Raw genomic sequence first — 144179 nt, 5'->3', positions numbered from 1 at the left:
ATGGGGGTGCCACATCATTATAATATTGTTGTTTTTGGGCGGATATGCCATTTGTTGTTTTTGGTGTGGGGGTGCCTTTTTTGTGTGTGTGTGTGCTGTTTGAAATGGGGTGACTCTTGAACCTAAAATTAGGACATCATTAAAATAATACAAAAAAATCAATTCAACCAAAATGGAGGAAGGCTATATATATATAAAAAAATCAATTCAACCAAAATGGAGGAAGGCTGGAGCCAATTGGAATGGATGGAGGATGGACCCTAAATTAACAGCATGCAAAAAAACTAAATTAAAGGTGACTCAACCAAAATACGAAAACAAATACAAGGTAGGGTAAACAAATACTCACAATTGAATTGGACAAAATGGAGGACGGACGGAGCCAATCGGAATGGATGGAGGATGGACCCAAAATTTACATAATGCAAAAAAACTAAATTAAAGGTGATTCAACCAAAACAAGTCAAAACAAATACAAAGTAGGGTGAAAAAATACTCACAGTTTCATTGGACAAAGTAAACAAACAGAAAAGTCAAATAAGGACACAGTGGGAACAAAAATAATTTTATTAAACGGAACTAAAACCGCGTCTCAGAGTTGTGGCCGGGCGGATGCATAGTGTGGAGCTTGGGGGATGGACAGTGCATTTTCTTCCTCTCGGGGGCGCTCTTCCCCCGAGGGGGAGGCTCGGTTTCACTCCCCTAACCCTAACCCTAACCCTAACCCTAACCCTAACCCTAACCCTAACCCTAACCCTAACCTAACCCTAACCTAACCCTAACCCTAACCCTAACCCTAACCCTAACTAACCCTAACCCTAAACCCTAACCCTAACCCTAACCCTAACCCTAACTAACCCTAACCCTAAACCCTAACCCTAACCCTAAACCCTAACCCTAACCCTAACCTAACCCTAACCCTAACCCTAACCTAACCCTAACCCTAAACCCTAACTAACCCTAACCCTAACCTAACCCTAACTCCTAACCTTAACCACTCACATCCCTATCTAACTCTAGTCCTATCCTATCCCCATTTCCAACCCCTAATCTTAAACCCTAACCACTTCAAACCCTAACCACTTCATTCCTATCCCTATTTCCAACTTTAACCCTAGGGGGAACAAAGTTAATTACAATTACATCACAAAAAGTTAAAAAGACCCAAAAAAGCAAAACAATTGGTAAAATACATTAAAAAATATAAAACAGCATAAAAAGCTAAAAAAACTATACAATTAAAATGTTATTAAACGAGTTATAAGGTTAAAATATCAATACATGGACAAAGGTTCAATTTCAAGATGGCAATTATGGGGTTAATTTAAAGTGGGTTTTACTTTGCACATATTCTTTTAAAATATCTTTTTTAAAATAGGACCAAAAAACAAGGGGTATAAAAGGGGAGGGCGTTTTCACTAGCTCAGTTTGGGAGTTTGAACAGTCAACATCACTTATTTTTACAGTGCATTTATTAAATTCAGTGTGCCAGGACCTGAGGAAGGCTCCTTAGAGCCGAAACGTTGTCAAGGCACACCGTTTGGTCGACAAAAGTTGTTTTTTTGGGGGGATTCTCTTTTTTTGTTTTTTGTTGTTATAATTAGAGATATATTACAAATTCATAACTGTTAATAAATAGCACATCCAAAACATCAATTATTACATAAATAACAAAGGCGACTCTATAAAACTCAATTGGAAATACAAAAAAGACAATTGGAACAAAGATGACTGGTGGAGAGTGGAAAGTGGTCCACTATGACCGGCGTGGCCAGCAGGCACGCCGCCAGGAATGGGGAAATGGAGACGGGAGATGGCGTAGGGGGATGGACCGTGCATCTCCCCCCCGATCCCGGAAGGGGAATTATTTCCCCTATACTGGGAGAGGGAGGGTTCAGTTCCCCTCACCTAACCCTACAAACAAACATTCACACTCACACCTACGGGCAATTTAGAGTCTCCAATTAATGCATGTTTTTGGGATGTGGGAGGAAAACGGAGTGCCGGGCAAAAACCCATGCAGGCAAGGGGAGAGCATGCAAACTCCACACAGGCAGGACCGGGGATTGAACCCTGGTCCTCAGAACTGTGAGGCATACTTATGAGGTATAGGTACTAAAGATTACAAAACCATTCATATATTTTTGCTTTCCTATTTATTCTATAGGGAACCAGTATCAATGACCGTGATCCTGACTTGTCGACAGAAGACGATGCATTCATAAGGATAAAAGTGCCTTCCGGTCCAACCTATTTTTTAGTTGACCAATAGGACTGGGCCTCATTACAGAAATTGAGAAAACCCAGAGGATTCAAGGGCCTTGACTGGCATTATTTCCAAAGGAATTAGATCCATCCATCCATACTGTTCAATAGCTTTCAAAAGACAGAACTAAGACACTTGGCTCAATAAGACAAGACCTGGAATTTTGGTGTCTGTGTTACTGTCAATTTGAGAACTGTCCTGTTGAAGTCACCGTCACAATAGATAGCAAAGGATTTTTTTAAGACACTGTACATTTCAAGGGTGGTATGAGCATCCACAATCGCATTGAACTAAAGTCAAGACCTGTGAGAGGAAGAGAAAGGGATTCACTGGGGCAAAAATTACAAAAAGAATTGCCCAGATCTCTCTACTTAAGAAACCTTCTGAAATTGGACGAAGCAGTCATGGAATCAGGCTGCAGAGATGAGGCACTCACACCTCCTGTATTGAAAACCATTTCGTGGGAAAAGAAGCAAAAAAGTCATCTGCACAACAATGAGCTCTTAAGTTTGCATTTCATGGTGGAAAGAAAGACTGAAGCCAGATGTGCTCCAAAAAGTATTTTTATTCCCCAAAGGTGTACTGTATTGACATTTATCGTGACAGGACCAGAAGACATCCTCTATTTGGACGCCACTGGCAGCATCATAAAGAAGGAAAAATGCTCCCCACCATTCTATGTGTATGAGCTTGTTGTGAAGAATTCATTGAAAAACTCCTCACCCTTCCCTACTTGACTTGTGAACACACCACTGCCTCGGTCAAGTATTTTCTTGACACGTTTCAAGGATGTATGGACAGAGAGCGATGCAGGCACCAGTAATGCTTCTATTGTGCTAATGCAAGCACTGTGTCTTTCATTTATAAAGACCAATTTGAATAGCACCATTGAACATTACTACTCTATAGTTTGTGGAAAGGGGACATCCACAGATTTTGAAGTACCTATCCTACACTGTTGCTTGAGGCATTTGATGAAGAATGCCAAGGACATTTGCAGAAAATATTACTATTTTCATTAGTAATTTGAACAATGTCATCCATATTTTTTAACTGGTTGCTAATTTTATCAATAAATCTTATAAATATCTGTATGGTAACTAAGATTTTATATTTTGGTGTTGCAGTGCCAAACAACATTACCACCTTGCAATGCACGTGTTTGGACTTCTTACAACTGCAACAACATTACAAGGTTTAGATGACATGGTTTTAAGCGCTGCAGTTCTTTTCTCCAGTCCATGCAGTGGAGTAAATGTTGAAAAGCACTTTAAAAACCTTCAACTCCTGATGCAAGACAAAAAGCTTTTGGAGAAAAATATCAGCTTTGAAACCAAAACACCTGTTGAAGAGGACAGGTGACAGCTGAACGCAGAGCTCTGCAAAATGTATAGATTCCTCTGTCAGGAATAAATTGGTTGACTTCTAACGCGTTATAATTGTAGTTCTTCCACGAAAACGAACACGCATGGAACCTCAGAAGTAATAGGTGATTTTAAACACAGGTTCCTTCAGTTTGTACAGTAAACATCGCCTATTTGTGCATTGAATTTTGTGTGCCAACACCTGAGAAAGGGAAAATGTCGAGGCACAGAGTTTGGCTGATTTTTATTAGAAATATAAATTCATACCCATTAATATAGCACATCTAAAATAAATTACATAAAGGAGACTATACAATTGATAGGTAATTTAAAAATACAAAATAAAAAAATAAAAGAATTTGAGACAGTAAACATACGACAGTTCGAACTTTGCTCAAAATGGCAATCGCGAAGCAGCAGCATTGACCTCATATACAAGCGACAGTCCCCCCACGAGGACGGCAATTGTGCATTAAAACACCGCTAAAACACAATGTAAACACTCGAAAACTGCTTTGCGCCACACGAAAATGGTAAAACGCCAAGCCATCGACGCCTCGAAGTCAATTATTCATTTGGGCGTCGAGTAAAGCTCAAACTTCGCTCAACAAAATGGCAACCACGTCGCAGCAGCGGCGACGTCATATTCAAGCGACACTCAAGCCACGAGGACGACGGAAATTGTGCATTAAAACACTGCTAAAACACCACGGAAACACTCGAAAACTCCTTCGCGCCACACACGCCAAGTGTAAAACGCCAAGCCAGCGACGCCACGATGTCCGTTATTCATTTGGCCATCTAGTCAAGTTCAAACTTTGCTGAACAAAATGGCGACCACGCCACAGAAGCGGCGACGTCATATTCAAGCGACATCCTCGCCACGAGGACGACGGCAATTGTATGTTACAACACCGCTAAAACACTCAAAATGCCTTCACACCACTCACGCAAAGTGTAAAAACCTAAGCCAGCGAAGCCACGAAGCATATTATGCATCTGGCCGTCGAGTAAAGTTCAAACCTTACGCTACAAAATGGCGACCCTGCATGTTCTCTCAGCTGTATAAGCACAAATTAACGCATGTCAAATCACTCACAAGACGCTTTCACACTCAGAGTGCGTGCCCGAGTCAAGCATGTCAAAAACACGCTCAAATAAGTCAAGACACAGCAAAAACAACGTTAATTGCTAGAGAGCATGAAGCAGCGTTCTTACCTTGGCTGGAACAGATGAAGGAGACATTAACGTCACTCGCCTCAGCCGGTTAAGCGATCCAAACCGGAAATAGATGTTTTGCATTAACCAATCATAGATGTTTTGCATTAACCAATCAGCTTAGTTTGCGTACATTTTGGCGCCAAATTCGACCAATCAGATGACCAAGTCCTAATTATTTCCTAGAACTGTCCATTTCTCGTGCTTGATTCAAGTCATTCACGTGATGCCCAAGTCTGCTGTACTAGTACTAGGAGGAAAGGTTGTCGAATGCATTTAATTTGCATCACACAGTATTTATTTTTGAAATAACTTAATGGTTCAGTGTCACTACACACAATGGAAGTCTTTCATTCGAATGTTATATTTTCAAAGAAATTTAGAAAACAAATATTCCCCAAATAATTTGGATTATGCAGCTTTTGCCATAAATGTAGTACGATTTTTACGTAGTTGTTTAATTAGTTTGCATTGATTCTCATGAGGCCACAATTGGGGTATGAGTGCATTACTTTTCTATTTTGAAGTTGAGGTATTTTCACTTTATTTGCACAATGCACTGCAACAATCACTTAGTTTTCCAATACGGTTTATTCCTTACTGGATGGATTCACAAACAACATACAGAACACACTGAGGCATTTGACACGCACGCCTGTCATGCAATAGTCCAGCTGAAAGCGGAGTTGTGTTGGGAAAAGAGGCAGAGTCAGTTTATGACAGAACACCTTTATAGCTCCTCACTCGAAACATTTCATTTATCAACAATTGAGAAATCACAACTTCATAGTGTCAGCTTTGTTGGTCACAATGTAGGGAGAATCTGCGACAAGCATTTTCATACAAACCGAACAAACTTGCATGCAGGTAATAAAACTTACTTTTAAGTCAGACACGTCGGAAGCAGCAGCAGACGCACATTTATCACACCAAGTCATTTTAATTTCCAAAGCTTATTTGTTACATGACGGAAAAACTGGCAACACGCACACTCGTGCAAACACCCAGCATTGCGGAATCATTGTTAACCCCATTAAACACTTTTTGGATTGAAAATGTCAGAGGGGTATTAATTAAATGTCAGAGGAATGCTGTGTGAAAGCAGCTTCAAGTAGCTGGCCATGCAGCTGCAAATGTTACCTCACCAGGCCACTAGAGGGAAGCAAAGTACCCTGCTCAAAACAACAGTCCAAATTCCAATTTGTCTGCTAGATGACTTTGGGTGTGTTTTATCGGCTGTTCCAACCTGAGAGCGAGCGAGCGGTTTGACTTCTGCTTGTGGAGCTTTTCCTTCTCCCTCTTCACCTTGGGCATGATCTTAAGCTTCATGCTGCTTTTACGACAGGGACGCACCAACCCCTGGATGCACACACAATCACGTGTGGCACAACTCACACGCCAGGGTGTTTCGCAATCCTGACCTCCTCAGCACAGTGCATTAGTGGACAGATCCAGTGGATGTCATGAAATACAGTTAAAATAGGTTATTTAATGGATATAGTCGTAAAAGACAACAGGTTTAATTTGAAGTTATGTTACTTTTAACACAAGTTAAAATGTTTTAAAAAGAGCAGCATCTAAAAGGCGGACATGCCCAGAAGCCTCAGTTTGTTTTGGATTTCGGAGGGAGAACATCACCAAAGAGTATAGCTGCTTCGCTGTTGTTTTATTAAAAGTAAGTGTGCCACGACCTGAAGGCCCTTACAGGCCGAAACGTTGTCAGGGCACACGCATAATAGGCTGGTTATAGGTATTTTGTTTTGAATTGCAGATTTTTTTGTTTTATTGACTTGTTTGGTTTCTTTCATTCTAATACATAAATTGATACCGAAACTAATAAGAAACAACAAATAAAGATTACTTAAATAGCCAAGGCGAACTCAAATAAAAGAAACAAATACCATGGAAGGTGGGGGTTTGACAGAGGTCCGCTATGGGCGGGGCCGCCAGCCCACATACCCCAGGGATTATAACCAGCCGTGCACCATCCTTTCCCTCAGGAAGAGGGGGCAATGCCCCCAATTCCTGGTGGGGAAGAGTTCAGTTCCCCAAACCAACACGAAGTAGAAACTGTAAATCCATTGACAACTAAGCAAGTTACAGCAAAATTTCGGGCTTCTATTTTGAAATTTGGGGAAGGGGAGTTGTTCAGTTTAATTTGAATGAGCTGAACAGAAATAGGAACGGTACAAATCCATTGACATGCGTTACAGCAAAATTTGGAATTTCAGGCTTTTATTTACAAATTCCATCAAATTTGGGGAAGGGGAGTTCACAGCTTGGTTTGAGTGAGCTCAACACGTACAAGTACGAACAGTGCAAATCCACTGAAAATTAAGTTACGGGAAAAATACGAATGTCAGGCTTTTATTTTGAAATTGTCAAATTTGAGGAAGGGGAGTTGTTCACAGCTTGGTTTGAATGAGCTCACAGAAGTAGGAACAGTGCAAATCCACTGAAAATAAAGTTACAGCTAAATTTAGAATTTTGGGCTTTTATTTTGAAATTTCGGGAAGCAGAGTTGTTCACAGGTTGGTTTAAATGAGCTGAACAATTAGAAGTTTGAACAGTGCGAATGGACATTCTTTAAAATTTTAAAACAGGCCAAGAAAACAGCAGGTATAAAAAGTAATAACCTTTTCACTGACTCAGTTTGGTTTGGGAGTTAGTACATTAAACAGCCCATTTGTGCATTGAATTTGGTGTGCCAAGACCTGAGAGAGGGAAAATGTCGAGGCACAGCATTTGGTTTATTAGGGGATTTTTATTAGAAATACATTATAAATTCATACCTATTAATATAGCACATCTAAAATAAATTACATAAAGGAGACTATACAATTCAGGGAATTTAAAAAATAATTTGAGACAGTAAACATACGACAGTTCGAACTTTCCTCAAAATGGCAATCGCGAAGCAGCAGCGGCGACGTCATATTCAAGCGACACTCCCGCCACGAGGACGATGGCAATTGTGCATTACAACACCGCTAAAACACCACGTAAAACACTCAAACTGCTTCACGCCACACGAAAAGTGTAAAACGCCAAGCCAGCGACGCCATGATGTCCATTATTCATCTGGCCGTCGAGTAAAGTTCAAACTTTGCTCAACAAAATGGCGACCACGTCGCAGCAGCGGCGACGTCATATTCAAGCGACACTCCCGCCACGAGGACGATGGCAATAGTGCATTATAACACCGCTAGCTAAAACACCACGTAAACACTCGAACTGCTTTGTGCCACACACGCAAAGGGTAAAACGCCAAGCCATCGACGCCACGAAGTCAATTATTCATTTGGCCGTCGAGTAAAGTTCAAACTTTGCTCAACAAAATGGCGACCACGTCGCAGCAGCGGCGACGTCATATTCAAGCGACACTCCCGCCACGACGACAATTGTGCATAACACCGCTAAAACACCACGTAAACACTCAAACTGCTTCGCGCCACACACGCAAAGGGTAAAACGCCAAGCCACATCGACGCCACGAAGTCAATTATTCATTTGGCCGTCGAGTAAAGTTCAAACTTTGCTCAACAAAATGGCGACCACGTCGCAGCAGCGGCGACGTCATATTCAAGCGACACTCCCGCCACGACGACAATTGTGCATAACACCGCTAAAACACCACGTAAACACTCAAACTGCTTCGCGCCACACACGCAAAGGGTAAAACGCCAAGCCACATCGACGCCACGAAGTCAATTATTCATTTGGCCGTCGAGTAAAGTTCAAACTTTGCTCAACAAAATGGCGACCACGTCGCAGCAGCGCCGACGTCATATTCAAGCGACACTCTCGCCACGAGGACGATGGTCAATTGTGCATTACAACCCCGCTAAAACCACAAAAACGCTCGAGACTCATTCGCGCAAAGTGTAAAACCCCAAGCCAGCGACGCCACGAAGCCAATTATGCACTCAGGCGTCGAACAAAGTTCAAACTTTGCTAAACAATGCCTAACGCGGAGCAGCAGCGCTGCCGCGGTGACGTCATGTTTAAGCTCCAGTCCCGCCACGAAGACGACGGGAATTGTACGTTACAACACCGCTGAAACACTCAAAACGCCTTCACACCACTCACTCAAACGTGTAAAACGCCAAGCCCGGGACGCCACGGAGGCTATTACGCATCTGGCCGTCGAGTAAAGTTAAAACCTTGCGCTACAAAATGGCGACCCCGCATGTTCACCAAGCTGTATAAGCACAAATTAACGCATGTCAAATCACTCACAAGACGCTATCACACTCAGAGTACGTGCCAGAGTCAAACATGTCAAAAACACGCTCAAATAAGTCCATACACAGCAAAAACAACATTCATTGCTAGAGAGCTTGAAGAAGCGTGCTTACCTTGGCTGGAACAAATGAAGGCGAAAGCAACGTCACTCAACTCACCCGTTTTAGTGATCCAAACCGGAAATAGATGTTTTGCATTAACCAATCATAGATGTTTTGCATTAACCAATCATAGATGTTTTGCATTAACCAATCAGCTTAGTGTTCGTACCTTTTGGCGCCAAATGCGACCAATCAGATGACCAAGTCCTAATTATGTCCGAGAACTGTCCATTTCTCGTGCTTGATTCAAGTCATTCACGTGATGCCGAAGTCTGCTGTACTAGTACTAAGAGGAAAGGTTGTCGAATATGTTTCATTTGCATCACAGTTTTTATTTTTGAAATAACTCAATGGTTCAGGGTCACTACACACAATGGAAGTCTTTCATTCGAATGTTATATTTTCAAAGAAATTTAGAAAACAAATATTCCCCAAAAAGTTTGGATTCTGCAGCTTTTGCCATAAATGTAGTACAATTTTTACATAGTTGTTTAATTAGTTTGCATTGATTCTCATGAGGCCACAATTTGGGTATAAGTGCATTACTTTTCTATTTACAAGTGGAGGTATTTTTCACTTTATTTGCACAATGCACTGCAACAATCACTTAGTTTTCCAATACGGTTTATTCCTTACTGGATGGATTCACAAACAACATACAAAGCACACTGAGGAATTTGACACGTTCTCAGGGCAAAGGCTATTTCGGTGGGTGAGGCTCTCAAAAAGGAAAGGAGAATACATTTGTGGACAATATGGAAAGCGGGGAAAAGGAATGCTGTGTTAAAGCAGCTTCAAGTAGCTGGCCATGCAGCTGCAAATTTTACCTCACCAGGCCACTAGAGGGAAGCAAAGTAACCTGCTCAAAACAACAGTCCAAATTCCAATTTGTCTGCTAGATGACTTTGGGTGTGTTTTATCGGCTGTTCCAACCTGAGAGCGAGCTGTTTGACTTCTGCTTGTGGAGCTTTCCTTCTCCCTCTTCACCTTGGGCATGATCTTAAGCTTTATGCTGCTTTTACTACTGGGACGCACCGACCCCTGGATGCACACACAATCACGTGTGGCACAACGCACACAAGCACGCACGCCAGGGTGTTTCGCAATCCTTACCTCCTCAGCACAGTGCATTAGTGGACAGATCCAGTGGATGTCATGAAATGGTTTAAATACAGTTAAAATAGAGGTTATTTAATGGATATAGTAGTCCAAGACAACAACATAGGGTTAATTTGAAGTTATGTTACTTTTAACACAAGTTAAAATGTTTTAAAAAGAGCAGCATATAAAAGGCGGACAAACCTAGAAGCCTCAGTTTTGTTTTGGATTTCGGAGGGAGAACATCACCAAAGAGTATAGCTGCTTCGCTGTTGTTGTTTTATTAAAAGAGAGTGTGCCACGACCTGAAGAAGGCCCTTACAGGCCGAAACGTTGTCAGGGCACACGCATAATAGGTTGTTATTGTTTTTTTTTGTTTGAATTGCGGATTTTTTTGTTTTATTGACTTTTTGTTTTGTTTCATTAAAATACATTATAAATTAATACAAAAACTAATAAATAAGAAACAACAAAAACAAAGATTACTTAAATAGCCAAGACGAACTCAAATAAAGGAGGCAAATATCATGGAGGGTGGGGGTTGGACAGAAGTCCGCTATGGGCGGGGCCGCCAGCCCACATACCCCAGGGATTGGAACCAGGGTTACGGGAGGCGGAACCATGGGTGGATGGACCATGCACAATCCTTTCCTACAGGAAGAGGGGGAAATGCCCCCAATTCCTGGTGGGGAAGAGTTCAGTTCCCCAAACCTAACCCTAACCAACAACAAAAAAGAAAACACACCGTGTATTTAGTGTTCTTCCACATTCATGTTTATCATCACATTAATCACAAACATGCAGTATACAAAAATGGTGTTGAAGACAGGCTAACACTACTTCAAAAATATTTACAACAGTGTTAGAATATAGAAACTTCAAACCCATTTGAAGTACATACAAAAACCATCAAATGAAGGAATATGTTGGACATGAAATTAAATACATTATAACACATAACCAACAGACTTCTTTAACCCTTATATACTGTCAATTTTACAGGCACACAGTACTATATTGACCCAGACCCTGAATTATGATTGGGCATCGAGAATCAATTGGAACCGGGACTAACGTTCCTGTTCTCCCAGAACCGTTCAAATGTAAACATTTCAGTTCCCAGTTTCGATCCCTAGTCCTCCAGCCGCAAAGAAGTGGCAAAGAGCAACAAAGAAGCAGCGCAAACCAATGAAGAACAACGCGCACAATGACATGCTTGTGCCCAACGGCAGTGGCCACAAACAAAAGTGTGTCTTAACTTTCTGAAAATAAATGACCAGTCACCTCAGTGCAACACTTGGAATAACATTACATTGTGCAAAGGAGGCTTTCACGATGTGTAGCATCTGATGCGCTCCGACCCTCAGCCTACACCACACGGAGCTTCAGTGAAGTCAACTCTCAGTCAATTGGGTGACTGAAACAATAAAATACGTATACGTGTATGCCAACACTGAGGCAGCTAACAAGGTAAACAGTGGCTTGCATTTTTGCACTGATGGTTTTTAGCGTTGATTTTGCTTGGTTTTAACCCTTTTTGGAGTTCTTACAGGGGTTGCTGGAGAGCACTCCCACTGGGGACTCCATTGTTCTGCTGGAGGACTTCAATGCTCACGTGGGCAATGACAAACAGGCACCAACCACCTGGAAGGGCGTGATTGGGAGTAACAGCCCCCCCCGATCAGAACCCAAGCAGTGTTCTGTTATTGGACTTCTGTGTTCATCACGGATTGTCCACAACAAACACCATGTTCAAGCATAAGGGTGGTCACACGTGCACTTGGCACCAGGACACCATAGGTCGCAGTTCAATGATCAAATTTGTTGTCGTGTCATCGACTTGCGGCCGCATCTCCTGACCACTTGGGTGAAGAGAGGGGAGGAGCTGTCAACTGATCACCATCTGGTGGTGAGTTGGCTCCGATGGTGGGGGAAGATGCCAGTCTGACGTGGCAGGCCCAAACATATTGTAAGGGTCTGCTGGGAACGTCTGGCAGAATCCCCTGTCAGAAGGAGTTTCAACTCCCACCTCCGATTGGAACTTTGCTCATGTTCCAGGGGAGGCAGGGGAAATTGAGTCCGCATGGACCATGTTACACACCTCCATTGCCGAGGCAGCCAACCGGAGCTGTGGCCATAAGGTGGTTGGTGCCTGTTTGGCAGCAATCCCCAAACCCGTCGGTGGACACCAATGGTGAGGGATGCCGACAAGCTGAAGAAAGAGTACAATCGGGCCTCTGGGACTCCTAAAGCAGCTGATGGGTACCGGCTGGCCAAGCAGAATACAGTTTTGGTGGTCGCTGAAGCAAAAATTCGGGGATGGGAGGAGTTCAGGGAGGCCATGGAGAAAGACTGCCAGACAGCTTCGAGGAAAATCTGGTCCGCCACCGGCATCTCAAGAGGGGGAAGCAGTGCACCATCAACACTGTGTATAGTGGGGATGGGGCGCTGGTGACCTCGACTCGGGACGTTGTAAGGAGGTGGGGAGAATATTTCGAAGACCTCCTCAATTCCACCGACACGCCTTCCCATGAGGAAGCAGAGTCTGGGGTCTCTGAGGCGGGCTCTCCTATCTCTGTGGTTGAGGTCACCGAGGTGGTTAAAAAGCTCCTCAGTGGCAAGGCCCCAGGGGTGGATGTAGAGGGGGTGAGGTTTGGTGGCCTCAGTATTGCATCTGTGATTTTTGCAGATGATGTGGTTCTGTTGGCTTCATCAAGCCATGATCTCCAACTCTCACTGGAGCAGTTCGCAGTCCAGTGTGAAGCGGCTGGGATGAGAATCAGCACCTCCAAATCAGAGACCATGGTCCTCAGTCGTAAAAGGGTGGTGTGCCCTCTCCAGGTCGGGGATGAGATCCTGCCCCAAAGTGGAGGAGTTCAAGTATCTTGGGGTCTTATTCACGAGTGAGGGAAGAATGGAACGGGAGATCGACAGGCAGATGGGTTCTGTGTCTGCAGTGATTCAGACTTTGTATCGGTCCGTTGTGGTGCAGAAGGAGCTAAGCCGAAAGGCAAAGCTCTCATTTTACCGGTCGATCTAGGTTCCCACCCTCATCTATGGTCACCAGCTGTGGGTTGTGACCAAAAGAACAAGAGCCCAGATACATGTCCGGGCTCTCCCTTAGGGTGACAAGCTTGGTCATCCGGGAGGATCTCAGAGTAGAGCCGCTGCTCCTCCGCATTGAGAGGAGCCAGATGAATTGGCTGGGGCATCTGATTCGGATGCCTCCCGGACACCTCCCTGGTGAGGTGTTTCTGGGCACGTCCCACCGGGAGGAGACCCCGCGGACGACCCAGGACACGCTGGAAAGACTATGTCTCTCGGCTGGCCTGGGAACGCCTCGGGATCCCCCCGGAAGAGCTGGATGAAGAGGCTGGGGAGAGGGAAGTTTGGGCATCCCTGCTAAAGCTTGTACCCCCGCGCCCCGACCTCGGATAAGCGGTAGAAAATGGATGGATGGAAGGATAGATCGTTTTTACATTTATTTTAGTCTTCCAATCAACATAAGCGGCGACGACAAAAAAAAAAGAAAAAGAAAAAAAAAAGCTTAACATTGATCTAAAACTTCACCGTAGCAACTTTACATCACAATGAATTGGGACAAAATTCACAAAGGTTGTCTCACAGTATCACAAACACTAACATTGTGCCTCATCGGTAAAACAAGTCAAGTTAAACTTGCACATATAAACCATTTGACGTGATGAAACAGAATACAGTTGCAGCTATATAGCATTGTTAAAATAACTCTTTTGCTTCTCACCTGCAAAATAACTATTTTAACAATGCTACCAGTGAAGTCAACTCTCAATCAACTGGGTGAGTGAAACAATGAAATAAAACAGTTAAAACAGTTCAAATAATTTTTAACAAAGCTATATTTAACTTTGAACTGAAACATTAATGAATATTAAGTCAATTGGGTTAGTTCCACACACGCTGCCTTTTAGTTCATAAGTTTGATATTGATACTGGTTATAAAGAACCTCGAGTCAAATGTTCATTTTAGTCTATGCTGCGGGCTGCTAAGAAAACGGATGTTTAGAATTTGGACACCCTTTACTTAAACCATGCAAACCTTTTTTAACCCAGCCCGCTAAAAGAATTGGAATCGAGATTCGTTTGGATCCGGAATTGAACTAAGAAACCAGAATCGGAACCGGAATCGCTCAAATTCAAACGATGCTCAACCGTACCCTGAATATCATCATATTAATTTTCTATATTAAATTATGAACTAAAATCTTTTCAAAGTGTATTAATAGCCTATCTGAGAATTAGACGATCAATCCTCAATCACTGGTTCATAGAAAACAAAGTGTATTTTTTGTTTTACACCACTCATCTTTGGATAAAAACAGCAAACAACGTGAAGTCCTATTTCTGTATGACATTTGTTGATTTTAATCACTGGTTTGAGATTCCCCATGACCCTTCAAAAGCCAACATGTGCCTGTTTCTGTGGGAACTTGTGCAAACGCAGTGGCAACACTGACAGTTCTCTAGACTGGTTCAAACTCCCCCATGTACCTCCTCCCTACAGTCCCATAAAAAAATCAACACATCCGTGAATTGGACTCTTTTACTCTTTGAGATACTCCAATTGTCGGGACGTTTTCAATCTCCCTCTTGAACAGTTTCCACTCTCCCATAAAAAAAAAAAAACCCAAAAACATTTATGGCCTGTACAGTTTCAAGATTCTCACGATTACAACCACTTTCTTTGATTTAATACACACTGATCAATGTAAAATCCATTTTAGTAGACATGGGTCAAATTTGACCCTGAACAGCCTCAGTGAACACAAACTTTGTAGCACTTAAACCAAAGAATGCCCTTCTTAAATATTTTCATTTTTGTGTATTTTGGATCGCTTTAGGAAAGTCATAATATTTCAGGGTGCAATAAGCAGAGTATTTTTATAGAATTTTTATAGCTGTCAAATTTGACCCGACCAGTGTGTAATGGTTAACATTGGAGTTGTTTCTTATGTTCTCACACCTATTTTGCCCAAAATACACGTTTCACTAAAACAGTGATAAATGATAACGGATCATAATCCTGCTTTTCAACTGCAAGAAATTATTTTTTTTTTTATTAAGTGTTCGGTAAAAGCGATAAGATTTTGCTTTGCAACAGTATGTACTACATCATTGATGATATACGGTACAGTATAAAGTACGTTTTGAGAGTCTGAATGAAACAATACTTTGTTTGCACCCGTCACATCACATTAATATAACAATGGTCAACAACACTTTTTTTTTTTAGATGATATAGAAGCATTTTGATGTGCTGAATCTAAATATCACAATATCACATTTTGCTCAATCAGGTCAATGTTTTGAACTATGGCCTAGTTTTTTAAATGTTTTTATTTACATGTACAGGTATTTCCACTTTATATCACGGGTTTCTCAACCTAGGGGTGTGGGAGGGGTGGGGGGGGGGGGGGGATTGTGCGAGTCCTTCCAGTTGGAAGGTTACTTACTTTTATCAATGTCTACGGTTCAATTTACAATAAGCAAAGTTTGTAACATTTGATTAATAGATTTTTTTCCTCTGAAAAACCTCTCAGATGAGAAATATGAACAGAAATGCCCCATTAATGCCACAAAAGTGTAATCAATTTCGTAAAAAAAAAAAATCAGATTAAAAATCATCTTGGCATAAAAATCTGACCTAAACAAGAGCAACTGGTGTCATTTTCAAATTCAGCAATGCAAAATTATTCTAAATCAGCTGAAAAAACAGACAAGTTGCAAAATATTTTTGTAACACTGTAATAATTTCCACTCTTGTTTCGTTAACACATTCTGTACCTCTATATCTCTTTAATCAATATACTGTGGTCAGATATTGAGATGTTCTAGTGTATGTTGTTTAACATTTGATTTCTAGGATTGAGGGGTTATGGTCAAGAATGGCCAAAATTATTTTGTCCATGTATTTCCTCAAACGCAAGTTGTTCTCCTCCTCTGCTTTCAAAGCATCAACTAGCTGAAAAAGAACAAGCACAATAGTAAAACTACAAAGAATGGCAATCACATCAAGGAAGAAAGCAAACAAACCTCATCCCTTGACGCGTTGTCAATCTCAGCAGCCAGACACTGGACCTTTGAGTGGCAGGAAAACAGGCTCTTGGCCTCATACAAACTCAGACTTAGAATCTGAGCATTTAAGTCATCATTCTGATCTCGCAATTTATGGTTTTCCTGTGGAAGCACACAATCGACAGTTCCTTTCAGAGAGTATTCCAGTTGAGATGTTATTGTTGTTAAATATTTTTAATACTTAGGCTCAAAAGCAAATTTCCATTTGATCCTGCTGTACTGTACACCCTTTTCACAGTGTTTCGAACAAAAAAACAACATTATTGCTGGTAAAGTTACATGTTTACATAGCTCCTCTTTGATATCACCTTAACAACTCTCATTTATTGAAATTGGAAGTCCATGGATAATATCTGCCTGGATCGTATCTGAGGATGCAAGCATTGCCTCCCAGAGTTGCTGTTAGGAGGTATAAAGCCACCCACCCTCATAAATCATCCTTTTAAAGATGCTCCTTCCCAATATGGTTCAGTTCAGTGGATGATACCATGAGTCTTTCCCCTTTTATACTAAATTATGCATGTTTTTGTCACTGTGTGTCCTTTTCATCTTTGTTTTGTCTTGTTTCATATTCCACATGGTGCATCACACCCCTTTTAGCTTCATGATATACGTCATGAAACTGTAGGTCTGATATCTTTCGAAGTGGGCTGGTTTATGTTACAGTATAAAACTGCATATTCTTTCGTAAGGTTTTTACCAGTCATGCTATCAACCATAAGTGCATGCAAGTAAAAAAAGAAGCAACTACAGAATTAAATGTGCTCCCCGTCTAAACTGAGTGATGGGGCCCATGGGTCTTAGTCGGGGACGTGACCAAGAACTTGGTCACTCTGTCAGAGCCCCTGCACTCCTTGGTGGAAAGAGGAGAACCTTCAAGGAGGACAACTATCTCTGCCGCAATCCTCGAATCAGGCCTGTAGTACCATACAGATGTAAGCCACTCCTTTGATAAAAGGCACATGGCACCCTTTTCCCAAAGTCACTTGAAAGACTCTCAGACCATGAGAGACAAAATTCTCGATGATACAAGATGATATAACATGATACAAAAATTGAAATGTATTTGTGACTCACTTGACATGCTGGAATTTTGCCACAGTAACTTGGAACTTGCTTGAAACTTGAAGGATAAGACTTACTTAAAACTCGTACATTGTGACTGAGTCCCACCTATGCAAATAGCTCCCCCTAATTCAGTGATTCCCAACCAGTGTGCTGTGGCACATTAGTGTGCCATGAGCGCTCTTCAGGTGTGCCGTGGGAAATTATCACATTTTACTTAATTGCTCAAACAATTATGTTGACAAGAAATAATGTATCTTTCTTCATCTATTTATACCAGTGAGGCATAGTGACAGACAGAACAAATGAATGGTCTTATCTATTAGAGGGCAGGAAGTAAACACAGTAATTAATGTATCCACTTTTTGTGACATTTTTGTTTGTTGGCATGCCGTGAGATTTTTCAATTGTAAAATATGTGCCTTGGCTCCATAAAGGTTGGAAATCACTGCCCTAGTTATTTAGCACTGTGGAATGTGACATCGATAACTTGCTATCCAGCAATTAACATGCAGAGGTGGGTAGCCAAATATTGTACTCGAGTAAGAGTACTGTTACTTTAGAATAATATGACTCAAGTAAAAGTACTCATCCAAACATTTACTTGAGTAAGAGTAACAAAGTACTCAATGAAAAAACGACAAGAGTAACTTCAGAATTAAAAAAAAAAAAAAAAAAAAATGGTTAGCACATCCACCTCACAGTCCTAAAGTCATGGGTTCAAAGCTGGCCCCTGCCTGACTGAAGCGCTGTGAATATTTTTTCCAGATGCATTGTAAGATTCTCCTCACCAACACCAACCTACAGCAACACAAAATGTGTAGAAAGGAAAGCGTAACATCTGCTTGTGTAAGAACCTGTTTCAATTTTTTCACATCCTGTTCCATTTCGATCTCTCGAGGCTTGGTATTGTGTTCCGAAAGGCTCTTGCCCTTTCCAGGATGCTCCATTTGCATCCTAAAGAGCTGCAAATAGTCCAGTTCTCTGCGGAGATCATCAATTAGCTGTAGTTGGAATTAAGATTACATTAGATATCTGAAATGTCTGTAGGCAAATTTTCAATTACGTGGAGCACTTACCTCTTTCATAGCATTCTTTTCCTTATGAAACTCACGGCGGTTATGCCAAAGTTTTTCAACTATCTTCCGATATAGGTCCGCCTCATCTTTTAGCCTCAGGCTTGTGTCCTCCAAGTTGTCCATCTTCTTCTGCTTTTCCTAAAGAATTAGGCAAAATGAATACCAAATGAAAAAAAAAAACTGTCCAAATCAATAACAACAATATGAGGATGTAACATTATAGCAACAATTAGAACAATTTAAATACTCTATGTAGAGTTATGGGAATAGTGCATTATGATACTGATATAGAGAAGAGAATGAGAAGATGACTGTATAAGGCTGGCTTTAGAATATTCTTTAATGTTCAAGAGGCCTGATCTCAACAGAGCTCCACAGCACAGAGCATTCATTTCAATTCCTGAAGACTAAAGTGCAGCCAGCATGACCTACAAACATGCAGCGACTTAAGGTTACAGCAGTGAAGGCCTGGAAAAGTATCTCCATCAGGAACTCAGAATTGCATTGTGTCCATTTTCTTTAGCAAGAAAAAGAGCAGTGGCTCAAGCCTCCTGTGATGTCTGTGTGTGGATATGCCTGCTCGTAAGTCAAGGTACGACTGAATCGACTTATCACAAGGGATACAATAAATACAACTCACCTGGTCCAGTTTCTCTGCGTGAGACTTGAGCCTGTGCACATTAGTCTTCATTTCTCCATTCTCTTCCTCTAACTGCTGTATCCTATGCATGTAAACAAATACAGGCCAGTAAATACATTACGTTATTTATTTTTGTGTGTCAAACTGACAAAACACGGTGCAAATAAATAGAAATAAAATATGCCTCACAACCATCACTGCATCCACCCAATGTTACAGCCTCTGATAGTTCATCCTTTTTTTCCTCTTCTGCTGTATCTGTGTTGTCTGTCATTTGTGTTCACTTCCCACTCTTCACCTTGTCTACCGATGTGTTTGATACATTTTCACCATGGTGTGCACACAATAAGTCTCAATCACTTTCTTCCTCTTCCTCTTCTGCTGTCTGTACTTGCGACAAAACCATACCACAACCATGCATATACTCAATATAGAAACATGGAATGTATGTGGCTTTCACATATAATCAAAACAAATCAGAACGCTTAGTTCTCCTGATAAAATTAAGTGCTTTGTTAGAAACACACCTAACTCAGAAAACAATGACAAAACACAGTATTTTCATCCTCTTTGCATGGGAGGCAAAATGTTGTATCAATCTTAGTCAACAAAAATCTCCCATTTACCCACAACACCTACTTGGAACCAAACGGAAGAGTTATAATAATGAAAGCTTCCATTAACCATACAATGTTTACTTTGGCTAACATTTATGGGTCCAATAATGATGACCCATCCTTTTTATATCACAACTTTTTTTTACATGTACAAGACCATACCACAAACATCATAGGTGGCTGATCAAGCATCTGGCAACTCAAGAAATAGGCACTCAAATGAATTAATCAAATAATGCATGAATGACCTTGGTCTCGGCGAGAGTGAAAGAGAAAGATAAACCACCTGCAAACCTCAATTCCAATGAAGTGGGGACATTGTGTAAAACGGAAATAAAAATTTGATAATCCTTTTTAACCAACTATCTTTTTCTTTTCCTTTCGGCTTGTCCTGTTAGAGGTCACCACAGGGTGTCATCCTTTTCCTTCTAAGCCTATCTCCTGTAAGCCTAGGAGAGGCTCTTCTGTCACACAACACACCTGACACTTTCCTCCACCCGTTCCAACCTGCTTTGACCCCTTTCTTCACTTCCTTAGCACACCATCATTGCTCTGGACTGTTGACACCAAGTATTTAAAGTCTTCTACCCTCGCTATCTTTGCTCCCTGTAGCCTAACTCTTCCCCCTCCACTCCTCTCATTCATGCACATATATTCTGTCTTACTTCGACTAATCTTCATTCCTCTCCTTTCCAGTGATAACCAGTATCAATAGCCAATCTATGAACTAAAAGGCAATGTGTGTGGAAGTCACCCAATTGAATTAATATTCCTGAATTAATATTTCAGATAAAAGTTAAATATATCCATCTATCCATCCATTTTCTGAGCCGCTTCTCCTCACTAGGGTCGCGGGCGTGCCGGAGCCTATCCCAGCCGTCATCGGGCAGGAGGCGGGGTACACCCTGAACTGGTTGCCAGCCAATCGCAGGGCACATCGAAACAAACAACCATTCGCACTCACAGTCATGCCTACAGGCAATTTAGAGTCTCCAATGAATGCATGTTTTTGGGATGTGGGAGGAAACCGGAGTGCCCGGAGAAAAGCCACGCAGGCACGGGGAGAACATGCAAACTCCACACAGGCGGGGCCGGGGATTGAACCCGGGTCCTCAGAACTGTGAGCCTGACGCTCTAACCAGTCGGTCAATGTGCCGCCAAGTTAAATATAGCATTGTTAAAATAGTTCTTTTAACTGTTTTAACTATTTTATTTTATTGTTTCACTCACCCAGTTGACTGGGAGTTGACTTCACTAATAGCATTGTTAAAATAGTATCGCTGCCACTGTATTCTGTTTCATCACGTCAAATGGTTTATAGGTGCAAGTTTTAACTTGACTCCTTGTTTTAAGCTTGTAGCCTTTTATTTTGAAGGGTACGCACCGGAACTCAGCATTTTGGCATGAAAAGTAACTTCACATGGAACGGGCCATTGTTTTTGATTTTTTGTTATTTTTTTAATGGATGGCACAAAATGCTATAAAACGCCAATTCCTTTCCCTACCCACCGATGAGACACAAGGTTAGCGTTTGTGATACTGTGAGACAATGTTTAAGTTTCGCTTCCAACAATTGAATCTTATTGACTATAAATGCCTCTCTGCGGTGCTATACTGTATGCATTCCTTACAATGTAACGTACACAGTGTTTGCTCATTCTTTGCTCTTAAATTGTTTTTGTATGGTTGTTTCGTGCCACGTTCTATAATTTAACCTTAACTTATAATTTAACTAATTACAAATGATTAACAGGACCATTATATCTTGTCAGTTTCTGTGTTTATGAAGTTTTCTGATGTTACCAACCTTTGAAAAATGGGATAACCATTAAGAGAGTTATACACATTTTGGATTAGCCACCTCTTGTGAAAAAAAACTCCGTGTGCCAGACGGACGCCCTTTTAAACGGAAATAGGGACGTGGTTTATACAGATAGGATGCCCGTCATTTAGAATGTATTCTGATTCATTAATATACACACATGGGTGCGAAGAAATTTGAATCTGACGGTAACTTGTGCACAGTGTGAGAAACTTTCTGCGCATTTATTAATGAATGAGGCCCAATGACCTCAAGGCCTGTCATCAAAAGCAAATCCTGAACGTTTCATGCTTCTTTCATTTTGTGCACAATTCTTATATGCTTCAAAGCCCCACTAATTTGTCTCAGGTTTGATAAATCACATGCACATGCTAAATTTATCATTTTGGATATAGTCCTCTGACAAAGCGCAAAATGAACTGCGCAGCAATTTCACATATTTGGCAGCTCGAATCCTGGTTGCGCCTGACTAGTACATTAGCGTTCTCATCTGCTTCCGTGTGCAATCGAGTTTGTGCCCTTGTTTGCATGCGCAAACCTTTATTAAATCAGGACCAATCTGTCTTTACCATGAACTCATAACAATCAAGACCTTTGGAGATACTTTCATGACCCTTTCCGTTCCTCGGTTTCCATCCCGCTGTCACCAGCTCGGTGCTTTTCTGGTAATTTGAATCAGGTCAGCATTCAACTTAAATACAGAAACCCCCATCTACTACTCATTTTCTTATATATTGGCAAGACAATAATCGTACAAAAATGACAACTAAAGTACCCCTCATTTCATTAATAAGAACCAAAGTAAGCACCAGTTTTAAACATTTGCAGTTGGTAAGCATTTTACCTGTTACACAGAAATTCTATCGCCGTGTTTCTTTCCTTCTCCATCTTGCAGTAAACTTCGCAGTGCCTCTTAGTCTCCTCCTCCAGACTCTGATCTGCCCTTGCCTCCACATCCTTCATCTGCTCCTCTAGTTCATGCACACTGGGATAAATAAATACACATCATGTTGTTTGACATTTCTAAAAACATTTTCTGTACATTTAATACCATTTTTAACGCAATTGTCATGAACGAAACAGAGGATAGGATCCAAAAAATGCACGAATCCGACACAAATGGACAGTTTCAAAAAAGAGAGGTTGAATACACGGGCAGAGGTCGGTACACAGGCACGCAATCCAAAAAAGGCAAAAGTATCCAAAAACATGAGGCAAAAAGGCGAGGTCGATCATCGGAACAGGGTCTAGTCTTAGTGTGAGTCTTTGACGTGGAAACAAGGAATGCTGGAACGCGACACAAGGTACAACCAACTGGCGACCGGAACGAATGAGACACAAGGTTAAATGCAAGGGGTCATTAGGGTGAACGAGGCACAGGTGGTGACGATGCTCTCAGGAGCAGGTGTGTGTGAAACAGGGGGAAGACAAAAACCCGAACACACACCCATGACAGCAATAGCTTGAATCTGGAAGATATTCATTCAATTTATATCATTTTCTTTGTCTTCTTCTTTTTTTTTTTTTTTTTTAATCTAAAAAAAATTGGGGGCTTACCAATGTACCAGAATGGACCTTGTTGACTTTGGAGGTTACATTGTACATGCTATCAATAATACTGATTAGAAGCGGCTCAGAAAATGGATGGATGGATGGATTACACAAGTAGAATTGGTCTACACTAGTATCTTGAAGTTTGAACAAAAACAACCCCAAAAGTTGTACAATTTGGAGCTCTACAAAAAAAAGGGGAAAAAAAAAAATGGAAAATTGACCCCAAATTTCAAAGAACTGTTGGAAGGTTTCCGATTTTTTTGTTCCAATCCTGTTGGCTTGGTAGGACTCTCAACCGGGATCAAGCAGCTTTTTGTAAACAAAGGACTTTGATTACTATCTTCTGTGACTGTCGTGCATTTGAAATCAACTGTTTGTGACGTTTGACAAATGAAGGCAAAGTGAATAATTACAATGTTAGTTTCTTGAGCTGCCAGCTAGTTACCGCCTGCCAAGCTGCTTGTCACTTCAAAAGTGGAGTGTTATGTGTGTAATGTTTAACTTTTTCCAATACATGAGCAGTGTGTGCAGGTGTGAATAGATGAATTGGAGCCGGGACCAGTGGCAACGCATCATCATCAGCGGTGAACTTAAGGCAGTCCCGAAGTCCACCTCAGTCGCATCTAGATCAAGGTTATTTCTTGTAGTTAAGTACGTTGAATCCCAATCGGTACGTTTGCTTCTCGCCCAGAATTCCCACGCCTGCTTCCTCGCCTACACACCTGCCTGTCGATAACAATAAATGCACAATATTTTCCCTCACCCCGACGCAGGTCACCGGGGCCGTCCTCAATGGCAAGCGCCTGGTGGCCAGGCATGCGTCCATGGGGGCTCGAAGAGGCAATGTGGGTCCTCCTTCCCATGGACTCACCACCTGTGAGTGACCAAGAGGGTCAGGTTCTTATAGAGCTGGGTGGCGGCTGAAGACAGGGACCTTGCCGGTCTCATTCCTAGCTACAGAAGCTGGCTCTTGGGATATGGAATGTCACCTCTTTGGCAGGGAAGGAGCCCTCGCTGGTGAGCGAGTTCAAGAGGTTCCGACTAGATATCGTTGGACTCGCCTCCACACAAAGCTTGGGCTCTTCATGAGAAGGTTTGTGGACTCTCTTCCACTATGGAGTTGCCCATGGTGAGAGGCAGCGTGGGCATTCTTGTTGCCCTCCGGCCCGGTACCTGTACTTTGGGGTTTACCCCAGTGGATGAGAGGTGTGGGGTACAGGTCCTGACCGTTGCTTGTGCCAATGCACCAAAAAGCAGTTTATGTAGTCAATGGAGGGGGTGCTGCAGAGCATTGCCGCTGGGGACTCCCTCGTTCTGCAGGGAGATTTCAATGTTCAAGTCGGCAATGACAGTGAGACCTGGAAATGCGTTATTGCGTTCCCCCGTGCCCGTCTCGACCAGAACCCAAGGTTGATTGAATCCTCTAAATTTCCCATATCCGTGTATGTGGGCATGAATGGTTGTTTGTCTATGTAAATGTGCCTTGTGATTGACAGGTGACAAATCCAGGATGTACCCTGCCTCTCAAGTCAGCTGGGATAGCTCCCTTTCTCTAAACTTTTAAATGAACATGTCCAACAGTTCAATGTTTCAGTACTTTTGGTACAAATTGCTGTTCTCTAACAAGGAGCTAAATTCACAACAGGTGTTTGATCCATGAATGGACCAATGCATTTCCTGGTTTAATTTGAATTGTTATTAAAATAGACCTCTTCAAAAACCTTTAACAACTTGTCTTTTCTTTTTTTGTACTTTACAAATTTGGTTTTGGAAATTCATTTATTCATTGGCTCGCAGCACTATACAACTCGACCTGAAGCAATGACCACCACGAATGTGATCATAAAGTTATACTGCGCTAGTATCAAGGGTATCTGCACACCTGTGTCACAACACAAAATCAATCTATACGCAGATGATATTCTTCTTACAAGAACCCAAGTCATCGCATCAAATGGCCTTCAAATTCATTGAGACATTTTCACAATCATCAGATTACTCCAATTGGTCAAAATTTAACAATACTTCCAGTAACAGCAAACTCATGGAATCCTGCAGATCAAAACCCAGACTACCTTATTCCTGCAGAGAACATTGAGTAACTAGTAGAGATGTAACAATATTCACGACAACGTGATATTGCCAAATTAAAAGTGCCTCGATATCGTTGTGGTCTTGTCTGTGAGAAAATGCACACAGGCACAGGGAGAACGTAAACTCCACACAAAAAGGCCGAAGCCCAGATTTCTGACCCTCAACCTCAGAACTGTGAGGTTCAACACCTTCTTTTCTTCTTTTTTGTTGTTCAAGACATTCGTAGTTGGACTTCCTGGGTCGTTGACTTGCTGCATAACCCAACAGAGCACTTGAGCTTGAAGACTTTGCGTCTGATGGCCGGACGAAAAGAGGAAAACATGAAAGACAATAATTAAAATAATAATAATGCAATAATAAAATATATACTTTTCCTATTAAATATACAAGAGCTCCCTTTACATTGGTATTTAGCATACAGGGCGGCCAGAGTTTTATTTCCTCTTGTTGCACAGTCTACATGTGAAGCTGTTAGTAGATGAGAGAGAGGAGCAAGATTGGAGTACAGTTTGAGGGCGCAAGGATTATAGATGGTTGGGATGCTGAAATTGTAATCTCGATCACAACGTGCAGGATGTCACTCCTCTTTGCTACAAGCTGAGTTGGAATGTAAACAAACAACTGCAGTTTTCTAGCAGCCGATAGTTTGTCCGTGAGCGAGTAACACACAAACAGAAGGAATGGTTCAAATCTCCTGTCCGATTTAATCCTCTCAATTGCTTTTCTTCATTTTAGCGCAGGCTCTCGTCCCTCTCCACATCTCCTTTAGGATGCTTTTTTTTTTTTTTTACAAAATGAACATTGGCCAGTTTTCTCCGGGCACTACGGTTTCTTCCCACATCCCAAAAACATGCATGCTAGGTTCATTGACAACTCTAAATTGCCCGTAGGTGTGAATATGAGTGCGAATGGTTGTTTGTTTGTATGTGCCCTGCAACGATTGGCTGGCAACCGGTTGAGGGTGTACCCCGCCTCCTGCCCGATGAAAGCTGGGATAGGCTCCAGCACGCCCGCGACCCTAGCGAGGAGAAGCGGCTCAGAAAATGGATGGATGGATGGATGGATGGACGTTGGCCAGCTCCACGTTGCGGCGCAGTTGTAGCATCGTAGACAAACGGCGAAAGTTCCAAAACGTCAACATTCACCAATCTATTAAATACCATGGCGAAATCGCTGCAATAGTGTGCACAGCCGAGCGTGATGCAAAAAGATGGAAAGTGTAAAATGAGGGAGAGAGTAACAGAGCTGTTTGCGAGCAGGCTGCTGGTGAAGGCGTACACAACAATATGCGCTGTTACTCTTGTTGAACTTAGCTTTCCAAAAACTGGTTCATCAGAGTTAAGTTATGATTTAACAAGGGGGGCAATTACATTTTCACATGGGGTAGAGAAGTTTCGATTTTTCTTTTTTTCTTCAGAAATAAAATCATCACTTCCAAACTGCATTTTGTATTTGAGTTGTTGAATTGTCTTTGCTATTAAAATTGTCTTGGTGATACAAAACATTTAAATGTGATGAATATGCAAGACCAGCATCACAGAACCAATTGCGGTCTTCTCCAGAGTGGCCAAAGGTCCTTCTCCTGGTCGCTGCATACTGCCTCACTTCTCTATCTATTGCAATAATATAGAATACAGAAATATGTGCAAAGTAAAATGCATGTAATCTCTCCTTACCTGTGAAAACCCTGTTGTATCACCATTGCCGTTGTGTGTGTGCACCGACTGTTCATAATGCGTCCAAGGACAGCTGAGAAAATGTGTTACGATATGTTCTGCACTACAGGATCAAATTGTTTTAATGGCTGTAAAATTAGGGTAGAGAGGGTACAGATTCAGGAAGTGGGAGGGGACAAGTTTTCCCCGTATCCTACGGCAACTACTTCTAAGCAATTACAGTGAATTCGAAAAATGTGTTAGACAACCTACCGATGGACAAGTTGTGTGTTTTCCTGTTTCAGTCTGGACTTCAGTTCCCCATTCGTCACACTGTCGCTCTCCAGCTCCGTCACCTTCTTCTCAAGATAAGTCACCTAAAGGAGATATCTGTGTTACAAAAAGCCACATTTGCACTGACTTCCACAAAATCTATAAAAAAGACAATTATGTACCTTACGCTGTTTATAATAAAAGCTTTTATTCCACTGCCTTAAGTGTTTTTATTTAATAACTAATAAGCATTATTATCGTATATAAGAATAAGTACAATGACAATACGCAGTATGACATCCATCCATACATCCATTTTCCGTAAACCGCTTATCCTCACGAGGGTCGCAGGCGTGCTGGAATCTATCCCAGCTCTCTTCGGGCAAGAGGCGGAGTACACCCTGAACTGGTCGCCAGCCAATCGCAGGGGACATATCAACAAACAACCATTCGCACTGACATTCACACCTATGGGCAATTTAGAGTCTTCAATCAACCTACCACGCATGTTTTTGGGATGCGGGAGGAAACCGGAGTGCCCGGAGAAAACCCACATAGGCACAAGGAGAAAATGCAAACTCCACACAGGCGGGGCCAGGATTTGAACCCCAGTCCTCAGAACTTTGAGGCAGATTAGCTAACCGGTCGTGCACCGTGCCACCCTTCAGTATGACAATGACAACAACAGAACAAAGTATTATGGAGTCCCTAAAGAACATATATACATATATATGCACAATATTATGAGATTTTTAAGTCACGTATTAATGCAAATGAATCATGCTGATAAATCTAATGGCAAAAAAAACAATGTAAAAACAGACTTGAACGCATTTTGAGTGACTCAGGACCTTCTCTGTAATGTTGAGATCACAGGAGTCAATACTCTCTGTGAACAAATTATCTGTGCTGCTCCCCGGACTCGAATCAAGGACATTGTAGTTGGTCTGGAACAGCTGGCTGCAGGGAGGACAAAACATATGAGAAATATCGATCATTTTGACTTTCAGAGCTCTTGCTGTGTGCATTCAATCCTCCAATTCCACGATTGAGGGATCACGTTTTTACGGTGGCTATGAAAAAAGATTTCAGAATGTTTTCCATATGTGAACTATAACGTGAACAATTCAATTGAAAAAAAAAAAGGCATCTGTTTTTCTTCAGCTGGAACGGAATGGAAATATTGTTAATCCATTCCAGCTCCAAAATTAAGTTATTCTTGCTTTTTTAATCAGTGTGTGGTTAAAAATAAATGTAGTTCAATGTAGAAATACGAGAAAACACCCTATTATAAATAAATAAAACACCAAATAAATATGGTGTTTATTGCTCATTAACTTAAACAAAGGAGGGGAAATGGAGAGGAGGACTACAGATTGTCTCGGTCTGTGCCACGTCTTAGTTACCAGTCATGTTTTGTTTCCATTTTTGGTTTATTCAATCGTTTCTTTGTTACTTTGATTATCTGTTGTAGGACTTTGTTTCGTTTGCTTTATCCATGTCCCTTGTTTGCCTTTTTTGGGAAAATAAATATAATTTTTTGAGACCCCTGCACTCCGACCTTGCCTCCCTGCACTTGTGTCCTCCACGTTTTTGCCTTGCCTTCCTCGCCTTCAAAAACCAATTGTGACACAGGAAGTACATACAGTAATTAATGTATCCACTTTTTTGTGACATTTTTCTTTGTTGGTGTGCCGTGATATTTTTCAATTGTAGAATATGTGCCTTGGCTCCATAAAGTTTGGAAATCACTGCTCTAGTCAGATCATGTATTCTAATCAGTCAAGTCAAACCAACATTACAACATGACAGAAATAATGGGTGCTAACATATTGTAATTAAATTACTTCACACGCACCAAAACTTTAGAGCATGATTCGACAGAACGCCTGAATGTTCGCTTACGACAGTTAGCTAGCACTAGCTTGCTAGGCTACATAACGTTTTGTTGCCTGCTTGCGAACGGTATCGTATTAAAAGTATGTGAACGTACCTCGAGCAAGCCTTAAACGAACCTCCTCTCCCGAGCAGCGGTGACCACCAACACACGTTTCCCCCTATTTTGTTCTTATAAACACACGCCACAATCCATTATTGTTGTCGTCGCCATGGTAAGTGTATCCAGTCGTGTTTGAGTTGACAAGATGAAGCCCAGTGATCGGAAAAAACGGGACTGGATTCGGTGGTTTCGGAATACAAGATTTTATTGCAGTAGTCTGACATAGAGTACAAGACATTTGTCTTGTAGTCTGATCCAGGCATTCTGTGTTGTCTGTCCCACACCGGCGACATGTTTAAAAAAAAAAAAAAAAAAAAAAAAAAAAAAATTTATTGGTTTTCAGATATTTACAGTACTACGTCAAAAGCCACGCGACAAGGCTAAAAATAAACGAGCTTTAGGATTCAAATATACTGTACACGATGGTGATGCGGAGTAAATGCCTTTTGCGGAGCCGATCAATGACGTCATTGATCGGATCGACCAATTATGACATTAAAGTCGATCAGCATAAAATGCTAATTATCAACCGATACCGATCAGGCTGATCAGATCGGTGTAAAGTCTAGTTTTTAAGGTTCTTAATGACCTTCCTTCACCTTATTTATCAGACCTGTTCTTACAGTTTTATCATCTCCAGAATGAGAACCAAAACGCAACGTGAGGCAGCTTTCTGGCATTACAGCCCACAGGTGTGAAACAGCCTTCCTGAAGACCTGAGGGCTGCCTTTTAGGCTTATAGTTTAATGTTTATTCATACACTAATTATACATTTTACTTCACTTGAACAGTAGGATTCAAGAGTAATCTTTTTCTTCCAATAAGATTATTTCAAATCATACACATCATATTACTGGAGGTATTGCTTGTTCACTCCTTTAAAGGAGAAGATCCGACAAATCCAACTCTCATTGAGAAGACTATCAGATTACTGGCTACAAAGGATAAAGAGACAATAATACAACAACAGAATATAAAAGACAAAGAACAGATTAATTCAACGAATTACAGTATGAGCTCAATGAAGATTTTCAATTGAAATACTTAATTTGTCGAAATCTAGGCGCTGTGACGTACAGTGGGTACGGCAAGTTTTCAGACCCCCTGAAGTTTTTCACTTTGTTATATTGCAGCCGTTTGTCAAAATCATTTCAGTTAATTTTTTCCCCTCATTAATGTACACACACCACCCCATATTGACAGGAAAAAAACGGAATTGTTGACATTTTTGCTGATTTATTAAAAAGAAAAACTGAAACATCACACAGCCATAACTATTCAGACCCTTTGTTGTGACACTTATATTTAACTCGGGTGCTGTCCATTTCTTCTGATCATCTTTACGATGGTTCTACACCTTCATTGGAGTCCAGCTGTGTTTGATTATACCGATTGGACTTGATTAGGAAAGCCACATCCCTGTCTATATAAGACCTTACAGCTCACAGTGCATGTCAGAGCAAATGAGAATCATGAGGTCAAAGAAAAAAAAACTGCCTGAAGAACTCAGAGACAGAATTGTGACGAGGCACAGATGGTGGTGAGAGAGGTAAAGAAGAACCCCAAGATCACTGTGGCTGAGCTCCAGAAATGCAGTTGGAGATGAGAGAACGTTCTACAAAGTCGAGCATCACTGCAGCCCTCCACCAGTCGGGGCTTTATGGCAGAGTGCCCGACGGAAGCTGCTCCTCAGTGCAAGACACATGAAAGCCCGCATGGAGTTTGCAAAAAAAACACCTGAAGGACTCCAAATAAGATAAATAAGAAATAGGAAATAAATAGGATTCTCTGGTCTGATGAGACCAAGAGAAACTGTTGGCCTTAATTCCAAGTGGCATGTGTGGAGAAAACTGCTTATCACCTATCCAATACAGTCCCAATAGTGAAGCATGGTGGTGGCAGCATCATGCTGTGGGTGTGTTTTTCAGCTGCAGGGACAGGACGACTGGTTGCAATCCAAAGAAAGATCAATGCGGCCAAGTACAAGGATATCCTGGACGAAAACCTTCTCCAGAGTGCTCAGAACCTCAGACTGGGCCGAACGTTCACCTTCAAACAAGACAATGACCCTAACCACACAGCTAAAATACCGAAGGAGTGGCTTCAGAATAACTTCGTGGCCCAGCCAGAGCCCTGACTTAAACCCAATTGAAAATCTCTGGAAAGACCTGAAAATGGCTGCCCACCAACGTTCACCATCCAACCTGAGAGAATTGGAGAGGATCTGCAAGGAGGAATGGCAGAGGATCCCCAAATCCAGGTGTGAAAAACTTGTTGCATCATTCCAAAAAAGACTCCTAGCTGTATTAGCTCAAAAGGGTGCTCCTAGGGAAGCCTTGGGCATCCTGCTAAAGCTACTGCCCCCGCGACTCGACCTCGGATAAGCGGTAGAAAATGATTGGATGGGTGCTTCTACTAAATACTGAGCAAAGGGTCTGAATACTTATGGCTGTGTGATATTTCAGTTTTTATTTTTTAATAAATCTGCAAAAAAATCAACAATTCCATTTCTTTTTTCTGTCAATATGGGGTGGTGTGTGTACATTAATAAGGAAAAAATGAACTTAAATGATTTTAGCAAATGCCTGCAATATAAAAAAAGAGTGAAAAATGTAAGTGGGTCTGAATACTTTCCGTACCCACTATAAGCGCTTTAGTTTTAGTTTAAGTTTATAAAGCCTAGTTTGCATAAACAAAACATGTATCTTACTCTTGCTTCACCTTTTTCAAACAAAATTATCATTATTGCAGCGTATTAAACAAATAAAATGTCCAAAAAACTCACTGTCCGAATGCTGTGCTGGATATATTTCTATTGGGGCTGAAACACAAGAAAAGAAAAAAGGGGGGTTATTTCAAATAAATTTAGGCAAGGTTTTACAATTTCATGCAAATAAAATTATTTTACATAATTGTATTACATAATCCCTCTTTTTCTGTATGTGTGTGTGTTTGTGTGTGTGTCTGTCTGCATGCTTTAGTGTCTGTGTAAGGGACCAGCCAACGCTGGCTCAGGACATCCTATGACAACAATGCATGGACCTCGTTTACCCTTGCCTGGATGCAAGTCACCCAGATCTGCTTCTGGAGCCAGGTCTGGAGATCGGGCTCAATAGAGATCACCTAGCGGCCAGCGGAGCAAGGCCTGAAGAGGAAATGTCTCTCTCTTCCCATGGGCTGACCACCTGTGGGAGTGGCCAAGGGTGTCAGGTGTAATGTAAGCTGGGCGGTGGGCAAAGGCAGGGACCTTGGGGGTCTGTCCACGTCATCTCTAAGGCATGGAAGGAACCTGGGTTTATGTGCAAGGTCGGCTTAATATAGGCGGGCTTGCCTCGACACACAGCTTGGGCTCCGAAATAAGTCCTCTTGAGAGGGGCTGGACTCTCTTCCACTTTGGAGTTGCCATTGGTGAGAGGTGCCGAGCAGGTGTGGAGATACTTATTGCTTCCTGACTCGGTGCCTCTTCGCCTAGGGAGATAAGTTCTGGCTCCAGTTTATGCCCATACATGTCACACACCTATGTCACGGTTTGTACCAAGCGGTATTGGACTGGACCCAAACGCAGACTGAGACTGAGGAAGCAGTTGGAAGGGGTTTATTTGGGAGAAACGCAAGCTCAAGAATGCAAAGGCTTGATAGTGGTCCCGAGGAGTAGGGAGCATGCGGGAGATTGGAGCGTGAGGTGAGGGAACTTGGCAATGCGGCTCGAGCGAGCGTCATGGCAGGAGACACAGGAGGGCACTGGAGGAGGAGGAACAACAGGGAGGAAGTACGAGCACTGGTATCAGAGAATCTTTTCTTACTATCATGAGCAATGCGTCGGCTGTTGTACTGAATAGGAGCGAGAATACTCTGGTGCTGGAACACTGGAAGTGGCAGGCTTAAGTGCAGCCAGTGATTAGTGCTGATTGGAACCAGGTGTGCAGGCGAGGAGGTAATTAATGCTGGAAAGAGATGGAAAGAAGAGGCAAAAAGCACCACCCATGCTCCGCAGAGGAACTCCAGGGCAAAGATCATGACAGTACCACCCCTAGGAATGCTCCTCCGAACCATAACCCTCCCAGTCCACTAGGAACTGATATCCCTGACCCTGTGGCCGCACATATATGATGCGTGACACAGTGAAGGTGGGATGGTTGTCGATGACTTGCGGGGGCGGGGGGTACGGCCGGAGGGCTAAGAACACTGGTGGAGAGAGGAAAGGGCCCAATGAAGCGTGATGTGAGTTTATATAATTCAGTTTGGAGAGGGAGGTCATGGGAGGAGAGCCACACCATCGGACCCACCTTGTATCCCAGTGTACCTTGTATCCCAGTGTAGTTTCTGGGTCTTGAGGTCCCATTGAGAGAGGACTGGCCCAGCTCCAGTGTCCGAGGTGTCAAATTCTACCACGAACTGGAGGGAGGGATCAGGGTGTTTCAGGATAGGGGCACTGGTAAACAGTTCTTTAAGGTGGTTGAAGTATTGGGAAACAGCAGGTGTCCAATGAAACGGGGAGTTGGTAGTGGTGAGACTGGTGAGGGGAAGGGCCACTTTGCTAATGTCGCGAATGAACCTGCGGTAGAAGTTCGTGAAATCCAGGAAATGTTGCAGCTCCTTGCAGGTGGAGGGAATGGGCCAGTTGACGACTGCCTGGATTTTAGCCGGGTTTGGTTGTAATTGTCCCTTGGCAATGATGTATCCCAGAAAGTGTACAGAGGGGAGGTGGAATTTACACTTTTCGGGTTTAAAAAAAAAAAAAGGCAGTTCTCAAGAAGTCGCTGAAGCGCTTGGTGGACATGTTGTCGATGTTCTTCCAGTGAGCGGGAAAAGATGGGGATGCCAGCCCCCGGAGGTAAGAGGAGGGCCGGATGAGTCCAGAAGCTAGGGAGTCAAGGATATAGTTCTCAATGGCGATCTTTTCAGGGCGTGATAGTTTGAAGAGGCAACTAGAGGGGCTCCAGGAAGGAGGGCAATGGCGCAATCATAAGGGCGGTGGGGGGGGGGGGGGAAGAGAGATGGCCAAATCCTTGCGTAAGACCGGGGAGAGATCATGGTACTCTTCTGGAATAAGGGAGCGATCGAGTGGGTATGCTGGTGGCTGAGGTTCACTGGAGGTCGGGACTGTTGAGCGAGCCATGTCTATTGCTGACGTGGACACCAACAGTGTGGAATGCATGAAGCTGAAGTTGTCATATTGGGCCATTTTGGCGTGCGTTGCCATGAAGCTGCTGATGGGTAAAGGCAGGCCAGGCGGAATTCAGTTTTGGTGGTTACTGAGGCAAAAACACAGGCATGGGAGGGGTTTGGTGAAGCCATGGAGAAAGATTTCTGGACGGCTTCGAGGAATTTCTGATACAGCAAACAATGGCTCAAGAGGGAGAAGCAATGCGCCATTAACATTGTGTATACAGTAGTAGGTATGGGGGGGGGCTCTTTACTTTGACTCAGTGCGTTGTGAGTCGGTGGAGTACTTCAAAGACCTCTTCAATTCCACGCAGACCCCTAAGAAAGCAGGGCCCGAGGCCTCTGAGGTGGGCTCTCCTACTGTATCTCCGGGGTTGAGGTTGTTGAACTGGTTAAAAGGTTCCTCGGTGGAAGGGCCCCTGGTGTGGATGAGCTCCCGTTGAAGTTCTTAAAGGCTCTGGATGTTTGTTGACATGCATCTGTAACAATACTTGGACATCAGGAACACCATCTCTGGATTGGCAGGTGGGGTGGTGGTCCCCCTTTCTAAGAAAGGGGACTGGATTGTGTGTTCCCACTACAGGATCACACTCCCTGATAAAGTCTTCCATTCAACTGTTCTGGATAGAAGGGAACAGTGTCAACGTCGAACCTCAGATTCAGGAGGAGCAGTGTGTTTTTTCTCATAGCCATGGAACAGCTTTAAATCTTTACAGGGTCTTGGTGGGTGCATGGCCGTTCGCAACGACGACGGTGAGTCCTGTGGAGTGTGCTCTGGGTGTATGGTGTACCGGAGCCCCTGAAACAGGCAGTTTGATCCCTATACAACTGAGGTCAGATTTTGGTTTGAATTGCAACATTAAGTCCGACTTGTTTCTGGTGAGGTTTGGACTCCGCCAAGGCTACCCTTTATCACTGATTCAGCGTCCAACCTTTCACAACAGAATTTATAGGTGCTGCTGAGGTGTTGAGGGAGTCCGGTTTCGTGGTCTCTTTTGGAGATGATGCCACAATTTTAAACTCTTGCTTGACTGGTTTGCAGCCACGTGTGAGGCCATGGACCCCAGTCAGAAAAGGGTGACGTGCCCTTTCTAGGTTAGCGATGAGATTCTTTCCCAAGTGGAAGAGTTCAAGTATCTTTTGGTTTTGTTCTTAAGTGAGGGAAGAATGTAGCGGGAGATCGACACTCAGTGCAGCATCTGCAGTGACGCTGCACCAGTCTGTCGTGGTGAAGAAATTTACCAGTCCATCTACGTTCCCACCATCAACTAATGTCAGGAGCTGCTGCAATAACCAAAAGAACAAGATTACGGATACAAGCGGATGAAATGAATTCCAAAGCTGGGTGTCCTGGCTCTCCCTTAGAGATAGGGTGAGAAGCTCAGTCATCGAGGAGGGGCTCAGACTAGAACTGCTACTCCTTCACATTGAGAGAGGCCATTAAGGTGGCTCGAATATCTGGTTAGGATGCCTCCTGAATGCATCCCTGGTGAGTTGTTCTGGGAAATTCCCACTGGGATGAAGGCCCAAGGGATGAAGGAGGACTACTTCTTCTTTTCCTTTCGGCTTGTCCCGTTAGAGATCTCCACAGTGTGTCATCCTTTTCCATCTAAGCCTATCTCCTGCATCCTCCTCTCTAACACCAGCTGCCCCCATGTCTTCCCACACGACATCCATCAATCTTCTCTTTGGTCTTCCTCTAGCTCTCTTGCCTGGCAGCACCATCCTCATCCTTCTTCTACCAAAATAATCACTCTCTCTCCTCTGTATGTGTCCAAACCATCGAAGTCTGCTCTCTCGAACTTTGTCTCCAAAACATATAACCTTGGCTGTCCCTCTGATGAGCTCATTTCTAATTTTATCCAACCTGGTCACTCTGAGGGCAAACCTCATCATCTTCATATCCGCCACCTCTAGCTCTGCTTCCTGTTGTCTCTTCAGTGCAACGGTCTCTAGTCCGTCCATCATGGCCGGCCTCACCACTGTTTTATAAACTTTGCCCTTCGTCCCAGAAGAGACTCTTCTGTCACATAACACACCTGACACCTTCCTCCACCCATTCCAACCTGCTTGGACCTGTTTCTTCACTTCCTTACCACACTCACCATTGCTCTGGACTGTTGACCCCCAAGTATTTAAAGTCCTCCACTCTTGCTATCTCTTCTCCCTGTAGCCTCACTCTCCCCCTTTCACCCCTCTTATTCATCCACATATACGCTGTCTTACTTCGGCTAATCTTCATTCCTCTCCTTTCCAGTGCATGCCTCAATCTTTCTAACTGTTCCTCCACCTGCTCCCTGCTTTCACTGCAGATCACGTCATCTGCAAACATCTTGGTCCACGAAGATTCCAGTTTAACGTCATCTGTCAGCCTATCCATCACCACTGCAAACAGTAAGGGGCTCAGGGCTGATCCCTGATGCAGTCCCACCTCCAACTTAAACTCCTCTGTCACACCTACAGCACACCTCACCACTGTTCTGCTGACCTCATACAAGTCCTGTATTATTCTAACATACTTTTCTGCCACTCCAGACTTCCGCATGCAGTACCACAGTTCCTCTCTGGGTACTCTGTCATAGGCTTTCTCTAGATCACCAACGACATAATGTAGCTCCTTCTGACCTTCTCTGTCCTTTTCTATCCATATCCTCAAGGCAAATAATGCATCTGTGGTACTCTTTCTGGGCATGAAACCATACTGTTGGTTTCGCAAATACTCACTTCTCTCCTGAGTCTATCCTCCACTACTCTTTCCCATAACTTCATTGTGTGGCTCATCAACTTTATTCCTCGATAGTTCGCACAGCTCTGCACATCACCATTGTTCTTAAAAATGGGCACCAGCACACTTTTCCTCCATTCCTCAGGCATTTTCTCAACTGTTAGAATTCTGTTGAACAAGCTGGTCAAAAACTCCACAGCCACCTCTCGTAGATGCTTCCATACCTCCACAGGAATGTCATCAGGACCAACTCTACCTTTGCCCTACGTCACATTTCAACCTTTTCCTTTCCCCTCTCCTCGGTCCTCTCAGTGTCACACTTCTTCTTAGCTAACCTCTTTCCTTGTATGATTTCCTGTACCGTGAGCTTCCACCACCAAGTCTCCTTCTCTCCTTTCCTGCCAGAAGATACACAAAGAACTCTCCTGCCTGTCTCTCTGATCACCTTGGCTGTAGTGGTCCCGTCTTCTGGAAGCTCCTCCTGTCCACCGAGAGCCTGTCTAACCTCTTCCAGAAAAGCCACACAACACTCTTCCTTTCTCAGCTTCCACCACATGGTTCTCTGCTCTTCCTTTCTCTTCTTAATCTTCCTCCCCACCACCAGTCATCTTATACACCACCGTCCTATGCTGTCTAGCCACACTCTCCCCTACCACTACCTTACAGTCGGTAACCTCCTTCAGATTACATTGTCTGATCCTTGGATCTGTGCTTGTATGTTTTGTGTGCATATACTTAACCTGCTTCCCTTGATGTTTCGAAGGCGAGCATCCAAATCATTGAGCAGATTCACTTTCTTGCAGCACTGAGAACAGTTGATATCCAGCAGTTCACTGGTATACAGTTGCCGCATTTTGTGAGTTGTGTGTCCTGCACTGTGGTTACAGAGATTAAAAAAAAATTAAAAAAAAAAGTATCCACACTGTGAAAACATCATTGGTCAATCAAAGAAAGTACTTAGTGTACAAATAGATGTTCACTATGTCAAGGTACCACTGTTTAATAATAATTACTCACATTCATATTGTGGTTCTTGAAGGTTTTTGGCAAATAACTGATTAATAACTGACACCATTTGTTGAGCCCTCTACTCTAAATGTCTTCATTTTAAACACCAACCTCGATGGAAGGGAGGATCCTAAATTTGAGAAGCATTTTGCTTTGGAGTAATTTTCATGGCTTGGGCTGCTTGGAGAGTAATCCACATCCTTCCCTTCACCATAGTCTTCAAATTTATCCTCCCTGGCGATGAGAGTTGCACAAGTTAGACAACTAAGTTTGTTTTGCTAGCACTGCAAAGCATGATGTAAACAAAGAAGTCATTAATGATTGGCAAGGAACATCACTACTGAGAGATTTCTCAATCAAGTACAAGTGAAAAAGACAGCAAATAAATGTTTATATTCCCTCATTCAGTATTTCTGTTCCTTTCAAATGTTATACTGTAACTGACCGGTTTTGCCAAATAGTGTCCCGGAAGTCAGAAACGTTGACATTTTCAGTACAGCTTTCCATCTCACACGGCTCATATTCCTTATCACGCACGCTGTTTTCTGGATAAGGATGCATGCACAAAGTAACAGGAAGGTCCAGCTTTGCCTCTCTATTGTACAAAAAGAAAGACACATCAATATTAGAGTAAAAACAAATTAATGCACATCTACCTACCTACCGTCTTGAGAAGTGTGAAAATACAATGTACTGCATGCAACAGCGAGCAGGAGCAGTATATATAGACAATTATATATATATTACATAGACTTACAATGCATCCATGCAGACCAGGGGCATCATTACGTCTATTGTAGGGGGGCTTCAGCCCTCTTAAAATATTATTAAGCCCCCCCAAATGATGTGGTTGTTAAAAAAAATAATAATAATGGTTGTTTAAAAAAATTATTATTATTTCCTTAACCCCCCAAAAATATTGAATAAACGGGGGTAAACCACCAATAACCTTTGCGGAATTGGTTCCCCCCAAAAACAACAACGGAAAAAGAAATTGGGGAAAATAATTGAGAGAATAATTTTTTTTTTTTTGTAAAATATTTGTGGATTGGAGAATCCGCAGGTGCCAAACCAAAAGTATGCGGGGATACACTCAAATTAACAACCTACTTACAACCACAATTCCAATGAAGTTGGGACGTTGTGTTAAACATAAATAAAAACAGAATACAATTATTTGCAAATCATGTTCAACAGATATTTTATTGAATACACTACAAAGAGAATATATTTAATGTTCAAACTGATAAAAATTATTGTTTTTAGCAAATAATCATGAACTTGGAATTTTATGGCTGCAATACGTTCCAAACAAGCTGGGACAGGTGGCAACAAAGACTGAGAAAGTTTAGAAATGCTCATCAAACACGTGTTTGGAACATCCTGCAGGTGAACAGGCTAATTGGGAACAGGTGGGTGCCATGATTGGGTATAAAAGGAGCTTCCCTGAATTGCTCAGTCATTCACAAGCAAATATGGGGCGAGGTTCACCTCTTTGTGAACAAGTGCGTGAGAAAATAGTCCAACAGTTTAAGGACAATGTTCCTCAACGTACAATTGCAAGGAATTGAGGGATTTCATCATCTACGGTCCATAATATCATCAAAAGGTTCAGAGAATCTGGAGAAATCACTGCATGTAAGCGGCAAGGCCGAAAACCGACATTGAATGCCCGTGAACTTCGATCCCTCAGGCGGCACTGCATCAAAAACCGACATCGATGTGTAAAGGATATCGCCGCATGGGCTCAGGAACACTTCAGAAAACCAATGTCAGTAAATACAGTTTGGCGCTACATCCGTAAGTGCAACTTGAAACTCTACTATGCAAAGCAAAAGCCATTTATAAACAACACCCATAAACGCCGCCAGCTTCTCTGGGCCCGAGCTCATCTAAGATGAACCGATGCAAAGTGGAAAAGTGTTCTGTGGTCCGACGAGTCCACATTTCAAATTGTTTTTGGAAATTGTGGACGGCGTGTCCTCCGGGCCAAAGAGGAAAAGAACCACCCGGACTGTTATGGACGCAAAGTTCAAAAGCCAGCATCTGTGATGGTATGGGGCTGTGTTAGTGCCAATGGTATGGGTAACTTACACATCTGTGAGGGCACCATTAATGCTGAAAGGTACATACAGGTTTTGGAGCAACATATGCTGCCATCCAAGCAACGTCTTTTTCATGGCCGCCCCTGCTTATTTCAGCAAGACAATGCCAAACAATATTCTGCACGTGTTACAACAGCGTGGCTTCGTAGTAAAGGAGTGCGGGTACTAGACTGGCCTGGCTGCAGTCCAGACCTGTCTCCCATTGAAAACGTGTGGCGCATTATGAAGCGTAAAAGACGACAACGGAGACCCCGGACTGTTGAACAGCTGAAGCTGTACATCAAGTAAAAATGGGAAAGAATTCCACCTACAAAGCTTCAACAATGAGTGTCCTCAGTTCCCAAACGTTTATTGAATGTTGTTAAAAGAAAAAGTGATGTAACACAGTGGTAAACATGACCCTGTCCCAGCTTTTTTGGAACGTGTTGCAGCCATAAAACTCTTAAGTTAATGATTATTTGCTAAAAACGATAATTTTTATCAGTTTGAACATCTTGTCTTTGTAGTGTATTCAATTAATCATAGGTTGAACATGATTTGCAAATCATTGTATTCTGTTTTTATTTGTTTAACACAACATCCCAACTTCATTGGAATTGGGGGTTGTAATTAATGCAGGAGTTTCTGTTTAAATGAGCAATGAACCTGGTCTTAATAACCGCATTCTATTAGCAACTAAATTGTTATTCCCCAAATACACCATGTTTTTTAAAACATTTTTACTTTACCTCTAAATAACCATTTATCCATTTGAGGTGTTCTCTAATTTAGCCATCTAAATAAATCCAATATTCTTACAGACCTGCGGATGGATCCCATCACCTCTATAACATAATAAAACTTTAAATATTTACATTAAACTTACTGAATAATTTAAACTTTAAATCATAGGACTGCTCACAAGCAGTAGGCCTATCGCTACAAATGCAGCTAGTACTCGAATGCAAAACATGAAGGTGAAAAATACAATATTGTTCATGTTTATGAGCGCGGACGACAACTGTAGAAATTGTTGGGCTCCAATCAAAAATAATGTTTGTCATCAGCCGTGGGTGTCTTTTACATGTTGTCTGATTGAGATGCAAGCCGTGAAAAGCGCCTGATCATCATTTGAAAGACAGCGTTTCAGAAATGATCTGTCGATAACGTTGGCTGTGTACCGCCATTCAGGAACCATTTTGAATCCTTCACCGCGCGCGCACCGAGCATCTTACCTCGTCTCCTTGGCCGAATTGAATATCATGCATGTCCAACGCGCTTCGGAAGCCTTCTGCAGCTTTCGCAGACGCAGCAATGAGCTGCCGGTCGCCAACGAAATGTCCTTCCGTGCGTGCGTTTCTTCATCAAATCGACTGCACAAATAGCAACTCCATCCGACTCCGCCAATCGCGTCGAAGCAAATGATACCGCTGAAATGCTACGGGAAAAGCTGATGGGATTGTACGGTTAATAGAACGACGACGCGTCAAATACAGCACACCTGCAAGTGGATGGAATCCCCTGGGCGCCACATGAATGCATTTGTTCTGGCTCACTGAAAGTTGCAGCGTATCTGCGTGTTGCGCATTGGATAATTTCGTCTTTTAATTTTAACTCAACATAATGGATGGATGGATGGATTTTAGTATATTATAGGAATAGTAGCCAATCGTCATTTCAGATAGACCCATTTAACATTTTACAAGCAATATTAGTTCTTTTCATATCATTAATACATTTCTCAATAGCCCCACTCATGACCCTGATCATTTCTGCCAATTGCATGGCAGCGATTCTGTGCATTTTAGTAAATTGGCGTGGACAAGATGCTCATTATTCTCCAAATATGTGCATATCAAATTAAAAAGATACAACCACTTACCAGTGAGATGGATCTTTATTTTTTTGCTCTTCTTTAAATCATACCTCACCTGTATCGGTGTAACTCAGGAAATGACTTTTTTTTTTTTAACTAGTAGTTCAAAGGTCACTTTTTTTTTTACGTGTACAAACCAAAGCATTCATGGCGACAAGCTATAGAATGCCGTTGTGCTGATTTACCCCCAAATATTTTGTGCACATTTGTTATTTCAGAAGTGTGTATCAAACTGGTAGCCCTACTAAGTACAGTAGCTCTCCGTTTCAAAAAGTTTGGTGACCCTGATTTAAATGTTTAATTTTGGGAGAAAAAAAAGGTTAATCGTGGATGTTCCACAAAACAAATTTTATTCAAAATACCACCCTTCTAGCTTAAAAAACAAAACAAAAACAGCAAGAAAGAAACATTTAGTAAGTCACAATTCCAGGAAAAAGTCCAGGAAGGAAATATGGAATCGTTCAATTCTGAGGAAAAAAAATGGAAACGAAAAACAAACCCCCCCCCCCCCAAAAAAAAAAACACAAAAAAACAAAAACACTACACACTGCACTACTAGTACTTCCTTGCACCACCTCCTGCTTTTATAACAGCTTGCAGCCTCCGAGGCAAGGACTTCATCAGTCAGTCACCAAGCGTATTCTTCATCAGTCTGGCTCAAACTTCCTCTGATTGCTGTCACCAGCTCAGCTTTGCAGGTTGGGAGCCTTGTCATTGTCATTTCTTTCATTTCCACTACACCATTTCAATTGGATTGAGATCTGGACTATTTGCAGGCTTTGACATTGTCTTTCGTGAAGGAAGTTTTTTTTTGCTCTCTGCATTATCATCTTGAAACCCAATGGCATTGCCAAACATCCTTTTGATCAATGGAATCAGAAGTGTCCAAATTCTCGATGTAAACGTGTGCATTCATGAAAGATGTAATGACCGCCCTCTCCCCTGTGCCTTTATCTGACATGCAGCCCCATTCCATCAGTGACTGTGGCTATTTGCATGGTTTCTTCAGGCAGCCATCTTCATAAATGTCATTGGAACAGCACCAAACAAAGGTTCCAGCATCATCACCTTACCCAATGCAGAGTCATCACGGAATCCCTTTCATCCAGTCATCCACATTTGATGATTGCTTTTCTATTGCCCACTGTTGTAGCCTCGTTTATTTCTGTGTATGTGTCATGGATGGCTTTCGTTTGGCTTTTCTCAATGTAAATCCCATTCCCTTACCGTTCGGTGACAGACGTTGGCTCCAGTTTACGCCCATTTGTACCTCATTTGTTTTGTTGTGCATGTTCTATTTTCAAGAGATATTGCTTCCAGTTTCTATCTTGACGCTTTGAAGTCTTCCTTGGTCAACCAGGACGCTTCACTTTTACAACCTCCCGGATTTTAGACACTGCTCACAGGGAAAAAACAACCTATTTCGCAACATTCTGTAATGTTTTTACCTTCTTGAAGATGTTCTATCCTTCGTTCGGACATCTCGTGTTGTCAATCCACTTGGTGCATCAGCTCTCCAAGGTGTGATCGCTCTTATTTAACTGCTGACTAATTTGCAAATTCAATCTGATGTCGATGTTAGGTGATGACTACAATGTTTTCTTGCCTCTCCACCAGTGTTTTTTTTTTGTGGCACACCCGTTATTTTCATTTTTCTCCAAAATTAAAAATGTATATGATCATCCTCCAGGAGCGGTGATTCCCTAATATGTGTCAATATCACTATGAAGTGCCTTTGGTGTCATTTTAGGAATCACAAAGTCTTCATGAAAATATACTATATGAGTAATGACAAGCCAATTCTTAAAATTTGATTCTTGCTCCAATTCAGTGTTCACTGTGAGCAGGAATCTTGAATAAACTCAAACTAAATTATGATATATTCTTATATTCCGGATATGCTATCCAAAGTACCACAATAATAGATAATGATCACTTGTGTTGTAGCAAAGACCAGATAAGGCAAAAAATGACTGCAGTGTTTTAATCTCACCAAAAACTCTAACGTCCGAGATCTGGACACCATCATAGGGAAGTGAAAGGCAATATATGGAGTCTGATCCACATTTTGAAGAACATGTAGAAAACGTATTAAAAATGGATTTGTTAGTGTCCCATAAAGATCAGGTGCTTACATAAAAAGAGGGACAAAACATTTTCGCATAATTACAGTGAAACCTAATGTGTCTGGTCAAATAGAGTGAGGATACAATTGTGCACTGACTTAAATAATAAGCCTTGGTTCCAGTAGAGAGTCCCACTGCTCTGTTACCTGTGGGCATACCGTAAACACATGACTTCAAATGTTACACACGAAAAAGAAGATACATCCTATTGCAATTATGTTAAGTAGACCTAGAAATACAGTACATTGTCAACCCTTGGTTGCACATTGGGATTCTTTTCTTTTTCTCAGCTACAAAAACCAAAATATTTGTGATATTGAGAAATTGTATCGGGCTGTTCCAAACCCTATCAAATAAAATTCACAGAATAAATACTACAGGACTTGACTTACTTTGATTTTTCCAATTTGTTATTGTTGCTTTCATAAGATCAAGTTAAAAGAAAAACGTGGGACATTTTGTCCAACACGTTACAAATTACTATTTTTTAGAAATGTCTTTATACGGTATACAGTTTATGTTTAGGATTACCTTGGATCCTCTGGACACAGCATACTCCACAATCTCGGATCCGTCTGAGTTCTGATACACCAGGTCAAACTTGCCAGGCTCAAAAGGGGCTGGTAAAGGAACATAAGATGTCTAAACATTTTACCTGAAAGTTTCAGTTCAAATTATTTTGTCTCATGTTTTGTTTATATAAAATAAATACAGCGGGTATGGAAAGTATTCGGACCCCCTTCAATCACCTGTCCAATACAGTCGCAACAGTGAAGCATGGCGGTGGGAGCATCATGCTGTGGGCGTGTTTTTCAGCTGCAGGGACAGGACGACCGGTGGCAATCGAAGGAAAGATGAATGCTGCCAAGTACTGGAATGAATATCCTGGACGAAAACCTTCTCCAGAGTGCTCAGGACCTCAGACTGGGCCGAAGGTTCACCTTCCAACAAGACAATCTCTGGGAAGAGCTAAAAATGGCTGTCCACCAACGTTCACGATCCAACCTGACAGAACTGGAGAGCATCTGCCAGGAGAAATGGCAGATGATCCCCAAATCCAGGTGTGAAAAACTCTCAAGGCTGTATTAGCTCAAAAGGGGGCTTCAAATACTGAACAAAGGGTGTGAATACTTGTGGTTGTGTGAAATTTCAGTTTTGCTTTTTTTTTTTATAAATCTGCAAAAATTGCAACAATTCCGTTTTTTTCTGTCAATATGAGGTGATGTGTGTATGTGTTTTAGCAAATGGGGGTCTGAATACGTTCCGTACCCACTGCGTGTGCGGTTAGGGTTAACCCTAACCCCCCCCCCACACACACACACACACACACACACTTTCCAAAACATTTGAATATAATGTAAAAGTTTATTTCCATATTCCATTCAAAAACTTAAACTTTCATAGATTATAGATTCAGGGCCCACAATTTAAACCTATTTCAAGTATTTACTTTTTTACAAAATTTGGCCTTCCAGCTTATAAAACCCACAAAATCAGGAATTCAAAAAATCTGAATACTGTGAAGAAACCATCCCCAATTTTGCAGGCCATAAACGTTTTAAACTGAGTGTCACACACTCATCATCTACTAAACTCAAAGCACCTGCACAGGTTTCCACAGGGGTCATTAAATTGCTTCAGTTTGGTTCAATATGGGGAAGACTGCAGACTTGACAAGTGGCCAGAAGACCATCTTTGATACCCTCCATAGGATGGGTAAGCCACAAAGGTTCATAGCCAAGGAGGCTGGCTGTTCACAGTATGCTGTGTCAAAGCATATCAACGGAAAGTTTAGCGGAAGGACCAAATGTGGCAGGAGAAGATGCACCAGCAAAAGAGATGACCGTGGGCTTCAGCGGATTATCAGAGTGGAATGAGGCGGGAGTCACAGCTTCAAAAACCACCACATACAGACGCATCCGGGAGATGGGCCACAACTGTCGGGTTCCTCGGGTCAAGCCGCTTCTGAGCCTGAGCCAACGTAGGAAGCGTCTCAACTTGGCCAAGGAGAAGAAGGATTGGACTTTTGGGCCAGTGGTCCATGGTCCTCTTTTCCGATGAAAGTAAATTGCGCCTTTCATTCAGGAATCAAGGTCCAAGGGTTTGGAGGAAGACTGGTGAAGAAAAGAACCCAAGCTGCTTGAGCTCCAGTGTGAAATATCGACAGTCAGTCATATTTTGGGGTGCAATGTCCAGTGCAGGTGTTGGCAAACTCTGCTTTCTTTAAATCCAAGGTCACCGCAACAGTCTACCAGAATGTTTTAGAGGACTTCATGATTCCTTCTGCTGAGGATCTGTACGGAGATGCAGATTTCATCTTCCAGCGGGACCTGGCACCTCCCCACCGCCAGAAGCACCAAAACCTGGTTTGATGCCCATGCCATCACAGTGCTTGACTGGCCAGCCAACTCGCCGGATGTAAACCCCATTGAGAATCTATGGGATATTATCAAGAGGAAAATGAGGGGTGCCAGACCCAAAAACAAAGAAGAACTGACAGCAAACATCAAGAAAATCTGGGCTTCCACAACTCCCAGGCAAGGCCACAGGCTGACTGCCTCAATGCCACAGCGCATCAAATCTTACTTCTATTAGTTTTATACAACCTTCACATGTTTTATTGTTTTATTGTTCTGGCCATGTTGTGACTACTAGCTGGTTTTCGGCCATGTTGTGCATACTCGCTGTTCCCAGCCATTTTGTGACTACTAGCTGTTTTTTGAGAAGTTGAGTACAGCTGGACAAAGATCATTGTTTTCTTTCCTTTTCTTCTTCGAGTCCATCACTTCTCTATAACGATGACAACGACGACTTAAATGATGACCATGATTCCTATTCCTCAGTCTAATTTTGTTGCATGACTGACTCGGGGTCTTGTTCATGAGTGAGGGAAGAATGGAACGGGAGATCGACAGGCGGATCGATGCAGCGTCTGCAGTGATGCGGACTTTGTATCGGTCCGTTGTGGTAAAGAAGGAGCTAAGCCGAAAGGCGAAGCTCTCAATTTACCGTTCGATCTACGTTCCTACCCTCACCTATGTTCACGAGCTGTGGGTCGTGACCCAAAGAACGAGATCCCGGATACAAGCGGCCGAAATGAGTTTCCTCCGCAGGGTGTCCGGGCTCTCCCTTAGAGACAGTGCGAGAAGCTCAGTCATCCGAGAGGAGCTCAGAGTAGAGTCGCTGCTCCTCCACATCGAGAGGAGCCAGATGAGGTGGCTGGGGCATCTGATTCGGATGCCTCCCTGGTGAGGTGTGGCGGGCATGTCCCACTGGGAGGAGACCCCAGGGGGCCGCGTCCTTCGGCTGGCCTGGGAACGCCTCGGGACCCCCCCCCCCCCCCCCGGAAGAGCTGGATGAAGTAGTGGCTGGGGAGAGGGAAGTCTGGGCGTCCCCGCTAAAGCTCCTGCCCCCGTGACCCGACCTCGGATAAGCGGTAGAAAATGGATGGATGGATTTTTTTTGGGGTGGGGGGGGGACAAAGAAAATAAACCCCAGCCTGCTCTGAATGTGACCAATCAGTACAAGTGTCGTCGTCTCTCTATTTGTCAGGCAGTCAGACAGATTTATTATATAAGCCAAGACAGGCGGAAAATGACATGATGCTGTTGATTTCGTGTGTGCGGTGAAGTGAGCCTTACCTTGTGAAGCAGAAAGCAATTCCAGCTCAATCTGTTTCGTGATTGGGTCAAAGCTCATAATCATACCCTCCTAAAAGCAACAGCAACATTGTTGGTCAGTCCTCGCTTTGACTGAATTATAAACATTTCACGAGGATGTCCTCAAATAACACGTTAGTTAAGATTCTTTACTCTAATTTATACAAAAATTGCATACCTTGTATTCCGACACCTCTGGTGTATAATTCTCAGTAAGTTCCAGCAACTGTGAACATCAATGAAGATAATTAATGATGGAACTTGAAGAAATGGTATCTACCTATTGTTCATATCTACAACAAGATTTACAGAGCTCTATTCAATCCCTGCTATGTAAACCATGGATAAATCTAAGACGACTTTCTGAAGAAAACAGAACGTTGAATACTATGTGCTAAAAGAACGATTGTAAAAACAAACATCGCTCATGCCTCTGAGATGACAGTTTACAATCATGTGTAAAGATTAAGATGACATCTCACTGCCTAAAATAAATAGAAATAAATTGGCTATTACGTACAAATATATAGTTTACATTATGAAGTGAAATAGTCCTGTTTAATTTAAGTTGAGAGCTGACTGCATGCTCTACATGCGATACAATGACGAGGAACACAGAAGTCGATGGCATTTTTGGCTCACTGCATGTGGATCATTTCAGTTTGGCTTCAATGTCATACAGTATTGGCTTTCTTCTCAAATTTTTTCATAGTTTCCCCACTTTAAGATCATCAAGCAAATGTAAATAGACAAAAATAGTGAACTTAAAGTGGTGATTTCATTTATTAAGGAAAATAAATATTCAAAGTTACCTAGCCCTGTGTGTAAAAAGTAATTACCCTTCTTGTGAAATCATGAATTAATTGTGGCTAAACACAATGTTTGCTAGCTTTTCACTCATCACACCCAAATCTTATTACCTCCAGACCCGTTCAATCAAGAAATGACGTAAACACAGTCCGTCCCGACAAAATCAAGTCGGACAAAAGATCTAAAAAAGCTGCAAGCTAATGACACGATCCAAAGAAATTCCAGAAGCGTCTCCTGACTGCACCGCTGTCTCGCTGCTAATTTTGACGAGTCACAGCAGTGTTGAGCATGCGGTCATGATTACGCGCATACTTTCATCCTTATTATTAAACATGGATTCGGTTCCGATTATAAAGGCCTCCTGTCAAATGTTTTTAACTAGCTTTGATCAAAACATATGATTCACTTTGTTGATAAAAATGTCGATGTTGTGCGGTGCACTGCGGATTGTTACCGGTGCTTGTAACATGACACGGGCACTGACAAAGACAGCTGGTGTCAAAACAACGCACAGGTCTAAATGGCTGTATTATCGTTTCCTAACGCCGACTTCTGTAGAGCCATTGTGTTCAGAACTGTGTGTTAACGTTTGGAAATCATAGTATTGTTCAGTAAAGGATTGGTATTTGGAATACATGTTGAAACTCTGGAATGCCATGGTGTGTGTGTGTGTGTGTGTGTGTGTGTGTGGAACTGGAAATGTGTTTGACTGGCACAAAGCCCAGTCAAAGTTATGTACATGCTGTTCTTCATAAACAATTTTGTGTGTACTCCCAACTAACAAAGCCATATGCCGCTGAAGTTGAAAATGGCAAGTGATGACACATGTCAACGTTCAAGCTTCAAGTTGATGGTCTAACTGTGAAGGGTATCATACCAAGTAAGGAAACTGATATTGAAAATTTCACTAGTCCTATTAAGTTCTAATATGCACTGAATTCATTCACTTATACCCGTTAGTATTCAGGTCCTTCGTTTTCCATGTAGGATTTTTAGTCGACGTTACACACATCTATCATTTATATAAGTACATTTTTTACTCGATACTTTGCGGTGCATTAACAAGTTCGACATAAATTGGTTTGTGAACCTACTCAAACCCTAGTATTTGTGTGAAAAATTCCAAAAGTTTTCATACAATAAACAGCTTTCCATGTTCATATGTAGAGTCAGTGGTGTTACAAGCGACCACTGGTCAAATAATGGTCATATTAAGTAAACTATTTATGTTTTTATCCCATGAATCCCTAAATCTAACTGGTAGACTTCAAAGAAATTTTACCAACATATTTTCAAGATTCAAGTTCTTAAATTTTTCTTAACGTCACAAATTGTGTACCACCTCAGTGGAATGACCTATATATATGTATGTATGTTTATATATATGTATGTATGTTTATATATGTATATATATATATATATATATATATATATATGTATGTGTATATATGTATGTATGTGTATATATATATATATATATATATATATATATGTGTGTGTGTGTGTGCAGTGTTATCCTCACTTTCGATATCAAAAGGGTTTCGTGGCTCTGTTTTTATTGTTTTTTTCTTCCTCTGTGGGAGGCGTTCCAAATGCCTCTAAGTATTTAAGGTCGCCGACCTCTGACCTACACCCACAAAGAACAATATAGTTTTCATGAGTCCACAAAAAGGACTCCTTCACTTTAGAACTGCCTCTATGTTCTTTGGCAAATAGTGACCTGTTCTGCATGTCTTTTTTGGAACAATTGGGCTTTGCAGGGGCTTCCTGCCAAAAGCGTAGATTCACATAGGTGGAACGGCCATTGTGGAATGTAGTCCAATTGTCCTTGGCTGGAAGACCAGTTCACAGGTGCAAGAAGTTTCCTGAAGTACTGGAATTATAGTCATTTGTTTTTTAATCATATATATATATATAAATGTGTGTGTGTGTGTGTGTGTGTGTGTTATTTGGTTTAAAAATGCTATTATAAATTAAAAGCAGTTCCTCCAGGAGAGAGCGTGATGGAAATTTGCCAGTTGTACATAAAACAGGGTTACCACACAAAAAATAAATAAAAATCACATAAATTTAGCTCATGAAAAAAAAAAAAAAAAAAAAAAAAGTTTACCTTAAATGCAATCTTCTGTCCCACTTGTGGAGGGGCAGCTAGAAGGGGCATAGCACCGTAATCTTGTGGAGCATTTTTAACACCGTTCTACACACATGCATGAAAACAACAGAAGATTATAGTTTTCATCATGGACAGATAAGTTTTGATATTACATTCACATACTGTACTTGATATTACCCAGAGAGATTGAACACTTTGACAGTTTCAAAAATGTGTTATCTGTAAAGTTCCTCTGGGAAAATCAGGAGAAACACCTCCACATCTATTTGAGGAAGTCTACATGGTGGCTTGCGTGAAAAGCTTTCACAGCATGATCTAGTGGAACAGCTACCCTTAAGTATAAAGAGATTATTTCGGAAAATGTTACATGTGAACACTGAAAAGTGCGGCTAATTAATTGGAAGACCATCAATTTGTGGTTAAATCGGATCGAATCAGGACATGCAGTATCCGCATTGGATAGCCCAAAATGACTGAGGACAGAAAGACAGTTCATCAAGGAAAAAAAGCTGGTGAAACTGAAGTCAATGAGACGGTTGAGTGTCGGCCATCTATGAAACTCACCGGACCTCCTCCAATAACGTCAGATGACTACACAAATTTGGCTTTGGATCTGTATTATATTGGATATTAGCTCGATGCAACCTATCCCAGGGAACAGTCACTCCAAACAGGATCATATCGCAAAGCTTCACTTTTCAAAGAGGATCCAGACAAGAATGCCCACACTCATTCTTACTACAGTGCCATGCATGCATATTTGCCCCCTTTTCGATAACATTTCTTTTTCTCTCACTTAAATATTCAAAACTCAAAAACGTTTTTAAATACTACTATTTAAATTTAAATAGCAAACAAAGATACACTAAGTAAACACAAAATGTAGTTTTAAAATGATGGCAGTATTTTAAGTGTGGAAAAAAATATCCTCACCAACCTGGCCCTTTGTGAAGAAGTCATTTTCCTCTTTGTTAAATTAGGAATTAACTTTGGCTAATCCCATTTTTTAGAAAGATAAATTCAATGTCATTGAGCGCACACAAGCCTGATTATCTCCAGAAGTGTTCAATCAAGAAAAGTCATCCATCCATTCTCAATACCGCTCATCCTGTTCAGGGTTGCAGGGCGCTGGAGCCTATCCCAACTGACTTCCGTAAAAAGGAAGTCGGTCAGTCACAGGGCACATACAGACACGGACAACCATTTGCACCGTCACTGAGAGGGAAATGAACCCATGCTGGCTGTACCAAAGTCAAGAAAATGTACCACGACACCATCACTGACAACTTAAAAACCCTGTAAAGTCAAAATAAATGTCTTGTAAATTTGACACGTCATAAGTGCTGTCAACTACACTACCACATTTGAATGACAAAAAAAATTGCCAAGAATGTAAAATGAGGCTTAAAAATCATAAAAATAAATCAATCAAGCAATTGTCTCGGCTCTCAAACACTGTGGGCATGTCGGCTGTGCGAAAGTCAGGCCCGACTCAACTGTTAACTGTCAATCAAATACCAGTACTGAAGATAGTAAATGTAAACGGGCTTTCACTTGTAGAGCGTTTTTCTATTGCACCTTCAAGGTACTCAAACCGCTTTAACACCGTCTCCTAATTCCCCTACTGATGACGCAACATCAGGATTCAGGAATCAGTATCTTGCTTAAGGACACTTAACACTGAGATCTGAGTGTGGAAAAGGGACTCCAGTGAACGACAGTGAGAGGCATTATCCACAAATGGCGAAAACATAGAAGTGGTGAATCTTCCCAGGAGTGGCCGGCTGACAGAAATGACCCCAAGAGCATAGCGACAACTCATCCAAGAGGTCACAAAAGACCCCAAAACATCATCCATAAAACTGCAGGCCACACTTGCATCAGTTAAGGTTAGTGTTCATGACCCCACCGTTACAAAATGACTAGGCAAAAATGGCGTTCTTGGTAAAGTTCCGAGACAACAACCACTGCTGAGCAAAAATAACATTAAGGCTTGTCATAATTGGCCGGAAGACATCTTGTTGATATTTAAGTGTGACAAACATGCAAAGAGGCGGCACGGTGGGCGCCTGGGGACAGCGTCAGCCTCACAGTTCTGAGGACCGGGGTTCAATCCCCGGCCCCGCCTGTGTGGAGCTTGCATGTTCTCCCCGTCCGTGCCTGCGTGGCTTTTCTCCGGGCACTCCGCTTTCCTCCCACATCCCAAAAACATGCATGCATTGGAGACTCTAAATTGCCCGTAGGTGTGACTGTGAGTGCGAATGGTTGTTTGTGCCCTGCGATTGGCTGGCAACCAGTTCGGGGTGTACCCCGCCTCCTGCCCGATGATGGCTGGGATGGGCTCCGGCACGCCCGCGACCCTCGTGAGGAGAAGCGGCTCAGAAAATGGATGGATGGATGGATGGATGGATGGATGAAACGTGCAAAGAGGAAAACAAATCAGGAAGGGGGCAAACACTTTCACACCAATGTATATCCCGATGCCAGTTTTTGACAATTATCCGAATATTCCATAAATTAAGTCAAAATTGATGATACTTCCAATAACCCCAAACTTGTGGAATTGCAGTTATTGTAGCAGTCTGTTGTTCCATGTTAAGAATAATAAAATGTATACATTAGCATTTTAAAATGTACGTTTTGTACATTAGTAATTAATTTTACACATAACAAAATATATTATTTTGGTATTAAATTCAGCAACAACAAAGGAAATTTTAGGAGCCACTTGGCAGCAGGGAAAAAAAAAAAGAGAACTGAACCTTAAAGGGAAGATGAGAAGGACCAGCTCAAATATATGTCTGTCACGAACAAAATATAGGCTTTATTTTGCTATACAGTAAATGACCTGTCATGAAACAGAATTACATTGAATTAGTCAACTGTTTGTCATTTTTTCGCTCCCAAATCTGACGCCCTGAACGACGACGTTGCCCCTTCCAGCTACGTCATTACGTCAGCAGATGACAGGAAATTGCTTTGTTTACTTGCTCATGCAGTAGCATTTCAGCAAAGAGAGTCGTTGTTGTTAAGATCTCCAAACGTTGTGTGGCGGCAGGATGTTCCAACATGACTGGAGAGAGCGTTACCCTGTTTCAATTCCCAAAGGATCCCCCAATTTAAGCGGGAATGGACAAGACAAGTCCAGAGAACGCCGGACAACTGGGAGCCTACAGCTTACTCAGTGTTGTGCAGTGCACATTTTCACTCAGGACTGCTTCGAAACGGTACTTGCACTCCAAAAATCCCTTGGCTTTAGCGTACAGCACAAGAGAAAGCTTAAAAAAAAAAAAAAAAAAAAAAGATGCAGTACCAACAGTTTTCAAGCGACAGCAGGAATGTGAAGCTCGTACCAGCGAAGCTACGGGAACTTCGAAGACCGCAGACGCTAGCTGTGCACGTGTGTGTGTGTGTGTGTGTGTGTGTGTGTATTCATAGCATCATTCGGTGTTTTGGAACTGGTTGGAATCTTCGCCGTCGGACTCGTCGCTGATTCCGACAACTTCAACTGCACGTTGACCATTGTCGTTCGTCTTGTATGTCTCAAAGCGGTCAACAGACCGCTGATTTCGTCGCTGAAGTCACTGGCACAGTCTTTCTCGGGTTCGTCGATGCTTGTTTACAAGCGACGGCCACCACTCCCTCGAGCGAAAGCATTCAACCCCTGACGTCACCACATGGCCGCTGCATTTTGAGGTGGCTTTTTGAATGCCCAGATGGCGATTTACTTATCATCATCAGACTTGATGATCCCGTGTGAATTTGATTTTTTAGGAAGCCATCTCATCTTCACTTTAAGAACCGACTCGCTTAAAAGAGCCGTAATCCCCATCACTACCATCCAAAGAGCCTATATGCATCCTTAAAGTCAGCGAAAAAAGTATTTCTTCATGGACCACACCTCCAAAATGTTTTGAGAAAGTAGATGCTAACTTTGAGTTGTGCTGATAACAAACATACATTATGAACATGAAAACCAAAAAGTCATAACCTTCGCCACTGAACTAGGAAACACATGGAAATAATACATCCTACAGTAATTACTCACACTGAGACTTTCTTGTTGCGTGCGCTGCAGGTTAACCAGATCTGCCTTGTCCCCATTGTTTATGTCACAAGACTCCTGAGACATTTTGATTTGGTCAAGGGGGAATACTGACACACTTGAATGATTTTTCTGTGCACAGTTTGATTGTTTAGAACACGACTTGTGATTCAATCGTAATCTAATGTCGGGTAAATCATTATTTTTAGGCTTGGGATCCACAGTGGTGTCCTCATCCGAGGAGCCTGTATCTGAGGAGGAGGAACAAATCTTGGCAGGACTGCTGCTTGGTACTTTTGAGGGATGAGGCACTTTGGCAGGGATAGAAGAGTCTGTTTTGGTTCCTGTTTTGTTGGGGACTTCATCCTGCACACTACAGTAATCTGAAGAAGGGGTCTTCTGCGATTTTGTTTGGTGTATATCCTTAATCTTGGAGCTTGGGTGGTCTTTGTGATTTTGGAGGGGAAGAAATTCTGGTTGGTCGGTAGCTGTCAGACTATTTCCCTCTACCTTCTGCTTTTTCTTCTTTGATAGTTTATTTTTTCGATTGTCCGTGTCCACACCAGGTGTCTTTTTGGTATCGCCTTGCAGAATCTCCTTTTTCTTCCTCTTTGTTTCCATTGGTTCCACACATGTTACATTTTCGCCGCTATTTTTTTCCTTGTTGCGTCTCTGTCTCTTTTTGCAGTTTTCACTTGGTTTATTTAGATGGTGGCTGAGCCCATTAAGGTGGGACACACAGTCCACCTTCACTCTAAAAATGTCAACAAAGCATGTACAAATCAATACATTTCAACGTGAAAATATTTTAATGTTGATCATTAACATCAATAAATACTCCTAAAAAGTTACACCTGATCAAAGAAATACTAGGGATGTCCCGATACCGATATTGCAGTCTTGAGTTTGGCCGATACCGATTTAGGTCTGATCCTAGATCAACATCAATATCATTTTGATTATAGTCACAATTGCAGTTACAGATATCTATACCTTTTCTTGCCGAGTTAAAACTTGATTAAAGATATATGAAAAGGGCCATGTAGCTATCTTGAACTGAGGTGAATTAAAGATATATTGAACTGGAAATATGACTCGTCAGAATCGAATTGTAGATAGTTAGCCATATCTACAATGCAATTCGCAAATATCTCTTATTCTACAAGCGGGTATCTGCAAGTGAGTTGTAGTTATCCGTCGTGAGAAACCCCATCCACTTGAATAGAAATTGTAAAGCAATTTGTCCTCGGCGAAATGACGATAGGAAGAATGTAGTTACGGATATCGCAAATCTGATTTTAGACGAGACACAACTTAATTACAGATATCTGCAAGACATATCCAGTCTAGATGTTAAGAAAGCAATATTGCGCCGTGCGTTCTAAAGTCATTCCGACTGCTTCCACAAAGCAGCAAATACATTAGTGGGAGTACACAATTCAATATGAATATTTAATAATAATAATCAACGACTCACCTGAGGCAGTCGTTATCCCGTACAACATAAATGCTTTCCGTGTGGAGTAGATAGCAATCCTCTATGAAGAGGCTGATAATGCTCCGACGGCTGAACTCAAATTTATCTCTGATGGTGCTCTCCAGGTCGGACACCATGCGACATGTGTTTAAATCCACAAGCAGCCAGCACATGCGACAATCCACGACTGCCGGTGGCGGATAGTCAAAGTGCAAACGTACGCGGATGTGGTTGCTACAACGCGTAGCCATGTCGCTAATGGTTATGTTTGGGTTACTACAGAGTATCGACCATGGCTAAATGTCATGTACTTCTCTTAATTGCAACCTTCCGACTGTAGAGCATAGAGCATTGACTACGATATCTATGGTTCCTAGCTCCTGTATCATAGATATGAATAAGGTAGATAGATTACGCCTCTTTTAAGATGCGTCGCCGTAGCTAGTGGGGGCAAAGTGTCAGCACAGTCCGTGTGTGGACGGCAAGAAAACCGAAATAACAAGGATGCCTGCACAGTAAGCTGCATTCGGTGGCACACAACGTCGTACAATTACAACAAAGGAGCTGTGAATAACCTTTCACGGCTAAAAATATTTTTGGGAGTCTTTGATTCAGTGTTCTATTTTAAAGTAAAGGTTGTTGTTGTTTTTTTTTTTTAAAAAAGAAAATCTAATGAAAATCGGTTAAGAATTAGCAAATTCTGACTTATTTTCAATGTGAATGCATTGCCTTTGGGTGGCATGTTGGAACACTGGTTAGCACATCTGCCTCACAGTTCTGAGGAACTGGGTTCAAATCCGGCCTCGCCTATGTGGAGTTTGCATGTTCTCCCTGTGCCTGCGTGGGTTTTCTCCAGGTACTCCGGTTTACTCCCACATCCCAAAAACATGCATGGTAGATTAATTGAAGACTCTAAATTGCCCGTGGGTGTGAATGTGAGTGCGAATGCATGTTTGTTTCTATGTGCCCTGCATTTGGCTGGCGACTAGTTCAGGGTGTACCCCGCCTCTCGCCCGAAGATAGCTGGGATAGGCTCCACCATCCCCGCGACCCTATTGTGAATAAGCAGTGCAGAAATGAATGAACGAATGATTGCGTTCCCATGCCCCCGCCACTGTGGCGGCCATGTAGGCACGCACTTAGCCTACATTATAGTTTTCTTTTCATAGCCACTCTTGGAGGGCATGAACCACAGAAGAAGACGAAGAGAAGGAGACGAAGACGAAGCAGAAGAAGAAGACGAAGACGAAGAAAAAAGAAGAAGAAATTTGTTTTCCATTTTGCGTTTTGATCTTTTGTGGTGTTTACTCACATTGTGTACTTCAGTAGTCGCACTTTTTGAAAAGGACTGGTAAGAGTACTGAGACGCACTAATTCCTGTACCTAAGTAAAAGGTATGGTAGCCGTGGGCCCAATGGTTAAGATCATCGCCTGCCACCGTGGGGGACCTAGGTTCAAGACCCTGACTGGACCATCCGCCAACATCCCCCGGACTCACGGCTGCGGTGTCGATACCCCAAAATGCTCCCCGGGCGCTTCGGCTGCTCCAGTGTGTTCCACTAACATGTGTATGTGTTCACTGTGATGGGTAAAATGCAGTGAACAAATTTCATGTGCATGCATGCATGCATGTCCATGACAATAAAAGATGAAGTAAAAGTCAGAAGTCAGCTGACTGAGTTGTCACGTGATTTCATATGACTAGCAGCTGTACGAGGAACCGATCAAAAGAAGTTAACCACAAATGGGTCTGTTTTGCTTTTATGTGCCGTTTTTGCCAGCAAAGGTACGCTCTCTGTTTACTCATCAGAATCAGAATCATCTTTATTTTCCAAGTATGTCCAAACAACACACAAGGAATTTGTCTCCGGTAGTTGGAGCCGCTCTAGTACGACAACAGACAGACAGTCAATTGACAGAAAAAAACACAAGTCACTGAGCAATAAAGGGTTGCTAGTTATCTGCCGGTACATTTATTTTTTAACAATTGTACAAAGATGCAGAGTCCTCTAGCACTTCGAGCAGTTCGAATGACTAATATTGCAATAGTCCGGTGCAATGACCATTGTGCAAAGGGTGCCGAGACGAACACATTTTTCTATCGTATTTTACATTTTCAGACATCTTGAACCGATAACCCAAACACAGTAGACACCATATTGATAAGGATGGTGGAAAATGATGACAGTCAGATTTAAACTAGACGACTGGCAAGATTTCAGTCCTTATGAAGTATTCAATAACTTGTGTTTGTACATGGCAATAGTACGTACGTGTCCGCTTTACTTGGGGGATGACGTCAGAAGCTTCGCTGCCCGTGTACCACGTGACCGCTTCAGGAAGTGGTTCAGAATTTGGCGCGATGTGTGCAGCATTGACTCCGTCAAGCAGCTCCGTGAAAATGTGGCTTGATGCCATTCTCCAAAGTTGGCAAACACACCACACAAGCTGCCATACTGGTACATCTCAATAAATTATAATAGTGTCAAAAGCTTAATTTAGTTAAGTAGTTCAGTTCAAAAAGTGAAACTCAGACACACTGAAATAATTCATGTTTTTTTTAATACATGTATAATTTTGATGATTATAACTTACAGCAAATGACAACTCCAAATTCACCATCTCTAGAAACTGGAATAGAACGTAAACTATTATGATACAATGGAATTTATTTTTAATGGAGAATTTAGGCAGGATTTTGTCCTCTGAAAAGTATTTAATGAATCCTTATGGATGAGTAGCGGCACAGTGGTCGGCTGTATTCTTAACCACCTGGCAACAACTGATCTGTGGTATGATTCCAAATATAAATGCAATTTGTAATAAGGTGATGGAAATCTTACAATCTGGAGACTACGAACTTCACCAAATTGTGAGTCTACTGCCTGGAGAAGCTTTGCCAGGCATCCACTGCAGGCACTTTCAGTTGCTTTTTGTTTGTGTGTTAAACCATTAAGTCATCTTCAACCTTTGTAAAGACTTTGTGCCAATGATCGTACATTTGTATGCAAACGGTTGTATTAACAGTGATTGATAAGCCACTCAATAACAGTGGAGGCAGTGTGCAGGCAGTACTACTAAACTTTATTTATAGAGCACTTTAAAAAAACAAAAATGCAAGGTATTCACAGCAGAACATTTTTGAAATCCCAACCAAAGACTTTTTTCTCCCAAAAAAACATGCCTCAAGGAAAGGAAAAAGTCGAATATGAGTCAGTAAATGCACATTTAGGATTTTTCGTTGATGCCGCCTTGGTTTTATATTGGTAAATGTCTCCCATGATGAAGGAGCCATGCTTAAAGTCCTAGTTTCAAAAGTTATTGATGAGATAAAATTTTAGGCATTCGCTGTTAAAGGCAATCCTCGATAGAGCAAATGGTGTTGGCCCATTGAAATACACTTATTTTTATAACAGTAAAGATCTAAACAGCTTCATAAAAATCATGTAAGTGGCACAATTTACGTGTTGCCCTTCAAACTCTCCAGAGATAGTGCATAAATGATCTTGACTAATCATGAAACCCATTAATACAATAGTAAAGACATGCAATAGTCCCCCCACTTTTACCTATTCATCTATACTGTATTCATTCATAGCTCAGAAATAACACCACATATTTTGCTGTCTGCCTCATCCTGGCACTTCAGCCCGCAGATCCTTCTGGTGTATTCGAATATAACCTATATATAACACAATAAGGCTCACCAGTGGTAGCTTGAGTGACTACGAAGGAGGGTTTGTAAAAGAACCTTGGGGGGGGGGGGAAAGGAACTCTGAAAACACCAAGATGCATTTGTGTTAGTTTTCATGTAAAAGGAATATTAAGCAATAGGAGAAAAATATTTTTTTTTTTAATTCGCATCTTCAGAACACAAATCATGAAACTTCATTTCGGACACAAAACGGTACAGATATTTTGGCATTCAAAGTTTTCAAAATATTACTTTAGAATATTTTTTTCTCCAAAACAATGATGACCTTTTGATCAATAATAACTGGCAACAATTGAAATACACCTGTCAGTACAATTAATTGATGTTTCAAAAGTTAATGTCTTTACCATTATTGATGAAATTATATGAAAATGAGCCAAAATGAGCCATCCGTGACACTCGTTACTGTATCTTGTTTGAGGTTGCATTTGCTCAGGTTGCCACTTTAGTTTTACCTGTCCCCTTTGCTTTCTACTGAGATGGGGCACTTACTATTTTGATACAATTATCCACCTTTTGGAGCCATGCAATACAACTTGTAGCATACTAGTGGGTTTGCGAATGAGTTGTGTAGGCTGAATCAGAGGGAACAGAAGTATCTGTGGACAGGGAAAGCAGTGAGTCCAGCCAAAGCGATACCCACGCTGTCTCCAACGCTGGCAGCAGCCATAGCGAACTCCCTCTGTCGGTCTTCGGTCTAAGAAAAAAATCGATATATACGGATGAACATGGCCAATCTGATTCATTCCCGAAGGAAGAAAATGATCAATATGGACACAATCAATTGTTTACTGTGTACATTATTCAATAAGAGCCGATTGTAGAGATTTTACCAGAGAAAATGGACTGGATGATTTCGAATTTGACATTCAGCATGAAGTGCTTTCAATCATCAGTACGCAAAAGTATAACATCCATCCGCTTTCCATAGCGCTTATCCTCACTAAGGTAGTGGGCGTGCTGGAGCCCATCCCCAGCTGACTTTGGGCGAGAGGCGAGGTACACCCTGAACCGGTCGCCAGCCAATCGCACGGCCACATATAAACAAACAAGCATTTGCACTCACAGTCACACCTACGGGCAATTTAGAGTCTTCAATTAACCTACCATACATGTTTTTGGGATGTGGGAGGAAACCCACGCAGGCACGAGGAGAACATGCAAACTTCACACAGGCGAGGGAGGGCGGATTTGAACCCAGGTCCTCAGAACTGTAAGACAAATGTGCTAACCAGTCGTCCATCGTACCGCAAAAGTGAAACGTTTCCATTTGAATTCATTTGCACAAGTAAACGTGAGGTAGGACAAACACTCGGCCTACTCAAGAAACTGCACAATAAATGAAATCTTCAATGACTTCTTATATAAATTGATGTTTCATACTGCATATGCAATTCAATGGCAATATGTGCTTCTCGAGAGCTGCAGGCATTTTATTTGTCCGCTTGAGGTCACTACACAAGCACATGCCAACCCAAGGTCAGCGCGCTCTGCTTGAATGACGCGGACGTGTCGTGAACAGGCTTGCGTTTTCTGCTCAGAGCCCAGTGGACCTTATGTGAGTCATGGCTGCCACATTAAAATCCTATAGCCAATAAAGCTAACTATCAGAGATGTGCAGGTGAGTAACCGCACGATACTGACCTATTAAAAAAAAGAAAAAAAAAATCTGATGCACTAGATCTGAAATAAGTGAACCGTGATTATGGCGAGGGATTGCTGTATTCGGTATCGAGAGTTCACTTGGAAAACTGGAGTTGCGCTTTGATGCTTAATAGATCAGAAGTAATTCAATGTCAGACCTCTTTGCTAATGAAGTAGAAGGTGTTAACATATGCAGTTCCACCCAGCAGACCCTCATAGATGACGATTGCAAACACCAACCAGGCACTAGGCAGGAATTTGTAACACACTTCCAGCAAGAGCAGCACTGCATTCAACACCTGCGGAGTAAAGACATGACGTAACACTTTCAGGGTTTTCACAGAGGTGGATTTAAGTCACACAATCTACTTCGAACACATACATACGTGTGTCTCAACCCAACATGCACTGCGCCATTCAATGCCGTGATAAGGACGTTAATCAGGATTCTTACCTGGAGATCATTGAATGTGTGTCTTAATTAACCGTTGGCTTTCACTTTGTTTGCATGAAACCCTGACTGTGAGTTGTGTGCCATATAGTAACCTCCCATTGAGTTCCATTTTATGCTTGTGTCAAATATTTTCGATTTGAAGCAACAAATAAACAAACGCACACACAAGAACTTCACCTCATTTTTTGTTTAGCAAGGCCCACAGAGTGTGTGTGCATCAAAGGGAGATGAAAAAAAAAAAGGGTCCTGGTGTGAGATAGTAAACGGAAAGATGTAATAAATAAATGACACGGGTGTGCTGGTGCCCATCTCAGCTGACTCTTGGCGAGAGGCGGGGTACGCGCTGAACTGGTCGCCAGCCAATCGCAGGGCACATATAGACAAACAATCATTCACACACCTACGGGCAATTTAAGAGTCTTCAATCAACCTCCCTTTGTGGAATGTGGGAGGAAACCAGAGCACCCGGAGAAAAGCCACACAGGCACGGGGAGAACATGCAAACTCCACGCAGGCGGGGCCGGGGATTGAACCCGGCCGGGTCCTCAGAACTGTGAGCCCTATGTATAACATGTTCCGATGTATTCTTCTAACTATTCTATTAGGGTTAGGCACAGCTTACCTGTAGTAAAGCAAGGCCCCAGAGTTTCCTGATCTTCACACAACAAAGCGAGGATCGAGAGACAAACACGCCAACCTGATAAAATGTCTGATACCTAACAGAAAAGGAACCACGTTGAATGTTTTAGCAAACACCACCACAATGTCAACCAACTCTAAATGAAATACTTTTCTACTCTTTTTTGGGTTAAGGAAAATGAAATATTTAACAGTATCAGCTCAAGATTTACAAGCCCATTTCCAATGAAGTTGGGACGTTGTGTTAAACATCAATCAAAACAGAATACAATGATTTGCAAATCATGTTCAAGCTATAATTCCTTGAATGCACTACAAAGACAAGATATGTCATGTTCAAACTGATCAACGTTATTGTTTTTAGCAAATAATCATGAACTTGGAATGTTACGGCTGCAACACGTTGCAAAAAAGCTGCGACAGGCGGGTGGCAACAAAGACGGAGAAAGTTGAGGAATGCTCATCCAACACGTGGTTGGAACATCCCGCAGGTGAACAGGCTCGTTGGGTTAGGGCGGGTGCCGGCATTGCTTCCCTCAATTGCGCAGTCATTCACAAGCAAAGATGGGGCGAGCGCGTGAGAAAGTAGTCCAACAGTTTAAGGGCAATGTTCCTCAACGTACAATTGCAAGGAATTGAGGGATTTCATCAGCTACGGTCCATATCATCATCATCATCAAAAGGTTCAGCGAATCTCTGCATGGAAGCGGCGAGGCCCAAAACAGACATTGAATGCCCGTGACCTTCGATCCCTCAAATTTGCAAATCATTGTATGCCGTTTCTATTTATGTTGAACACGACGTCCCAACTTCATTGGAATTGGGCTTGTATTTTCTTTTGTTGTCTCAACTTACAGGTGGATCTTTTGATTTTGGATTTTTTTTTTGCAAAGGTGAAATGCTTTGAATTTATGAAGCAAATAAGAGAGGATTTTGCATGCATTTAGGAAACCTCATGTCTTTGACATCATTCATTCATTCATTCATTTTCCGTATCGCTTCTCCTCACGCGGGTCGCGGGCGTGCTGCCGCCTGTCTCAGCTGACTCTGGGCTGAACCGGTCGCCAGCGAACATATAAACAAACAACCATACACACTCACATTCACACCTACGGACAATTTAGAGTCTTCAATCATTTTTTGGGGATGTGGAAGGAAACCGGAGTACCCGGAGAAAATGCAAACGCCACACAGGCGAGGCCGAACTGTGAGGCAGATGTACTAACCGGTCGACCGCCGGCGTGCCACCTCTTTTACTTCTATGAATGGAAAAGTACAACCTTCATATGTTTCTTTGTTTGAGTGTCATAGTTATTTTCTGTCTTATCAAATATTTTAATGTGCGCACAGTGGAACATTTGGATAGTTTGTCTGCCTCACAGTCGAAGGTTCTGCTGGGTTCCATTTTCAGCTCTGGCCTTTCTGTGTTGTCTTCCTCTCTTTTTTCTGTGTCCCACATTTAAAAAAAATAAAAATACATGGTGGGTTTATTGAAGACTTATCAATTGCCCGTACACTGAAATAAATTGACAGTTATACCCTCGCTTATCGTAGCGGTTACGTTCCAGGTGATTAGTGTGCCATTGCTGCCACATTGAACTCATTCGAGCCTACGAAGCTGACTATCAGAGATGTGCAGGAGAGCAACTGGAGTACATTGATCTTTCAAAAAAATCTGTGATGCACTGAAATAAAGGTGATATAGTGAGGGATTACTGTACTTACTTTGAACATGTGCATCAGTTGCACATGATTAAAATGTGGTAAACCGATGTCATTTTCGAGTAGGGAAAATTTACCACGTTCAAATGAAGTCAATTCCAGGTTTTTTTTCAGCGCAGGTGTGAATGCGAACGGATGTGTGTTTGCCGAAATGGAACGGCAACCAGCCTCGGCTCGATTCCGCGTCCGGGACGAGCGCCGCCTGATTTGTGATCCTGCACAGGTTAAGCGGTACGATATGGATGCGTAGCTCTTCTAATTACTAACCAGCGATACTGCTCTGCATGGGTGAGGAAAAACCTTCGGAAATACAGGAGCTCCATCTGGGGAAAAAGTTTCATTTCAATTACCCTTTCTACGACTCCATCCAAATAAATCGAGTCAATAGGATGCTACAACAGAGAACTTACCAAGCCCTGGTTAATGAAGTATTCAGCATAATAGACTAGTCCCAAGACACAGACAAATGGTAACAGGCTCTGTAGGATTTGCGATGAAAAAGAGTGAAGTCGTGTCATCTTGACAATTACAGTGGATATAAAAAGTGTACACACCCCCATTGAAACGTCAAGCTTTTTTGCTGTAAAAAGACAAGACAGCTATAGACGGGAAAGATTTTCAAAACTTTACATCTTTGTGCCCTATAACCTGTACGACTAATTTAAATAAGAAAATGGAATATTTTATCGGGGGGGGGGGGGGGGGGAACAAAAAACATACAATAACGGTCGTATAAATATGCAAATACCGTGCAACGGATATCGACGCTCAGGCGAAAGACCAGAGAAGACTGGCCTGTCCTGCGATTTCTGATCCACTCAGCGAACCCCAACATTCCTAAAATCTAAGTCACGGCTCGATGAAGCCAACAGAACCACATCATCTGCAAAAAGCAGAGATGCAATACTGAGGCCACCAAACCGGACCCCCTCTACGCCGAGAAATTCTGTCTGTCAAAGTTAGGAACAGAATCGGCGGCAAAGGGCGGCCTCGGCGGAGTCCGACCCTCACCGGGAACGAGTCCGACGTACTGCCGGATATGCGGACCAAACTCTGACTCCGGTCGTACAGGGACCGAACAGCCCGTATCAGGCGGTTCGGTGCCCCGTACTCCCGAAGCATACTCCCATTCTTTTTAAGATTTGGATTTGTGCTTCGGGTCATTGTTGCACTGAAAGATTTTGTTATTTAAGCTGGTTGGTCTCATTGAGATTAAAAACCTTTTCTTCAAGAGAGACCTGGAGTTCCTCTTCATCTTTCAAGCAGAGGCCTAAAGAATGTGTGGTAATATGGACTGGTATTTGAAAAAGAATTGTAATCTTTTTGGGATGATTTTATCACAAAAACCTTTCGTTTGAACAAGGGTGTGTCGACTTTTTATACCCACGCTAGTGTCCATTGAATTGATACTGTACTTACTTTGAAGACATGCAATTTCTCTGTGAGAGTGAGCAGTCCAGACCTCCCGTCCTCTGTTATATTGGAAGAGAAAGATAACAACACGGTGGTCCCAGCCCTGCTATAAATAAGCATCACCATTTCCAGTGTTGCGAACAGTACATCTTCATCGTTACACATACTCAAAACAACATTTGGAACGCCGCTCCAGAGGCATTTTAAAGTTGAACCTAAGCCAGTTTCGTGTTTTGTATCTAAATACATTCAATCTATTTGAAGGTTAGGATTGAAAACGTGCAAAGACCGAGAACAATTTAGTACAACATTTTTAGATATAGCTTAAAACCTTTTTAGGCGGGGCTAAACCTAGCCCTGTGACGACAGTGGGCTGGGGCTTTATAATTTCTCGCATGAAGCCCACCCCCACTATATAGCCGAATATGGCTATTCCCTGGATTTGCGAGTTACTTCGAAATAATAGCTTGGCCTATTTCTTTCTAGCACAACTACGTGCAGTTGGCCACGAAGCTATGCCTACAACCCTAAAACAAAGCATCTTCCCTGAAGTGTTTTCTGTTACTCGGGCTCGTGTCCCTGTTCTGTCGCCCACGCACGGCTCAAACGGCAAGCCCACTGCGAGTTGGCGCACGCCACTGCAAAGTGGCCTCTTACTAACGACTGGATTAGTGCAGTACGCATTAGTCGCAATGGCGGAGGCTCCACAGCCTTGCTCCATGCGCATAGACCCACACAACAGAGATTCCCTGAAGGGAAAGTTAACTGTTTATAACATTCGGTAGGCCGCGAGCTAACGAGCTAGCTCAGTGCAGTGAGGTTGTCCAAAACGTCACCACCTTGCTCAGTTGTTGCGTGTAGTCTCCCCACATAACGGAAACACGGGAAAGCCAACTGTTTCTTCACCATAACCACAGTGCTACACATTATTCAGCCATTATCTGATTATCAATCAATTATCAATCAAAATGTATTTATTTAGCACTTTTTATACACAAGGAATGCGACTCAAAGTGCTTCACAGAGATAAAAAGACAATTCAACTAGGATGAATACAAACCAGACACACCCACACAAACACAGCATCTATTGACTAACAGTACAGCGATAGTACAGAGACATGGCAAGGCACTGAGGATCGAGGCTAGGAAAGACAACATGTGGGGGCCATCCACATCGAGAGGTGCCGCAGCTCGCAACCACAGAGGATGCCACCACAAAAACCGCCACGAGACCGGGCGGGACACCTCACATTGCGCGGAGACCCCCGACCCTGCCGGCCCCAGGCGGCCGCAGGGTGACATCCTCGTGGGCAGACCGAACACACCTCCCAGCACGGAGGCTCCCATGAGTAGAACTTAAAACACTGAAAAACAATAGAATGGGATGGAAAAAACTCAAGATGCAGTCATCTCGCACTTCGAGCAGTTTGAATGCCTAATCTCGCAATAGTCCGGTGGAATGACCATCGTGCAAAGGGCGCCGAGACTTCAAGGAGTGGATGCGGTTTAAAATGACGAGTAGTGCGAAAATGTGGGACAATGTCGATTGTGCAAATGTTGCAGATACTCCTCAGTCAGTGTGCAAATGGGGCAGATGCTACTCTGGCATGAGTGGCCAGTATTGGTCAACAACAGATATGCAAATAAATAGTGCAGCGTGGCGAGGCTACTACAGCGAGTGCACGAGTCATGTATCATTGGCCCCACAGAAATGTGACAACAAACTCAAGACAAAAAAAGAAATTGGCAGCATGCTCCAATAGAATTGTAGGTTAGCTGTTTAAGAAGTTGATGGCAGTTGACGCTGTCTGCTATTACTCCTCGTAATAAGAGAATTGTGAAAATGGAAGCTGCTTTGGCATTGTGGATTGGTGATTGCAGGGAAAAAAAACAGAGTTTGGACACTAACATTATCAGGACAAAGGCCAAATCTTGCCCGACGACGACGACGACGACGACGACAACGAAGAGGCTGAAGAAGGTGCCTCAAGCCAGTACGAGCGCTGCCAGGAGTGATTTTTCTTCATGGGGGTTCTGAGCCCAATTGAATCCAATATTGGGTAACAATTACCACTGAGAGCCCAATTATAACTGATCGATTTTCAGAACAGCGTGTGTTCACATTTAAACACTTAATTTTTGAAAAATGGATTTGTGTCAACTGAGTTTTGACCTTGGCTACGCGTTTCCTGCTCTTCTTGGGATCCCACCATTAGCCGCTCTCTCTCCTCAGAAGTCTCAATGCCGTTATCGCTTTCTCCATGTTTCCACTGAGGAAATGAAGGTGGTGGAACCAGCAGGAAAAAATAGCTAGTGAAGAAATAAAGGAGTAGAAATGACACATTTTTATTCCCAACTCATCATTACTTTCTACTAACTTGCGCTCCTGTACGCCTACAATTCGGTGAACAACTAACCTTTTCTCTAGCCGCACAAAAACCCAGTTTGAATCATCATCATGCATGTTGTTCCACAAGACCTCTGCATATCTCAAAAGACTTACATTTTTGGGGAATTTGTGATACTACCACAAAAGTGTACCAGTTATGGCAATGAGTTGTGAAACCCAAAAACTGGACAAGCAGCTTATTGTAGAATATGTGTATGCGACATACAGTTGATAAAAAGAGAAGAACAAAGGTATGTAGATTCTAAAGAAAGAAAGCACAAGCAGTCATCTCCCTCAGCATCAAAGTTAAGCTTTGTTTGAACCCACGGCATCTTTCTTCTTGTTCCTTGCGGGACAGTTAAGAATGTTACAAAGCGAAACGCATGAAATCTTTGAGTATTCCTCAAACAGCTGAGCAGCTGGTGTTATGAAATTCACATCTCTTTTTGTTGATGCACGGCCTCCCATGAGAAAAGCTTTCATGAAAAATTAAGTCGAATTGAAGCAAAATATATATTTTTTTTAACATCTTAAATCTGTGGAGGTCTTTTATTCATGGTCAAAATACTGGATTTTTCCCCCCCACTAAATGTATTATTAGTGCTTACGAGAGACATACCACTGTTTTTACTTGGCGTCTTGAACCTGTCATTGCAACCAAAGGATTTTGTACAAAGTATTAAATAAGTACCAGTTGGTGTGTTCAATACTTTCTCCCTGCGTCATTTCACATGATTACACACATCTTAATGTCTGATCTGATTTGTTCTACTTTCTTTGTATGTGTGGATTATTTGGCTTGGTCCAAACATCTGGTGAACATTTCATGTCAATAGCACCTTTGGAAATATATTTAGTGAGAAAAACTTACTTCAGCCGCTGTATGTACCCTGGTTATAACTCTCACCCAGCTTTTATATGCTCAGGTATAATGTCATTTGATCAATAACGGTAAAGACATGGCCCACTGAATTTCCAATTGAAAACCAATGAATTTTACTGATATGATGTTTGTTGTTCAAGATGGCGCCTAACCGTGTGGTCGCCTCGGTTACGTGCTCTGTAGTACTGTCCATGGTTTTGTGTTTTTCATTCGTCTTTGGAGACATTACGCGACTCACTTACACAAGGGAAGACATAACTCTAACCCGAAACATTAGGGAGTCTACCCCGGACTTTCTTCAATTTTCACAAACCCACTCAGTTTTTTCCTCCGCGGTCTACGCCGCACGGAGGTGAAGGCACACCACAGAGGGAAGCGAGCTGGAGTGCAGGTCAAGATTCCGAATGCCGCTCCCGTCGATTCCCCTCGCAAGTCTACGCTCCCTAGCCAACAAAATGGACACGCTGCATCTCCTCACAGAGACCAGTAGAGACTGGACGTTCCACCGCCCTGCGCTTCATGGAGACATGGCTTTGTGAAGAGATCCCCGATGGCGGCGTGATGCTTCCGGGCTTCCGACCACACTGGGCAGACCGCGTCACGGACCTACGCGAGGATGCCGTTCGTGGACTTCAGCTCTACGTTCAACACATCATCATCCCCGAACTCCTCTCCTCCAAGCTTCTCCAGCTCAGCGTCTCGCCTGCCATCTGCCAGTGCATTGACAGCTTCCTGACGGGCAGGACGCAGCAGGTGAGGCTGGGGGAGGCCACCTCATCCACACGCAGCACCAGCAGGTGAGGCTGGGGGACGCCACCTCATCCACACGCAGCACCAGCACTGGGGCACCCCAAGGATTTGTCCTCTCTCCGCCGCTCTTCTCTCTCTCCACAAACGACAGCACCTCAAGCTGTCTTTATCATGAATGCCACTGGAGAGAGCCACATTATGCTTTGGCAAGACGCCAGAGGCATCTGTGAGCTGCAGAGCCAGGATAAAGCAGCCATTTTGCAACAGAGCTATGAATGAATATGTATGAATTTGTGAAATTTGGAAGTATTGCATGTCCTTACCGTTATTATGACTGCTTTAAACAAAATAGTGTCATCGGTTTAATGAGTCGTTAGGATCATTTATGCACCCGTATCCACAGAGTTCGAAGGGGATTTGCATTTAGCGGTATTGATCGAATTACAGTGGGTACGGAAAGTATTAAGACCCCCTTAAATGTTTCACTCTGCTATATTGCAGCCATTTGCTAAAATCATTTAAGTTCAATTTTTTTCTCATTAATGTAAACACAGCACCCCATATGGACAGAAAAAACGGAATTGTTGAAATCTTTGTAGATTTATTCAAAAAGACAAACTGAAATATCACACAGCCACAATTATTCAGACCCTTTGCTGTGACACTCATATATTGAACTCGGGTGCTGTCCGTTTCTTCTAATCATCCTTGAGATGGTTCTCCACCTTCATTGGAGTCCAGCTGTGTTTGATGATACTGATTGGACTTGAGTAGGAAAGCCACACCCCTGTCTGTATAAGACCTTACAGCTCACAGTGCATGTCAGAGCAAATGAGAATCATGAGGTCAAAGGAACTGCCCTGAAGAGCTCAGAGACAGAATTGTGGCAAGGCACAGATCTGGCCACGGTTACAAAAAAAATTCTCCTGCACTTCAGATTCCCAAGAGCACAGTGGCCTCCATAATCCTGAAATGGAAGACGTTTGGGACGATCAGAACCTTTCTGAGAGCCGGCCGTCCGGCCAAACTGAGCAATCGGAGGAGAAGAGCCTTGGTGAGAGAAGTCAAGAAGAACCCAAAGATCACCGCGGCTGAGCTCCAGAGATGCAGTCGTGAGATGGGAGAATGTTCTAGAAAGTCAAGCATCACTGCAGCCCTCCACCAGTCGGGGCTTTATGGCAGAGTGGCCCGACGGAAGAACCATCTCAAGGATCAGAAGACATTTTGTTTCATAAATCTGCAAAAATTTCAACAATTCCGTTTTTTTCTGTCAATATTGGGTGTTCTGTGTACATTAATAAGGAAAAAAATGAACTGAAATTATTTTAGCAAATGGGTGCAATATAACAAAGGGTGACAAATTTAAGAGGGTCTGAATACTTTCCGTGTCTGCAATTCTTTGTGCCAAACACGCAGCAAAAAGCAAGCATGATGTAGAAGATGAGCCAAGACAATTTTCCTATTTACACGTGTCATTTGTATGTATTTTTTTTCTCACTTACCTAATCAGCATCGTGACTGGAATGATCAGCATGATTAAAAGTGTAACCTGGGGTGAAAGGCCAACTTGAGTCAGGCTTGAATAAAGGAGGGCTCCCACAACACCAGCCCCACCAGTCCCTGAACCCCAGGCCCCAAGTACATCCCTAGAACAGGTGGGAAACAAATGGTAATGTTAACGTTTGCTGTTGCTGTTTGAAAAAAACCCATCATACTAAGTTAGTAAATTACAAAGTAATGATCACAGGCAATAGCGTTAAGAATGACATGCAGTTAAGGTCCACATGTATTTGGACAATGACAGAGGCTATGATTTGACTTTTATCCAATACCACAATTGATTTCGACTAAAACTATCGTGTTCGAGAAATGCAGACTTTCAGCTTTAATTTAAGCGCTTTCACAAAAATACTGTCATTTAACATTTGGGGTATACAGCCATTTCATGCAGAATTCCTCTGAATAATCACAATTTGTAATTTTTTTATCATTTTGCTGATTTGTGCTGATATTTAACCTGATGGATTGTGTTTTTTCACTGGAGATTGGGGGTTGTTGTGAGCTTGTCAACCACACCAAACACAGTGCGAGTATTGTTGAAGTTCTTACTGATGAGTTCATAAAAGTGTTGCTGTCTAGCCCTGACGAACTCTGGGTTAAAGTTAGTATTAAAGTATTCAATAAATAACAGTTGGTGTGTTCAATACTTTTTCCCTGTGTCATTTCACATTACACACAACTTAATTTCTGAGCTTATTTGTTCTACTTTCTTTCTATGTATGGATGACTTGTGTTGTTCCCAACATCTGCTGAAATGTTCATGTCAAGAGCACCTTTGGAAATCAAAACCAGTGGAAGAATGATTGGCCACTCATGAAATCAGGCGCCAAACCACGCACCCTGCGCGACAGTCACACAGTCGGTCGGGTTCGCCGGGATCGCTCGGTGTGCGGCAGCACGATTGTGAAAGTGACAAGTCTTCCCGCTTAAAGAAACGCCTACATCCGCCGGCCAATCAGATGACAGTGACGTCAATGGCTGTCCTCGGACTGCGTTTTAGAACCAGGTCGGAGGAGGTTCTGAGGAACTCGAAAAAGTGTACTGGGAAAGCAACCACAAAGGGCGGAACCAGGCTGCTTGGGGGAAGAACCGTCACATTGGAAAAGGGGCCTTTTGTAATCTGGCTTTCCTGTTCTACGTTACTTGTGGTGTGCACCTTGTTGTAAACTTATATTCACATTCACAATAGTGAATAGTGAACTCAACCCTGGAAAAAGAACAATTCACATAGATCATTAAAAGCTCAAAATTAATATGACATTCATTCCAATGATGAGTGTATGAATTTGTGCAAACTGTGGACCAGAAATGTGCAGACAGATTGTATTGTGGAATCCTTCCCCATTAAATATTATCGTCTTAACCCCATTTTAGGACAAGTCGGAACAACAGAACAATCGGAAGGTAATGTACCTGCTATAGAAGACTGTGAGGGAAAGGAAGGTTAACTCTCCAAATCCTGAGCTGGTACTGGCAAAAATAACACCTAGAAGTATACAGTGTTCGAAGAAAATTAGTTTTGCACAGATCAGTCTTTCAGATCTTTGGGGGGCATGAAATCTTAACAGCTACAGTGTACCTTTAACAAATTAAAAACAAAGTTAAGGTTCCTAACGCGAGTTCCTATCCCAGGGGCTTCGCTAGGTTTTGACATTTGGAGTAGTTTAGCCCCCCCACAATAATAATAATCGTCATCATCGACGAAAGGGTATTGTATTGCCGGTGTGCTTGCTCATGTAGTGAATGCTTCATTTTCTAAAACTATCATTGACCGGGGTATGGGCATTTTTGGGATACATCGGTTTTAGGGGGGCTAACACAATAAAACTTCGCCATAAACACATACGACCAAATAATTTTGAGGGCTTGACAAGTTTTTAGGGGGGGGCATCAGGTGTAAAATAACCTAGCGACGCCCCTGTCCTATCCTATCTATCCCTGGTATTCAGTGTATAGCAAAACACTATTTTGTATTTCAAACATACCCACATGTTGAAAAATTTGGCAATAAACCGATGTGTATCCATCTCAAGAAGTCTCAAGTCAGCTACCGCTCTAATTCTATATGAAGTGATGATAAAAAAGCCCATTACCGATAATGCTCATCCACACAGTTGAAGAGAAGGAAACAACAAGGAAACTTGTCGCAGCCATGATGACACAGAATAAGATTCGAAATCTGGAAAGAAAACCAACATTTACAAACAAAGTTCTAAAAATGACATAATAATGCAACACGTTTTTGCTTCTATTTTCTGTCAATTGAAAATTAGAATATATGCAGCAGCGACTGCATACAGTATGTATATAAACAACCGCCAGTGCACTTTTTCAGAGCTGACTTATTCTGCTGGGATTTTCATTCCATTTTCCATTCATATTTTGTTCTTTTGAGTACTTTGTTCAGTGTGGGTCAGTTAGTTAAATTGATGACTTATTTTGCTTTGACACAACTCAAGAGTAAAAAAAAAAAAAAAAAAAAAACTGCTATGGCTGTGCGATATTTCAGTTTTTCTTTTCTAATAACTGCAAAAATTTCAACAATTCCGTTTTTTCTGTCAATATGGGGTGCTGTGTGTACATTAATGAAGGAAGAAAAAAACAAATGATTTTAGCAAATGGCTGCAATAAAACAAAGAGTGAAACATTTAAGGGGGTCTGAATACTTTCCGTACCCGCTGTATACTGTATATACACTGTACATATAACATCAGACCAGAGCCCAGTTGCAGGCTGTACAAATACGCCACAGCAGGTTGAAAGATGCTGGCATGCGAGACATAAATGGAGTGGCATAATCAGGTGGCAGGAACAGTGTACCAGGACATCTGTACCAAATATGGACTATGGAATATGGTCCCAGAAGAAAAATGGCAGAAACCACCAAACAGCCAGGCAAAGATCCTGTGGGACTTCCAGATCCAGACTGACAAACTGGTGATGGATTACCAGCCTGACATAGTGGTGGTGGATCAACATCAAAAGACAACAATTTATTACAGATGGAGCATTTTTTCCCATTACCCATGAGGCACTTTGTGGATAACAAGTGGAGCAGACAGCTTAATGATGAGGGTTGGGAGTATGTCAGCTAATAGTACAGCCTGGGAGGGAAAAAAAAGGAAACAATCAGAGAATCCCCAGAAACATGATTAGCTTATGGCTCAAGAATTCTAGCGCATTGTGTTTTACAAAATGACCTAAGCACCGTAAATGTACACCATGGTGAATTGGATCTAATTTACACAAACCGATAGACAGTCATGTCACATTTACTTGTGGTATTTTCAAAATATCGTTACTAAACTTGGTACACAGTGTTAAGGGAACTACATTAAAAAGAAAACTGAGCATGATCGCTTCAAAAACATGGCCGCCATCACCCTAAACATTATTTAGGGTCAAGGTTTACAGCAAATTTGCCAAGCTGCAATTCATCCAATCGTTATAAACCTTTTTAAAACATACAAACAAACGACCATTCGCACTCACATTCACACCTACGGGCAATTTAGAGTCTCCAATGAATGCGGGAGGAAAGCGGAGTGCCTGGAGAAAAGCCACGCAGGCACGGGGAGAACATGCAAACTCCACACAGGCGGGGCCGGGGATCGAACCCCGGTCCTCGGAACTGTGAGGCAGACGCTCTAACCAGTCGTCCATCGTGCCGCCGTATTTAAAATTTCGATGGAATTTTGTTTTTAAGTTACTGTTCTAATATCATTATTATTATTGTCTTTATTCCTAATCTTAAATACTTCTGATGGACTGAACAACTGTGTCCTAGATTGATTTGTTCAACACATCACCTGGTATGTTATCCATTCCAAACATTACAACTGTCTCCAGTACTCCAGCACTCATTCATTGAAATTGCCTGCCAAATTAAAATAAGGACCATAGTCTTAGACCTGCTCCACATGCCATAATTTGTTTTTTTAATAATACATATAATTGGATATTTCATCATTGATGAGATTATTTATAGTGTAATTATTCCCACTTACCGCGGTTGAGACAGAACTGCAGTCATAGCAACTGCTGTTGCCAAATTCTGTATCCAGTGTAATTAAGGAGGGTTTCTGTAAAAAAACAAAAAAAGAAACAAGTTTAAAGTGAAGAACATTCTTTCCAACTTTATTTGAAAATAGTCTAGATTGTCTTATCAACCATATATATATATATATATACATATATATATATATATATGTATATATATATATATATATATACATATATATATATATGTATATATATATACATATATATATATATGTATATATATATACATATATATATATATATATATATATATATATATGTATATATATATATATATACGTATATACATATATATACATATACATACATATATACATATACGTATATATACATATACATATATACATATATATACATATACATATATATACATACATATATATACATATACATATATATACATACATATACATATATATACATATACATATATATATATATATATATATACATATACATATATATACATATACATATGCATATACATATATATATATACATATACATATATATATACATATACATATATATATATATATATACATATACATATATATATACACATACATATATATACACACATACATATACATATACACATATATATATATACACACATACATATATATACATACATACATATACATACATATACATATATATATATATATATATATATATATACATGTAATGTGCGCATGCACAATAGTCACATCGCAAAGGTCCCTATATCCCACAAGCATAATTTTGTTGTGAGCGTTGTCTGTGCTGTTGCAATGCCATTCAATTCAAAATTTGAATTGCAGCCAGACCAGTCGACCAGTTGCAGTTAACCTTAACCCTCCTGGAACTCATGAAAACTAGCTGCAGGACCCCGTACAGTGCACGACACGACTGGATTGTTCAGTTGCGTTTGGCTGCATTTCGTGGTGTGTGGCCGGCTTTAGCAGCCGCAAGTGACTCGGGGCTCACTCTCAGTGCAACGAGGGATTGCAAGCAAGGGCGCCGACCATAGATCAAATATGTACTCTATTCAACTATGAGGATTTTTACTTGAGCGACCTGCCACATTCCAAGAACACGTATGGTCGGTTAACGTACGACTGAATTGGCCTTGTGTGACAATGTGAGTGTCACTCAACCCCGCTTCTTGCCCAAAGTTGCTGTGGATGGATGGATGGACGGACGGACGGACAGGAAGTTCAACTGTACAATTTAGTAAGTTGAACCATTAGCATTCAACAACTGGGTGTAGCAACCGTAACTAAATAATTGATTGAGAGGTGTGTCTCACAACCTTTGTTCAAACAATAGCTCGGACACTTTGGAGACACTTGAAATATGATTAAAATAAAGCCAACGTACAAATATGGTGGTGTTTTCGGACTGTTGTTTTTTAAGGATGTCTTGAGCAGCACTGAGCATAACCACATATGCAAAGTTGTTGCACAATCCAATGAGCCTGAAAAGGTAAACAAAGAGAATAGGAGTTACACATTAATAACACATTTTATTTCCCTCATCGATCAATCTATCCATAGATCGATCGATCTATCTACAGAAACAGTTGATAGATCCATAAATGACAACTAACATGCAGAAATAAAAAACTAATATGAATTCATCAATTATTGAAGATCAATTTGAGATGACGAAGCCTCACTTTTGGTAAAGAGAATTTGTAAAAAAAAAAAAAAAAACATGAAATAATTATTATGGCTATGTAAGGTTTTACCTATTAGGACATCACATCTGCCTCACAGTTCTGAGGACCCACGTTCAAATCCGGCCTCGCCTGTGTGGAGTTTGCATGTTCTCCCCGTGCCTGTGTGGGTTTTCTCTGGGTCCTCCCACATCCCAAAAACATGCGTGGTAGGTCGATTGATGACTCGAAATTGCCCGTAGGTGTGAATGAGAGTGCGGATGGTTGTTTGTTTATATGTGCCTGGCGATTGGCTGGCGACCAGTTCAGGGTGTATGTAGACCGCCTCTCACCCAGAGTCAGCGTCAGACCCTAATCATCTACACCTGATAACACCTGGACAGGTTTCCCCAGGTGTTATTAAATTGTTTCAGTTTGGTTTAATTGTCTCAGTTGGGTTCAATATGGGGAAGACTGCAGACTTGATAAGTGGCCAGAAGACCATCTTTGATACCCTCCATAGGATGGGTAAGCCACAAAGGTTCATAGCTAAGGAGGCTGGCTGTTCACAGAGTACTGTGTCCAAGCGGCTGTGGATCAGTAGGTAGAGCAGGTCGTCCAGTGACTGAAGGGTAACTGGCTTGAATCCCTGCTACGACTGTCCGCATGTCGAAGTGTCCTTGGGCAAGTCACTGAACCCTAATTTGCTCCCGGTGGCAATTATTATTTTGGAGGTGGCTTTCGCCGCGAGATGGCGACTTATTACCGTAATGCCGAGTATGAACCACATTAGGGGCGGCTAGCTTGACTTCTTTACCAGTGAAGGCTAGCATGACCGCAGTCAAACATCCACAGTCGTCCGCAACTTATGGAAAGGAGGACAAATACTCCCTATGGCATCTGTGCAGTCAGCTGACTGACATAACAAACATATTTCACGCACACAAGCCCTCAGTTTCAAGACAAACCAAACCGAAGTCCGAGAAAGAAGAAAGGCAACTCACCAAAACCCGCTCCAATTGCGCCATAGTTGAAAACGATCTGTAAAGAAACGATGAGAAAGCGCATTATAAAACAGTGGATGCAAAACTCATTGCTTTTTAACTGACCATTCGTGTGGAAGTGTTGAATCGGATTTGTGTTGAGACGCCTCTCCATTTATAAACGGCGGTATGATAAATGAGAAACATCAGTAATGCCACGATGAATTGTAAACACTAAGGTCACCGGACCCACTTACCATAGACTTTATGTGTAGACACCTGATTCAGCTGCATCTGCCGTTACTCCGAAACGTCAGTGCGACCGCCATGTTGGATGTGGCGCATCTGCAGGACAGTGTGATTAAGGATAGAAATGGTAATGTGTTGACTGTCGTCAGTAGTTTATCAGTTTGAACATTAAATATCTTTGTCTTTTTAGTGTATTCAATTAAATATAGGTTGAACATGATTTGCAAATCATTGTATTCTGTTTTTTTAAATATCTTTGTCTTTTTAGTGTATTCAATTAAATATAGGTTGAACATGATTTGCAAATCATTGTATTCTGTTTTTATTTATGTTTAACACAACGCCCCAACTTCATCGGAATTGGGGTTGTATTTCTCATCTTTACCCTTTCATCCAATATGGCTTCCGACCTGAACTTGGACATGATTGGACCATCTATGGAATAAAACCCCAAACTAAGATAACACATCATACCAGAATCACTATATCTTTATTGTCCCTGCTAACATTTGTATCTGTTGAAGTCACTGAGGAATTCTGTAGATGTTTTTGGTTATTAGCTCTTAATAATAGTGTTCCCACAGGTGTCGAGGCATACATCCTTACCACCATATTGTTTTAAATTCCTGGGAATTATTCAATTACAATTAACGTCGTAAATTGCAGCCAACTAAACAAGCAATTTCCTCCGAAACTGTTGTCAATCCACAGTCCACTTGAGGAGACAGCTTCTTTCCTTCTTCACCTGCTTAGATGAGAAAATCTCCAACAAATTACATAAATATGATGAAACTGAAAAACTCCACTTTTGGGAGTAAGTATGCGAAAAATCCCTGCAGACCAATTATGCATAAAATACACAACAACAGTGATTCAAAACACAATCAATCATTCACACCTGTCATATCCCAAGTTGGAGCAGCAGCAGACCTGACAAGTCCTGGAAACAACAGTGATACTGATACAGCCTGTACCTTGGGGTTCACCCCGGTGGACGAGAGGGTAGCCTCCCTCTGCCTTCGGGTGGAGGGACAGGTCCTGACTGTTGTTTGTGCCTATGCACCGAACAGCAGTTCAGAGTACCCACCCTTTTTGGAGTCGTTGGATGGGGTGCTGGAGATCGCTCCCGCTGGGGACTCCATCGTTATGCTGGGGGACTTCAATGCTCACGTGGGCAATGACAGTGAGACCTAGAAGGGCGTGATTGGGAGGAACGGCGCCCCCGATCAGAACCAGAGTGGTGTTCTGTTATTGGACTTCTGCGCTCACCACGGATTGTCCATAACGAACACCATGTTCAAGCATAAGGGTGTCCACACGTGCACTTGGCACCAGGACACCCAAGGTCGCAGTTCGATGATCAACTTTGTGGTCGTGTCATCGGACTTGCAGCCGGATGACTTGGACACTTAGGTGAAGAGAGGGGCGGAGCTGTCAACCGGTCACCACCTGGTGGTGAGTTGGCTCCGATGGTGGGGAAGATGCCGGTCCGACCTGGCAGGCCCAAACGTCTTGTGAGGGTCTGCTTGGAACGTCTGGCAGAATCCCATGTCAGAAGGAGTTTCAACTCCCACTTCTGGCAGCTGTGGTCGTAAGGTAGTCGGTGCCTGTTGTGGCAGCAATCCCCGAACCCATTGGTGGACACCAGCGGTGAGGGATGCCGTCAAGCTGAAGAAGGAGTGTGGGACTCCTGAGGCAGCTGATGGGTACCGACTGGCCAAGCGGAATGCAGCTTTGGTGGTGGCTGAGGCAAAAACTAAGACATGGGAGAAGTTCGGTGAGGCCATGCCATGGAGAACGATTTCCGGACGGATTTGAGGAAATTCTGTTCCACCATTCGGCGTCTCAGGAGAGGGAAGCAGTGCACCATCAACACTGTGTATAGTGAGGATGGCGCACTGCTGACCTTGACTTCGGACGAGTCAGTGGGAAGAATACTTCGAAGACCTCCTCAATTCCACCGACACACCTTCCCATAAGGAAGCAGAGTCTGGGGTCTCTGAGGCGGGCTCTCCTATCTCTAGGGTTGAGGTCACCGAGGTGGTTAAAAAGCTCCTTGGTGGCAAGGCCCCGGGGGTCGATGAGATTCGCCCGGAGTTCCTAAAGGTTCTGGATGTTGTGGGGCTGTCTTGGTTGACACGCCTCTGCAACATCGCGTGGACATTGGGGACAGTGGCTCTGGATTGGCAGACTGGGGTGGTGGTCCCCCTTTTTAAGACGGGGGACCTGAGGATGTGTTCCAACTACAGGGGGAATCACACTCCTCAGCTTCCCTGGTAAGGTCAATTCAAGGGTGCTGGAGAAGAGGGTCTGTTGGGAAGTCGAATCTCAGATTCAGGAGGAGCAGTGTGGTTTTCGTCCTGGCAGTGGCAGAGTGGACCAGCTCTACAACCTCGGCACAGTCCTCGGGGGTGCATGGGAAGAAGGCAAGCTACCAAACATCAAAGTGTTTGTAATAAAAATGACGATAGTAGAGACTAAATTATTATTTAGAGAAGTAAGGGCGCTCTTTCCACATCAAAGTGGGTTCAGGAAAGGAAGGGGAACAATGGACTCTGTGATTTGTCTCGAAAATAAAATAAGAAAAGCACAAGCCAACAAAGAATCAGTACGAGCAGTATTTTTTTATATTGAAAAAGCATATGATATGTGTGGAAGGAGGGGTTATTGATGAAACTGTATAAAATGGGGATTAATGGAAGAACATTTAATTGGATCCAAGATTGTTTGTTGGACAGGCAGATTCAACTAAAGCTGGGCACCATTTCTACTGCCTTAAGGTGGAAAATGGCACACCTCAGGGGAGTCTTATCAGTCCGTTGTTGTTTTCTATTATGATTACTAATGTTTTTTGCAGAAATAGACCCAGATATAGGCACGGTGGACGACTGGTTAGAGCGTCTGTCTCACAGTTCTGAGGTCTGGGGTTCAATCCCCGGCCCCGCCTGTGTGTAGTTTGCATGTTCTCCCTGTGCCTGCATGGGTTTTCTCTGGGCACTCCGGTTTCCTCCCACATCCCAAAAACATGCATGGTAGGTTAATTGAAGCATGCGAGTGCGAATGGTTGTTTGTTTCTATGTGCCCTGCGATTGGCTGGCAACCAGTTCAGGGTGTACCCCGCCTCCTGCCCGATGATAGCTGGGATAGGCACTCCCGCGACCCTTGTGAGGATAAGCGGCTCAGAAAATGGATGGATAGACCAAGATATAGGAAAGTCATTGCGGATGATGGAGCACTATGGAAGAGAGGCAATAATATCCAGTTTATTCAAGATAAGATCCAGAAAGCAATTGGGATGGTTGAGAAATGGTCATATAGATGGGGATTTAAGTTTTCTGTTGGAAAGACAAAGGTAGCGTTGTTTACAAGGAAACAGATAAAAGATGTGCCGATAAAGACTCTTTGTTTTTTAGGTGTTGTATTTGACTCAAAGACGACATGGACATGACATGCTTGAAAGACATCTCCAGCTAATGCAGTACAGGTTGAGATGGGAGAAATGTTTTTGCAATTAAGATATATACAGCTTATGATGAACTACTGGGCAAAATTGCAGAGTCACAAAAATAAACCGCATCCAACTGCGAAGGTTCTTCAGCCATGTTGGGAGAGTGGCAAAGCCAAGATAGATAGTTATGGGTGGACAGCAAATAAGTTGGGCAAGTCAAATAGGACCAACAACAAAAATATACAGTGCAGCAATTTATCATACAGCAACACCTTTTTGGATATATCTTCCGGTGGTAGTAGATCTTCATATACAAGAAAGAGTATACAGTAATAAAGGAAAGGGTGATTGGGAGAAAGTAGTCGAAAGGAGACTTAAGGCCTCTTTATATTCCCGCAGTCGCGCGGACGACAACGCCCGCATTGCATCACGTGACCGACGAATTGCCCCGTGCAGCACCTCTGCGTCGCTTGCAGTGCACCCGACAAAACTAGTTGCTGCGCGTCGAACGCCGCGGAGATCATCTCTCGTGATTGTTCCGTTTCAGTCACATGCTGTGATGACGTACCAGCGTGCCCGGTGGTCCTACATTCCATCTACGTCGCCGCCTTCTTGATAGATTTTGCAGCATAATTAAACGCATCATCTGGTCATCTAGGTCCATTTGTTCTGTCGTGGTCGCCATTGTTGTTGCTTCGCTCCTTGTTACTGAAAGGAAAGTAAAAACGGCTACCGGAAATGGCAAAAAGAACATGCAGAAGAAACTCCACCCTGTGGTGTCCTATCCAATACCAGCCCTAACGCCACCCCCGACTTGGAGGAAAACTACAGCACACTTTCAAAACAGCGCGCGTGGGTTGCGCTCGAGTATAAAGGCAAACTACGCGTGGGACAGCCGCAGTGACAGCCCGGTCGCCGTCCGCGAGAGTATAAAGAAGCCTATAAAACAACACATGCATGGTACACCAATGTTTTTAGGGTTAGGGTTCAAAAGATAATGGAAGAACAGAATTTGCATGTGTCACTCCATATTTAAATATATACATTCAGGAATGGACATCAGATCACGTAGCAGAATATACAGTGGGATTGCTCGCAATCACGATGGCACTACAGTTGATTGAACAAAACAGGTTAAAGCGGGTTATAGTCTGTTCCGATTCAGCATCAGCATCAGCATTATTGTTTTTAAAGAACATGATATCACAAAGTAGGTCAGATGTGTTATTGGATATTTATGAGATATTGTATAGATTAAGTAAATTAGAGACGAGCGTCAGGTTTATGTAGGTTCCAGAACATATAGGGAATAAAGGGGAATGAAAAAGATGATTATTTTGCAAAACAAGCACTTAAACAAGAAGAATAGTTGGGAATATCATTTGGGATGGGGTGAGGCTTATGTTAAAAACAATCAAAACAGAATGGCAAAAACTGGAACGGAGATCACACAGGACGGCATTTCTATAGAATACAGCAGACGGTGGGAGGCATAAAGGCAGCGGGTAGAAACAATTATAACACGATTACGATGAGGACATACGGGGCTAAATGCATTTAATTGGGAAACATGGTACAGGGTTGTGTGAATGTGGAGTAGAGGAGGCGAGTGTTGAACAAGTTATTGTCAAAGGTATGAGGGAGGCTCAGAGGAGTTGAAAAGTGGGGCGACACAATTGAATCTTAGAAATGTACTGAAGACAAGATCAAAGCCTTGTTTCAGTTTTTAAATGAAACAGGATTGATAAAGACGATCCATTTGAAAGTTTATTTGGTTTTTAATTGATCTATTTTGCTCCCTAGTACTGTACATATGTATAGACATACTCTGAGCCACACTCCAGCACAGTAGGTGGCAGTAATGCATCTTGAACGTTTGACACCAACGACAAAAAAAAGAAGACTTCTTGCCATCAACTTAACCCTCATACAAAGAATGACACATAACACAAGGTCCGCTATTGTTTGAAATTGCTCCCTACATCGTGTGGTCGCCATTTTGGGTGTTGGATTTGTATACACACGAGGACACACTTTGTACTGGTCTGTGAATCCTTAAGGTGCCTTTTGGCAAATTCCAAGCGGGCTGCCATGTGCCTTTTCGTGAGAAGGGGCTTCGGTCTGGCCAATCTACCATAAAGGCCTGATTGGTGGAGTACGTTAGCAATGGTTGACCTTCTGGGTGGTTCTCCTATCTCCACAAGGGAACACTGGCGCTCCGCCTTAGTGATCATAGGGTTCTTGTTCACCTCTCTGACCAAGACTCTTCTTCCCCGGTTACTAAGCTCGGTCAGACGGCCAGATCTCGGAAGGGTCCTGGTGGTTCCAAACCTCTTCCATTTCTGAATAATCGAGACCACAGAGCTTTTTGGGACCTTCAATGCTGCTGAAATTCTTTTGTAACCTTCCCCAGATTTGTGCCTTGACACAATCCGGTCTCGGAGGTCTGCGGACAATTCCTGAGACTTGATTGCTTTTTTTCTGCTCTGATATGCACTGCCAACTATGAGACCTTATATAGACAGGTGTGTGCAATTCTAAATGATGTTCAATCAACTGAATTTACCACAGGTGGACTCCAAGTTGTAGAACCATCTCAAGGATGATCAGTGGAAATCAGACGCACCTGAGCTTAAGTTTGAGTGTCATAGCAAAGGGTGTGAATACTTACTGTATGTACCTATTATGTTGGAATGTTTACATTTTTCACAAATTTACACAAATGTCTGAAAATGTTTTTACTTTGTCATTAGGTGTTATTTTATGTAGATTATTTTAAAGAAAACTATACTCAAATCAGCTGTAAACTAAGTCCGTAACATAGCAAAATGTGGCAAACGTGAAGGGGTGTCAATGCGTTCTGGTGGCACTGTAATTAAGGCCATATGAAGAGGCAACCCTGGCTGGCGCTCCAGCTTTAATCGTGTAGTTGTGGTGTGGTGGTATTTTTAGATCGAATGCCGATGTCTTGGGGACACACTAGCAATTATCAAACGTTCTCCCGGCAACATCATAACGATGGAACCTTTTATGACGGGCTGACATCGGTGCGATATGTTTGCTGTCTGGAATATGACTTAACTTTTCCTCACTGGGTAACTGGGCATTGTGACAAAAAACACACTTTGAACGTCACAAGTTAAAGGATTTGGCTTTGAAGTGCTATTTTGAATCTTTTTTTAATAATGGTATTGTGTGTTTGTTACCTGAGAAAATACAGGTCGTTTAAGCGGCAAAACGTATAACAATTCTGAGCATATGCACAAGGTTTATGAAGGAAGACAGGGTAGTGGTAGGGTCCATGGTGGACGCTCTGCCTTGTACTCCTTGTACTGTGGAAGGCAGCAGTTTTTATCTCAATTTCTTTATCTCACATCCTCTTGAGCTTTACTTGCATCTGCCTTGGTCTTGAACTTGAGTCCATGGCCTGTCAACCAGGGTGAAAACATACCGTACTGTTTTATCATCCAAGACAGTGATTCTCCAACTTTTACACCAAGTACCGCCTCCGAAAGTACTGAGCTCTCCACCATAATAGTACCACCATAATGAACAACATTAAAATACAGTAGCATAGTAGGCTCAAGTCTTCATCAGAAAACAAGGCAGAGGTTTTAGTCCTAAAAAGCATACAGTTATGGCCAAAAAGATTGGCACCCCTGTGCTTCTGTCAGATAACGCTTCTCCCGGAAACCAAGGCTTCGGTACACGTTAATTGTTGTTTGTTTGTATTGAAACAAAAAAGTCGAAAAAATGCCAAATCTGATCACTTCCACTTGGGTTGGGGGAATACAAATAAAACAAATAAAAAAATCTACTTACTCTGATAAATTGACTTCAAAAATAGTTGGACACAGATATCTCCGCCTCGAAGTACCGCCTGCGCCATGCAAGCCACCTTCCATACAGACATATCCAGACCGCCCTTCTACTGTATTCAAACCCCCTTCACAGAGTATTACCAAAGAAAGTTGGTACTGCAGGCACGAACATTAATTGAGTACGGCAGTTAGTCATACATATTCAGCTGCAATGGGGATATAACATCTTGCCTTGACTCTCCCGGTTGTTACGATCTGTGACCAGGATTTGAACTACGGTTTTCTGTCTCCCAACACGGCTGTGTTTACACCTTTTTTAATGTGTGTGCATTCATCATAACTTATCGTTTAGCTCTTTCTTCACCACAACAGACCGATACAAAGTCCGTATCACTGCAGATGCTGCACCGATCCGCCTGTCGCTCTCCCGTTCCATTCTTCCCTCTCTCGTGAAAAAGACACCAAGATACTTGAACTAGTCCCCATACCGGAAAGGGCACTCCACCCTTTCCCGACTGAGGACCATGGTCTCAGATTTGGAGGCGCTGATTTTCATCCCAACCGCTTCACACTCGGCTGCGAACCGCTCCAGTGAGAGTCGGAGATCACGGTTTGATGAAGCCAACAGAACCACATCGTCTGCATAAGCAGAGACAATACTGATGCCACCAAACCGGACCCCCTCTATCACTCGGCTACAACTAGAAATTCTGTCCATAAACCTCACCAACCCTCACCCCAAACGAATCCGACTTACTGCCGGCAATCCGAACCAAACTAACACAGGTCATACAGGGACTGACCAGCCCGTATCAGTGGGTTCAGTACCCCATACTCCCGAAGTACGCCCCACAGGACTCCTCAAAGGATACGGTTGAACGCCTTCTCCAAGTCAACAAAACACATGTAGACTGGTTGGACAAACTCCCATGCACCCTCGAGGACCCTGTCGAGGGTGAAGAGCTGGTCCACTGTTCCACGGCTAGGACGAAAACCACACTGCTCCTCCTGAATCTGAGATTCGACTTCCCGACGGACCCTCCTCTCCAGCACCCCTGAATAGACCTTACCAGGGAGGCTGAAGAGTGTGATCCCCCTGTAGCTGGAACACACCCTCCGGTCCCCCTTCTTAAAAAGGGGCACCGCCCCCCCAGAGGCACTCTCCCCGATGTCCACGCTATATTGCAAAGGCGTGCCAATGAGGACAGCCCCACAACATCCAGAGCCTTTAGGAACTCCGGGCGAATCTCATCGACCCCCGGGGCCTTGCCAGCAAGGAGCTTTTTAACCACCTCGGTGACCTCAACCCCAGAGATAGGAGAGCTCATGGGAAGGCGTGTCGGTGGAATTGAGGAGGTCTTTGAAGTATTCTCCCCACCTCCTCACAACGTCTCGAGTCGAGGTCAGCAGCGCCCCATCCCCACTATACACAGTGTTGACGGTGCACTGCTTCTCCCTCCTGAGACGCCGGACGGTGGAACAAAATTTCCTCGAAGCCGTCAGGAAGTCTTTCTCCATGGCCTCCCCAAACTCCGCCCACACTCGAGTTATTGCCTCAGTGACCACCAAAGCTGCATTCCGCTTGGCCAACTTGTACCCATCAGCTGCCTCAGGAGTCTCACAGGCCAAAAAGGCCCGATAGGACTCCTTCTTCAGCTTGACGGCATCCCTCACCGCTGGTGTCCACCAACGGGTTCGGGGGCCGCCGTCACGACAGCCACCGACCACCTTACGGCCACAGTTCTGGTCGGCTGCCTCAGCAATGGAGGCGTGGAACATGGTCCACTCGGACTCACTGTCCCCCGCCTCCTTATGAACGTGGGTGAAATTCTGCCGGAGGTGGGAGTTGAAACTCCTTCTGACAGGGGATTCTGCCAGAGGTTCCCAGCAGACCCTCACAATACGTTTGGGCCTGCCAGGACGGAAAGGCATCTTCCCCCAGCATCTGACCCTAAGCACACTTCAACAATGACCCTAAGCACACTTCAAAAATGGCTTAAGACAAAGCGCTGGTGAGTTCTGAAATGGCCAGCAATGAGCCCACGAAGAGATCTCAAAACAGCAGTTCGGAAGTAGCACGCTTCAAATCTGACAGACCTGGAGCAGTTGGCAAAAGAAGAGAGGGCCAAAGTTCCAGCATAGCGGTATACGAAAATTGTTGATGGTTACAGGAACTGATGGATTTCAGTTACTTTTTTCAAAGGGTGTGCTACCAGTTATTAAGGGTGCCAATCATTTTGTCCAGTCCAATGTTGGAGTTCTGTGTGAAATGATCAGATTCAGCTTTTTTTCTCTCCTTTTTTTGTTTTGTACAAACACAAACAAAATAAATAAACGTGAATACCAAAGCATTTGTAATTGCTCCAATATTCTGTGAGAAGTGGTGCATTATCTGACAGAAGCACAGGGGTGCTCATGTTTTTGCCCATGAATGTATTCAATATCTGTTAGCCACAGTAACATTATGCACATTTTGAACATTAACACTTCACTTAAATATAGGGAAATGAAAAACTGCACTTCATGATTCGATATAATGCACCCAAGTTATATGAAAATTTTACCGAAATAAATGTTTGAAATCAAATGTTTCTAAATGATTATAGGCAAATGCATGGTACTTAAAAGTGTACTTAACAACTGTACTGGATGTAAAAAAATAAATCAAGAAAAACAACCTGAAGCCATTACAACATTGTGCAGTTGGAACATTGAATTCAGTGATTCTTTCACATACCACCAGTAGTACTCGTAGTGCACTTTGAGAATCACTGAACCTAAAATATTTTTTTTACTAATACTGACCTCTTCTTTGTGAAGTTTCAACATTTATTCCAATTACTGTAATGGCTCATAATGATTAACACAAATTATAACAAATAGTCACTGAGATTTAGTCAGTATACTTAGATGATATTCTGGAAAATCAAAGTCATCGATTAGTCCAATTGAAACCTGACTTTAAAAATACAAGAAAACACCTTTGCCCAAGTGAAAACCAAATCAAATGTCTGACGAGAGCAAATACACCCACATAATGAGGTTAAAAATTGAGCTATTGCAATACATGGAACAAAGAAATGTGCTGATGTTTATGCATTTGTATATACTGACTTAAACAGTTGGCCACCTCCTTGTAGGACTTCTTCTTACAGCAGCCCCGACAAAGGTTGAAGACGCACTTATTTCCCTGTAAGAATGAAATAAAACACCTGAATTCTTGCCCATCAATTAAAGAAAACTGCCATTTTGTCTGTCGGAAATTCAAAGCTGGCTGTCCAAAATGTTTTTAACGCTGAACGATTCGTTTCGAGGTTATTATAATTACACCATTTTGCCCCATTTCCAGTAAATATGAATAATACCTCCTTTAGTCTGGGTGCCTTATCAACAAGAGATTTGAGTTAGTGTCTCTAATCCATAGCTCTTGGCTGGCATCACCAATGTTTTATCAAATTTGCCCTTAATCGTACACTTGACACTTTCCTCCACCCATTCCGCCCTGCTTGGACCCGTTTCTTCACCTGCTGACCACACTCACCATTGTTCTGGACTGTTGACCCAACGTATGTAAAATCCTCGATCCTTACTATCTCTTCTCCCTGTTGCCTCACTCTCCACCCTCTAAACTTTAGAGATTGAATTGCCGTCATGCATGAGCTCAGATACGCGAGAACTTAGAATCATATGACCATAAATGCAACTGATCTTTGTCCTGAATGCTCAGTACAATAAGATTTATACAAAAGTTAGTTGTCAGTGATAAAAGAACAGAGGGTAGGTTGCGTGTTGTGTTTAGTTAATATGTCAAGACTGACCCCCCCAAGCAGTAATCCTCCATTTGCAAGTTCATCACCGTATCCAAGTGTCAAAAAGATATGGGTGAGACAGAATTACTGTAACTGTTATTTCAGTTTGTTGTACAACAGCCGATGGTAATTGGCAGAGGTGCACATAACAGTTTTGGTCTGGTTCTCAAATGAGTACCAGACGTTGCTTGGTGCTAATTTGTATTTTTTTTTTTCCTCCCCCCCACCGACCTCACTGGATGAACTGACTGTAATTTCTTGTGTATAATGCGCACCCATGTATAATACCCACCCCCAAAGTTGACCTAAAAATTCTGGAAAACCCTTCTATGTACAGTGGGGCAAAAAAACATTTCGTCAACCACCAATTGTGCAGGTTCTCCCACTTAAAAATATGAGAGAGGCATGTAATTTTCATCATTGGTATACATCATCTATGAGAGACAAAATGAGAGGAAATAAAAAAACTCAAAAATCACGTCTGATTTTTAAAGAGTTTATGAGCAAATTATGGTGGAAAATAAGTATTTGGTCAAGATTTCTGGCTCTCTCAGGTGAAGCAGCAGTTAGCTGTTATGCTGCATACAAATGGAATACGTTGCCAACAGAAGTGACGTCAGCCCCAAGTGTGAATGTTCTTAAATCCAGGTTAAAAACTCTCTCATAATTTCAGATCATTCCCACTTTTCAATTTAATCCCAGCAGAGACTATTCTGTCACATAACACACCTGACACCTTCCCCCACCCGTTCCAACCTGCTTGGACATGTTTTTTCCACTTCCTTACCACACTCACCATCGCTCTGAATTGTTGACCCCAAGTATTTCAAGTCCTCCACCCTCGCTATCTCTTCTCCCCGCAGCATCACTCTTCCCACTCCACCTCTCTCATTAATGCTCTTATATTCTGTTTTACTTTGGCTAATCTTCATTCCTCTCCTATCCACCTTTCTAACAACACCCTCACGGCAAATAATGCATCTGTGGTACTCTTTCTAGGCATGAAACCATACTGTTGCTCGCAAATTCTCACTTTTGTCCTGAGTCCAGCCTCCACTACTATTTCCCAAAACTTCACTGTGTCACTCATCAAATTAATTCCTCTATAGTTCCCACAGCTCTGCACATCTCTCGTTCTTAAAAAAAATGGCACCAGCACACTTCTCCATTCCCCAGGCATCTTCTCACCCACAAGTATTCTGTTGAACAACCTGGTAAAAAAAACTCCACAGCCAGCACTCCTAGATACTTCCATACCTCCACAAGTGTGTCATCAGGAACAACTGCCTTTCCAGTTTTCATCCTCGAGTCCCTTACTAATCATTGCTTCTTCCACACTTGCCTCTTCTACTCTTCCTTCTCTTTCATTTTCCTCATTAATCAATGGATCAAAGTATTCTTTCCATCTATCCAGCACATGACTGGCACCAGTCAACACGTTTCCATTTCTATCCTTAATCACCCTAACCTGCTGCGCATCCTTCCCACCTCTAGCCCTCTGTCTGGCCATCCTGTATAGATCCTTTTCTCCTTTAGTGTCAAACCTAGCATGCATGTCATCATATGCCTCTTGTTTGGCCTTTGCCACCTCTACCTTCGCCCTATGTCGCATCTCCATGTATTTCTTTGTCCTCTCAGTGTCCCACTTCTTCTTAGGTAACCTGTACTTTGAGGTTCCACTAGCAAAGTCTCCTCTCCTTTCCTCCCGGAAGATACACCAAGTACTCTCCTCCCTGTCCGATTACCTTGGCTGTAGTGGTCCAGTCTTCTGGAAGCTCCTCCTGTCCACCGTCTCACCTCTTCTCGAAAAGTCGTACAACACTCTTCCTTTCTCCGCTTCCACCACATGGTTCTCTGCTCTGCCTTTGTCTTTGAATTACCTTGTGTATGAAATGCACGATATAAATATATTTACTTTGCTTCGTCCGAGACAGTTCACAGCTGGTAAACAGCCAGTACATACAGTGCTGTGAAAATGTGTTTGCCCCCTTCCTGATTTCTTATTTGTTTGCATGTTTGTTTGTTTCTTTATACTTGCGCAGGCAGCGACCGTGCTGACGTCACTGCGGCTATCCCGCGCATAGTTTGCCTTTATACTTGAGCAGTTTTGAAAATGTACTGCGGTTCTCCTCCAAGTTGGGGGTGTCGCTACGGCTAGTATTGGCTAGGACACCACAGGGTGGAGTTTCCTCTGCATTTTTTGCCCATTTCCGGTAGCAGTTTTTTACTTTCCGGACCAAAGCAACAACAACGGCGACCGTTGGAACATTGTCTGCTAGAACAAATGGACCTTGATGACCAGATGATACGTTTAATTATGCTGCAAAATTGATCAAGAAGGCGGCGGCGTAGATGGTATGTAGAACCAAGGGGAACACCGAGTACGTCATCACAGCATGTGACTAAAACGGACCAATCACAAGAGCTGATCTCCGCGGCATTCTACGCGCAGCAACAACTGATGCATAGGGGCTGCATAGGGGTCGTGCGGCCCAATGGGTCGGTCGCGTGATGCAATGCGGGCGCTGTCGGCCGCGCGAGCGCGGGAGTATAAAAAGAGGCCTTAAGTTTCCCATCATCGAACAAATTGAAATATTAGTCTAAGACAACACAAGTCGAGACGATACAAAAATGCAAAAAAAATAAGAAATCAGGAAGGAGGCACACCACTGCAGATACCTGTACCAATAGACATTCATTTAGACACATTAGTTCATAGCTTGCATTCTGTATAGGATACTGTATTGTATACATTTTATATTTTCAGGTTGTTTCCTTCTAAAACGCCTCCTTGGTGAGGTGTTCCGGGCACGTCCCACCGGAGGAGGCCCCAGGGACGACCCGGGACACGCTGGAGAGACTACGTCTCTTGGCTAGACTGGGAGCGCCTCGGGATCCCCCCGGAAGAGCTGTGCCGGCCCACACTGCAATAAGCAATTATGAGGAGGAGGAAGACGAGGGTGCAGGTCGGGGTGGCACCAGAGGGGTCTTGCACCTGACATCAATCAAGCTAGCACAACTGCTGGCCAACAATACACACCCTTCTAGCATGGGACCTGCGCAATCAGCTGATTTGGCGCAGTTCTCTAGGGCAGTGATTCCCAATCCTCATGTGAAGACATTTTGACGGAGGCTGCTGTGCAGAAAGACCGCTTTGTCTGCGTCCCCTGCACACTCAGCCATCGCCAAGTAGCGACGCTTGCAGGGAAGTTTCTCGTGGGCCACAGGCTCATAGTTGAGCTCAAATAATCCATTCAGTACTTTCACTCGAAAGATTGAAGAGGTTGTTCATGGAAGACAACACTACTCGAGGCCTGCGTCGACAGCTGTGCTAAATGAAAAAAATCAAAATAAAAAAAGAATGCTTGGTACGCAGAAGCGCCCCGACACACTTCAACCAGGTGCGCTTTTAATATTTTCAGTGCTCATGCACTTTTACATTATCGCGCTTGTCTACCTTCAAAGTAGTCTCCTCATTCATCTACGGATAATGCAGCACCAGGAACAACTTGGGGTTCACGACATCCTTCTATAAGGTTGCGTGGTGGGGGTTTGAACAGGCAACTGCACTTCCCTAAATGCTCATACTCATAATGCACCAGCGAAGCGTGAGTACTGATAAATTGTCATTTTCAGACTTGTATGCAAAGCAGCTTACAAAACAAAACTTCTTTTTCAGCAGCGGATTGCCGCTTCGTTCTTTTCTCTTTTCCTTCACCAGCTTCGCTCGCAGCGGTAACTCACAGAGAGCCACTTGAGATTCGCGCAGCGACGTCAACGCCAACTCCTCTGTCATGGAGGTGTCGCTGAAGAGAAAAAACGGCGGATTCTTCCACTTCGACTGAGGATTTACTTGATTTGACAGAGACACAAACGAGTGTCCTCCTCTCAATCGACAAGAAATTGGCAATTCCACTCGACTTGCTTCGCCAAGAGATCACCGAACTCAGAAAGAGCTTGGAGTTCTCACAGCAACAGGTCAAGGAGCTACAATTCGATAATACTGCGCTCCGATCAAACATGATGTCAACGTCAGCGGAACTACAAACTCTTAGACTCTAGGTCCGCCGTGGTCCCCCGCTCTGGCTACTGGTGGGGGGCGGTGGGGCCCCCCGTGTCGCTCCTCGGGCCTGCTTCCTCCTCTTCTCCCCATTCCTTGCGTCCCCCTGCAGTCGCCTCCTCCTCTTCTCGTGGGCGGGTGGTCCCCTACGGGTTGCGGGGCCTGCTGTGGGGTTTGCGTCCCTGCCCGGTTTGAGGGGGGGCGGGTTGGTCCACCTCCCACACTCGGAGGCGGGTAGTGGGTGCTGGCAGGAATGTGGGAGGAGTCCCGGGGGGGTCAGCGCTGCGGGGCTGGATGGGGCGGCTCTCTTTGTCTGTGGTTGTCCTGCCCGATGGGTCCGACCTGCAGGAGCCATGCCTCTTAACTCATTCCCTGCCAATGCCATCCAAAGACGTCATTCAGAATCCATCTATTCCCTGTCAATGCCGTCTAAAGAGGTCAATGGCGTTTTTTAACGGGAATGGGTGGGGGGGCGTCTTGTGGAGTTTCTGTGTGATTGTCAAGCCTCTGGATAACTGCAATGAGGAAATGGCACCCTGTAGAGGGCAACAATGCTTCCCTCAGAGGAAGGAGGAGGAGGGCGGGGTGCAAGAGAGAATGAGAAGACAATGTATCGTGCAAACGTAATGGTGGAAAAGAGAGAAGTAGTACTGGAAATTTATTGCGGCAAGCCAAGAAAAATATTCCTGCGACCGACAGGAATGACGCCTTGGATCATGCGGGGGAATAAAGGATGACGCTCCGAGCCAAGCGATCGCCCAAAATGCTGGCCCACACATATGGCGAGATGCTCTCGGCCACTTGCCAGCTGATCGTATAGCAAACAAACACGCTCCTTCAATCCTTGTTACATAAAAACATAACTTAGTCCCACTAGTTCACATTACAATGTAACATCTGTTGCCAGTACTGATTTGGAATTTTCCATTTTGCAGGAATTCAACACCCGGAAGTCGAACGTCTGGCGACGAAGAAAATTAATGTGGTTTGCATTTACCCTTACAAAATATGTCATCAATAAAAAGTATTCTCTCGTAATCTTATCTATTTTTTTTAAACTTACAGGTTATGCATCCAAGCAGACGTTCGACTCCCATTTCAGTACGCAGTGCAGACAAAAAAGGTAATTTCAATCTTTTTATTCTCCACGTCAGCTATTTCAACAATGTATTTTGATAGTAATAGTTATATTTCTAAACTGCACAAGTTGTGCTTCGAGCAGAAGTAGGGACTGGTTTCAAGGACAATGACAATCACCCAAGATCCCATCCACTGCCACCAAAGAAGAAAATCCAGATTGGCACATTGCTAGATTTTATGCGCAAGGTCCTAAAAACCTGGACTGAGCGTTGAGCAAACGGTAGAGGAGGAGAATTTGGGAGGGAAAATGTGCAAGTGTGGGAGCCCCATTTGTTCATGCATTTTTGTCTAATGTCAATTCTGTACATAATTATACTTGTAAAAATACTTTCTGTCGAAAGTACTTTATGTTCAGATGTTTAAGATTTCCACTAAAGAAACTGCTTTCTCAGTTTTTTTCTTCCAGATTTGACTGAAAGTAGTTGATATTTTACCGCTGATGACTAAAGAACGGTATAAGCTAGAGACAAACGTCTTTTTTCAGATGAAAGAAGAGAGTCTGATCTTTCTTTCGTTGGTTTTGGTGTTTACATCGTCATACTACACAATATTCTCTGGGGCTTGAAAGATGAGTGAAATTGCAGTCTCGGGGTTCCCTGCTCAGGAAACGGCTGGCAGGGACCGAGTTCACACGCACACCACTCATTGTTAATATTTTTCTCACTAGTCACATCTGGGCACACATACATATCCAGGGGTTCCTGGGGGACAGGTATGGGGTCGGGAGGGTGCGGGTGTCAGACAGGTTTCCCGGTCCAGGGGCACTGCCCCCGCCCTGCCTGCCCTTTAGGATTTTAATGTCTCACACACACTCATCCCCATTTATTTTAATGTACCGCATACACCCGTTTCTGGGGTGGGGGCATTTGACTGTTAGGCAGCAGTGCCTGGCAGTCCTGCACCCCCCCCCCCCCCCCCCGGCTCACTGGCCTCTCCAGATTTTAAACGCACCACACCACTCGGGGGGGCACTGATACACGGGGTAGGGCCAATGAATAGTAACTCACACTCTCATCCTATAGACGTTTATAATTTTCATAGCCACTCCCACCACACTTCAGTTGTACAGCCGGGTTCACAACCCTCGTCCCGCATGCTTCCTCTCCTGTCCTTGTCCCGTCTTGTCTTGTCCTGTCCTTCCCTCACAGGGTGTAGCACGACTGCCCCACACAAAACTCATATCTAATGTGTCATTGTTCGAGACATATAAGGATTTACTTTTCTCATCTTGTTTAGTTAGTGCTTTGTCTTCTTTTCTCACTCCCCTCTAGAAACTCTGTTCTGTTCGACTGATCGACTCTGATTCGCAATAAATATCCATTATAATACTAAGAAACCACAGCGGCAGCTTAAAAACTCCACTGTGACACAGTAAAACTGTTCCGCATAAACAAATTCAATAAATGAAAATACCATTTTAAAAACACACTTTTTTATACATACTGCTGGCCTGGGGAGTTAGTTCAATGTTTAGTCATCAAAATCAGAATTTGAAGCAAAACCAGTACTTTTGTGTTCATACGGTTGTTCCTGATAATTTAACAATTTAGGTGCCAAAAGGTGTATAAACAAAATTTATGTTCAAGGCTGTGTTGCGCTACGATTCATTTGTGCGCATACTTCGTTGACATTTTAACAAGTACAGTAAAGCTTTTATATCTGCTATGTATACTTGTATTGTGACATTTTGAAAACTGCCTATGGTTCTAAAACCAAGAGAACTATTGGAGACACATTGTGCTGACTGACTGACATCTTACCTTTGGGTTGCCACACTGTTCACATTTGATGTACTTGGCTGTTGGGAAGAAACAGTTACAGTTTATGCATTTGTAAAGAATGTTTTTCATATCCATGTATTTGTTTTTTTTTAAAGCTCACATTGATTACACTGGCTTTCAATTTCTCTTGCGTGTGTTGTCTATGGTTCTTCAACTGATTTAGGACAATTTTGCATTGCCGAATCTGAAAAGGACATCTGTTACTCTTGTCCAGGTCGGCTTGAAAGGTCGACATTGAATAAAAGTAAGTCTCTGTAAATTGAAAGTTATGTCATAATTGTTCAAAATTCAGGGCATGAACCTCCGCTTATTTGAACCTAAAAAGTGTAAAAACAAAATCATGTGGCCATAGTTCACAAAGTTGACCTGATTAAGCAAAACCAATGTGATATTTGGATTCCGCACATCAAAACTGTCCTAAATCAGCTGGAAAAAAAATCTGAAACAAATTAATTAGACAATTGAAAGGGCCACAAATAATTTATTCAATGAATCAGAGGTCCATTTAATCGAGATTGGACAGGCCACATGCGATGATACTGTAATATTCAAAATGTCTATTTCATTCAACCAAAACATGAACTCTTCATTTTTTTCAATATTTCACAGTTAACAATTTTTTTTTTTTTTAATTGAATTATTGTATATACTTGTGTACTGTATCCATCCATCCATCCATTTTGTGTACAAGGGTTGCGGGCGTGCTGGAGCCCGTCCTAGCTCAAATTATTCTCAAGCATTTTAGACGAAAGATAAACACCAATGACCTCTAGGGGTATTCAAGGACATAAGTCACTGACATAAGTTGAGGTGTTGTCCAGAGTTCGAGTCCGTTTAACTTTTTATTTGTCCCCCCCCCCCACGCTGCGTTGCTTGAACGCGGCGTGTTCCTCGTGTACATTCTTCAGGTGCTCGATCAAATTTGTTTTTTTGAAGCATTTAGACGACGTTCCCCACGACGTAATTCAGCTGTGCACAGACTGCGAATAATTGACATGTTGTTTGTCTGAGACACCGCAAAATAGTCCCACACCGACGACGTGTTTTTTCACTGACAAGATTGAAAAAACTTCATTGGGCATCAGACAGTTACAGTACTGGGCAACAAGACATGTGACAAGGCTAAAAATAAACGAGCTTTTGAATTCATACGTGACGAAGACGGGGAGTTAAATGTCTTGCGCGGTGCCGATCGACGGCGACTTATGACACGAAAGCCGATCAGCATAAAATGCTAATTATCGGCCGATACCGATAACACCGATCAGATCGGCGTAAAGCCTAATCTAAGATATTATTCGTATTATTATTGTTAAACACATATCACAACCACAGTGTCCAAGTTCCAAATATGTGCAGAAAATCACGCCATTGATTGTCGTCACCGCACCGGAGGTTTAACATATCCCAGGTGGAAGGTAACACGTCGTCACTCGATTCACAAAGAAAATCATAACACACACAACACAATATAAAGTCTGAGTCTCCCCAGAATAAACTTACGTTTCTGATCAGGACAGAAGTTCTTGTTGGGATTGCGGGATCTTTTCTTCTGTTTATTTTTGGAGAGTATTTGAGGTGACGCAGTTGTATTCTCCAGTCCTCTCTTTTGGCGCCCTGTCGTCTTGACTTGTGAATCCTGGACGTTACCTTTCCCAGACAGATCTTTTGGCCTGTAATAGGCAAATGAAAAGAAGCTCCAGATTTGTTCAGTTGTTGCACCTTTGGACTTGTCCCAACAACGAATTTATACTGGATGCCCTTCCTGACACCACACAGCCATTTTTTATCTTGCCTTCAGACTGGCCGTTGCTGGATATTGGGGCGCTTTGTGTGAATCTAATCTGAACTGTATGCATTACCACTGCAGATTAGTACAATATATGTCGCTAACATGGAGGCCTGAAGGGAAAAAAGGTAGCCACTCACGGTGGTCTGACATATGGTTGGCAGATCCAGTGAGGGAAGGGCAGGCTGCTCTCCTTATCCGTATCATTTCCTCTGGCAATCTCCTCCTGAATGGCAGATAGAGCAACTCATAATGCGGAGTTACAACGATGATTTGACTTCCGAGGTGACATTAAAACTGATGTTACCTGGCATCGCAGCCTCAGCTGGTTACTAACATTAGCCAATCCCTCAAGAGTTTTCACCTTAGCCAAGTCGTCCCTCAGGTCCTGGTGGATCTGAAGCCTAACACATTTCATCGTATGGCTTTAAATTATGTGGATTAATATGTTCACATCGTGAAGATACATCAAATTGGCCACAATACATTTACATTACATTCCTCACCTCCAGTGCACTTGTATAAACACAAAGTACATTTGTTAACACTGGTAAATATTTCAAAATGTGGATTTTCTTGCCACAGTCCCACAATAACTAAAACCTGGTGATTGAAGGCTCAGTGTGAGTGTGTCCGAAGGGGCGGCTGTTTACACAACAGGTTTATCAGCTGAACATGGAGAGAAAACAGTTTGGGACATTTGTTTGGACAACAGCAACATTTTATGAGTCTGAAAACACAAGCATCATGAAAAGGGCGCCATTGTTTCTGTTCTTCTTTTGTCCCGTTAGGGGTCGCCACAGCGAGTCATCCTTTTCCATGTCAGCCTATCTCCTGCATCCTCCTCTCTAACACCAACTGCGCTCACGACATCCATCAACCTTCTCTTTGGTCTTCCTCTCCCTCTCTTGCCTGGCAGCTCCATCCTCCTCATCATCCTTCTACCAATGAACTCACTCTCTCCCCTCTATGACGTGCCCGAACCATCCAAGTCTGCTCTCTCTAACTTGGTCTCCAAAACATGGAACCTCGGCTGTCCCTCTGAGGAGCTCATTTCTCATTGGATCCAACCTGGTCACTCCCAGAGCGAACCTCAACATCTTCATTTCCTCCAGCTCTGCTTCCTGTTGTCTCTTCAGTGCCAATGTTTCTCATACGTACATCATGGCTGGCCTCACTACTTTCTTATAAACTATAACGACTTTCATCCTCGCAGTGACCCTTATGTCACATAACACACCCGACACCTTCCTCCACCCGTTCCAACCTGCTTGGACCCCTTTCTTCACTTCCTTGTCACACTCACCATTGCTCTGGACTTGAGCCCAAGTATTTCAAGTCCTCCACCCTCGCTATCTTTTCTGCCTGTAGCCTCACTCTTCCCCCACCACCCCTCTCATTCATGCACATATATTCTGTCTTACTTCGGCTAATCTTCATTCCTCTCAGGAAGGGGCTCAGGGCTCAGTCCCTGATGCAGTCCACCTCCACCTTCAATTCGTCTGTCACACCTTCAGCACACCTCACCGCTGTTCTGCTGCCGTCGTACATGTCCTGTATTCTTCTAACATACTTCTCTGCCACTCCTGACTTCCGCATGCAGTACCACAGTTCCTCTCTGGGTACTCTGTCATACGCTTTCTCTAGATCCACAAAGACACCATGTGTAGCTCCTTCTGACCTCCTCTGTACTTTTCTATCAACATCCTCAAGGCAAATAATGCATCTGTGGTACTCTTTCTAGGCATGAAAGCATACTGTTGCTCGCAAATACTTACTTCTGTCCTGAGTCTAGCCTCCACTAGTCTTTCCCATAACTTCATTGTGTGGCTCATCCACTTTATTCCTCTATAGTTCCCACAGCTCTGCACATCACCCTTGTTCTTAAAAATGGGCACCTCAGAAATGATGCCGGCTTTCGCGAAAGCTCGGACAACAGTCAAAGCAGATACCTTACCCCAAGCATCCACAATCCATTCACATATGGTGGCATAACCCGCTTGGCGTTGCCTCCCAGTCTTAGTTGCACTTGGTTTTTCACAGCGGCTGTGAAATGGGCACGCATGGAGTCACAGATCAACAGGGACGGTGACGCGTGGAAAAAAACATCCGGTCTCTTTACGTACACCTCACTCAGCCACTTGCTCATTTTCTCCTCGTCCATCCAGCCCTTTTGATTGGCCTTAACGATGACTTCGGCTGGAAACCATAGGTGGCAGTTCTGTCCATTACCATGGCAACCAAGCACAACAGTAAAAGCAGACTTCTCGTGCCCCGTTGTGCGTAGCGCTACCGTGGTGGTCTCCTTGTTCTCTACAGTGTGGTTCACCGGGATGTCGAAAGTGAGCGGCACCTCGGCCATGTTGGTGATGTGGTTGGGCAATCTTTTTACTGCAGTAGGAGCGGAAGATGGCCTTCTTTACCTCGTAATCCCCCGGAGACGCTTTATACAGATGTAACGCTTCTCCCGGCTGTTCTTTGCTCATTAATCCATTGCTCGAGTTGGTCTTCCAACTCGGGCTCTCTCGCCTCGTTTCCGCGGAAACTCATCTTAGTCTTCTTGACTTGGCGAAGCTCGTTTTCCTGCTTCCTCTACTTGCGAATTCTCTCACGGCTGCTCGATTCCCATGTTCCTCCACATAACTGACAGCTTGCAGTTCAAACTGTGCTTCGTAAGCGTGTCTCTTCGAAGGTGCCATTTTTGGGGGTTCTTAGCCACAACCGATGTCGTTTTGCACAATGCACATCCCGGCACAATATACCTACTGGGGGTGTGCCTTTAGCGTCCTCCTTCCCCCTTTACGTCCGCATGCTGCACTCAGTCACGTCCACCTTTCCTCTATATAAGCAGTGTGTCGGCAGGAAATGCTCCCCGTCAGTCAAGCGGAGCGCTCATCAAAGTCACACGTAAGGCGCGCCACATTATAAGGCGCCCTGTCCATTTTGGAGAAAATTTAAGACTTTTAAGTGCGTCTTATGGTCATGAAAATACGGTATTTAAACAACAACAAAAAATTTTTTTAAAAAAATAAATTAAAAAAAAAAAGACAATTTGATTTTCTGAATTTATTTTTCCCCCCCTCATTTTGTCTCTCATAGGTGAGCTATACCTATGATGAAAATTACAGGCCTCTCTCATTAAACACTACACAGCCAGTTTTATATGAAGAGTACCATCACGTTGCTGCAAATGTTTTTTCACAATGTAGTAATTGATCTGATACGATCAGCTGGCCTTTAGTGGAGTTGATATGACAATTTATGATTGTTTATAAGAACATAAACAGACCACCAGCCTCCGATGTTGTGGGAACAAGGGATTTTCACATGGAAATATAATGAATGTTTCTGACATGAATGAATCCTCGAGATCTGTGTTATAGCAACAGGGTCCCTGGGGACCTGGTTGAGAATGTGTGGGGGTGAGGTGTGAGGCTGTGACTGGAAGTTAGGGGTGCCTGCTTGGGGCGCCAGTTTTGGGGGAAAGAGGCCCCCTGCAGGTGGTAGGGGTCTATGGAATTTCTGGAGGGAGCCCTCTTGGGAACTTCCGCACTCCCAGAAGTCGTAAATTTATTGACAAGTGTATTATCAATCTATCAACAGGTGTTTGGACAGGTGACTGGATGTGAGGGACCGTAATGGGGGGCGTTGGGGACCAGTCTAAGGTCGTCAATGACTTCCTTGGGAATTCTGGTGGGGTTCCGGTTTCCGGTCCGTTTTCTGGCAACAACCGGTGTCGTCGCATCCGGTCACGTCATATCCGACAACAACAACAACAACAACAACAACAATTCGTTCAACAACTGATGATGACACACTCACACGTGGACAAAATGAGAGAAAGTGTGGGAAAGCTTGGTCTCGGTCGCAGGTTATGGGTCTTTCAACAGGATAATGACCCAAAACACACAGCGGCGCAGCCCAAAACATTGGACTATTCTGAGTAGTGACTATGAGGCCTGATCTAAATCCTATTGAACATCAATGAACGGAGCTGAAAAATGCCATCTGGAGAAAGCACACTTCAAACCTGAGACAACTGGAGCAGTTTGCTCATTAAGCGTGGGTCAAATACCTGCTGAAAGGTGGCTAAGTCTCATTGAAAGTTAACAAAAATCCTTTGATTGCAGTGAAAATATCAAGGGTACCATCATTTTTACCGAGGCTTGTTTCATAAGTTTGTTTTTTTAAATAATTATGCTGAATCACAATTCAATAGCAACCCACAAGAGTGGAGGTACAAGCAGGCAGGTGGATTACATCTTGTGCACACGATGTAATCAGAAGGACATTACTGACTGCAAGGTAGTGGTCGGGGAGAGTGTGGCTAGAGAGCAAAGGATGCTGGTGTGTAAGATGACTCTGGTGGTGGGGAGGAAGATTAAGAAGACACAGGCAGAGCAGAGGACCATGTGGTGGAAGCCGAGAAAGGAAGTGTCGTGCGGCTTTTCGGTAAGAGGTGAGACAGGCGCTCGGTGGACAGGAGGAGCTTCCAGAAGACTGGACCACTACAGCCAAGGTAATCGGACAGGCAGGAGAGTACTTGGTGTATCTTCTGGCAGGAAAGGAGAGAAGGAGACTTGGTGGTGGAACCTCACAGTACGGGAAATCATACAAGGAAAGAGGTTAGCTAAGAAGAAGTGGGGCACTGAGAGGACCGAGGAGAGGAGAAAGGAATACGTTGAGATCCAACGTAGGTGGCAAAGGCCAAACAAGAGGCATATGATGACACGTATGCCGGGTTGGACACGAAAGAAGGACAAAAGGATCTATACAGGTTGGCCAGACAGAGGGGTAGAGATGGGAAGGATGTGCAGCAGGTTCGTGTCATTAAGGATAGAGAAGGAAATGAGTTGACTGGTGCCAGTAGTGCGCTGGATAGATGGAAAGAATACTTTGAGGAGTTGATGAATGAGGAATTTGAGAGAGAAGGAAGAGTAGAGCCTCTGGAGTTTTTGACCAGCTTGTTCAAGAGACATTTTAACAGGTGAGAAGATGCCTGAGGAATGGAGGAAAAGTGTGCTGGTGCCCATTTTCAAGAACAAGTGTGATGTGCAGAGCTGTGGGAGCTATAGAGGAATAAAGTTGATGAGCCACACGAAGTTATTTGAAAGAGTAGCGGAGGCTCGACTCAGGACAGAAGTGAGTATTTGCGAGCAACAGACCTAGACAGTTTCATGCCTAGAAAGAGTACCACAGACGCATTATTTGCCTTGAGGATGTTGATAGAAAAGTACAGAGGAGGTCAGAAGGAGCTACACATGGTGTCTTTGTGGATCTAGAGAAAGTGTATGACAGAGTACCCAGAGAGGAACTGTGGTACTGCATGCAGAAGTCTGGCGTGACAGAGAAGTATGTTAGAATAATACAGGACATGTATGAGGGTAGCAGAACAGGTGTGACAGAGGAGCTTAAAGTGGAGGTGGGACTGCATCAGGGCCCTGAGCCCTTCCTGTGGACCATGATGTTTGCAGATTAAATTGTGATCTGCAGTGGAAGCAGGGAGCAGTTGGAGGAACAGTTAGAAAGATGGAGCCATGCACTTGAAAGGAGAGGAATGAAGATTAGCCGAAGTAAGACAAAATATATGTGCATGAATGAGAGTGGTGGTGAGGGAAGAGTGAGGCTACAGGCAGAAAAGATATCGAGGGTGGAGGACTTGAAATACTTGGACTCAACAGTCTAGAGCAATGGTGAGTGTGGTCAGGAAGTGAAGAAAGGGGTCCAAGCAGGTTGGAACGGGTGGAGGAAGGCGTCGGGTGTGTTATGTGACAGAAGGGTCTCTGCGAGGATGAAAGTCGTTATAGTTTATAAGAAAGTAGTGAGGCCAGCCATGATGTACGTATGAGAAACATTGGCACTGAAGAGACAACAGGAAGCAGAGCTGGAGGAAATGAAGATGTTGAGGTTCGCTCTGGGAGTGAACAGGTTGGATCCAATGAGAAATGAGCTCATCAGAGGGACAGCCGAGGTTCCATGTTTTGGAGACAAAGTTAGAGAGAGCAGACTTGGATGGTTCGGGCACGTCATAGAGGAGAGAGAGTGAGTTCATTGGTAGAAGGATGATGAGGAGGATGGAGCTGCCAGGCAAGAGAGCGAGAGGAAGACCAAAGAGAAGGTTGATGGATGTCGTGAGGGAAGAAGACATGATGGCAGTTGGTGTTGGAGAGGAGGATGCAGGAGATAGGCTTACATGGAAAAGGATGACACGCTGTGGCGACCCCTAACAGGACAAGCTGAAAGGAAAAGACAATTCAAAAGCAATATCTTATTTTCATTGGTTAATTTTCAGTCAATTTCTATTTATTATGACTTTTGTCAAATTCAAGTTACTTCCTTTGACCACTTTCTTTCATTAACAGAGAGCAACCAACAATCTCTCAGTAAAGAAAAACACAATCGTAGACTTGCCTCCCAATTAATTCTTCCTCTGTATCACCGTAGTCAAGATGTTCAAATATAAGACGTACAAAACAAGCAGATGAGGAAAAACATGAAAACAAAAATGAGGAATCCAGCAGATTAGCAAACAAACTCAACCGTGCCTGCAGCATAAATCTCGTATTTGGTGATGTGGTTGCCACACAGTGACACAGTAAGAGTAAATCCAATAAAAAACACATACGTATGGTGCCACAGCTTGAAGAGATGGGCTCGTACATAGGACAGGTTGCATGGGGGATGCTGCCTCACCACTTCAAAGTACTCTTCAGCCATCTCCCAAACTGGGGGGCTACGTCCTTCAAAGAGTGCTGGGTTATGGAGGTTACCCTCTAAACAGGAAAGATATTTGTCAATAAAAACAATTCATGCTTTTAAAGTACATTTGGTACACACCTGCACTCATCACCCCTTGCACTCCTGTCTCCTTAATGCAGCGCTCCACATCACTCAGATGCTGAATGTTCCCGTTCGCAAATACAGGAATATTTACAGCCTTCCTGTAAGACGTCATATTTTTCAGTTGAAATTTTTCATTTGATTGATATTGGTACCTTGAAGTTGGAGCTTTTGTGAAAAATATAGTGCCATGAAAAAGTATTGGCCCCTTTCTCAAATTCTTAGATTTTTGCAGTTTCCCCACTTTGTTGAAGATAAGCAAACAAATTCAAATCGCTGACAAATATAACCCAAGTGAACTTAAAAACGCTCTTTTTAAATGGTGATTTACCTGGCCCTGTGAGGAAAAAGTCATTAGCACCTTTGCTAAATCATTCATTCATTGTGTCTAATCACAATTTTTGGTTACTTTTCACTGATCACACCCAAGCCTGATGACCTCCAGACCTGTTCAAACAAGAAATCCCTTCAACAGAAGCTGTCCCGACAAAACATCTGAAAAAGCTGCAACAAAATCACACGATCCAAAGAAATCGATCCACAACAGTCGAGAAATAAATTGACATCTTGAAGTCTGGAAAGGGGCGGCACGGTGGACGACTGGTAAGAGCGTCAGCCTCACAGTTCTGAGGACCCGGGTTCAATCCCCGGCCCCGCCTGTGTGGACTTTGCATGTTCTCCCCGTGCCTGCGTGGCTTTTCTCCGGGCACTGCGCTTTCCTCCCGCATCCCCAAAACGTGCACGGTAGGTTAATTGAAGACTCTAAATTGCCCGTAGGTGTGAATGTGAGTGCCAATGGTTGTTTGTTTGTATGTGCCCTGCGATTGGCTGGCAACCATTCCAGGGTGTACCCCGCCTCCTGCCCGATGACAGCTGGGATAGGCTCCAGCACGCCCTAGTGAGGAGAAGCGGCTCAGAAAATGGGTGGATGGATGCAAGTCTGGAAAGGGTTACAAAAAGCCATTTCTCAAGCTTTAGGATTCCAGTGAACCATAGTGAGAGCCATTATGCTCACATTGAGAAAACATGGAACAGTGGTGAACCTTCCCAGGAGTGGCCAGCCTACAAAGATTACCCCAAGAGAACAGCAATGATTCATCCAGGAGGCCACATAGGAACTCAGGACAACTTCTAAAGAACTGCAGGTCTCCCTTACCTCAGTTTCGGTCAGTGCACATGACACAACAATAAGGGGCAAAAATGGCAGAGTTCCAAGGTGAAAACCACTGCTGACCAAAAAGAACAAAGGCTCGTCTTAATTTTTGCACACAAAAAAACAACAACAATCACAAAAACCAGCTGTACGATTCCCAAGACTTTTGCGAGAATGTTATGTAGGCTGACGAGATGAAAGTTCTTTTTGGAAGGTGTGTCTCTTGTTACATCTGTATAAATGCAGCACAGCATTTCAGAAAAAACATCATCATACCAACACTCAAACATAGTGGTGGTAGTGTGATGGTCATGGGCTGCTTTTCTCCTTCAGGACCTGGACATCTTGCGGTGATTGATGGAACCATGAATTATGCTCTTTCACAGAAAATCCTTCAGGAGAATGTTCAGTCATCAGTTTGTGACCTCAAGCTGAAGCGCACTTGGGTTCTGCAGCAGGATAACCATCCAAAACACACCAGCAAGTCAACTTCTGAATGGCTTAAAAAACAAAATTAAGGTTTTGGAGTGGACAAGTCAAAGTCCAGTCTTGAATCCATGGCATGACCTTAAAAAAAACCATTAATGCTCAAAAACCCTCCATTTTTGCTGACTTCAAACAATTCTGCAAGGACGAATGGGCCAAAATATCTCAAGAGAGATGTAAAAAACTCATTGCCAGTTAAAGAAAACGCTTGATTTCAGTTGTTGCTGCTGAGGATGGCCAACCAGTTATTAGGTTTAGGCAGCCATTACTTTTTCACACAGGGACAGGTAACTTTGAATCGTTTCATTTAAAAACAGGATTTTAAGTTCACTTGGGTTATATTTGTCTGATATTTACATTTGTTTGATTATCTTCATCATTCAAGTGGGGAAAATGCAAAAATCTAAGAATTTGAGAAGGGAGCCAATACTTTTTCACAGCACTGTATGCTCAAATTTCATTCCTCAAATCTTATCTGACTTCCACGAAATGATTCAACATATCCGCAAACGGCAGAAGACTTCAGGCTATCTCTTGTGACTTGAGCTCACCGAGCTGGCAAAGAATACCATTTGAACTTCATTAGCTTCCCCCCCCCCACTTTTTGGAAGACTTTTTTCCAAAATGCAAGCACATGACACTGATGAGATGTGATGCTGAAAAGGAACTTTGAGACTGTGAATCCCGGGATGCACATGTTATGGAAAAAATGAGCCCTAGCCCTGGAACAATGAGTCCCTATCATCATTGGAAAACACGCATAGTAATCCTCCACTATAGCACGGTTCTTGCTTCGCAGTCCCAATATATTGCAGATATTTATTACAGTTGTTACTCTATATTTTATACTGTTTGTACAATATTTTTGTGTTGTCCATTTCTCTCTCTCTCTCTCTCTCTCTCAATATATTATACAGTTTGTATTTAGGCCTGCCACGAAAGCAAATTTTTTAGAAAGATATATTTTCCCAAAAACTTTCATGATAAACAGTACTAATCATTGATTTTTTTTTTTATGCCACTGAAATAATGATATTAGACCATAATAAAGAATTATACACATTTACTAATTCTGCCCTGGTAATCAAACATATGAGCACAACTGTGAACCTTGCTCTTATTTACTAAATAAAAGTACGGCTGCATTTCACAGGAAGAGCAAGGAAATAAAAAAGTTATACGTGTTCAAATAAAGTGCTTAACTTCAGAAAAATAAAAGTTTGAATTTCGCCTTTTCGGTTTGGCATCTTGACATGACAGTGAAGTCTCAAACAATATTCTTTTTTTTTTTTATTTGACAAATCTTAACAAGTGAACCGTTTTAGAGGTTGTGTGTGTTCAAAACCGTTTTGTTTCATAATGGCGTTTCACTTACAGTATACTGCATGCAATTTTAATAAGAGCTCTTAGTGGGAACTTCCCACTAGGAAGTAGAAACAAAAATGACTCTGGCCGTTACATTTTTCCAAGCGGCGTTTGTTCTAAGTGTTCTCTCCTTCATCGGTCATTTTCTAATCTTTCTCCGTCTTGAACTCAACCTCCACGCCGAGTCTTTTTCTCTCGCCCCCGCTACGTTTCTCCTCGTCTCTGTCGCAGTCATTGATTAGGGCTTGAGATGCAGATTCGATTGGTTGAAGGGCTGAACTCGCATGTGATCGGTCAGTACGGTTCACCACTATCGTAAAGCCAGTAATCTGTTGCGCCACTTAAAATAGAAGTCAAAATAAGGTCTGGAAACATAACCTCTCTTTTTGGGCTTTGGTATGGGTCCGTATGGGACTGCTTCTGGGACCACTGCCCGTCAGTTAGTAAACTCTGGTTTAAACAACGACGGCACGATCTAGCGAGCCAGAGCAAGCTGCTTACCACCGTAGCTCGCTAGCTAGTTAGCTCACGGGCTAGCGAATATTATGAATAGGTAACTTTCCCCAAAGTGTCCCAGTTGTGTGCCACTAGGGAGGCAGCGTCGTTCCGCCAGCGGCTCATTGTGTCGTGAGCCCAGACAACGGGGTGTTACCCCCACAATGAAAATGTATCGAGTCCGGAAAAATGTCTTGTGCCCATTGTATTTACGGAACGCTAACTCGCCCTACTCTGCCTCTGATTGGCTAGCACCAAAACAGGACTCGTACATTTAGTAGTGAGTCGCTGGAGCACTTCAGCAACACGCAGATACTGTACGGAGGAAAGCAATGTTGTGCGTCGGACACAGATTCACCAAGCTTTATGCGTTGCTGGTCATTTTTGTCTCAGACGCGGGACGCAGATTAAATAAGATGCCTGTTCTGTACAAAAATTGGATTTTTCAGGTGCATTTAAGAAACTGATATTGGGTTAACTTCTGCTCGTACTTCTGAATGTTGACTAATCAATTATTTTCCTTAACTCAAGGGATTTATGACAGAAAACGTTTGGACTCTGGAATTAATTTTTTAGATTTGAAATAAAAAAAAATTTATTCAACCGTGTCACAAAATGGATTGTGGTCTCTACTTCAAGGTAGCATTCTTTATAATGTATTATCCCGCAAAATAATAAGACATTACAATTTTTGCTTTAGAAGGGAAGAAATATGTCTATTTTTAATATAGTACATGATCAAAGATTGAAATAAGATTATTGCAGCTCACCGGACTGCTCTGACATGCTCCCAGCTAGCAATTCCAGTCATTGCTCCTTTCTGGTCTTTGGTTCTGCCATGCACTGTGAGTAGCTGAAGATAAATGGGAAAAAAAACATTATGTTTTTAAACCACAATATTTCCTCCTCTAAACATAATTCAGGGCTCGAAGTTCACCGATTCCCAATTGCAAGTCAAAAAATAGTCATGGGCAAGCATTTGAAAATAAATATTGTATGTAGGGATGTCACAACATTCACAATATCTTGAAATTAAGTGCCTCGATATCGTCATGGCCTTGTGTTGGCATAAAACAATGAGCCATTGTGCTTAAAATGTAGCTTGTGCCGTCAATACGAATCCAAGCCGCTTAGTCAGACTACACTTCATTTCCTCGTTTGAGCGTAAACGCACCCGATTGGATGCACAACTCATGTGACCATGTGTGCACGTCTAAAGAAACACACTGATTGACGTGACCTCAGCGTTGAGGAGTGTGCTAACATCGCAACTTGCTGTGACGTACTACGTCACTTCACAATCATCTGGGTGAGATAAAGGCGCCTTGTTGGTTATGCCAGCCTCTGTCCCAGCAAACGTGGACCCACGCAGACCCGGGATTGGTCGCCGTGGACATCCACTTCGCGAAGCCAGTGTCCTGGCTCACGGCGGCTGCTGCCAGGAAGCTTCAGTTGCGACTTAGAACCAGGTCCAACTGACTGATTCCATTGGAATTATACACCTCCAACAATGCCAGTTCTCCTTCACAACGCTAACAATCAATGAAAAAAAAAAACTATTGACGGGCTAGCTAAAATTAGCATTCATGGGTGGGATTTACCTTCAAATACCAATATTCACACACAAACTCCGTACTGACGCATAAAGGCACCAATGCATGACACTTAAATAATTGATAACCGTATAGTCATGGATAAAATATTCGTAATTAGTAATACTAATATTTCCATTAGTATTAATTCCTAGGGGAAAATGCGTGCAACATATGGATCAATGGTCCAACAGCCCCCTGAACAGATTGGCTTTGACCTCAAGAGTTCCAATGTATTGGTAATACCCATTGACAGTGTCAATCAAAACTGAGCACTATTATTGTTACAAACTAGGAAGAAGTCTTTTATAGAAAAATCTCATTTTACTGTGCAAGAGGTCATGTTGTGGCCGCTTGGTGTATGAATGAAACGGGATTAAGTTTCATAGCATTATCAGAGTACATACCTGGCATCCAGCTTTCTCCAACATCTGGGCATAGCTGACAGTCTTTTCGATGTCCTCAAACACACGGATCTTACACGTGATAGGCACAGACAGCTTTTCGTTTGCTAACATGACTGTTAAATGAGAAACATTGTTTTTAAGATTAATGCTACAGTAATTTGTAGACAAAAGTAAAGTCACAGTGAAGATCTGCGTTGGGACTAAAAAATGGGTTGCTTTCATTTAATTATGCACACTTGTGCAACCAATCATTTCAGCCTTTTTTTTTTTTTTTTTAAACTTTCCCTCTTGAGAAGATTTTTTATTTTAAATCGATAGAGCTGTCCAGATCAGGGTCCGACATTAACGGTGGCCTACTTCACTGTGTCGGGCCACCACCTAACTATAGACACTGACGCACTCGAGTCAGTACTAATTTCTAAGTCACCAAAAATTTTCAGCTGCCGAAAATTGCCCAAAACTGCATTTTCAGTGTCAGTCTGAAATTCTTTTATCACCGAAACATCCCGTCCAAGACATGTTGTGATGACGCAAGGTGAAACCGTAAAAGCACGGCCTGACTGGATAAACGGGCGGGCACGCATTCGGGTTAGCCTCAAGACGATAGCCGAATTGAAGCTAACGCTGCTAGCCTCATACAGAAGCTCGTACTTTGCAGGCTGTACAATGTTATTCTGCCCTCCCTGATCGTACTTGAAGCCGTTTTACTGACACCCAAGTTTGAGTTTACTGTAAAACTAAGCGCAGAACAAAAATAATTACCCTCATTTTATATTTAAATACAAGAAATCGCCAGCTTAATGCTCACAGTCAGCGGAAAAACAGATACACGGGTTAGCTAATATTTGGTCACAAATAACGAATATTCATACACAAACGCCGTAGTAACACACACAGACTGGTAATATAACAATACTCACGGGCATATATTCTTCCTAATCTGTGAATATCGTCAATAAGTGTGCAGATCCCTGCCTGCCATGCCAGATTAAAAATATCCAAAAGTAGTACAGTATTGTATATGCATACAGGCGGGGAATAATAATTGAACGCCGGATTTGTTAAATTTTCTCAAAGAATTAATAATGAAAAAAATGTCATGCTTGTTTATTGACTATGGTAAAGGCCAGTCACAGGGTCACCAGCCAATCTATGTCAGCCAGAAATCTGATTTAGTTGTTGGGATAAAATACTTATTTCACTCAATAAAATTCAATGTTTTATAACTTGACTGATATTCTGTCTATTATCACTAACTAAAAATAATTACTTCCCCCACTGCCACAGTTACACTGCAGCTAAAAAAACAACAACAAAAAAACAACAATGGGGTCTGCACAAAATATCTCTTTTTAGAACAACCTGTGGTCATACAAAAAAGGCATTACCCATTTTTTTTAACAGCTCCCATTCATCTTGCAGGAAAACTCCATAGTGCCCTTCAACAAGAACCGTAAAAACTGTTAGTAGTTTTCATGTTGTGCTCTCTGATGATATTGATTATCATAATCAATATCAATTTCTGTAAAAAGGCCAGGTACCCCTTTTAGCGATCATCTGAGGACAACCCAGGTTGAGGTCAATGGCATCACAGTAGTTTTGGGCCAAAAGAGCTGCCTGAATGAACACATCAGGATCATTTGCACAAAACTGGGGGGGGGGGGGGGGGGGGGGGGGAATAATTGAAGAAAAATCATTAATTTCACGAATACAATCTAAACAGTCCTGACAGAAATATAGTACATGAATATCATGTGTCAACATTTTAGCAGGCCTGGGCACAGCAAACACATTACTTTGGAGAAAAAGTTATTCAAAAAGGAATATTTTGTTCCACAATTTCTTCAGCAGACAGTAACATTAAACAGCACAAATAATACTTATGTAGGATCAGGGAAAGGAGGAAAAACATTGAATGTGTATTTCAGAGAATCAAGATAAGATTATCCTTGATTGATCCGTGGAGGGGAAATTCGACAGCAGCACGCAGATAGATTACTGTACGAAAAATAAAAGAATAAATAGAATAAAACTGTGAAAAGAAAAAGAAAAAGAGGAACCACTGTAATTCGCAATGTGACAAGTGGCCGCCATCTTTGTGGGATTAACAAAAATAAAAAATAAAATAGGGTGATCTCAAATCTCTTCATTGCAACGTTTTTACCTCTTTGCTCCTTGAAACATCCAAAGAATGCCAAGTTGTTTTCATGCTGCCCAAACTAAGGAGCTTCTCATTTGTATTAAACGCGCATCTAGGAGCGAGGATTCAGGCTTGACCATCGAGGAGCTTCCATGGACTAGTTTGAATTGAGTTTTACGCCTACCCCAATTCCGCCAAGGCCGCCTATTGATAATATATAATGTGGAAAATCCCCAAGAACATTATATAGGATTCAGACAACGAATTATAGAGGAACCACATTTAATATTTTCAAAACATTGTTCCAGTATAAGTGTGCATGGTACATTACTTTGTAAATATGTTCAGATCCATTTGCACCTTATTTTTTTAAATTTACCTGGAGGAATCTCTGCACATTTACCTCTACCATTTTGAAATTGTTCAATTGTTATAAATAAAAAGTGAATGGTTCCTTCTTCACTATTGCCACTCTCCAGCCAATTTCAGAAAGAAGGGGTCTAGTTTGTCATCAATCGATGCCATACTTGGGTCTAATTTTTCAGTGGTCTGTTTAGAGCAAAATGTACATACTGTAAAAGAGGGGGGGGGGGGGGACGACGACACATGCTTTGTTACAGTACAAAATATATTCCTACCTGAGTTATTAGTGGTCGGTCTTCCTCACAAACCTCATTATAGAGGTTTTCTCTCCTGTAATTAGCATCACGAACGAATACCTGCGCATGCAGCATGGGCGTGTAACAGAGGTGAGCGCCGTGGCGACGGCTAAGTAGACGCCATGCCAGCTCGCTCTGATCCACCATGGGTGCCACCACGAAGCAAGCTTCTTTCAGGGTGTTCTTCCAAAAATCCAACCCCTGAAGCTTTGCCATCTTCGCTGACTGTATCAGACCAGGATGTCCAAAACGGGTAACACTCTGCAAAAAGGTTTGGATCCATTGAAATGTATTTATCTCATGATCTACATGAACAGACAACAGACAATACGTTTTGAATTCCCATAACGCCTTTTTAGCCCACCCATAATTTTTTCTTCCATTCGACCCCAAGAATCCATTTTCTACCACTTATCCTGTTCAGGAACATTGGCTGGGGTGGGTAGTAAGGCGCTACATTTAACCCATTACATTGACTTAAGTAACTTTTCGGAAGACTTGTGCTCGTCTGAGTAGCTTCAATGCAACATACTTCACTATTTTCATTTAGAAAGAACGCTATCCTTATTCCGTTACTTTCATTTGCAGCACGGTATGTTGACTAACTCAGTGCTTAGGTACTACAGTAATCCCTTGTTTATCACAGGGGTTACATTCCAGAAAAACCCTGCAATAGATGAAATCTGCAAAGTAGCGAATAATTATTTGCTGTATTATTAATAGAAATTTTATTTTTATGCAATTCAATGGAAATATGTGATACTTATGGTATAGGTATTTATTTGTCCACTTGAGACCATCCACACACGCTACATAAGCACATGCTTTTCATAGGCACGTGTGCTCTGCTTGAATGGCAAAGTCAACCATGCTGGCTAAACCATTAGGCAATGTGGCTCACAGTGATGGTCTTGGCGTTGTAAGCAGCGCAAAGCATCTTGGTGCTTGCTGTTGCTTCCCAGAATTCACTGCAGTGCTCTTTTTAACTAGGTTGTTGAAATTCAAGCTAAATGTTGCTCTTTACTTGCATTTGCTTCATATTGTTATGCGTGCATTAGCTATACTGTACATCGGGCGAGGTTGACATTTGTGAATTTATTTCCTGAAACTTTCACGATGGCTTGTGTGTTTAACAGCGGCATTCCAGTCATGCTTTTTGCTCAATAATATGAAACTGGCAATCATTTTCAATAATACAATACAATTTGGAGCAATTGGTAATTAACCAATTGCCTTTTGGAACAAACCCCTTTGACAGCCAAATGCGACCCCCTTCTTGCGAATGCCACATTGAGCAAACACAACTGTCCGGAACTGGTAACGCAGACAGCGACGGTGGCCCACTGTGAAACTACAACCCCAATTCCAATGAAGTTGCGACGTTGTGTTAAACATCAATAAAAACAGAATATAATGATTTGCAAATCATGTTCGACCTATATTTAATTGGATACACTACAAAGACAAGATATTTAATGGTCAAACTGATAAACTATTGTTTTTAGCAAACAATCATTAACTTAGAATTTTATGGCTGCAACAGGTTCCAAAAAAGGGTCATGTTTACCACTGTGTTACATCACCTTTTCTTTGAACAACATTCAATAAACGTTTGGGAACTGAGGACACTAATTGTTGAAGTTTTGTAGATGGAATTCTTTCCCATTCTTACTTGATGTACACCTTCAGCTGTTCAACAGTCCGGGGTCTCCGTTGTCGTATTTTACGCTTCATAATGCGCCACACATTTTCAATTGGAGACAGGTCTGGACTGCAGCCAGGCCAGTCTAGTACCCGCAGTCTTTCGCTACAAAGCCACGCTGACGTAACACGCGCAGAATGTGGTTTGGCACGGTCTTGCTGAAATAAGCAGGGGCGTCCATGAAAAAGACGTGGCTTGGATGGCAGCGTATGTTTTTCCAAAATCTGTATGACATCCACAATTTCCCAAAAGAATTTGAAATGTTGACTCGACGGACCTCAGAACACTTTTCCACTTTGCATCAGTCCATCTTAGATGAGCTCGGGCCCAGAGAAGCCGGCGGCGTTTATTTGCTCAAAACAATAAAGTTTATCAGTTTGAACATTAAATATATTGTCTTTGTAGTGTATTCAATTCAATATAGGTTGAACATGATTTGCAAATCATTGTATTCTGTTTTTATTTATGTTTAACACAACGTCCCAACTTCATTGGAATTGGGGTTGTATTTGAGCGATTGCTCATGCAACGAAGCTAGCTGCTAAATGCTAACGTAAACAAGCCCTGAAGCACATTCCATCTCGTCCGTGATTGCCAAACTATTATCTTATCTTGCTCCCCCATTCATGGAATGAACACAAAAACACTTCAACTGCCACCACGATTGCGATGCTGCCCACGGCATTGTTTTGGTTATGTTACAGGAACGACACGCTTTAGCGTGATACATACATTACTATATGCATGCACTCGGTAACGTGCTTCATCTTCAGGTGATTTTACACGGATATGCCTGTCTTTGTCCCAACTTCGTTCAGACAAGTATTGCAGACTACTGTTGTTTCCAGATGACAGACGTTATCATCCCTTTTTGGAACTATTTCTTGCTCACGAATTGCTAGCTTGTCCTTCATGTTGTCTCTGTGGAACAGAGAGCTGCTGCGGGGGAAGGAAATTCTGCGGACTGGCAAAAAAATAAAATCAATGATGCCCGTTTTCCATATCAAGCATTAATAAAATATCAATCAAATCAAGCTTCTCGATATATCGTCCAGCACTACATAGAGCCAAACAACTACTCACTCTTATGTTCATATGTATAGACAATATACTGCCGAGGCTTCAATAAAGCTAACATGATGTTTATGGAATGTGCGAGGAACACGCATGAAGGAGAACATGCCAACTCCCACGGCCCAAGCCCAAATTTGAACCTGGATTCTTTAGACTGTACAGCATTCGCACCAACCAAACGCTACACCATACCTGAATTGGAAACCGCAGGGGCGATTCTAGGATGAGAGGTTTAGGGGTGCTGGGATTTCATTTTAGCTCTCACATTTTCGGGGTACTGGGATTAATTTGAAGGGTTCTTCAGCACCCCCCCCCCCCCCCCCCCCCCCCCCAAAATGGGCTGGAAATGCCTGTTAATAATATTTTGAAATATCTCCAGATGCCAGAAAATAAAGACTGGGTACAAAGTACTAATACAGGTTGCCCTAATCTCAAACTTTTTCAGGGAAATCGTTTTTGCAATGTCAAACAGGAATATTCATATTGGCAAGCCACCAGGTACATTTCCAATGAGGTTCCATTTAAATGCTGGCGACGAGTCACACATTGGAGACAATAATTATCCAACCATTTTCCATGCCGATTGTCCTCATTTGGGTCACGGATTACTTGAGCCGTTGCCAGCTGACTTGGGGCTGTGAGGCAGTAGTACCAACCACTTGTCTGCTGTGCTGCCCAAGGTTATCATCAAAACTATAAATTCATCAATAGGTATGACATCAAAAATGAAACAAGAAACATGCATGTACAGCATTATGCAAAAAAATAAAAATAAAAACAATACTCAATTAATGCAGGCATTCAATTTTGATGTGGCTCCATAAATCATTTCCAGTATTTATTATTATTGATCATTATTGCAAACCACTCTCCTTTTTTGACAGTTGCAGACAGACCCCTTGCTTTGTTACATTTATGATATGCATGTGTATTGTCTACACACCTTGTGCAGAATTATTAGGCAAGTAAGTAATTTGACCATATCATCACTTTTAGGCACATTTCCTAGCTCCCAGCTGGATAAACCTGAATGATTCACGGATTTAAGCAAAGCAGGTGCTGTGTATTTGTGGCCTAAGGAGATCAACATCCTATATAACAGGTGTCCGAAATTATTAGGCCACTTCTTTTCTTGAGACAAAATGGGGCAGAAGACATTTAACTGACTCTGAAAAGTCAAAAATGATCAAAAGTCTCTCAGAAGAATGCAGCACTCTTGAAATATAAAAGATATTGGGACCTGATCACATAACCAAACATTTTGATGCGAACAGTCAACAGGGCCGCAAGAAACGTGCGGAGAGAAAAAGACGCAAACTAACCGCCGAGGATTTAAGAAGAATTATGCGTGAAGCTACCAGGAACCCATTATCTTCAAGTTCTGTCCTAGTTCAGAACTGCAACCTTGCTGGAATACCTCAAAGTACAAGATGTTCGGTGTTTAGAGACAGGGCCAAAAAAAGACCACCACTGAACAGGACACGTAAACTGAAGCATCGAGACTGGGCCGAGAAATATCTGAAGACAGATTTCTCAAAGATTTTATGGACTGATGAAATGTGAGTGACTCTTGATGGACCAGATGGACGGGCCCGTGGCTGGATCGCTAACAGGCACGGAGTTACACTTAGTAACAGTTAGACAGCAGCAAAGGGGAGGTGTGATAGTGGTATGGGCTGGTACTATCAAATATGAGCTGGTAGGACCTTTTCGGGTTAAAGATGGGCCCAAAAAGAACTCCCAAACATACTGTCAGTTTTTAGATGACGCTTTCTTCAGGCAGTGATGCAGGAAGAAGTTTGCATCTTTCAAAAAGACAATTGCATTGATGCAAGACAATGCTCCATCACATGCATCCTAGTACTCCCCTACGTGGCTGGCCAGTAAAGGCTTGACAAACAAAAAATTGATGATGTGGTCCCTTTCCGCACCCGACCTGAAACCAATTGAGAACTTGTGGGCAGTTCTTGAACAGGAGATCTACAGCAAAGGAAAACAGTCCAGCTCTCGGAGCAATGTCTGGGAGGCTGCGGTTTCTGCCGCACAAAAACTCGATTGACTACAAATCAAGAAAAAGACAGAATCCATAATAATAATAATATAATAAAATTTAAAAAAAAATTAAAAAAAGTCTTGTGCACACATGGACTACATTTATCAGACGGACTAAAGCAACAACCAAAACTAACTTTAGTTTAATAGTTTTCCTTCGCGGCAGTCCGCAATTTCTTTGAAAAGTATGATGGCTCGTAGTGCGACGCCATGTTAAGCAACGCAGTCTGTGCGCATGCACGACACAGCACGCGTTCCCGTACTTCTCCAGTAAACCACAACCTGACCAAACACAAATCACAGGGTTCCTTGTCGTTGTGTTACATGCAAAGGTTGCGTGTCATACTCACGGTAAATATCATACAATAGCTAGCGAGTTGTCGTTTTCAGTGGATCCTGTACACCATGTCCGTGACGTACTTCCGATTTCTCCAGCGATCGGCAGATTTCTGGTTAACTTCCTGCTCCATTCACAACAGCAGTGATGAGGGGCTGGGGAAGCCCACTCACGATTGTGAGGAGTAACACTTTTGATCATATTTTCAATCCCACTTGAAACATAAAGTGGACATAGTCAATAATTTAGCCATGGAGACAAAAGATGAGTGACACTGGCCAAGACGTCATATTTAGTGGCCGTGTCCATGAAATGACTTTTTTTCCACAATCTTTATTGAACACATTCAATATACAAATAAAAACAGACCAACGCAGAACATAAGACAAAAATATTACAAAACAAAAGCCAGGAGGATTTAGAAAAATATCAAACGAAGAACACAAATTAACAGTCCCACAGTTTTGTTTTTGGAGTAAAACTTTGTATCAATGTATTGTCTGGTTTCCTTCCAAAAATCAAAAGGTTTTGAATGACAACATTTTGATTTGTGGATATGGAATTATCCATCCATTTCCCATATCGGTTATCCTCACTTGGGTCGCGGGCATGACAAGCATTCGCACTCACACTCACACCTACAGGCAATTTAGTGTTTCAGTCATGCATGTTTTTGGGATGTGGGAGGAAAAGTACAGGGCGAACATAAAAACTCCACACAAGCGAGGCTGGATTTGAACCCGGATCCTCCGAACTGTGAGGCAAATGTGCTAGCCAATAGTTCCCCATGCCGCTGGAATATGGAATTTTGCAAGAATAATTAACAAAATGTATAATAAGACTTGTGTGGACTCTTTATTGAAGAAACCAAACAATACATTTTTCCACTGAAGAGTTTACTCATTATTAGCAATAACAAAGCTATATTTTTTCCAGAGTCTTTGAGTATGGGGACATACAGTTCTCTCCAAACATATTGGAAGGGCAAGGTCATGAGTCACAAAAGTTTTGGAACAAAGTTTTATGGACGGATGAGACCAAGATTAACCTCTACCAAAGTGATGGAAATTCCAAAGTATGGAGAAAGAAACGATCTGCTTACGATCCAAAACGCACAAGCTCATCTGTGAAGCATGGTGGAAGTAATGTCACGGCTTGGGCGCACATGGCTGCTTCTGGAGCGGGCTCACTTGTCTTTATTGATGATGTAAATCATGATGGTAGCAGCAAAATAAATTCTGAAGTCTACAAAACCATTTTGTCTGGCAATTTACACAAAAATGCATCAAAACAAATCGGGAGAAGCTTCATTATGCAACTAGACAATGACCCAAAACACATTGTTAACACAACAAAGGACTTCATTGGGGGGGGAGGGGGGGTGGAAGTGGAAGGTCTTAGACTGGCCAAGTCAATAACCGGACCTTAACCCAAAAGAGCATGCATTTTACCTCTTGAAGAGGAGACTGAAAGGAGAAACCCCCAGAAACATATATATATTAATTAATTAAATATTATGAATTAATATATTAATTAATTAGTTAATTGACAACTCTAAATTGCCCGTAGGTGTGACTGTGAGTGCGAATGGTTGTTTGTTTCTATGTGCCCTGTGATTGGCTGGCAACCGGTTCAGGGTGTACCCCGCCTCCTGCCCGATGATAGCTGGGATAGGCTCCGGCACGCCCACGACCCGAGTAAGGAGAAGCGGATCAGAAAATGTGTGTGTGTATATATATATGTGTGTGTGTGTGTGTGTGTGTGTGTGTGTGTGTGTGTGTGTGTGTGTGTGTGTGTGTGTGTGTATATATATATATATATATATATATATGCGCATTGGTCATTCGCTGGCGAATGGCAAATCACATGGCAGTACGTTCCATGAAGTCCCGCCCCCGCCTGGACGCTGACTGCTCATTGGCCATCCGCCGAAGATTCAGCAGTTCCGTTTCCGCTCCCAGCCGACTCGCTCGCCTCACGGCATTCATTTCATAAACTGATTCAGTTCAATTCGTTCACTCAAAAGATTCGTTCTTGTGAACGAAACAGCCCTATTTTGAGGAGCGAGGAACGTCGGATTTAAGGGACTTGAGATGCAGCCAGTGTGATAATCGACATACACAGCACAGAAGACAGAAGGTAACTATTTTTTTTTCTCCTTGTGTTCATGTTCGTGTTTAATTGCAACCTGGCACGTTTCATATTTCAAACCGCGATTTCAAGTTTGACAAATTCTTGGGAATTTGGAAGGCACGGCACCGAGAAGTTAATATCACGAGTGAAGAGGACTTTTGTTTCTGCGCTTTTCAGATTGAGCAGGTTTAAGAATCTACTCAATCCCCATTGGGTTGAAAAAGAAAGAAGGGTGGTATCGGTGAAGATCAGATAATAATGCGCACATGTATCGAGATATGCAACACTGATGCAACTGACAACGTACAGTAGGACTGAAAAAAACAACAACCACATTTCAATCGTAAACCGCTCCATTTTGGCATTTGCAGACCATGCATGGAACACAGTATTTACAATTAATAAGCAAAGGCACCTGAGTTTTGACAACTTTGTTGTTTTACGGCAGTAGTTTTCCGGTATAAGTGACATTTTATTTGGACAAATAGAGACATTCTTAAGTAATAACCAGGCTGTGTGACAACAACCTCCCTTGGTGCATTGTACTCAAATGAATGTGGCCATTTCAACCAGACTAACCATTTTGACGGGAAAAGCTTGTCACGTTGCTAATTATACTCTTAACTTTTGTCTCTTAATAGGATGGAGTGTTGTTTGCATCAGCCTGTGGACTCGCACAATGTTAATGAAGTCATCAATTATTTGCCTTCGCCATTACCAGGTTTGGTGACTTCATTGCCAAGAGTTCAGTGAAGCATGGTCTCCAAAGAACACAAGATTGTCAGTAGCACAATCTTTGAATACTGCATGGTAAACTCCTACTGTGTGACTTGTTTCCCATTCAGTGAAACATTATGATGCTGACACAACTGAGCCAATTAGCTGTAGTCTTCAGACTTTGGATGAGCTGTTTTCATGGAAACAAACTGAGGCATACCCCTTTAATGTGGCAGTAGTCCCCCTGGCAGCACGAGAACCTGCACTGTCAAGTTGCTTACAGCGCACCTTGGTGTCTCATGACATGATGGGTGGATACCTAGATGACAGGTACGTGGAGATTTAAATTAGGCCAACCTTTATATAGCCAAGGCACCCATTTTACATGAGAAAAATGTCATGCCACACCACCAAACAAAAATGCCACACAAAGTATGACTGCATTGTCTTCTCACATGCAACAGTATGCTGTGCTGCATTAACCCACTTTATCGTCCCCAATTTCTTTGACAACAGCATTTTCCAGCATTCACACATTTTCTCTGGGATTTGTAACTTTTAGTTTTTTGAGATGTTCACACTTGCAATCACCTTATGTCACACTTGATGCTTTCTTTCGTGAAGGTTTGTTCAGGGTACAGCTGCAGAAGCTCCATATGCCTTCTACCACTGGCAGCACATTGATATTTTCAACTACTTCACACACAATTTGGTGAGCATTCCCCCTGCAGTCTGGACCAATGCTGCACATAAACATGGAGTTCTTGTTCTTGGTGAGCTGAAAACCACATTCATTATTATTTGGGAATTGTGGTTATTACAATTTACAATTCCAAACATCAATCTGTATTAACATTTTCAGTATTGTTGACTTCCTATTTGCCATCACTAAAATATTGTGATTGACATGCTTTTTAGGGACTTTCATCACAGAATGGAGTGACGGAGAAGCGACATGTGAGGCCTTCCTTCGAGAAGAAGAGCTGTATTGTGAAGTAGCTGATAAGCTAGTTGAAATGAGCCGTCATTATGGCTTTGATGGCTGGCTCATAAATATCGAGAACACTCTCAGTGTGAGTATTGCCTTCCTCAAATGTTTTGAGATTTTTCCACTAAAGTCCATTGTCCTTGCAAATCCACAGATTCAATGTTAACCTTAATTACTTCTATGGCACTACAATGATAGTTGATGTTTATGTCCAACCGTTTGTGCTACTGCTAGCTTGCTAGGCTACATAACATTTCCTTGCCTGCTTGTGAGCCGTATCGTATTAAAAGTACGGGAACATACTTCAAGCAAGCCTTGAACGAACGTCCTCTCCTGTCCTGGGCATGCGCTTTTCCCCATTTAGTTTTTATCATACAGTCGGTGCGATCCATGGTAACGAGTGTATCCGGTCGCATTTGAGTTGACAAGATGATAAAGCCCAATGATCGTAAAAAAAGGGATGCAGTGGTATTGCAATACAGGATTTTATCGCAGTAGTCTGACAGTGCAATCGTGAAAGAGCAAATTTGTCTTCCGGTCTGATCCGGGCATTATGTGTTGCCTGTCTCAGACGTGCTGTCTGTCCCACACCGCCACCGTTTAAAAAAAAAAAAAGAAATAACTTCTTTGGCCGTCAGATATTTACAGTACTACGTCAAAAGACACGCGACAAGGCTAAAAATAAACTAGCTTTTGGATCCAAATATACTGTGCACGCGGCAATGACGTCATTGATCGGATCAGCGAATTATGACATTAAAGCCGATCAGCATAAAAAGCTAAATATCGACCGATACCGATCAAATCGGTGTAAAGTCTAATTAGGGGATGCACTCCCTTTTTATAAATGGATGTGGCTGTGTTCAGGAGTAATCAATCACATTCAAACTCATGTTGAATGGGAGTCCCCACACACCTGCCACAAATGTTCAAGTGCCCAAAAACAACAACGCGTGCATAGGGCCTGACAGAAATTGCTTTATTGACTGAAATGACAGCTGTTTGCTGTCCAGACTTATTGATAACGTGTGCGTTCCTGCATGCGTGTGCGAGCGAGAGATTACAGAATGTACCCAAAAAGATGCATGTTTCAGCCAAAACAACAACAAAAACATCTGAAATTTACCATAAGGTCTTTCCTCAAGTAAGAAATATCCAAGCTTGGCCAAATACAAGACTACACTGCATGACAAAACTGTTGGTTTGTTTTGGAGTCGATCATGTAAGCAACAAGTTGTGCGGTGTTTTTGTTTTTTTCTTTCTTCCCCCCCTCTCTCTCTCTCCTCTCTTCCTTCCCCCAATATGAGTCCCTTTGATTGGCCTGCGAAGGCTTGGTATGCCGTCATGTGTCTGCCTTGCGCTGTTTGATTGGTGAGCTGGAGGCAAACGACACGAGTGATTACGTTTGGATTGTTGCAAACTGCGACCGATGCGGAAGTCAAAGTCTAAAAATAGATGGTGCACGCTAGGGCTGCACGATATTTTGTTTGAGCATCATCATCGCCATGCGCCATAGTCACATTGCAGGGTGTACTGTAATATACAGTGAATCAACTGTAATATTAAAAGTGACCAGCAGAGAAACCTGTTTGGACATGCTAATAAGATTAGCACCCATGTTCCAGTAAATTATAACGCAACAAGTCCTGTTTTTGTTTGACAGGCCCTTTCCAAACAATTAGAATATCACAAAAAAGTTTACTTATTTCCATAATTCCATTCAAAAAGTTAAACTTTCATAGATTATAGATTCAAGGCCCACAATTTAAACAATTTCAAGTATTTCTTTGTTTATTTTTCCATAATTTGGGCTTCCAGCTCATAAAACCCACAAAATCAGGAATTCAAAAAATTAGAATACTCTGAAGAAATCAGCCCACATTTTGCAGGCCATAAATGTTTTCAACTGAGTGTCACACACGAATCACCTCCTAAACTCAAAGCACCTGCACAGGTTTTCCCAGATGTCATAAAATTGCTTCGGTTTGGTACAATTGTGTCAGTTGGGTTCAATATGGGGTAGAGTGCAGACTTGATAACTGGCCAGAAGACATCACCGGTTCATAGCCAAGGAGGCTGGCTGTTCACAGAGTGCATATCAATGGAAGGACAAAATGTGGCAGGAGAAGATGCACCAGCAAAAGAGATAACCGTGGGCTTCAGCGGATTATGGAACAGAAGATTCATGAATCTAGCAGAGATCCAGAAAGAGTGGAATGAGGCGGGAGTCACAGCTTCAAAAACCACCACATTCAGAAGCATCCCGGAGATGGGCTACAACTGTCTGGTTCCTCGGGTCACGCCGCTTCTGAGCCTGAGCCAAAGTAGCAAGTGTCTCAACTGGGCCAAGGAGAAGGACTAGACTGGACTGTTGGCCAGTGGTCCAAGGTCCTCTTTTCCGAAGAAAGTACAGTGTGCCTTTCATTCAGGAATCAAGGTCCAAGGGTTTGGAGGAACACTGGTGAAGAACAGAACCCGAGCTGCTTGAGGTCCAGTGTGAAATAGCCATAGTCAGTCATATTTTGGGGTGCAATGTCCAGTGCCGGTGTTGGTCAACTCTGCTTTCTTAAATCCAAGATCACCGCAATAGTCTACCAGAATGTTCATCTTGTTGCTTGTTACGCTCACATAATAGTGAAGGGTATCGAAAATGTTGAAATATGGCCACGACTGACTGTATCTCCAAAAAGTATAGTCCCACAGGTTAAAAAAATATCCAGGAGTCGCTACTTCTGGTTTCTTTCGAAGAAAAAAACAAGTTTATCAGCAAGAAAAAATGTCAGCAAAGGTGAGAGCAGGAAAAGCCTCTGCTCTGTACGAGAGCAGGAAGCAAAGCATACGCACACATACACAAGACTGCGTGACAATATGAAGAAGACACGGTTGAACAGTCAACCTGATAGAACACTGAAAATTTACTTCAGTCTTAGCTGGATTTTTACTATTTTCGTCTTGTCAAAGTTTTGACCTTTATTAATGCCAAGTGGGCGGCACGGTGGCCGGCCGGTTCGAGGGTCTGGGGTTCAATCCTGTGTGGAGTTTGCATGTTCTCTCCGTGCCTGCACTCCGGTTTCCTCCCACATATCAAAGACATGCGTGGTAGGTTCATTGACGACTCTAAATTTCCCGTAGGTGTGAATGTGAGTGCGAATGGTTGTTTGTTTGTAAATATCTATCATAATACAGATCACAACCATTCGCACTCACAGTCATGCCTACGGGCAATTTAGAGTCTCCAATGAATGCATGTTTTGGGGATGTGGGAGGAAAGCGGAGTGCCCGGAGAAAAGCCACGCGGGCACGGGGAGAACATGCAAACTCCACACAGGCGGGGCCGGGGATTGGACCCGGGTCCTCAGAACTGTGAGGCCGACTCTCTAACCGGTCGGCCGCCGTGCCGCCCTCTGGTGCTCATGTGCATGGTGCTAATGCCAAGTGGAATTGTGCACTTTGTGCCATCTGCTTGCAGGAAGTTGCAGTGCAGAAAACGCCGTTGTTTCTACGCTATCTCACAAATCAGATGCATGAACGAGTCCCCGGCAGCATGGTCCTGTGGTATGACAGTGTCATTGAGAACGGAGAGCTAAAATGGCAGAATGAATTAAACCAATCTAACAGGTAAGGATTTACTTTGCAAATAAAGTGGGTAACTTTTTCAGGCAACACGCTAGTCGAGTGGTTAGCATGTCTGCTGCACAGTTTGGAGGTTTAGCTTTCAAATCTCGACTCCAGCCCTACTGTGTGGAGTTTGCGTGTTCTCCCTGCGCTTTCGTTGCTTTTCTCTGGGTTCCTCCCACATTCCAACAACATCCATGTTAGGTTCATTGTCTTTTTGTGCCCTGCAATTGCAACTAGTCCAGGGTGTACCCAACCTCCTGGCAAAAGTCTGCTTGGAACCGCAACCCTTATGAGGAAAAATGGATGGATGGGCAAATTTTGAAGTTTGACTAGCCATGTAAAAGAAGAAGAAAAATCAAGATTTTTTTTTTTTCCTCGAAAACTGTTGGTCTCCAAATGTATTGATTTTTAATTATTGTAAGCTCTACTAAAACAATGGGGACTGGTTGTTAGTAGTGGTGTAACGATTCATTCGTTAAATCGATTTATATTTCTATGATCCAACTGGATTGATCTTTGCTTGGCAAGTCAGCTTGCGGCTTAAAATATGTCCATTTAAATCGTTTTAAAAAGTAATCAACCGATTGTATTATTAGGAAATAATGCACAAACTTACGTAGGGCAGACGTTAGACGGTGTTGTGCATGTTTCCAAGAAACATGCTTTTAATTCCTTTCGCTTTATTTTTCAGTTAGCATAAAGCAGTAAGCACAACGCTACTTTCTTCTTCATCTCATTTCTTCCTCATATCCTATTCTACTCTGCACATCGAGTCACTGTTTTCCATAGTGCCCCTAGTGGTTGGACAAGACACCAGCGTCTGCGTGTATATATTTTTTCTTTCTAACCTGTCCCGTTCGGCTTTAGGTCAAGCAGAATGGAGAATCTGTATCCCTTTTATGCCGGAACACCGCCACTGTGGTTCTCTGTATTATGATAGATATTTATTGAAAATTTCAGTCGGACAGAACCGGGTTTTAAAGCGGAGTGACAGAAAGAAAAGGAAATGACTGTGAAAAGATCACTAAATAATACAGGAAGAGAAGACAACAAAAGACAGGACACTAGCTTCAAGAGAAATAAACAAGATAAACCATTATATGCATTACACAATGTCCCATTAGATTTGAGAATTTTACAGGGCAGTAGTGCTACACCCTGTGAGGGAAGAACAGGACAATATAGGATAGGACAGGACAGGGACAAAGACAAGCGAGCAGGACAAGGGGTAGTGGACCCGGCTGTACAACTGGAGTGTAATGGGATGCAAGTGAGGGGACCATCCAGGAAGTTGGACAGTAACAAGAATTGTTTATATGTGGGAGTGGCCCCACACTAAGCAAATACGTCCCAGGGGTGTGTGTCTCCAGATACGTGCAAATGAATTGACACCGTCTCGCATTCACGTCAGAAGTGTCCTGGAATTGCTGCGCCAGCACAGTGGGGGCTAAGGACCCCACCGCACCCATCTGAGAGGTGCGGTTGGGCCCAGGGGCCCCCCCTTACAACGCCCCGATGGATTGGACACCACCCACATCGGTGCACCCGGGGTGGTCCACCTGGCCCACCAAAGCGCCCCAAAAACCGACCACCCGGACCAAGCCAGCCACCACTTGTATTGACGTTTAAGGCAGTCTGTCTGGTGGATGGCAGATGAGAAGGCGGTGAGCAAGACATTATTCATAAGGATGAGTGTGTGTGATTTGGGCGGACGACTGGTTTGAGCGTCTGCCTCACAGTTCTGAGGACCAGGGTTCAATCCCCGGCCTCGCCTGTGTGGAGTTTTTGATTTGCCCGGAGTTCCTTAAGGCTCTGGATGTTGCGGGGCCTCTGCAACATTGCGTTGACATCATCGGGGGTACGCGCGTAACTTTCCTTCCAGTTGAACTTGTGGCGGGCCCAGCTCTTGCTCTCAGCTGCGTGTGCGACCGGTACGGAATGCCGGTAGTTGCTTACTGATCACGGCTCGGAAAACTGATTGAACCCGCGTGGCCGGCTTCCTCGATTGAAAGCGCCGCCGCCTTGGTCAGGTGGTCGCTCGCGCCCACGCGGTGGCACGAGACGACAAAGGAAAGGGAAGCGGCAGAGGCTTGGCCGAAGGCCACCACGTAGCTGGAGATCTGTTAGCAAGACCCAAGAGAGCGAGAAGAGGTGGGAGTCAAAGGTTAAATACCCAGGAGGTGTGTCTAAGAGATAGGAGCGACTACAGAAGACCACGCCCATCGACTCGAATCCTGGTCTACAATCTAGCCATAAAAATGGTGTAAAAATCATTACTCACAACTTTGTACTCTTACTCATAGATCAAGCATATAAAATGATTGTTTAAACTTTAGTCTTGGTAAATCAACTGCTTATGGTTCAATGCAACAATTCATACTGTTTGGCTTCAAATCAAGACGAAAAGACGGGTTTTTTTGGTTAAAAAAGACAATTTGCCGTCGGCGAAAACGTGCACAAGACTTCCGTCCTGCGTCGAACGAGTGTCCCTTTAAATAAAAAGGCTATTAGCATTCGCTGGACCTGGAAAGCTGACACAATGACAGACAAGGCATACATTTGGAGTATGTCTGCAGAGTTCGTGAAATATCAAAACAGACATTTATCTTCAGTTAAAGAAACTTCAAACGTAAGTCAAAGGATGCAGGTATTTATTTCACAGTCACACTGGATGAATTTTTGGCTCAAAAGTTACTGAATCGATTTCTGTCCACCGACTCGTTTCGGATCGTATCGTTCTAAATGAACCAAATGAACCGTCCTTGAATCAAATCGGCATCCACAAATCTCGATATAAAGCGAATCGATGCTAAAACGAATCGTTACACACCTCGTTGGTAGAGAAGCGCTAGTCTGCATCCTGAGCGCTGTCAAGGTTCCCTAACCAGATCACCAACTCAGGTGATCAGGGAAGCAACATTCTCCAGATGCGTTCCTTTTCACATGAAGTTTTAGTGCATCACAGACATACTGCTTGGACAGTGCCATCAGTGTCTTTCCATGACAGGGTTTTTTTCGACGCATGTGATGGTTTCTTCACCAACTACAACTGGACAGCACAAAACCTGGAGCGGATGACTGATAACAATCTTCCCACTGGACGCCAGGCTGACATCTATGTGGGAGTGGATGTTTTTGCACGTGGCAAGGTGGTAGGAGGGATGTTTAAAACTCATAAGGTACGCATATTTTGTCTGTGTTTTAAAATATAGATTTTTTTGTGCAATGTGTGTTGATTAAAAGAACATGGTGTTATGTACTGAGTGAAAACCCAAATACAATAGGGAAAATAATTATTACAAATATTATATATTATAAAAATCGAATTTGTTTTAGTTGTAGTGACTTTAATTTCTAAGGAAAATTGTTGCCGTTACCATGAAGGCAACGGCGAGTTACTCGTGTGTTTTGGCTCCAGCACGCCGCTTCTCCTCACGCGGGTCGCCGGCGTGCTGGAGCCCATCCCGGCCCATCCCAGCTATCGAGAGGCGGGGTACCCTCTGAACTGGTCGCCAGCCAATCGCAGGGCACATATAACCAAACAACCATTCACACCTACGGGCAATTTAGAGTCTTCAGTTAACCTAGCATGCATGTTTTTGGGACGTGGGAGGAAAGCGGAGTGCCCGGAGAAAAGCCACGCAGGCACGGGGAGAACATGCAAACGCCACACAGGCGGGGCCGGGATTTGAACCCCGGTCCTCAGAACTGTGAGGCAGATGTGCTAACCAGTCGCACACCGCGCCGCTAGTTTTGAAATGAATGAATCAAATTTTTTTCTGTCACAAAAACCTGGCGGTGGCACATGAACTACTAGTTAGCACGTCTGCCTCACAGTTCTGAGGACCCGGGTTCAAATCCGGCCTCGCCTGTGTGGAGTTTGCATGTTCTCCCCGTGTCTGTGTCTGCGTGGGTTTTCTCCGGGTACTCTGGTTTCCTCCCACATCCCAAAAACATGCACGGTAGGTTCATTGAAGACTCTAAATTGTGTGTAGCTATGAATGTGAGTGCGAGTAATTGTTTGTTTCTATGTGCCCTGCGATTGGCTGGCAACCAGTTCAGGGTGTACCCCGCCTCCTGCCCGCAGTTAGCTGGGATAGGCTCCAGCATACCCGCAACCATTTTCCGCGCTTAAATTTTGTACTGGTTGTTTTGTGCCACATTCTCTCATTTAACTTGGGAATTAATGAAAAATAACATGACTGCTATATGTTGTCGGCTTCAGTGTTTGGCAAGCTTTCCGATGATACCAACTTTTTACTATAGGATAAAGCTTAAGAAAATGATTTGGATCAACCATCTCTTGTGACTTCAACCAGCATGCATTGGCTGCACGCGTCAGACGGATGTCCTTTTATAGGGGAATAAGGGTGTGCTTTTTGCAGATTGCAGCTTAAGCCCGTAAAATACGGTAGAATGAATTCTGATGAATTAATATACAGTGCCGTGAAAAAATACATTGTTTTATTTTTACATAGTTTCCCCACTTTAATGCTGAAGATTTTCAAAGAAATATCAGACAAATATAACCCACGTGAACTTAAAATGCTGTTTTTAAATGGTAATTTTATTTATTAAGGGAAAAAAAAAAAAGGTGTGAAAAGGTAATTATCCCCCTAGTTAAATCATGAATTAATTGTGGCTAATCACAACATTTGCTTACTTTTGACTGATCACAGCCAAGCCTGATGACCTCCAGACCTGTTCACTCGAGAAATCACTTAAACAGAACCTGTCTGCAAAAAGCTGCAACAAAATGACACGATTCAAGAACAGTCAAGAAATAAAGTAGTTGACATCTATCAGTCTGGAAAGCGTTTAAAGCTTTAGGATTCCAGTGAACCATAGGGGAGGGCCATTATCCTCACATGGAGAAAACATGGAACAGTGGTGAAACTTCCCAGGGATGGCCGGCCGACTAAGATTACTCCGACAACAGCAATGACTCATCCGTGAGGCCACAAAGGAGCTCAGGAGAACTTCTGAAGAACTGCAGGCCTCCCTTGCCTCAGTTAAGGTCAGTGTTCAGGACACAACAAGAAGGAAGAGATTGGGGAAAAATGGCATCCATGGCAGAATTCCAAGGCAAAAACTACTGCTGACCCAAAAGAACACAAAGGCTTGTCTTACTTTTGGAAAAAACAAACAAACAAAAAAAAAGCCATCTGAATGATTCCCAATATATTTGGGAGAATATTATACGGACTGACGATACAAAAGTTGAGTTTTTCGGAAGGCGTGTGTCTTGTTACGTCTGGCCTAAATGTAGCACTGCATTTCATCCTACCAACAGTCAAACATGGTAGTGGTAGTGGGATTGTCTTGGGCTGCTTCGCTCCTTTAGGTCCTGGACAACTTGCTGTGATTAGTGGAACCAGGAATAACCTGCTCTATAACAGAAAATCTTGAAGGAGAGTGTTCAACCATCAGTTTGTGACCTCAGGCTGAAGTGCACTTGGGTACTGCAGCAGGATAACCATCTAAAACACGCCAGCAAGTCAACTTCTGAATGGCTTAAAATAACAAAATAAGGTTTTGGAATGGTCTAGTCAAAGTCCGGACTGGAATCCGATCGAGAAGCAGTGGCACGACCTTAAAAAGGCCCTTCAAGCTCCATTTTTATTTTTTTTTTTTATTTTTTTTTTTTTTTTTGCTGAATTCAAACAATTCTTGTTGCTGCTGAGGATGGCCCAAGCAGTTATTAGGTTGAGGGGCCGTTACTTTTTCACACAGAGCCAGGTAACTATTTTTTTAAAATCATCATTTGATGATCTGGGGAATTTATGCAAAAATCTAAGAATTTGAGAAGAGGCCCAATACCTTTTCACGGCATTGTACGCACAGTGGTGCGAATTGGCTGGTTCGCACGTGTCGTGAATCTGACGGTGATTTTGCATGCAGCGTATGCTCAACTGAGCGTGAGAACATTTCTCCTCATTCATTAGTAAATGAGGCCCATTCTTGTCTCCTTAGAAAATGTTACATCATCAGGAGATGATTCACTACAATTACCTTTTTGGTTGAACAGGCACTGGAAATCATCCGAAAGTACAACTTTTCCGCTGCAATCTTTGCTCCTGGTTGGGTGTACGAGACCCAAAAAAAGACTGAGTTTCGTCATAATCAGGATAAGTGAGATGACCGCGAAGTTTGCACTACATACTGTACAGTTATTAGAAGTATTTAAATCTGTGAATGTGAATTCATGATTGGCAATTACTGACTGTCATAATTTTCGAAAACAAACTTCTAGATTCTGGGCTCTTCTGAAAGGCAACCTGTCCATTCATCGTCCAGCTGTGACCCTCCCCTTCGTTTCTTCCTTTTGTCAGGGCTTTGGCAATGCTGTCTATTGCAAAGGAAAGGTACAGTACAAAAAGAGGTGGGATTAGACCATTGCAAACTTGGTTTTAGGGCTGCACGATATATTGTTTGACCATCGTAATGTGCGTGCAGGCGCAATAGTCCTGACGATGGAGGCCAGGTGTGTCAAACAAATTTTTGTCATGGGCCACATTGTAGGCACGGTTTCCCTCAGAGGGCCGTTATGACCGTGAAACCGTATAAATGTTTCATCGCCTCATCCTAGTATTACACATACCATACATGCAAATCAAATTCGCCATTTTGTACTCAAATATGCCTAATATGCGAGCGCACTGGCCTGAGGTTCCGCCTGTGCGCTCGGGATAAGTCACAGGAATTGACGAGATCCAGAAAAAACACTTCCGCCGCTTCTGCTAAGAAGTAATGCTACTTTTATTCATTACTATTACATTTACTTTTATTGATCAATTATTGCTTATCAACTATTTTGTGCACGAGACTACGACTTCGACTTCCGCATTGAGTGCTGTTTGCGCCAATCCAATTTAAGCACGAGTGACGTTTAAGTCTAGTTCGCCAGTAAAACGACACAAGAAAGTCACATGACCTCACACGTCTTCTATTGGGCATCGGTATTAAAACTAGGTAAGCCAGCCTGGCCGCTCGTCGTGCCTACGTGGCGGCTATGTTGGGAAGGTTGTCGTTAGCATGAAGGCAACGGCGAGCTACTCGTGTTTACATTTCGACGAACGAAAACAACAGCTTTCACGTAGTCGTATTTGTCTAGCACCGTCTGCCCAAACGTGGATATTTCATCTCACTTATAACTTGAGAAAACAGCGTGCAGTAAATTTCAGATGTTTTGTTGTAGTTTTGACTGTGCACACACACACACACACACACACACACACACAACCCTAACCCACGTCTACAATGATCTAATCAGTTTACGGATGTTAATGTTAAATGTATGACGCGACGGAGCGATGTCACAACACGGAATGAACTAAATTCAGAAATGGAAAAATATTGTTATTGTAATATTATTTTCCTGGAGGATGCCTTTGGGATTAGCCTTTGAAGATGGTAATAGTGAAAAATGACGTGAAACTGACAATGATTTTCGTCAATTCTTTTCCAAAATGAAAGTGCTTAAAGAGGAGGATGCTATTCATGTGGCACAGCTTGAAGCAGGCATCAGATGCAGGTGCAGGTGGAGATGGGCCTGGCTCAAGTTGGAGGCCAAAACAAAAAAGCAAAGAAATGAGGCAAATGAAATTTTCAACATGTACTTGAGTGGTGTAAATAAATGCTTCTCTGCTTCAAGAAAATTGTGTATTATGCCTTATTGTACTCTACAGAGTTTTCCAGATTGCTTAATTTATGTTAAAATAAAAAATAAAAAAAGAATTCTCTGCGGGGGCCTGTGGGCTCTTGAGACAGCTCTCTGCTCTTCCCCATCATGAGATGTGTCTTGACTCACCCCGTGGCAATGAGACCTTTTAGTAGGCCATCCATGAGGACTGAACCAGCTGATCTTCATTTGCACTGACAAGGGGCTGGATTGCTGTTGGATGATTGATAGATTTTAGGTGTTGTCTTGGATTTCCATGCCTTTGTGTTCAGTACTTTTTCCCTGTGTCATTTCACATGATTACACACAACTTAATGTCTGATCTTATTTGTTCTACTTTCTTGGTACGTATGGATTACTTGGGTTGTTCTGGTTAATATTTCATGTTAATCGCATCTTTGGAAATATATTTAGTGAGAAAAATGGTGACATGTTATATACTTATTTCAGTATCATGTTGTCTTTGTGTATATAGTGTGAAACAAAGAGGAATTGGTTCAACCTGTCTGCCCAGGAAATCCAGCCATGGTACTACCATGAGCAACTGGATGGTCATGGCTGGGTAAGGAGCCGTGCTTGCCCAGAGGATGCCTGGAATGGGGGCTGCTCATTGCTCCTCGACGGTCTCATCCCGGCCACACGGACTTCTGCAGTCTGTGCTAAGTGTGTCCCGATTTCACTCTGCCTTACATAATCTGGAGGCATCTCGTTGTCCCTTGAGCTTGACTTTTCTTGTGTTTATTTAACCTACAGGCTCTTCTCTCTCCATGTGCCTCTATCGAATACCCTGGTCAGCATTGTCTACAAGTCGTCCTCTGAAGTCACAGTTTCGCTGGAGCTCAAGATAACTGATGCTGCACTTAGGACAGACGAGCAGAACCGGGATGTCAAATGTAGGTTTCTGATTCTCTTGGTTTCAAAAACATTTTGATCCGGGACGCCTAGCACCACCCCTAACCAAAGTTACCCATCTTTTATATTGATTTCCATCCATCCATTCATTTTCTGTGCTGGAGCCCCTCCCAGCTCTCTTCGGGCAGGAGGCGGGGTACACCCTGAACCGGTTGCCAGCCCATCGCAGGGCACATGCAAACAAACAACCATTCACACCTACGGGCAATTTAGAGTTGTCAATTAACCTACCATACATGTTTTTGGGATGTGGGAGGGAACCGGAGGTCCCGGAGAAAACCCACGCAGGCACGGGGAGAACATGCAAACTCCACCGGGATTTGGACCCCGGTCCTCAGAACTGTGAGGCAGACGCTCTAACCAGTCGGTCACCGTGCCGCTATTGATTTCTTATGTACTTATTATTTGTTTCAATCACCTCTTCATACTCTGCAAAGCCGGAGAGGTCTGAGAGGGCGTGTGTGACAGCATGACAGCTCTCCTCATGCCACAGGTCGCACGTCGTTATGTTCATTAATTGCCGGAGGTGGGAGTTGAAACTCTTTGGGCCTGCCGGGTCGGACCGGCATCTTCCCCTACCGTTGGGGCCAACTCACCACCAGGTGGTGATCAGTTGACAGCTCCGCCCCTCTCTGCACCAGATTGTCCAAGACATGCGGCTGCAAGTACTCCGAACTGCCCCCCCCCCATTGAGAATCAGAATCGATCAGTCGAACAGAACAAGGTTTCCAGAGGGGAGTGAGAAAAGAAGACAACAAAAGACAAAGCACTAACTGTAAACAAGATGAGGAAAGTAAATCATTTTATATGTAGAACAATGACACATTAGATATGAGTGTTGTATTGGGCAGTCGTGCTACACCCTGTGAGGCAAGACAAGACGGGACAAGGACAGGAGAGGAAGCATGCAGGGCGAGGGTATTGAACCCGGCTGTACAACTGAAGTGGGGTGGGAGTGGCTATGTAAATTATAGGACCAGAGTGTGCGTGAGGGGATACCCAAGCAATTCGCATATTCGGGAGTTATTTGTCGCAATAAGTGAGTGGCCCCACACCCGGCAAAGACGACAGGGGTGTGTGCTTGCGGACACGTGCAAGTGAATTGACACCGTTTCGCATTGCACAGTGACTGACAGAAGTGTCCTGTCATTGCTGTGCCTGCGCCGCGGAGGCTGAGGACCCCAACCGATCAATCGAGAGGCGGGGTCGGGCCCAGGAGTCCACCTGAGAGCAGCCCGGGAGACACACCGAGGGACCTAGGGCGGTCCACCAGCCCCACCGAGGCACCCCGACAACCGGCCACCCGGAGGAGGCCGTAGGGACCCAATGCCGGCTCCCCACCTCCCCTCACTGCCCCACGTGCCCTGCCACCCTCTTCCCCCCCCCCCCCATCCGCGGAAGAGCAAGACACCCCCCCCAACCCGCAAAGCCCACAATGCAGCCAGTCTCCGCCCAGCCCGAGACAGTCTAGACGCCTTGTTTGATGGAAAGGAGGGCGGATAGGGGATATTTTTTTTTTCCTTTTTCTCTTTGTTTTAAATGTTTCTAAGCTTTTTTTCCTTTGTTTTGAAATGCTTTTAATCATGTAAAGCACATTGAGTTACCTTGTGTATGAAATGCGCTATATAAATAAATGTGCTTTGCTTGATTTCATTTTGTATTTATTTGTCTCAATTTTTCTCTTTCTGAGCTCTAAAGAGGGAAGGGACAGGTCACCACAGTCACATTCACACGAATAAAACTTGTATGCTTCAAGATTTTTAAAAAATGCATGTTGGACAGTATCTGTATTGATTTTTTTTTTTAAGCACTCTTGGCATAAATCACGAAAAGATGCAGGCATGTATAAAAATAGAAACGATTTTTTTAATAGGGCTGTCCTTGTGAGATATTTTTGGGGGATGATCTGAATCATTTAAATGTGAGAGGTCTACAAAAAAATCAGATTAGAAATCAGGAAAAGGGCAACTACTTTTTCATGGCACTGTACGTTTATTTGTTCTAACACAATGTTAAATCGCTTTTTTTTTTTTTTTTTCCTGTCTGCAGTAATAAGTGTGTCTCCAGTTCTACTCCATGAAGAACATGAATTAATTCGGCAGTTTCCCCATCTACATGAAAATAAGAATACGGGTTGGAATATCAGGTAAAGCATTTTAAGATTTTGGTCATGCTAATATACTAAAAAAGGAAAGGTTTACTCTGATAACATGGCATGTCTGTGTGTATATGGAAAGTTTTCAGACACCCTAAAATCTTTGACTCTTTTTTATATTGCAGCCATTTGCTAAAATCTTTTAAGTTCATTTTTTCCACATTAATGTACACACAGCACCCCATATTGACAGGAAAAAAATTGAATTGTTGAAATTTTTGCAGATTTATGAAAAAAGAAAAACTGAAATATCACACAGCCTTAAGTATTCAGACCCTTTGTTCAGTATTTAGTCGAAGCAAGCCCCCTTTTGAGCAAATACAGCCACGAGTCGTTTTTGGGAATGATGCAACAGGTTTTTCACACCTGGATTTGGGGATCCTCTGCCGTTCCTCCTCGCAGATCCTCTCCAGCTCTGTCAGGTTGGATCGTGAACGTTAGTGGGCAGCCATTTTCAGGTCTTTCCAGAGATGCTTAATTGGGTTTAAGTCGGGGCTCTGTCTGGGCCATTCAAAAAAAGTCACGGAGTTGTTCTGAAGACACTCCTTCGGTATTTTAGCTGTGTGCTTAGGGTCATTGCCTCTTTTGAAGGTGAACCTTCGGCCCAGTCTGAGGTTCTGAGCAATCTGGAGAAGGTTTTCGTCTAGGATATCCCTGTACTTTGCCACGTTCATCTTTTCTTCGATTGCAACCAGTCTCCCTGTCCCTGCAGCTGAAAAACATACCCGCAGCATGATGCTGCCACCACTGTGGGGACTGTATTGGACAGGTGATGAGCAGTGCCTGGTTTTCGCCACACATGCCCCTTAGAATTAAGGCCAACAATTTCTATCTTGGTCTCATCAGACGAGAGAATCTTATTTCTCACCATCTTGGATTCCTTCAGGTGTTCTTTTAGCAAACTCCATGCAGGCTTTCATGTGTCTTGCACTGAGGAGAGGCTTTCGTCGAGCTACTCTGCCATCAAGCCCCGACTGGTCGAGGGCTGCAGTGATGGTTGACTTTCGAGAACTTTCGCCCATCTCCCGACTGCGTCTCTGGAGCTCAGCCACAGTGATCTTTGGGTTCTTCTTGACCTCTCTCACCAAGGCTCTCCCCCCCCCCCCCCCCCCCCCCCCCCCCCCTCGATTGCTCAGTTTGGCCAGAATGCCAGCTCTAGGAAGGGTCTGGTCGTCCCAAACGTCTTCCATTTCAGGATTATGGAGGCCGCTGTTCTCTTAGGAACCTTAAGTGCAGCATAAATTTTTTTTTTGCAACCTTGGCCAGATCTGTGCCTTGCCACAATTCTGTCTCTCTCTCTCTCTCTCTCTTTATATATATACACATTTTCAACACCGCTTACCCTGGTTAGGATCGTGGGACGCTGGAGCCTATCCCAACTGACGAAAGGGCGAAAGGCTACACCCTGAACTGGTCGCCAGTCAGTCGTAGGGCACATATGACACGTGTACCACTACACCATCAGTGACTTATATATAAACTTTGGACACAGGGTACGGGGGTTCGAATCACGGTCAGGGTGAAATGGTAACATTCAGGTGAGTCCTTAGGCAAAACCCTTCACACTCACGCTGAGCGATACGCACAATGATAGAGTCGTACCGACTCGGACGTCACGTGGGTCAACAAGCTGCGCGTAAGGTGTCGGGGAACCAGGACAAAGTGAGAAATCGGCTACGAGAACAAGAGCAAGACATTCATGGAGCAGGGTGGAAAACAAGATACTGTTGTAGTGCTACTATTGTAGTAACCCCAGTCAAAGGGGGTACATCTCGAGAATGTGGGAGGAATGGAATCTTCGGAACACCACATTAAGTAAGAAACAACTACTGGCTCAGTGTTCGCATATCAGCAAGAGGAACTTGCTGTCACAGTCGGAGATAGATGAAGTACAAAGATGCTACGGCAAGGGGGAGCCAGGGCACAGGGTCATTATGGGGGTGATTTCACCATCACTCGCAAAACACCGAGATTGGGTTCTCCTATCAGGCAACAATTGCGGTCAAAATGAGTAGGCATATGGATCGATAAATGAGCCATATAGATCAGTACATGGGCGGCACGGTGGACGACCGGTTAGAGCGTCAGCCTCACAGTTCTGAGGACCCGGGTTCAATCCCCGGCCCCGCCTGTGTGGAGTTTGCGTGTTCTCCCCGTGCCTGCGTGGCTTTTCTCCGGGCACTCCGCTTTCCTCCCACATCCCAAAAAACATGCATTCATTGGAGACGCTAAATTGCCCGTAGGCGTGACTGTGAGTGCGAATGGTTGTTTGTTTGTATGTGCCCTGCGATTGACTGGCAACCAGTTCAGGGTGGACCCCGCCTCCTGCCCGATGATAGCTGGGAGAGGCTCCAGCACGCCCGCGACCCGCGTGAGGAGAAGCGGCTCAGAAAATGAATGAATGAATGGATGGATGGATGGATGGATGGATGGATGATTCGCTGAAGCACTTCAGAAGAAGAAGAAGAAGAACCATCTTTTATTGTCATGGACATGCATGCATGCACACGAAATTTGTTCTCTGCATTTAACCCACATGTTAAATGGAACACACTGGAGCAGAGGGCAGCAACACGCATGCATACACACACACACAGAAGTTTGGACAAGATGTCCTGTCCCACTTAAAAAGACTGTCATTTTCATCATAGGTACACTTCAACTGTGGACAAAAACCCAGAAAAATCACATTATATGATTTTTCCAAAATGTATTGGTATATTCTTGTGGCAAATAAATATTCGGACAATCAAAGTTGAACTCAATACTTTGTAATGAACCTTTGTTTGCAATTACCGAGGTCAAACATTTCCTACAGGTATGAACACGCTGTAGCAGGTATTTTGGCTCACTTTTCCATGCCTCACTTCTCTCCATCTGTCATGTTTTGGGGCCGTCGCCAACACGGACATTCCATTCCCTCCACAGATTTTCTCTTGGGTTGAGGTCCGGAGACTGGCTAGGCCACTCTAGGACCTTGAAATGCTTCTTATGGGCCCGCTCCTTAGTTGAGCGGGTCCTGTGTTTGGGGTCATTGTCATGCTAGTACAATTTACAATATGTTATTGAGCTGTAGCGTCTCTTTAATTAAAACAACGAATGGTTAATGTTGACATAATCATGTCAAAATAGCTCTAGCAGGGGGCGTTCACGAGGCGGAAGTTCCGCCTATACGCCTATTCAGCCAATCCAAATGCACATAATGAACGAAGACTGAAGGAGGTGCGCTATCATCACGTCCCAAAAAATCAACACCTCGAATTGTGAAGGACACTGCTGACACAGTTCAATTGAGCGCTGTGGCAGCAGGCGTCCCGCTACTGGCGCTTCGGATTCACGAGAGGTCTGCAGCTGATGATGATTTTGCCAAACACGGCATCTTCCTCGTGTTGATTCATTATCCTGTTGAATGAATTAATCAGAGTACTGTGTTTTCACTCGTCCTGGCACATACAGTTTCTTTTGGCTTTGGTCGAGTTCCCCTTTAAGTCCAAATTTCAATTGGCTCTCTGTTCCGATGTTTCTAGGTATTCAAAGTTGGACCTGCAAGGCTGTATTCTTCGAGAAGTTTGTGTTAACATCCAGCTGATCGGAGAGCCTTGTGACACGACTTTCAGCTGCAGGATGGGAGAAATAATGGTGAGAACGTCCAAGTTATCTTTTTGAGGCAAAGAATAAATTGGACTAACATTTGCTTGACTTCAAGGGGACAGATTGCGGGAGATGGACTTTTGAATTGCTTATACAAATAGTTGTGCCTGCCGGCCATTAAGTGTGAAATTACGTGACTAAAGCCTGGATCAGACTATACGACAAATTTGGCTATGTCAGACGACTGCCATCAAATCTTTCAGACAGCGGCAATACTACATGACATGTATTCCGATACCAGCGTATAGCGTCTTTTACGATCACTGTCCTTTGTCTTGTCGCTATCCATTCGAGGATCGCTTGAGGTATGTTGACGTCATTTGAATACAGGACGGCTCGCAAGCGGGCAACGAAACCTAGCCTAGCAAGCTAGCGCTAGCACTAATGTGTTTACTTTCTGTCAACTCATTCTCTCAAGCTTCGTTAAGCATTGGTCTGTGCGTGTGAATAAGTGCTGACAACAGCAAGCAAGTATGTTGACACACGGGAGGCGAAGCGCCGGTCACAATACACAGTCCTATTGGGCGATGGCAAGGTGTGCCAAGGGCACATAGAAACAAACAACCATTCGCACTCAAATTCACACCTACGGGCAATTTGTTTATATTTATTTAGTTTATATTTATGACGCAAACATCATTGGTCAAGGCAAGTATTTCTGAATAATAGCACAGTATATGAGTGTCGGTTTGACCACAAGACGTCAAAGTTCGAGGATCCCCTGTAGTAATATTCTACCAGCATTACTTCAACAGGTTTTCAATAAGTCATTAATCGAGGGGGTATCCCACCCAATGGAAAAAAACACTGTCAGTTTTTAGATTACTGCAATAAAACGCAAGTTCATCAATTTAGTGGAATTTTAAGTGTACCGATATATTGGCATGAATAAATGTTGTTCCCTTCACTGACAATGTTCAATTGCCCATTTCGATTGGTTGTTCCCTTTCTTCTCTTCTCGAAGTTCCTAGACATAGCCAGTCTACACGAGGCCCCCGAGATGGTTCAGGATTTTTGTATTTCTGACATCGTGTGGCTGCGTGGTGCCGGTGCTTCTCCGCACTCCACCTCCTGCTGCTTGTATCTCAACGCAACGCTACAATGGGGCTACCCGACCGAGCTCGTACGTCATTTCAAGGTGTACTGGCGCCAGCTGAAAGGTCCGAATCCCGGAATGTCTGCAGGTGAGCCGGTTGTGGTCGGCCGGGCATATTCAAAACTTTATAGGATAACCGAACTCGCAGTGCTTGAGCCCCCAGGCCAGCTGGAACTTCTGGTGGAGCCAGTAACTTGGAAGGGGTTCCAACTTCCAATGAGCTATTGGGGAAGAAGAAGTGTCAGCTATTCTGAGATTGATTGAAAAATAAACTTTCAGCTCTAGTGCTTCATGTCATTTCATATAACCATGAGACAAATCATAATCTGCATACTTGAGTACTGTGAAATGATGTATTGATTTATGATTTTCTGTTCGTTAAACTGGACTATGAATTGTACCGTCCTGCTCACCATTATTGGCACCGCTTCATTTCTCGCATGACCTGTATAATATCGTCAGAATAAAATGGAAATGTACCAAATTTCTATCATCAGGGTTCTTTTACTTGGAGGTCCAAAGTAGTAATTTAACAAAGAATTGTGTTGTTGTTTTTTTCCTTCAATCTAGCTATTGTAATTTCAAGGAAAAAAACAGAAATCAGCATGTGCAGCAATATTTGCACCCCTCCTTAATATTTGGTTGCACAGCCTCCCAGCATTTCTTGTATCCATCGAGAAGCTTTTTGCACTTTTTTCTCCCACTCTTCCTTTGCAATTTCTTCAAGCTCTAGAACATTTGCAGGGTTCCTTTCCCCAATGGCACATTTCAGCTACCCCCAAAGATTTACAATTGGATTGAGATCAGGACTCATTGCTGGCCATTTTTGTCCTTTTCAAACATTCCTGTGCTCTTTTGGAAGTGTGCTTTAGGTCTTTGTCTTGTTGGAGGACACATGTTCTTTGCCTCAAACCAGGTTTCGCGCTACAATCTCGTGATACCTGTACAGTCAAGGCCTCCAGTACCAGATGCAAAAAAAGCAGCCCCACAGCATTATGGATCCTCCACCATGCTTGACTGTTGCCAGGGTATTCTTTTCCTTTGTTTCCTTGCAGCGTCTGTAAACATACTGTTTGTGTGTGCATTGCAAAAAAAACGACACTTCTTTCATCTGTCCATAAAATGTTATCATTTGCTCTTTTGTATCAAACGCAAGTTCTCTATCGAAAAATGTTGTTTACCTTGATTCATTTTCTTCAGGAGATATTCCACATTTAGTACTTAAACTTCATGGGTGCCAATAATGGTGAGCAGAACTGTACGTTGCACTTTCAAGCAACAGTATTTTCTACGTAGTCCATTGTGTAACTAATTGTCTTGTAATAAATACTATATGCCAATTCTCTTACTTAGGTTGTAGACTATTACAAGAATGTATCTTTAAGAAGCCAATACAATTTAACATAATTCCAAGACTGCAAATAAAAGTGATGTGTTGCACAAAGACTATGAAGTTGATGGAAATACATTAGAAACTACAATGTTATTTAGTAGAATGCAGACATCGGCCAAGGGGGGAAAAAAAAAAACTCGATCAACATCACATATTTCCAGTCTAAAAGGCAAAAGATAACAGCAAGTGACTGTGATGTTTATATGAAAATGATCCTTTTGCTCATGTTCATGTGTTTTTCTTGTACCAATTTTTTATGGTATTTTTTGACTCCTGGTCAATGGTTATTTTCCCCCATAATCGCACAACTTCGACACAAAAGTTGCTTTTGTTTTTCTCGTAAAATTATGACTTTGTGGAGTTTGAATGTAAAATTTGGATTTGGAAAATTACATCTTTTTTCTTGTAAAACTTCAAAAGGAATATGTTTTTTTTTTTCCAATATATATATTTAGGCTTAGAACTTTAGTCTAAAATGGGAATTTATATATATATATAATATATTGCTTTCTCGTTTTTGTGGGTTTTCTCCGGGTACTCCGGTTTACTCCCACATCCCAAAAACATGCATGGTAAATTGATTGAGGACTCTAAATTGCCCTTTGGCGTGAATGTGCGCGCGAATGGTTGTTTGTTTCTATGTGCCCTGCGATTGGCTGGCGACCAGTTCAGGGTGTAGATGATTGCTGGGATAGGCTCCAGCACCACCGCGACCCTCGTGAGGATAAGCAGAACGGAAGATGAATGAATGAATGAAAATTGCTTTTTCAGAAAACAAGCAAATAAAGGCGCATTCTTCATCATCGACCTGTTATCTGACCATCCGTTTCGCGTGCTGCTTCTCCTCACGAGAGTCGCGGCCCTGCTGGAGCCCATCCCAGCAATCTTCGAGCGAGAGGCGGGGTGCACCCTGAACCGGTCGCCAGCCAATCGCAGGGCACAACCATTCGCACTCACATTCACACTTATGGGCAATTTAGAGTCTCCAATCAACCTACCATGCATGTTTTTGGGATGTGGGAGGAAACTGGAGTACCCGGAGAAAACCCACGCAGGCACGAGGAGAACATGCAAACTCCACAACCTGCTAATCTTGTCAAAATTATATCTTCACAAATGTAAATATAGCAAGCAAGTGCCTTCGTTTTCCCATTTTTACAATGATGACTCTGACGTGCAGCTCCTGATAAGGACTCGAGTAACAAAATGGCTTTGAAAACGAAATGTATTTGTAACTACTACTTTACTCGCATAAAATGTTCTGTATGTAGTTTGTACACTTGTT

At 42.9% G+C, this 144179-nt stretch overlaps 5 protein-coding genes and 1 long non-coding RNA gene across 17 annotated transcripts in view; 2 read left to right on the top strand and 4 right to left on the bottom strand.

Annotated features, from left to right (window-relative positions):
- Positions 1-2256, top strand: part of LOC133466469 (uncharacterized) — a 3354-nt gene extending 1098 nt beyond the window's left edge. The window contains exon 2 of the long non-coding RNA XR_009784944.1: positions 2168-2256. This is a non-coding gene — a long non-coding RNA (uncharacterized LOC133466469). The remainder of the gene's footprint in view (positions 1-2167) is intronic.
- Positions 2257-11043: 8787 nt separating this feature from the next.
- On the bottom strand, positions 11044-42142 carry rab11fip4a (RAB11 family interacting protein 4 (class II) a). Of its 2 annotated transcripts, none has more exons than XM_061748863.1 (13): positions 42070-42142; positions 38549-38698; positions 38215-38337; positions 37836-37970; positions 31990-32025; positions 28057-28165; positions 27206-27309; positions 22474-22614; positions 19191-19272; positions 18551-18688; positions 18329-18475; positions 16365-16508; positions 11044-16293 (listed from the first exon to the last, which is right to left on the bottom strand). In XM_061748863.1, exons 2-13 carry the CDS (start codon positions 38662-38664, stop codon positions 16177-16179), a joined length of 1392 nt encoding a protein of 463 aa, XP_061604847.1. In that variant the 5' UTR covers positions 38665-38698; positions 42070-42142; the 3' UTR covers positions 11044-16176. The 2 variants fall into 2 exon arrangements, with proteins under 2 accessions (XP_061604847.1, XP_061604846.1); XM_061748862.1 differs by lacking the exon at positions 42070-42142 and adding an exon at positions 41423-41932.
- A 248-nt stretch (positions 42143-42390) lies between these two features.
- coil (coilin p80) lies at positions 42391-56781 on the bottom strand. Its single transcript, XM_061748864.1, has 7 exons — positions 56294-56781; positions 54820-55570; positions 50769-50855; positions 48027-48074; positions 47831-47900; positions 44721-44809; positions 42391-44335 (listed from the first exon to the last, which is right to left on the bottom strand). Exons 1-7 carry the CDS (start codon positions 56542-56544, stop codon positions 44288-44290), a joined length of 1344 nt encoding a protein of 447 aa, XP_061604848.1. The 5' UTR covers positions 56545-56781; the 3' UTR covers positions 42391-44287.
- Positions 56782-59356: 2575 nt separating this feature from the next.
- Positions 59357-78425, bottom strand: cln3 (CLN3 lysosomal/endosomal transmembrane protein, battenin). Of its 3 annotated transcripts, XM_061750478.1 has the most exons (15): positions 78278-78425; positions 78173-78209; positions 76892-76988; positions 75472-75546; positions 74489-74568; positions 73558-73643; positions 72878-72950; positions 71407-71550; positions 68056-68192; positions 65887-65939; positions 64878-64946; positions 64735-64790; positions 62729-62822; positions 61811-61951; positions 59357-60705 (listed from the first exon to the last, which is right to left on the bottom strand). In XM_061750478.1, exons 1-15 carry the CDS (start codon positions 78324-78326, stop codon positions 60589-60591), a joined length of 1308 nt encoding a protein of 435 aa, XP_061606462.1. In that variant the 5' UTR covers positions 78327-78425; the 3' UTR covers positions 59357-60588. The 3 variants fall into 3 exon arrangements, with proteins under 3 accessions (XP_061606462.1, XP_061606463.1, XP_061606464.1); XM_061750479.1 differs by lacking the exon at positions 68056-68192 and having other exon boundaries at positions 65887-65986; XM_061750480.1 differs by lacking the exon at positions 68056-68192 and having other exon boundaries at positions 65887-65983.
- A 3376-nt stretch (positions 78426-81801) lies between these two features.
- On the bottom strand, positions 81802-118833 carry dus1l (dihydrouridine synthase 1-like (S. cerevisiae)). 5 transcript variants are annotated; one of them, XR_009784969.1, is made up of 15 exons: positions 118564-118832; positions 113365-113646; positions 112128-112236; positions 111975-112025; positions 110587-110699; positions 109358-109440; positions 105086-105189; positions 104874-105021; positions 98556-98652; positions 98389-98474; positions 97963-98132; positions 96439-96476; positions 91224-91358; positions 88784-88859; positions 85213-85275 (listed from the first exon to the last, which is right to left on the bottom strand). XR_009784969.1 is itself a non-coding variant. In XM_061750476.1 (14 exons), exons 1-14 carry the CDS (start codon positions 118573-118575, stop codon positions 85214-85216), a joined length of 1431 nt encoding a protein of 476 aa, XP_061606460.1. In that variant the 5' UTR covers positions 118576-118830; the 3' UTR covers positions 81802-85213. The 5 variants fall into 5 exon arrangements, 2 of the variants coding, with proteins under 2 accessions (XP_061606460.1, XP_061606461.1); XM_061750476.1 differs by lacking the exon at positions 91224-91358 and having other exon boundaries at positions 81802-85275; positions 118564-118830; XR_009784968.1 differs by lacking the exon at positions 96439-96476 and having other exon boundaries at positions 85203-85275; positions 118564-118833.
- Positions 118834-120493: 1660 nt separating this feature from the next.
- On the top strand, positions 120494-142947 carry engase (endo-beta-N-acetylglucosaminidase). 5 transcript variants are annotated; one of them, XM_061750492.1, is made up of 15 exons: positions 120494-120689; positions 121325-121404; positions 121529-121730; positions 122025-122173; positions 122319-122473; positions 125858-126006; positions 129014-129185; positions 132035-132138; positions 132260-132371; positions 134163-134350; positions 134441-134580; positions 136649-136745; positions 140282-140393; positions 141370-141589; positions 141665-142947. In XM_061750492.1, exons 2-15 carry the CDS (start codon positions 121326-121328, stop codon positions 141763-141765), a joined length of 1980 nt encoding a protein of 659 aa, XP_061606476.1. In that variant the 5' UTR covers positions 120494-120689; position 121325; the 3' UTR covers positions 141766-142947. The 5 variants fall into 5 exon arrangements, with proteins under 5 accessions (XP_061606476.1, XP_061606475.1, XP_061606474.1 ...); XM_061750491.1 differs by having other exon boundaries at positions 134202-134350; positions 141370-142947; XM_061750490.1 differs by having other exon boundaries at positions 120495-120689; positions 141370-142947.
- Positions 142948-144179: the final 1232 nt, after the last annotated feature.

The sequence above is a fragment of the Phyllopteryx taeniolatus genome, chromosome 16 (genome assembly GCF_024500385.1).
Source record: "Phyllopteryx taeniolatus isolate TA_2022b chromosome 16, UOR_Ptae_1.2, whole genome shotgun sequence".
Classification (NCBI taxonomy): Eukaryota; Metazoa; Chordata; class Actinopteri; order Syngnathiformes; family Syngnathidae; genus Phyllopteryx; species Phyllopteryx taeniolatus.
Note: the sequence above shows the minus strand (reverse complement) of the source record. Positions and strands in the feature narration are given on the sequence as shown.

Bases quoted from the DNA above. Each gene is read 5' to 3' on its own strand.
- rab11fip4a (XM_061748862.1), bottom strand. From the start codon at position 41,451: ATGATATTCAATTCGGCCAAGGAGACGAG. The intron at 38,699-41,422 runs GTAAGATGCTCG...TTTGTACAATAG, and splicing joins AATTCGGCCAAGGAGACGAG to AGAGGCAAAGCTGGACCTTC. The intron at 16,509-18,328 runs GTTCTTACACAA...GTGCTTCCACAG, and splicing joins ATGTGAAAAAATTGAAACAG to GAAAACCATAAATTGCGAGA.
- coil (XM_061748864.1), bottom strand. From the start codon at position 56,544: ATGGCTACGCGTTGTAGCAACCACATCCGCGTACGTTTGCACTTTGAC. The intron at 55,571-56,293 runs GTGAGTCGTTGA...TGACATTTTTAG, and splicing joins CGGGATAACGACTGCCTCAG to AGTGAAGGTGGACTGTGTGT. The intron at 44,810-47,830 runs GTAAGGCTCACT...TTCCTTTACCAG, and splicing joins ATTGCTTTCTGCTTCACAAG to CCCCTTTTGAGCCTGGCAAG.
- cln3 (XM_061750478.1), bottom strand. From the start codon at position 78,326: ATGGAGAGGCGTCTCAACACAAATCCGATTCAACACTTCCACACGAAT. The intron at 64,947-65,886 runs GTAAGTACAGTA...CAAATCCTACAG, and splicing joins AGAAATTGCATGTCTTCAAA to AGCCTGTTACCATTTGTCTG. The intron at 61,952-62,728 runs GTAAGCTGTGCC...TTTACTCCGCAG, and splicing joins GGGGCCTTGCTTTACTACAG to GTGTTGAATGCAGTGCTGCT.
- dus1l (XM_061750476.1), bottom strand. The intron at 110,700-111,974 runs GTAATGCCTTTT...CTCATTTAACAG, and splicing joins GGAGCTGTTAAAAAAAATGG to TCATGTTAGCAAACGAAAAG. The intron at 88,860-96,438 runs GTAAGATGTCAG...TCATTCTTACAG, and splicing joins AACAGTGTGGCAACCCAAAG to GGAAATAAGTGCGTCTTCAA.
- engase (XM_061750490.1), top strand. From the start codon at position 121,326: ATGGAGTGTTGTTTGCATCAGCCTGTGGACTCGCACAATGTTAATGAA. The intron at 121,731-122,024 runs GTACGTGGAGAT...TCTTTCGTGAAG, and splicing joins GGTGGATACCTAGATGACAG to GTTTGTTCAGGGTACAGCTG. The intron at 134,581-136,648 runs GTAGGTTTCTGA...TCCTGTCTGCAG, and splicing joins GCAGAACCGGGATGTCAAAT to TAATAAGTGTGTCTCCAGTT.